At 35.5% G+C, this 130,467-nt stretch overlaps 7 protein-coding genes across 11 annotated transcripts in view; 3 read left to right on the forward strand and 4 right to left on the reverse strand.

The window, feature by feature from the left end:
- Positions 1-6,811: 6,811 nt before the first annotated feature.
- Positions 6,812-17,594, reverse strand: LOC129273482 (protein phosphatase 1 regulatory subunit 3B-B-like). The gene is made up of 2 exons (XM_054910523.2): positions 17,146-17,594; positions 6,812-13,663 (listed from the first exon to the last, which is right to left on the reverse strand). The coding sequence occupies exon 2, from the start codon at positions 13,569-13,571 to the stop codon at positions 12,486-12,488; it is 1,086 nt and encodes a 361-aa protein (XP_054766498.2). The 5' UTR covers positions 13,572-13,663; positions 17,146-17,594; the 3' UTR covers positions 6,812-12,485.
- A 4,653-nt stretch (positions 17,595-22,247) lies between these two features.
- LOC129273476 (DNA replication complex GINS protein SLD5-like) lies at positions 22,248-43,494 on the reverse strand. Its single transcript, XM_054910514.2, has 7 exons — positions 43,396-43,494; positions 29,889-30,035; positions 28,433-28,486; positions 27,930-28,027; positions 27,448-27,536; positions 25,861-25,954; positions 22,248-25,503 (listed from the first exon to the last, which is right to left on the reverse strand). The coding sequence occupies exons 1-7, from the start codon at positions 43,492-43,494 to the stop codon at positions 25,407-25,409; spliced, it is 678 nt and encodes a 225-aa protein (XP_054766489.1). The 3' UTR covers positions 22,248-25,406.
- On the forward strand, positions 43,310-50,842 carry LOC129273485 (large ribosomal subunit protein bL35m-like). Of its 4 annotated transcripts, none has more exons than XR_010295380.1 (6): positions 43,310-43,663; positions 46,454-46,799; positions 47,760-47,891; positions 48,640-48,705; positions 49,382-50,641; positions 50,735-50,842. XR_010295380.1 is itself a non-coding variant. In XM_054910525.2 (5 exons), exons 1-5 carry the CDS (start codon positions 43,624-43,626, stop codon positions 49,551-49,553), a joined length of 756 nt encoding a protein of 251 aa, XP_054766500.2. In that variant the 5' UTR covers positions 43,313-43,623; the 3' UTR covers positions 49,554-50,842. The 4 variants fall into 4 exon arrangements, 2 of the variants coding, with proteins under 2 accessions (XP_054766500.2, XP_063964117.1); XR_010295381.1 differs by having other exon boundaries at positions 43,562-43,651; XM_054910525.2 differs by having other exon boundaries at positions 43,313-43,663; positions 49,382-50,842.
- A 1,569-nt stretch (positions 50,843-52,411) lies between these two features.
- On the reverse strand, positions 52,412-72,816 carry LOC129273486 (protein TEX261-like). The gene is made up of 6 exons (XM_054910527.2): positions 72,634-72,816; positions 69,046-69,125; positions 66,461-66,614; positions 62,104-62,171; positions 61,267-61,372; positions 52,412-55,734 (listed from the first exon to the last, which is right to left on the reverse strand). The coding sequence occupies exons 1-6, from the start codon at positions 72,701-72,703 to the stop codon at positions 55,616-55,618; spliced, it is 597 nt and encodes a 198-aa protein (XP_054766502.2). The 5' UTR covers positions 72,704-72,816; the 3' UTR covers positions 52,412-55,615.
- A 16,864-nt stretch (positions 72,817-89,680) lies between these two features.
- Positions 89,681-98,454, forward strand: LOC129273488 (uncharacterized protein C2orf42-like). Of its 2 annotated transcripts, none has more exons than XM_064107340.1 (6): positions 89,681-90,526; positions 92,456-92,605; positions 93,227-93,454; positions 94,594-94,802; positions 95,864-96,023; positions 96,488-98,454. In XM_064107340.1, exons 1-6 carry the CDS (start codon positions 89,686-89,688, stop codon positions 96,664-96,666), a joined length of 1,767 nt encoding a protein of 588 aa, XP_063963410.1. In that variant the 5' UTR covers positions 89,681-89,685; the 3' UTR covers positions 96,667-98,454. The 2 variants fall into 2 exon arrangements, with proteins under 2 accessions (XP_063963410.1, XP_063963411.1); XM_064107341.1 differs by having other exon boundaries at positions 92,459-92,605.
- Positions 98,455-100,492: 2,038 nt separating this feature from the next.
- LOC129273489 (extracellular serine/threonine protein kinase FAM20C-like) lies at positions 100,493-121,519 on the reverse strand. Its single transcript, XM_054910530.2, has 9 exons — positions 120,988-121,519; positions 116,667-116,870; positions 115,806-115,904; positions 113,720-113,832; positions 111,117-111,300; positions 108,590-108,626; positions 106,725-106,794; positions 105,682-105,823; positions 100,493-104,342 (listed from the first exon to the last, which is right to left on the reverse strand). The coding sequence occupies exons 1-9, from the start codon at positions 121,296-121,298 to the stop codon at positions 104,081-104,083; spliced, it is 1,422 nt and encodes a 473-aa protein (XP_054766505.2). The 5' UTR covers positions 121,299-121,519; the 3' UTR covers positions 100,493-104,080.
- A 6,509-nt stretch (positions 121,520-128,028) lies between these two features.
- Positions 128,029-130,467, forward strand: part of LOC135156173 (alpha-protein kinase 1-like) — a 9,627-nt gene continuing 7,188 nt past the window's right edge. Inside the window, exon 1 of the mRNA XM_064107789.1 lies at positions 128,029-129,652. Within this exon, the coding sequence (XP_063963859.1) occupies positions 128,363-129,652 (1,290 nt within the window). The 5' untranslated portion in view covers positions 128,029-128,362. The remainder of the gene's footprint in view (positions 129,653-130,467) is intronic.

Genomic DNA, 130,467 nt, shown 5'->3' on the forward strand with positions numbered 1-130,467 from the left:
ATGATAACCATTTCATTTGTTCTCGTCATCAGGCTGTGTTTTCAATTAAACCATTCCTTTCAGAAACTGCTAGAAACACATGGGAGAAAGGACAATTAAAGGCCTATAAATGTTAGTGTTTTAGCGAGACAGTTTTTTTCAAAAATGTACCCACACGCGACCCTGGGATGAGCCCCTATTATTTTACCACCCTTTTGAAATTGCTTCGTTCTCTGCTTAAATTTGAATATGATATGGTATTAATTGATGTAAATTAAGTGAAGATGTATAGGTGTTTAAAAAAAGAAAAACTACATGTATTTGAAGAGGCTGGTATTTAAAGGGAAATTCTATGCGGGAACAATCAAGGCCTATTGTAGGCCCACATAAAAATATAAAGCCTGCGGGCTTCGCGCTAGCGTGATCAGATTTCAGTAACTACCGGTATTTGAATTCATGTATGACCTTTTGGGAGATAACATTACGTACGTACGTAATAAATACTGCGTACGTACGTGATAATACTGCGTACGTACGTAATAATTATCACGTACGTACGTAATAATTATCACGTACGTACGTAATAATACTGCGTACGTACGTGATAATACTGCGTACGTACGTAATAATTATCACGTACGTACGTAATAATACTGCGTACGTACGTAATAATACTGCGTACGTACGTAATAATTATCACGTACGTACGTAATAATTATCACGTACGTACGTAATAATACTGCGTACGTACGTAATAATATTACGTACGTACGTAATAATACTACGTACGTACGTGATAATTTTTTTTTTTTTTGGTTATCAAAAATGTCCGGTTTGGGGCTTCGTACAAATGCAACCACCCCTCCCCCAAGAAAACTTACATTCTGCTTCAAGAATTAGATCAGTTGGCACTTTAGACCCCATTAGGGCGTGGACCGCTTTGAGGTCCATTTTTCATGGGGAAAATTAAACAAGTATACGATGTTTTTCAGGGGGTGGGGTGGGTGTTGCTGTTCCCTAATTTTTGGTCTATAAAAACACTTATATATATTGTTTAAATCACTTAGTTGTTTCCAACTTCATGAATTAAGTTGAATTTCCTTCGAGTCAACATGACCTATAACTCGCGAAAGAAGATCATTTTGCTACAATCTATATAAAATCACGTTAGAAAAGGAAGGTAATTTCCACCATGATTTTAGGTAACCGTTGTTATGCAACATTTCAATCGGGGCAATATCTTTCCGTGAAAAGCAGCAACAGCAGACACTGCGGAATGTCTGAATGAACTCATGGTATGCACAGCTGATTCGGAAAATCGATCCGACGGACACATCAGCCTACAGGCTTTATACAGTTGATTTTTCCAGTGATAAAAAGCCTAATAGCATACACACTGGGATACAGAGGGGGGCTTTTTCTTGACCAATGAAAAAAAGAGAAAAGGACAGAAAAAGAAAGTGAAAAGGGTAAAATATGATATCATTTATGAATTTTATGTCAAGATTTATCACAAAATTTGATTTTTGAAATAAAAATGTCAAAAATTTTGCTCGCTCGCAATTTTTTTAAATCAATTTTACGTGATACGCCATATCTAGCCCCCCCCCCTCAATTTTTTTTTTGGCTCATTTACGCCTCTGAGCATATCTGTACATATAGCGGAATCAGCCCCCCTAAAAAATTAGGGGTCAGATATGGCAGATAGAGCGAAAATTCTATCAAGTAGCGAGCAAGCAATTTTTCTTACCTCTTTTATCGACAAAAGCATTTTTTTTTATAAATTGACATAATACTCGGAAAAAAAGTTGATATGTCACTCTCCCCTTCCCTTTTGTTTCATTGTCTTTTTTTTTTCTTCTTGGACTTGGAACTTTTTCTAAAGAGGGGGCTATGACCCTCAAGCCCCTCCCATCTCTATGACAGTACCTAAGCCCAATTTCTCCCTCAAAATATAGTTTTCCATTAATATTTTCCATTGGCTATAATTTCAACGTACCCAGACTAAAACAGAATCGATTACTGATAGATGACAATTTATTTCGCTCGCTTCGCTAGCCTGCACATCATTGGAAACAGTGAAACCCTTTCAAAACTCAGCACCTTTTACACAGTTTCCTCATTACATCACCGTCTATCACTTATAAAAATGTAACATCCAGGGTAGTACTTTTATGGTCTGCCGCCGAAGGTTAAGCTCATATACAGGCTAATGTATTGATTTTATGGCGTACGTGAGGAAATACAGTTTTGCGAGCTAGGCTCCGACTCCCTGGAAGCATGCAAACAAGCAAGCAATGTTTGCTCATTTTCACGAGAAAACGTGGTTAAATTTCTTTTACAAGTCATGCAGCTGACAGTCCATTCTCCTTGTCCATCGTTAACTTCAATTGTCACTCCTGTATATTAATTTAATCGCATCCCATGTACTTTATGTATATTACTAGGCCAATAAATAATTGATATGTATTCGCGCTTGACTGACAATTTTATTTATCTATATATATTTATTTCATTTATTTATTTATTCTATTTATCTATTGTTTTTTTTAAATTTATTTACTTATTGTTTATCTACTGATTTCTTCTTATCTATCAATTCGTTTATTTATCAATCAATTTATTATTTGTTATTTATGAATATTCCTTTTATCCACATTGTGGTGGATGTATTCCTGCCCCCTGAGTCCGTGCATCTTGCTTACTTTTGGAAAATGAGTCCACTTTTCATGTTTTCGACACCCTATTATTTTAAATAGGGGAGTGTCGTCAAAAATAAATATCTCCTAACTATATACTCATCTCCCTTAGTCGAAGAAAATAATGGGAAATGTGGGATTCCGTACCGAGAAACGGGTGGGGGTGGGTGGGTGTAAGCACTCACTCCTCGATTCATGGCCTCTACATTGCCCTTCAAAATATATTCGAAATTTCTTTGGTTCTCCATGAAAGATTGATGCTGGTATTTTCATCTTTAGAACAGTCGTCCCAATCACAATTAAAAGCCTCACGACACCAACGCCATCGATTTTGTACCATCTTCAGCGTATTACGTGTATTTTTTATCAGTCTGTAGTCATTAGCATTGTGTGGCTGAACCTTATCTAAGTTTGATATATAACATGCATTGGTTGAAAATAAAAACTGAAAAAAAAAAACCGGCATGGAATGGTTGAACGCGCGCAGTGAAAGCATCTAAATCAGAACCTTGCATAATCCGATCCCCTATAGCTCATCAAACGAAAGGGATTAAACTCTGGCTTAATGCATTAAATAATCTCTGGTACAGAGAATGCAAATGTACCCACACCACCTCACCCCGGCCTAGATTTTTTTTTTAAATAGAACCCGAGTATCACAGACCCGAAGTGTTTGGATAACATACATGCAGTTGACTGGTATCAGAATATCCCTTCTCGCTCATATATTTTCTTGCATAAAGTGATAGAACTATGTATATACCTTGTGTTCAACATTACTTTATTTAAGAGTTTATTTTTTATCATATTTAATGATGACTTATTATGCTATATTCATTTTTTTTAATTCAAATACTGTCTACCCAAACAACCTTTTTGTCTTCTGTTTTTTTTGTAGTTATCATGGTCCCTTACTATTCGAGATCTCAATGCAACTTTATATTTCAGATATAAACCAAATAGATTGAAATGCTCATTTCAAATCTCCATTATTAAATGTGCATGTATCATTTCACTACCTTGTCTATCAATTAACTTATTTATTGACTTACTCCGTGAATCAATTGTAACGGGTGAATATTATTGCCTAATCAGCAATATTGCCTGCAATATGGGTCCCATTCCCGGCTTTTGTCGCAAAGAAAGTATTTAAATATTAAATCATTTTGAAATGAAAGAATAGCTCAATCATTGGTTCATCCCTTCGTTGCATGATTAGAGTCCGTGATCCTGACTTTGAAAATCATGCTCAGGTCTTCTCTTTTAAAGTTCCAACAAAGTTAAGTTTAAAAAAAAGGAAAAGAAAAAAAATCACTTAAGAACCTCTAAGAGTTTTGATGCCACCAGTCAGATAAATATCATGTGCCGAAGCGATGAGATAAAAATATTTCCCGTCAAAACATGGACAAAGCGTAATAAAGGTTTAAGGTTGACTTTATTCTCTCTCAGTTTATTGTTTGGGTATAATAAATGATGTTTACTGTCTATTCTGCCTTTCAGAAAGCATGTTTTCCCCGTGTGTCTCAAGTACTGCTGCAGTGCAGACGAAGAGAATTAGGTATTAGGAGCACGTTTTGCATGCAGGGTTTTCATTCTTTTCCATCTATGTTGTATTTTTTTATTTTGATTACCTTGCAAAAAAGCAAAGTTAATGAAAAATATTGATAAAAAATGGAATGGACAGTTCCTAACAATCGATCACAATGTGTATGTGCTTGGAGAACAAAATTGCCGCCGCTGCCACCAAAAGGCAGCAGCCCCCCCCCCCTCGAAAAGAAAAATATTAACAGTCAATCAATACATAATTTTTAAAAGGATTGGATTTTATAACAACCGTCCTATGCAAAGACATGGGAATTAATGTGCCCTTCCATCTAATATACATTGACATTGGCGTGCAGATGGGGGAGGGGGGGGGATTTGGGGCCATGGCCCCAAAAATTCACGACCAAGAAAAGAAAGGAGAAAAAGAAAGGAAAGAAAAGGAAAAGGGTGAACTATTATTATGATATAATTTCCTGATTATGCCTAAATGTATGACATAATATAAAAATGTCATTTTGACACGCTCGCAGCTTTTTATAAATTTTGCCCAAAGTAAGTCATGTCAGGCCCCCTCAATTTTTTTTATTTTGCTCATTACGTCATCATTCACGGAGGTATACTTTTTTACCTACATGATTATATTCAACCAGTGTTCTTGGTTATACATGTATATGCTCGTAAGTCCATAGAGCTATTAATAGCTCCATGGTAAGACAATGGACAGACAAACTGGCAATGACTGGATTGATATAATTATTTCATGCCAGACCGATGGCCCCCTGCTGCTGTCGCGTTTAGTTTCTGCGTTGTACGAATTCCATCTACGTCACGTAACAGAGGCTTATTCTGGGTTAACCTGCTCGTCACAGCACAGTATGATTTGAAAACTAGATCCGAATGAAGGCGGGGGTGTCACCTTTAAGCTTGTTTAGTAAAAATAAATGGTATTGCGAGTCCCTTTGATGAAGTGGTCTTTTGTATTAAAGCGGTCAAAAGTTTTGCTCGCTTTTTACATTTTTACAACTTTTTACAAATTTAGCTTTTTGCGTCATTTCTGCCCCCTCAGTTTTTAAAATCAATACTCCACTGCTTCAACCAATCTATCTTTATTGTCATAACACTAAACATTATCATTATGAGCTTCAACCGGGTTTATAAGACACAGTCCTGCATGTAACAAAGGTTGATTTTCACTTCAGAGAAATGAGTAATCCCTGAAAATGATTTTTATTTCGTATATTGAAATACACAAATACTATCCCGGGGATATTCCATAGATCCTGTATTTTTTTGTTGGGTGTTTCCGTATAAGCTTCCATGTCTACTTTTAGATCAAGTTGTATCCGTTCTTTCGTTGCTGTTTTTAATAGTTAATGGAATGACTTTGGAATCACACAGAACTTAATAAAACACACAATTATTGCATTTTAACCCATTATACGCCGGAATATATTGAACAAAATTAGGGGGGGGGGTAAACATGGCGCTGGGAAGCGGAGGTGCTGGATGTATTATTATTCTCCACCCCAAGGTATTCTGGAAGATGTGTAAAACTTGAAAAAATGTAATCAAAATGACCTTCATTTTGCTCCGAACCCCCCCTTTTTTTTGCTTTTTCAAATTTACATCGGCACCACCAGTAAAAAAAAAAAAATTGTTCCCATGCAGAGCCCTGGGGCAAACCTTACTGGCTGGATGAGAGAGCCCCCGTAAAGCTATACCCGCCCCCCCCCCCGGTCTCTGGAAAACTGAATATATATGAGTGCTTAGTCATAGATTTCCCGTTCATGTGCATGCACTTTAAAAATCTCCTTTGAAGAACACTATTGGAGCGTGTATGAGAATAATAACTGTCCTCCTGTTGAAGAATACATGACAACGTTGTTACAATTCAATGCAGAAAAGAGACAAAAATGTCAAATTCATAATGCAGCTTACTCATCACTTTGGGATACAATCCGCGCTTGTAACAAACAGCTGTAAGTTGAATACAATCGTTATTTACGTCAGCAATGGACTGTATTGTGGATACAGGATTTTAAAAGAAATTTTACATATTTCTATAAGGGCAAATCTCATTCTGCTTATAATATAAATGTTGGGATGTTGAAGTTCGCTGACGTTTGAGTTTCATTGTTCCAACACATCGAGAAACACCTTACAACCCAAAATATATCATACCGGTACCCATCTTGTGCCTTTATTAGATACAGAAAACGTAGAACCATTTGAAGTAATGCAAGTCATTACCGGTACCACCATGCCCGTAACTAGCATGGCAGATGATTATTCTCACCACGTCACAAACCGATTACTATATCATCATCACCATCATCATCATCTTCCTCGCTACCATTACCATGATCATCATCACCATCATAATTATCGTCACCATCATCATCATCACCATAACCAATGAGGTCCCACCCATGCCCTAACCACCAGGGGCCCCTTTTCACGACTATCATTGCCCAAATGATCACAAGCACACTACTAAAAGTACAAATGCACGACTGACATGACTGAAGCTTTGTATTATAAATTAACAATATAATAAAATCAATACATGGATCGTGAAACAACATAAGTTTAAATGCTCCCCATTTGAGGGCTTTCCTTGTTTTATTCAGTACATCATGTTCCATAGTAAAACAATCCTTACATTTTTCTATCATGTATATTTTTCATAATTTTTAATCAGAATCCATTTGCTCAACCTATGATTTGATTATATCACAAAAGTGTTCTGTGTAGAGTATGACAAAATATGAATTATTCAAACCTCTTCTTCCAATACTGATATAGGCATAAAACAACTCTAACATTTTCACCTTTTAACTATCATATCCAAAAAAATAAACACCTTCATTTCATATTTGCAGGTCTTCGTTTGTACTTTTCCTGATTTCCTTGTTTCTAAAAAATAACTTTTCATATTGTGTTTTTGGTCTAATCCATGCAAATACCACACAATGTCGACTTCAAGGCTAAAAATGTACAAAACTAATTGAATTAAAATTTTGTGCAGAAAAAACAAATGAGTTGCATTTCTTCAATTCAGATAAATAGAAGAGACCGTTTAAGTACCTACCAGTTAAAGGTCAAGTCCACCCCAGAAAAATGTTGATTTGAATAAATAGAGAAAAATCAAACACGCACAACACTGAAAATTTCATCAAAGTCTGATGTAAAATATGAAAGTTATGACATTTTTAAAGTTTCGCTTATTATTCAAAAAATAGTTATATGCACATCTCAGTGATATGCAAATGAGAGAGTTGATGATGTTCCTCACTCACTTTTTCTTTTGTTTTTTGTTTGGATTATACAATATTTCATTTTTTAACAGGTTTGACAATAACTTGACAACCACAAAATGTTAAAAATATTAATTCCACATGTTCAGGGAGCAATAAAACTTTATTTCACATGACAATGAATGAGGAATAAATTAAAATATTTCATATTTCGAACAATGATATACATTTAAAAAAGAAATAGTGAGTGATGTCATCAGTCCCCTCATCTGCATAAAGACCAGGATGTGCATACGACTGTTTTGTGAAATTAAGCGAAACTTTGAAATGTCATAACTTTCTTATTTTACATCAGAATGATTTTGATGAAATTTTCAGTGTTATTCTTATTGAATTTTTTTAAAAATGCAAATAAACTTTTTGTTGAGGTGGACTTGTCCTTTAATCATCATGAAGGATACATGTTTAATACAAGTCGAGGTACATGTACATGTTCAAACTATACAATTTTTGAAGTCAATCAGTAGGCTTATAAATTGGGAATGCCTTCAACTTTGTCATCTCTATGATTAAGCCTGTGATGTATACCAGTCATTCAGAATACATGCAGTGATGGACCTGTTGTGTTGTATAAAGGGTCCGAGTATACCTACTTACACTGAGGCCTTCAATGGGGAGAAACAGGACTTTGATTATTTGCATTTAAATTGATTAAATAACAGTCATTTGAGTTTGGGCAATAGACTGTGCAAAGGTTCTGCAGTTGATGCAGTCTACAGAATGAGTGTTGCAGACAAGATGAATTCAAATTTGGAGAGTATCGACAGTGAACTCTGATATGCCTGAACGATGTTTGCTTTTTACATTTGGTGGTGAAAACAACGTAAAATGCATTAATAGGAATCTCTATACATACATGTAGCACTTAACAGTACAAAATGGGGTGGTGGATAACCACCTATTCATGTATGAAATGAGGAAGTGGTTTGCCCAAAAGAGATGTACATGTAAAATGCATTTGTATTAATAGGGAATCTAAAATATAGGTCTACCTGTTTGCAAGGACAATGGCATGTACAATTGTACATGTTCACAGAGTTCACTTTACATGTAATTGTAATTTACCAGTACATGCAAATGGCAGTCAGTATTCTGGGAAGTTCAAACAAAACGTATTGAACTCAAATCATATTCACATTTACCATGATCAACATTGAACAAAAAAAATTGAAAGTTGTACAAACTTTTGACAAGTCTGCTGAATATTCAATGATAACAGTGATATCCTCAATTTTTATTGGATGTAAATTGTAACTCGCAATTTTAATGAAATGGGCTGTCCCCACTCCCCAGGTCTTTGCAGTGAACAAGCTAAACGCTTAGTATTCAAATTAATTTTATAAAAAATATTGAAATTTAAATGAAATATTGCTTGGATGTGAAAAACAAAACATACAATACATGTTAATGGATTAAGCAATGATAGCTCTCATGGACACCACACCAACCAAATGCTACCTTTAAAGTATAATATAAATGAACAGGATAAACAATGGCATACAAAAATGGTATTCAGCGTTTCCTTCTGCTCTCTCACATTTTTTTTAATTAACGTTTGTAAACGACAAGCCTAATGATCCATGTATCAAAGCCACCAGGGCTGCTTGTACCTGTCACCCTTCTACTCTGTAACTCAAATTCTGTTATATCGCTCCCTATCTCATCCAATCCAAAATCATTCTGTGTTGTTCTGCATTTTGTTCTTTTTTATCTACATTAGGTTGATGATAAGGGGGCAAGATCAAGACCAATTTTCCAACGCAACACTTCTTGTGGGCAACATCGAATCTCAATGAACATCACATGCCCCAAATGTATGGTACATGTATATCACGAAGTGACGCAACGGGTACAAGGTTACATGAACACAAATGGAAAATGGAAATTATTACAAATACATAATGACTGCACTTCAACTCAAATATAAAGAGTTCAACACATTTCATCTGATAGGTAAAGAAAAAGCTTCCTGAATACACAGATCACAGTGTAATAGTGTATATGTTGACTTCCATAATTGAACAGCTTTCACTTTCTATTCTATCTGCAATATTATGAGAGCAAGAGTCTGTTTACTACCATTATTTGGCAATATTGTGGGTTTTGGTTTCATTAACTGTAGATGCAAATTCAGCTACAATTCATTCAGCGATATCCGCCGCGTGTGTCCACCAACTTGAAAATGACAAAATACAGTGAATACATACATGTACATGCAAACTTGCAGATATGATATAACCAGTCATTAAGACAAATATATGGACAAAGAAATTGAGTAATTACCTCAAACAAATTCAGTCATGAGCATACTGCATTAAGATACACATTTGTAAACATTGCATCACAATATTGCCCAGTAGACGTTTGATTATTTCAGCGAAAAGAGTAATGACAAATTGCTAAATAGATTTTAACAAGATGTATAGGGCAATAAGCTACATGATGTATGGAGATTTTCAGCAATAATTCACAACATTGACTAACCTCTATTATGTCTTTTTTTATAATTCTAACTGGGCAAAGTAACCTAATGAAAATGTTCATTTCAAGATCTAGTGAATATCAATCAGACATGCAATTCCTTTGTTAAAGGTCAAGTCCACCCCAGAAAAATGTTGATTTGAATAAATAGAGAAAAATCAAACAAGCACAACACTGGAAAATTTCATCAAAATCAGATGTAAAATAAGTTATGACATTTTAAAGTTTCGCTTATTTTTCACAAAACTTTTATATATGCACAACTCAGTGATATGCAAATGAGAGAGTCAATGATGTCCCTCACTATTTCTTTTGTTTCTTACTGTTTGAATTATACAATATTTCATTTTTTTGCGATGTGACAATAAGGAACAACTTGTCTGAACCATAAGATGTTAAACAACTGTAATTCTTCATGTTCAGGGAGGAACAAAACATTGTTTCCCAGGACAATGAGAAAATTAGAATATAACATATTTCATATAATAAAATACAAAAGAAATAGTGAGTGGGTGACGTCATCAGTAACCTCATTTGCATACCAACCAGGATGGGCATATAACTGATTTGCGTGAAATAAAGCAAAAATTCAAAATATCATAACTTTCTTATTTTACATCCGATTGTGATGAAATTTTTGGTGTTCTGCTTGTTGGATTTTTTTCATTTTATTGGAATCAATGTTTTATTGGGGTGGACTTGTCCTTAAGTGTGACAATACCTCTGTATTTTTAATTGACATGTCATAATTAAAAAAGAGAGAGAAAAAAGGACAATGACCTGAATGATAGCCAAAATACAAAGCGAGGATACTAGTATTATTAATTGCTGTCCTTAACCTTGGGGCCACCAAATTTGTCTGAAGTAGGGGGAGGCAAAATATGTATTCATTGCAAGAAATCACAATGACTTTTCTTTTCGGGGGGGGGGGGGGGTGGGGTTCACACGTCAGAACTTTACCATTATCATGGTAACCACAGTAACAAGGGACTAGGCAGCCAATTACAATCAAGATTTCAATGATACTTTCAATAATCATTGTAAAGTAACCATAGTTGTAACTCTTAAATTTACTGGGTTAATAAAGCTGACACTTTCACAGTTCATATACATGCAGGAACCTCTCACACAGCAGAGCAAGGGGACTGATACATGTAGATGAGGGGATTCAACTTCATTGAAATATGTCAGGTCTAGACTACAGCTTAACCCTTGATATAGGCCTAATTGTTTAACTGATAATGAAAAGGGGCAATGTTTAAAAAGCAGATAGAGGAACTTAGGCCTACCACGTTTGGCATGACTGCTATGATATGGTCCAGGAAAGCCCTGTCAACTTTGCTTTGAATATCTATTCATATTCATGAGCTGTGTGAATATCATTATGGCACACAGGACACTCACACACAATGTACATGTACATGTGACACACATGGGGGTATAGTGGGTCTGACCTTGTGGTGACACAGCACTCACTATACACATGCACCATAGATCAATGGATTCTATAAATAGAAGCGCACAGCACATTACCATGCCCAGCACTCATGGGCATGCATTATTCATTAATATAAAACATAAGATTGAACATTATCAGCTGTTCTACATGTACATTATGTAATGTTGAACAAGTACAGTTCATTGTAGATGTGCTGATACCAGAGAAAATACCTGCTGAATTTACACATTTCTGGTAGGACTTCAATGCTAGATTAAGAAAGCAACCTCAGATAATCAATTAAAAGCTCAATAGAAGAATCTCCTCAATGACACACACAGCTTTTTAAATTCTAATATCACACTGCTGTTGCACAAACAATCACTGCTTAAAAGCAATTAGTACATTGAATGTATAGCATTAAGTAGTAGACAAACTTTTTTTCTGACTAAATATTGTGGAGATATTTCAGTAAACTAGAAATGTAGGCCCTACATGTACATATGTTGGACTTTAATTTGAGTTGTCAACTTAAAGCTTACAAGAGTAAATGCCATTTCAAATTTGTGAATTGTTGTAATGATAAACAAAATTTGGAAAAGTATCTTAACCCTCTTGCCCTATACAGTGTATGCTTGTAAACCTAAAAATTTTAATTTGATTTTAATTTCTACGTTAGTATTCCCTCTTTGAAAAAAAGGCATAACAAAATGTTACATAACTTGTAACAAGTTATTGTGACTGGGTGATAATGGCCTCCTTGCACCCCAATCTTTAAAAGATTGATTTATTTCCAAATTGAGTTTAGGATATATTCTAACCTGTATAAAAACCACATCATGACATACATCATTATCATCATCAAACACCATAATAAATATTCCATATTTCATTTCAGTGCTACCCACTAGTAGAAATTACAACAAGCATCAAAACATAAAAATATATACTCTATTTCCAAAGATAAACACTTCGGACTATTCTGCTATTCATTATTATATATCTCCAAAAATTATCAGCCGTGTGTCACCAGTATGGTCGTTCTTCATGACTTGTAACTTGCCAGTAAGAAAACTGTCCATATGATCGGTCCCCACTTAAGTTTTGTAACGAAGCTTGTTCTTGATTTTTTACAAAATCCTTCTCCTTATCTGTCACAATCTTGTAGTTATTGCCATGGTTGCTATCCCAGAAATTCAGATTGTTTGTAGTGTAACAGACACAGAACTCGACACTCTTTCCTCCATGATTAGGTGGCATATCAAGACTGAAAGAGAAAGTATCAAATTTGTCATACGAGTTTGATGCTTGAGATGGGTAGACATATGAACCCGGTATGTCTATGTGGGTCTTCCATTCGTCAAATGTAGCCCTTACAAAGACAGACTTCTCAAAAGCAATGTTCTTTACTTTGATGGTCCCCACTACTGTGATGTTATCTTTGATCATCACATTCTCTAGACAGACGGTCTCGCTCTCTAACCTCTTGCGAAACTCCAAATAGTTGGATGCGGGCTGTTCAAAGTCAGGCACGTATGTGTACGGGTGAGTAGGATTTGCTTCCACATTCTGGATGACATCGTCGAGTAATTGAATGCAAAACTTTGGAGGCATATTGCTTGGCCCATCCATGTACTTCACAGTCTGGAGGGAAAGTCCCTGAGCATCTGCAAAAGATACCTTCTTTTTCTCTTTCCCATGACAGAAATTTTCAGCTTTCGAAATCAGCTCATTCATCCGCCGCAAGTCAGGACTTGAGACCGCCTTACCGTTCGTCAAGCCAAGAAAATTTCTGGTCACATTATCCAGAGTCTCTAGACTATTCTTGTGATTTTCAGCGGCATCTGATGGGGTTTTTGTTACGGTTTTACTCTTGATGCACGAGCGAAGTGGTAGCCTCCTTCTATCTCGCTGCATTTGCATCAGAAGATCTCCTCTCATTCCAATACCCATCCTAATCCCGCCAGTTGGAGGAACTCTCTGATGGTAATATCCCAAAGAATTTGCTGTAGGGAAGCAGCCAAGCCCTGGTGGACTGGAACTTAAAAGTATTGTGTCTACAGGCATGTCACAAACATGTATCGCTCCAAGCACCGGGACTCTGGCAGGCATGTCCAACAGTTTTCAGAAATTATGTTCCAGGAAATGTGGATGCTGTCAGCATAATGGCAGACCAGTTCTGAAGCTCACAATCAGAGTCATTTCTGGAAAGAGAATGAAGACAGATAAAATTTAATGATTTTGAATTTTACAATTTGATTGAATGAGACCCACTTTCTTTTAAATGAAGCCATATCATAAAAAAGAAAAAAGAAAGAGAAAACAGTCAAAATGGGGGAGGAGACACCAATCTACACATAGATACAAAGAAAAGGAGTAGTCAATAATATGAATTAGACTAGAGTATCATTGAAGATTTCAATATTACAAAGAGTAGCAGTCATTGGATTTGTTTTCAGTCCCTAGAATATGAATTTTGCCTTTTTTACAACAGTTAGAATTTGAATTTTGCATCTAGCAGTAGCATCCTCTCTTGGCAATCAAAGAGCCCTTTCTTCAAGTTCACAGATTTAGCAGTAGAAAGATACTGACAGAGATATATTTCCAGACGTAAATAATCATATCTGATCGATACACGTCTGACAAAATTCAAATACACACACACACACACACACACGCCCCTGTTTAATCATCGAATTGGCACCCCAAAGGTCTAAAATCAATATGGCACCAATCCCCCCCCCCCCGATTTTAAGGTCAATTACATGACCCCTCATTTCAGGTCAATTTTGCGCCCTCAGTCGAATCTCAATTTGGCGCCCCCGGTCGAGTATTATTTTGTGTGCGAGAGGAAGACAGACCGATATGTATTGAGAATGGCGAGGGGGTACAACGTGATATCCTAAAATTCCATGACAAACATGACAAAAGCACGCTGCCACATTTTTTTTTCATTTCCTCTTTTATACACCACGATGTACTTCCCGATTTCAAAGTCATGTACTGTTTTATCCCTACTGTTGACGAATCCTTCTATGTCCTTTACAGCCAAAATATAGCCTGCGGCAGAAAATCCTCGAAGGCGATTGAATTTCACACTCTCTTTTCAATTTTTTTCATCTTGAATTGATTGCCGTGGAATTCAGTGCGACTAGTATTCTTCTCAGGTTATTTCTCGTTTATGATATTAAGTGAATGCTCATTCGAAGAATGGAAAAGGGGGGAAATCTGAGGAACAAGCGAATGGCGCAGAGATTGGTACCGGAAGGGGGTGAAAAAGAAAGAAAAGGAAACATGGTAATATATATATATATATATATATATATATATATATATATATATTACCATGTTTCCTTTTTTCTTATGTATATATATATATATATACATAAATTGATTTTTTGATAGAAATATAAATGTACCTTAGACGTGGGAATCAATTGCAACATATCGCGTTTGAAACAAAAATGGGAAAGGTTGGTAAAACTTGATTGCAAATTCGAGTAGCTAAAGTAGCTAAATCCAAAACAGTTTTGTTCCAAAAGGAGCTTAATCCACTATACGGTTATTTTAAATGGGTTATCTTTCCTATTTGCATTAAGTTATGCATTCAATTTTTTAGGTATTCTGTACTTGAGAAGGCCAGGGATACATTTTATTTAAAGGTCAAGTCCACCCCAGAAAAATGTTGATTTGAATAAACAGAAAAAAATCAAACTAGCATAACGCTGAAAATGTCATCGAAATTGAATGTAAAATAACAATAGTTATGACAATTTAAAGTTTCGCTATATTTTTCACAAAACAGTGATATGCACAACTCAGTGACATGCAAATGAGACAGTCAATGATGTCCCTGAGCACTCACTATTTCTTTAGTTTTTTGTCTGAATTGTATATTTCATTTTTTTAAATACAAATTTGACAATAGGGACCAACTTGACTGCACCATAGACTATTAAACAATGCCAAGTCCACATGTTCAGGGAGTAATTGATCGTTTCACTTGACAATGAGGAGAAAATTAGAATATTTCATATTTCATATAATAAAATACAAAAGAAATAGTGAGTGGATGACGTCATCAGTCTCCTCATTTGCATACCGACCAGAATGTGCATATAACTGTTTTGTGAATTTAATTTAAAATGTCATAAATTTCCTATTTTACATCCGATTTTGATGAAATTTTCAGTGTTATGGTTGTTGGATTTTTCTCTTTATTCAAATAAACGTTTTGCTGGGGTGGACTTGTACTTTAAGATAGGGCACATGATTGAATTAGTCTGATGTAAAATACTAAATCTGTCCAATAAAACACATTTTTAGTTTGTATCTTTCGCAGTCACCATTTTAATCTGTTTTGTGGAACATGCATTGATAATCTAGCACTGAATTGGAATATTGACTGGCACTTTATGGGTGGAGTAACCAAAACTAAAGATACGCTTCAAGAAGGTTGCATGTATGTTAACAGGGTTGCAATCAGGTGATATTATAACCCTAGATGACAGATCTTGGTAAAATTTTTCTTAATTTTCATTTTCTATCTGCATATTGTGGAAGTCTGGTCAATTTTAATAAGAAAACTGTGGGACACTGAAATGTTCATTTGTATGAATAGGGATACAAGTTATGGAGTTCAGGTTCACATTCAAACTATTTTGTGGTCAACAGAGCAATTTTCTCAAAGAACTCCACATGAACTGTCTCAGCTGACAACACTAAATTATCGAATAACACAATCTGCATTTTGATAATAAAAAATCAAAGCATTTTTTCCCCTGTAGATGTTAAACATTTTGACGTAATTGTTTTCACAATCTGTATAGGTGATTGTGACTACCGTACTAAATCTGCTCAGGCAATCACTATTCAAGGATAGTGATGAGAGAGGCTGCATTTTGAGACTGAGACATGAACTGCCTGTATTCAAAATTTCTCACCATTTTGAGTCAGATTTTTCAATGAAGATGAATAGCAGGTGTAGATCTAACGTTATAAATGTTGTGGTCTCTGCAAGTCTTCATTCTTTTAGTTGTATAGATACACATAATAGTTCAACCGGGTTAACCCTAACCTAGACAACATTTTCTTTCACTTTGTCTTGGTGGCTTCGCAAAAACTCCAAATGGCAAAAGGAACTCCAAGTCCCGGGACACCTTACCAATACTGGCAATAGGCCTGGCTATATGCCCATACACCTCTAAAGTAAAAAATGGATTAATAAAAAAAAAATCGGCATTAATTATCCTGGTTTAATTAAGTCACCACTCCAATTCACTGCCGTTTATTTCGTCAGCGGCGGTGACTTCTTTCCTCTCCCATTGACTTTGTACACAACGAGCGCACACACACACACACCGTCCGACAAACACGAGAAGAGAGGTGACTTAATTCAGGATAAGGCAAAATAATCGCAGTAAAAAGCTAAAAAATAAGTTTAGGTCTACTTTGCTTTGGTGAAAAAAATCAATGTGTGTACAGTGTAGTATAATACTAGGAACAGTCACGTCTCGATTGCACAGCTGATGGGCCCTTTAAATCCGATCCGGAGTTGAGGCAAAGGCAGAACAGCTGGGCGCCGGGGATTTCGGCATCGGAAGGCTCCTGCGAAGTGAACTAAGTAAAAATTGAAATAAGATGTTGGCACATAATTTAAACCAAATCAATAATAAAAAAGACTTACTGGAAAGCAATAATGAGTCGAATCAGTATGGATGTATATCTTCCATGAAGAAGTCTTCAAATTCACCAAAATATCTCTTTTGTCGAGAGTTTCTTCCAACAGTCTCGGCTATTTCTTTCGTGCGGCGAAATATATGATCGAGAAATGTATGTTGCAAGTGCTATGCGTGTACCCGTACGCATGATCCGTACCGGTACGCTGTGGGAACTAATCAATTCGTAACATGAAAAATACTATATTGTAAAGTCATGAAGGAAATCTAACAAAATAAGCCTCAATATAACCAAACTTCTCTGAAAATAAGAATCCTTCAAACACGATAGCTGAGAAAAGAAATAAATTCATAATTCACCCGAAAAGGATAACCACCCCTATTTTACAATGAAACAGCCTTGACGAGGAGATACAACTTACACGTGAATACCACTGGTTGTCCAATCACGGAGCTCACTTTGATTAACTAGGTCCCTGACGGAAGACGGGCGACCAATCAGCTTTGAGAAACCTGTATAGCATCAAGCATGCTCTTCTCGGTCGGGTCGACATCAAAAAGTCACGCCCACTGTCCTATATATTTCGACCCCTTTTCGACCTATCTAGATGCAACTTTTATAGTTCCGACACCTCCATTCATATTTGGTCAATTTTCTCCATTCTGTATTATCGACGGTTTACGATTATGTATGGTACGTTTTTCTTCCAACGAGCTCTTATCGAGTCGATCCTACCAGAGGAATACCAGTCCCTTGACCCTATCCGTAGTAGCTCCATGCCCTATCCAATCCAGATTTAAAGGTGAACGAAAAGAAACAACGAAAAGCAAGAGAAGAGTGAGAAATTAGAAAAACTCGAGGAATGTCCCTGCTGATATATAGCGCCCCAATTGTGGCCAGGTTTACTTTTACATAATTATGTGAGAAATGAAACATTTGAAATTTGTTATTGAAAAAGTATATAAGATGAGATTATTAGAATGTGATTCTGCTTTCGCTTTGTACCGCAAATCACTGTTTTGTTTAAAAAAAACAAAAAAAAACTGAAAATAGGTCTGCAGACTGAGCGACCGATCATAATTCACCATAAAGTGAAGAAGGGGAAGAAGAAAAAGAAGGAGAAGGAAAAGAAGAAGAATGAGAAGAAGAAGAGGTAGAAGGAGGAGGAGAAGAAGAAACAGAAGAAGAGAAGAAGAAGAAGGAGGAGGAAAAGGAGAGGACTACTTATTATGACGTCACATTCGTTAGAGTACGACGAAGCTACGCACCATGCGTCGTACGCGTGGTCTAAATTTATCGCACGAGGGAATACCCCCTGGATGTCTAGCGTTTGTCTGGTGAGGCTTTTTTTATGAATCATGCACGGGTGCAAGAAGCGCGTGACTGACGCAATTAAAAAAAAAAAAAAGGGGGGGGGGGGGTGAGAGGGTGTTGGATTTTCGAGATTAATGATATCATTCATCAGTTGTGAAAAAGAAGATACAGACAACTACTAACTACATGTACTTCATGTTCGTGAGAACTTTAGATTTTACCGTTGTCATTGGCCAGTAAAGGAAAATAATGTTTAAATAGGAAAAAACTTTGTACACCTGCATTATATGATATAGACCTTAAAATGACATTTTGAAAGTTCTTTTTAACCACTCTATATTGAAAAAAATTGTACTGCTATACGCTTACAATATTCTGATGCAAGATCTAATGAAATGTTTTTTTTTCTGAGACAACGTTATTTCTTATAATCGGTCAAGCTATAGATGTAAGCTTGAAATTCTACCGGGCCTGCACATAATTCGTTGTTTCTGACCCCCAGTGGCGTAGCTACGGGGGGTGCCCCCCCCCCCTGAGATTTGGTGTGCCCCCCAGAAAAAATTGGCAGAGCAAAAAAAAAGGAAAGAAAAAAGGGAGAAGAAAAGAAAAAAAAGAAAAAGGAAAAGAAGAAGAAAGACAGAAGAAAAAAAAAGAAGAAGAAAATAAGAGGAGGAAGACGAGTGAATGAAATAATGTAATTAAAAAAACAAATCTTTTTATGTTACTATATAAAATTTTTGCTGGCGCTTCGCGCCAGAATTGCGTGTTCGATGAGATTCATATCTTGCTCAATAGGCTGATATGGAGCAAGTTTTGAAGTCAATATGCAAAACATATATTAGCTCGACATCGAGCTTTCATTATTTTTTTTCATTTACAAATGTAAGTGCTCTGTAAAATGTCCGTTTTATGGTCTACATATATTCAGCATTTTAAGCTCACGCTGCGTGGTCACATTGTTTGATTTGCGAAGTTCATATTGTCTACGTGTATTCCATAATGTTCCATTAAACAAATGTATTCAGAATGCCCAGATTCTAGGTCTACATCTACAACACGCGCGATAGCCTGCATGTTCTTTATTTAAAATGTACATGTACTTGAATTATCCAGTATCACATCAGAATATCAATAATTGTCTGCTCACGCTTCACGATCGCATTATTAATGATACCCAATTGACTATATCCTATTTATGATTTACAAAATATGAATAGAATGTCCCGCTTTTAGGTCTAAAATCTAAATTTTCTTCCTCTCGCGCTTCGCGCTCGCATCAATTGTTTAGTTACATACCTATCCCATTTATTTATACAAAAAGTGCTTAGAATGACCATTTTTTAGGTCGGAATGTAAAAAAAAATGTGCTCGCGCTTCGCACTCGCATTATCGAAATATATACCGTCTTCGTGGGTAACTGTAAGCAGTCCTTAACAGGTCCCTTTTCGATAATGCTAGAACAGTTGATAACAATTTCTGTTCGCGCTTGGCGTTCGCAGTAGCCACCTAGTTACATACGAATCTTGTTCAGGATCACACATAACATTGCCCAGAAAATTAAATTAAAAATACATGAAAGTAAAAAGAAAATCGCTCGCGCTTCGCGCTCGCACTTTTTATCAGGCTTATGAGATTATTTCATGTTTATGTTGTTTTATAAGAATAAAACTAAGAAGTGACTGATATAGGTGAAGATAATTTCGGGCCCCGTCCCCTATTGGCGAAAGTCGGATCCGCCCTTGTGACACATACACACACACACCGGAAAAATGGTCGGTGCCCCCCCAGAAAAAGCAAGGACCCCCAAGTGCCCCCCCGGGAAAAAAATCCTAGCTACGCCACTGCTAACCCCCCCCCCTCCCCCAGGAAACCCCGAATGATATCGAACGAAAAAGGGTAACAATTACTATTAAAGATAATGATAAAAAACGTGTCGTTTTTCTTATAAATTTGTCTTTGAAATGAACAATGAAAAAGCTCCTTTTGCTACTTTTCGTCAAATATTAATTCTTTGGTTATATTACTAAAATAAGGTGATAGTAACTCTAAATCAGCTTGATTTCCTTTGTGGTTCAATCCATGGACCCAAGTCCATGGTCGATCTGACCATTTCGATCAAGGTGTCTTTGGGTCCGGTCTTTCAGTCATTCATGCGACCTACTTTTAAAGGAAGTTCAGACATGACTTGACCTCGTGAACATAGCGTTTACCGAGAAGCTAATACTGGACAGATCCTTGGTTTAACAATAGAGCTTGTTGGCTGGCTAGGTACTGGTCAGATCATGATGGTACCGCTATTATCACTCAATGGATGGCTCTTAAAAACGCGTGGAAAACGATCAATGACGACAAACACAGATTATGCCACGTCTTAACCTCGTCTCGGCTCCGCGGCTGTACATAATAGCAAATCCCAGGAAACAGAATAAAGAGGGTCTTTTAAGGCCCCAAATCTAACGCCTCAAAAGAAAATTATCAAGCATAAATACAATTGGAAGTGGAACAAATTGCATATATTCGGCATATAGCATTCGTATCTCTAGTAAAAAGTGGATATATTTTGTTTTCGATTTTTCTTATGACATTTTTTTGAGAAAATCGTCAGGTCTATAGACTATATTGTGGTTTAACAACTTGAAGTATTTTGAGAGACGTTAAGGGCAAAGTTATAAATGAATAACATGTAGGTTATCCATATGAAAATAACAGGGTTTCAAGTTTGGTCAGGCAAATATACCGGTAGATATATTCATAAGGTAAATGTGCATGGACCTATATCCACGGAGGATTATCTATTGTCACTGGGAGTGCTGTGACAATGCTCAGCACCCCCAGTAACAATAAAATAATCCTCCGTGGATAGGTCCATGTAAATGTGGATACATCTCGGGATGTATTTCAGATCAACATGCCACACATGCTCATAAACTTTAGACCGAAATGTGAATTTTATCTCAATTCAAAGCATTTCTTATTTTGAAGCAAATGTGTGTCGGCGAATTTTAAGCACTCTTCAACTAGAGATTCAGAAATGAATCTCGAAGTGATAAAATAAAACTCGGGATCCCTCCTAATTCCCCGAATCCATGCATTCTCGCATTGCTGCAACAATCAGCCGTTAGATGGCGCTACTTCACAACGGGCAAAAGTAGTCTATAAAACAACAGACCAAAGGGAGCAGTAAAAGAGAGGAGTTCCGCCAACCTAGCCCGGTTTGAATGGGTTACCAAATGTATGGCAGTTTCTTTTGAATAGACCAGTTCGTCGTTACTTCTGGGACAATTTTGGTCAAATGAACTTTCATTTCTTTCATTAAGATAGGTAGATTTCAAAGCAAGATATTACGTAGGCATGCCTTACATAGCGGGATGAAGAAATTGAATAGACCAGGTGACTAGAATAGCACATCAATGAACACTCTATGAAGTTATTTGTTGCATTTCTACTTTGAATGCATACTAGAGGATGTTGTACAATGTACTTGGCAAACTGTGAAATATACCAGTCATTCGTGGACGCATTTTTTTGTGGATGTGAATGAAAAACACCATTCAAAAGAATATATGAATAATCAAGACATCGAATTTGGTGCTTATCTCATTAAATTTTAAACCACCATGTCACTTTAGTACAAATGACCTTCCTCTGATCATGCGCAGAATCTTCTGATCATGCGCAGAGTGGAACTACGAACTGGCTTCTTGGGCTTGCCTAACAAAGCATTATGCGCCACGTTGGTAACCCATTGAAACCAGGTTGGTCGAACTCTCTATTAATGGCTCTGGCTCGGAAGTGAACAATCAAAGTTGTTTTTAATAAATAGAGAAAAATCAAACAAGCATCACATTGGAAATTAGAGGGAAAAATAATATATTTCAAATTTTCATATAATAAAACACAAAAGAATTAGTAAGAGGATGACATCCTTGGTTCCCTAAGTCACATTCTGACCCAGATGTGCATATAATTGTTTTATGATATTAAGTCAAAGTTTTAATATCTCAAAGCTTTCATCTGATTTTGATAACATTTTCAGTGCCGTTTGATTTTTCTCTATTCATATGAATTAACTTTTCGATGGGGTGGACTTGGCCTTGAAATGAAAGCAGTGTCATATTTGGAAAACAAAATACCCTCATCAGTTTTCAGGGAAAATGGGGAAAACAAATTACAAAATGTATTTTGACATTTACTGTGCACGATAACAATCAGTACCAACCTGGGAAATAGTGGATAGGCTCAGAAAACCATCATTATTGTGAATACAAACATGATTACATGTACACATTCACCACACAATGGGTTTCACTTAGTTCAGGCAATTATTGAAATATGCACCAGTGCCGGCCAGCAGTTTGAAAGTAACATGGGTCCCAGATAAAAAAAAAGAATCCCGGCATATTCACATTTTAGATAGGGGTTCCCCCTGGTCAAATCATTTCATAATAATAACCTCATATTCATATAGTGAAAAATCAATAAAAACTGCTCTATACACTTTACATACATCTGTCAAAAGTTACCAAATGGCAAATTCAGCAGTTGTATCTTTATATCCCCTTGCAGATAAGGCAATTTAACTATATTCTTTTGACCCCTTTCTGCAACTATATTAGCCAGACTTTCCACATTTACAGCACCGAGTGAGTGTAGCATCACTTGATACCTTTTGTGCATTACCTTCTGAAAAATGCTACAATATTTTCTACACACTTTTGTATTTGAAGATGATGTACATATCTAAATGACCAACCCCCCCAAAAAAAAATAATAACAAAAAATTGAATTGGTATAAATCATCTACACTGATAACAAGGACTATACAAACACATATTGTACAAAAAGTAAACAATTTTATTGTTACTTTTCACATGAAGTCAATATATACACATGTATATAGAATAAACTGTACAGTGTACACACACCATTTCATTTAAAGAGGGATAGTTACAATTAGACCTGAACCAATAATATACTTCTGCAGAGTCAAATCTGACCTGGAAATGATGTTGGGAGTCAACTTCGTTGGAGTCAGAGTTTCTATCTTACCAGATAATTTTGACTTGTATTGATTTGACTCTCAGTTGGTGCAACATCATTCTGAGTCAATTTAATCCAGAAATCAGAGTCACAGCAACCTGGAATAGAGTTGACTAACTTGACTCCGAGCTGAAAAAGGACTTTAATGGAACCTTTGATTTTGACTGGCTTCTGAACCCTGCTACAATGATAGTTAACTCTTGTCCGCCGTGCACGAAATCCCCTATTGCCGGATTAATTCTGTGGACACCAGAAATGGGTGCTCTGGATTTGCATGCGTAGTTTACATGGCTGTAACTTTTTTATGCTTTTTCCTACAGAAAAATGTTCTGCAGTAAAGTTGTAGAGTATGAAATTAGCTTTCTATTGATGTATATTTCATAAATATTTACTCATGTTTAGAAGATAAATCTCTGATCAATGGAAACCTTCAAGTTTCAATTGGCAAACTATAAGTGTACAGGCTGTTCATTCCCAGATTAAAAAAAAAAGAACTTTGGTGAACATCATGTAAGATGATGCAAAAGTTCAGATTATAAGCTTTCTATACATACCAAATAAATGGGTGAAAATAAACAAGCTACTTATAACCCCTTTGTCAAAGAATAATAGTACAGGCCCAATACTATAAGCCTAGGCTATTTTTTTTTCAATGGCAAGGCAGGAAGTGCAACTTAGGGAGCTTAGCTTTTGTGATATGGTAATGATAATGTATTGCAATGCTATAGGTGAATAGACTGTTTTACACCTCTCCCCTGTGACTCTGACATGTATTTGCAAAGTAGTTTGTAGACTCAATAAAACTAATTTGGATTGAATAAACTGTAAGTTCTTCAAACTTTTTTTTTTTCACTGCCCTCGGAATCCGAGTCAGCCGCTGGAAGTGAAGCCATAATCAAATCTCAAACTTCATTGGGAGAGAAAAGTCGCTGTCTCCTTCGACCAGAGGCCATCTCAAAACTTGTGGAAACATTCCAAAAAATGTCACTTTTCTCAAAAAAGTCGAATGGGAACGATTTGTAATCAACTAATGTCAGGGAGCGTGCATGCGAGTGTTTAGAACGCGACACGAATAACACAATGGCGTGTGTGTACACACAATACAATATAAATCAATGTAACGGATTGTCGTGAGATTTGTGCCGATCGGTGTACTTGGCGAAGCAGCAAGTGTGCCAATCGGCGAACTTGGCGGACAAAGAGTTAATAGCAGCAAAGTTAGTGGTCCGTTTAATATTGTGAGTTTACTCCGATGAGTACATGTCGAAAAGCGTACTTGTCTGTTTTTAAGGCCATTTTACGATTTTGTGGTACCAAATTCTTATCTAGAGTTGACATAATCAGAAATCCTACCAAATATCGGTACATGTTCTTAAAGGTATTGAAAGCAAAGCAATATTGTGGGGCAGATGAATACTTAGAAAATCAAGTTTCCACTCTGCACTGCCCCATATTTTTCTAACTAGGGCTGAGTTTGCTTTTGATTTTGTCATCATTATTGTTAGGTCAATGGTCACTACTGAAGGAGGCACTAAAGAAATTCTGTGACTCCACAATGACAGCCTTTTCTATCACGGCCACCTTCCTTATAGATCTCCATTTCACAGGCAGCATCAGAGTAAGAAGTGCGATGGCACATTTTCTTCATAGTTCCCATGGCAACTGATTCTAATCAGCACCAAAGTCTCTCAGATTTCAATGGTCGCCTTTTGTCCCAGATGAAAGGATTTCTTTTCATTTTCAGTAATACTTTGCAATTACAACCAAATCCATGATGATGTTGATTCCACCTATGTGCTACAAAAGTACTGAAAACATACCAGCACTGTGGCAACTGCTCTCTCATATAAGAGAAAAATTCTCAGTCTGCTTTTAAAATGTTTTGGAAAAATAATTGCCATGGCAACAGCTCCCTCATATAAGTGAAACAGCTCCGCTGGCTACAAGAGATCCTATTGGTCGATATCTCATGATGTACTGTGAACCGGCGTCAAGGTCAACAACTTCAGCACTGGTATATAGAGAAAATAAGAATAAAATGAATTAAAGATATATTGTTTACGAGTAGTATGGATATCGTATGACAATAGCAAGATCTCTTATCTCAAAATTTAGGGAAATACCTCTTTCTTTTCTTTGGCTGCTGTCATCTTCAAGGGCTCTGCAGCCTCTTTCGGAAATGAACATATGAAATGTTAATGCAGTGTGAAGATTGAGGGATATTGTTAACAGATGTTTCCTTTGAAGATTCTGAATTTTGTTTGAATCACAAGATATCTATCAAGTAAATTCCTGAATACCCTTCAATATGTCATCCGAAGTCTGATTAATGCTATGGACCCATTCCCCCTTTTCAATATTGACTTACTTCTGTTCATCCTCTAGCTCTGGTTCTATGAGTATCTGCTCTTGATTCTCATTAGCTCTCAGGAACACATAGCTGTCAAGGTTTGGCTTAGGAACTAGACAAATAATAAAGAGTATACTATTAATGACAAAGACTAGCTTGTGAATTCCTGATGGTACTTAACATGTAGTTTAAGGAATTCATTATAGAGAGGCAATTCTGCCTCAGATGATTTTTTTTCAGAATTTCATTTCATAATCATACTTTATATCTTCATAAAATTAAGTGGAAATGTGTCTTCTTATTTGAATACCAAACAGGATAATAAAATTTCATACATGGATTAGCATGTAGAGTTTGAAATTTCAATGTCAAAATCAAATTGCACCAAAAAACTTGGTCAGGATTCTTTAAAAGGATACAACAACAACAAATGAATCCATTAGCATTTCTTTTGTGATCTATGATTCTTTCACTAAATCTCAAAATAAGAGTAGAGACAGAATTACCCATGAATTCCTATTTCTAAAAGATCTCAGATTTTACTGTCTGTAATCTGCAATACATGAATAGTCACTGAGAATTTGGTTTTAAATCAAAGAAGAAATTATACCCCTATCATTACTGACAAATGTGTAACTTATTTGATCATTATGATCTAAAGAGGTTTCTTTTTTTATTCTGGGACGTACTGTATTTAACAACACACTGTAGGGGAAGGCGGGGTAAGTTGAGCATAGGGACAAGTTGAGCCACCACCCCCAGGCCAATAATGAATGAGTCAGACATTGTGGTGGTGTCATGCATGGATGACCCAATACATAACCCTTAATCCCACCACATTGTTTTCAACTTTGAAACAAAAAGTACTTTTTTAGAGGGAAAAATCTAAATTTCAGCCAAAAAAGTAAAAAAGGGTGTGAAATAGATCAGTGCTTTTTACCCACACACTTCTTTATATATAATAAAGCATAAGAACAACATTGTCAGTCCAGGTATGGATCTTCATTCTTGTCACAGTCTTTTACATGATGGATACATAAGAAATGCGGTGTGGATGTGAAATTATCGCATTAAGTTCGGACTGGGGTAAGTTGAGCCAGCAAACATGGGGCAAGTTGAGCCATGGTAATTCTTATGGTAATGTAAATAAAAACACAATCAAACCTTAAAAAGCCATTGATATGCAGGCAGAAAAGAGCAAATTCACATGACAGTTCTTTTACTTTTAGAGAATGTTAGTATTTTTAGAGAATTAGCAAGTGAAAAGACTTTAAATAAAAAATTGACATGCTGGTTCTTCCCGCATACATTTTGTACATAGTTTTTGTGGCTCAACTTACCTAGTACCTCAAAGGTGGCACAACTTACCCCACAGATGGGGCAAGTTGTGCCACTTGACCTTGGTTTTTTCAAAGGTCACAACGACTTTCAGTTTGGGGGTAGAAAGATGTATATAGGTGAAAAAGATTTCCCAAGAATCATATTTAAAGGCAAGGTACTTATTTCTACAATATTATTAGTCATATCAATTCTATCCTGCAAAATGCAAAAAGTGTCACAACTTACCCCGCCTTCCCCTACTCTGTTCATGCTTTGTGTACTCACCTAACTTTTGCTTATCAAGGTTTTGTAGATTTGGAGGCATATGTCGCAGAACAACGGTGTTCGAATGGGTTTCTAAACTCTCTGCAAATCTGGGGGAAAAAAAGAAGATAAGGACAATTAATGAAGGCATCCTACTCCAAATATAATTCTCTTTAATGAAATCAGTATGCTTCTGACTGATACACTAAATATATTTTCATAATCACAAACCAATAAAAGTGAAGGGGAAAAAACTCACTATAAAATGGATGACAACTCTTCAGAACAAAAAAGTTGATTCTCATAATTTTTTCTTACTGTGGGTAAACAATATTGATTTTCCTCACATTACAGGAAAAGATGACTGTAATAACATTTTTTTTGCTGCACCATTTCTCTTTTAGTAATAATTAGTCATAGGGATCTCTACCCCCTCTTGGTCAAGGGTTTAAAAGAAAAATGTATTTCAATATAAAAAGAATATATTTGAGCAAATGACTTACTCTTTAGCAAAAGTGAATTCTTCTGGTGACAGCATGTTTGGTTCATCTGGACTTCGGATGGATTCCTTGTGAAGTATATGATGAACAAACTTCTCTATCTATCAACAAAGGTAGAGAGAGGGAATTCTACAATTAAATGATACCAGAATAATAAAATTACATAATAATCCAATAGTAAATCATGCATCACAAATAGATGTATATGTGCAAAAAAAATCTTCCAGGTGTGTATAAGCCGGATAGAATGATTTATGTCTGATGCTGACCTTTGATATTACCATCCAAAATACTTAGGTCACGTCACTATTAAACATGAAACACAGACATTTGACATGGTATCTTATTCCAATTTGTAGCAAAAGTAATAATGGTAGTGCATCCCTCAAAAAGAAAAGCAACTTAAAGTTAAACCAAGATGAAAAAAAACCCCTAAAACTTACTCTGGTTTAAATTGAATTACAATGACTAAGTCAATAATTTGTATCTGCAAGCGGCTCATTTACCTTTGCCAAACGTATCCTTAGGTAACTGCTCAGGATGAATCGTATTCTATCAATCTGTAAAGGAGAAAAATAAAAGAGAATTTAAATAAAAAAGGAAAAAAAGTCAGGATATTCCAAATTCTTTCCATAATCTGCAGCAAGAATATTAAAGAAATATGTAAAATGATTGCTCTTCAAATAACCTTATAGTTAAAATCTGACATGTTACATCATGGACCCTTCTGTAGGGTCCATGTGTACATGTAGAAACAGTGTTGAGGCAATTGGGCCAATCATCTGTGTGCATTGTGTAGTCACATGTATACAATTCTGTGTGCAGTGCACATATCATAATTAATGAATTCTGTGATGTACAAACACCTTCCACCAATTAATTTGAAACATTTTCTTCTAAAATTCAAACAAAAACAAGAACAAAATCTCACTGACAAGGGCCCCAATGGCCATTGCATAAAGGTTACTATTATTATAACTTTGCCATCCAATTGTAACTGGTCTGGAATCCTTGATTTTGAATGGTTGGTGATCAGCGTTACCATGGCAGTTACCATTGGATGGCAAAGTTACCATAAAATAGTAACTTTTATGCAACGGGGTCTAGGTTTCATATGTACATCTCTTCTCTGTGAAGATTGGTTTTTGCCAAATTCTTGAGTGTATTATAATACTTTCATTTATTCACACACTGCTGCTGGATTGACATAAGTTTGAATGTCTTGGCCAAAAAATGACGGCTGTCATGAATTCCATAGAACACTTTAAGTTACAGTGTCATATGATGCTTCATTATTTGAATCTGTAAAGCACTTCCATGTTTATTTGAAATGTCTTCGAAAATAATTACTTCGAAAGATGCTATATTTATCATCATCATTATAATTAAACCCTCTTATAGAATGTAAAGTATTGTCTTATCAAATAATAAAAAAAAAAATCAAATTTGTAGCATTTACTTGTAGAAGAAAAATATTCTGCCGTAAATTGATTTTATCAATTCTATTTGCATGAATTTACATCATTTATTTTTGACAAGCTTTCTCATTAATGTTGTTTTGAAAAATTTCAATATATTATGTGATACTCTCCAATCTATAATTTACCTAGTAAGTAAAAAAAAAGAAAAAAAGATGATTTGTTTAAGGAAAAAAGGGATTTCACCAGAAGTTGATATACAAGGAATTGTCACCACATTGACAATACTGCTTTCCCATAACAAAAAAAAGCAACTCTGTGGAATAAGTTTCTAAGTCAATAAAGATAGTTTACTGCTTTATGTTTAAACATTTTAAGCAGAGTTACATGTACTAGCTTTTGAAACGTCTATATTTCAGAAATTAGGGGCTATAGGGCTATGTGACTCCAATTCCTTTAGCATCATGTAGGGCATACAGAAATTATCCCAACAAAAAGAGTTGCATCCTTTTGTCATTGGACGGCAGAATACTGCAGTGCTTACCTCCATCCTGTGGACGATAATCCTAAAATCTCCTTTCTTGCATCGTTTGACGTTCTCCTCCATCTGTTGAAGCTGCTCAAGCATGCACTCCACAATCTCAACCTTACTCTCAAGCAAGTCGGGAGAGAACTTCTCATTTAGCCATGCCTGAATAGAGAGTGGCCGAGAGAGATGAGCAAGTGGGAGAGAGAGAGGAAGAGATTATTATCAAACTGTGTGGACTGTGGAGGCAACTTTATTTTAATGTAGAAATAAACTTATTAAAAATTAATTCCAGAGTGATAACAATCACAAAAAGATTTAGACCAGAATACAAACAGGCCTAGCTACATGTATGTGTAGTTCAGCTACCCTCGGGCACAGATTCATTTTTTCCCCATGCATTCAAACTTTTGGGCAGCCATTTTTTACAGGCCTGTAATGATATTTTTCTGCTTACAGGTGGGGTATATGTCTTATTCTGTTTCTGCTTTTTTTTTTTTTTTTTTTTTTTTTTTGGGGGGGGGGGGGGGCAGTTCACTGAGCTAAGTCTAATTCAACAGTACGTGTACACTCCTGAACAATTGATATTGATATTTTGAATAGATTGTTTATTTACATACTTGGGGTGTGGTCAAATTTGCAACTAATATTGTCGACATAATGGGCATTGACCCATATGTTATGGATAGGGGGGTAAAGATTTTTTTTTAATGGCGCAAGCACAAACTTTTCAGGCTAAGCACGCCAAGAAAAAGACAATCAATTTTGAATCCTTATAGTATACTTTTTTTTCTCCAAACATAATTTGCATAGCATTTTGGTCTATCATGAATAATTTTGAAAATGTAAAAATCAATCATGACTATATATCAGGACACTGGGAACGATTTTAGGAGTGCTGAAGTGCACTTGACAAGCAAAAAAAAAATCACTACATAATGAAGGTGATTTCGGTCCCAAAAAATTTGACAAGCAAAACAAAAATAAATAAATAAATCATGCCGGGTAATTTTGCTTTCTCCATTTTTCAACATTTATCGGAATACCTGAGGGTGCTGCCTATACACGCAGCACCCCCAGGAAAATCTGAGGGGTGCTGATATATGGGGTTAAAACGTCTGACAAGTATAATATATCAGATAATTATATCAGATAAAACGTCTGACAAGTGCTTTTATGACTTAGTAGTATTATACTAATTATTTATAATCACGTATTAAATTTTAGTGTTTGTGAAATAATAAGTTTTATCTATAAATTTTTCTTCAAAACGGCATCGCTAATCGGATGTATGTCATAACGAAGCGGTTCAAGGGTCAGGCTGTATTGTATTTGCTTTGTTGACAAACGGATCGAGGGATCTACAGGAGATCGGTCTGGTAAGAAATGTCTCATTTTTATGATTTATAGTGAAATAATTGTTATCCCTTTATATGCATTAGGCGCATCAAGGTTCATAGATAAATAAAATTTGACCCTACAAACCGATTTCACCCTCTAACTATGGAATCCATCTTTGTTTACATGTGTCTCTTATACATATATGGCCGGCGGTTTAAGACTCCATGATGAAGAAGTATATGTCCAAAAAAAAAAAAAAACATCATCATGGAGTCCTCAAGACTACGGTCACCTAGTACAATGAAATGTCAATAGCTGTTTCGTCCGGGGTTTGGAATACTAGTACTAGTAGTCCACTATTGATTCTCAGGGACTATTCTGCAGGGGATTCATTTAATTGCGGGACACTAAAGGGGATATAACCAGCAAAATGCTACAAGTAGTACTACTACTAGCCGTAACAGACCCATCACCGCCCCGAAACTTCCCGGGAGATCGGCCTGGTCAGACTCGAGTCAAGGGGAAGCACTAACTGAACAACTCGACTCCAGCATTCCACGCGGAGATCGATAAATCGACGCATAGACTAGTGGAATCGCATGAAAGATTACATTTTTCTATATCCTGTGGGTAGATCTACAAAAACATCTCGTCCTTTCTGTGCAGATTTAATTTCATCGACTTGCAAATCCTTTGATCGATGAACAGGCTTAGTACTACAACATCGTTGGAGTAAACTAAACTTAAATCGGTCGATATTCAGCATTTTAGACACTCACACATATTGCGAGGTTAGTATTAGTAATAGTATACTAACCTCGCACCAAGAACCGCGTTTGGCAGTGGATTTCTATTAAATTTTAAACCGGGAGCGTTTCATGAAAGGACTTGTCAGACGTTTTATCCAACAAGTACTGTTTTATCCGACAGCTACTGTGGTAACAGTGACTCTCAGCCAATCATTATCAAGGAAAGTTGTCAGTGTCAGATCTGACAACTTGTCAGACGAAAATGTTGATGAAACGCCCCCCTGGTGTCCACAAGTAACACACGACTTCTATGACTATGGCTTGATTTTTCTCTGTGCGGCGGCATGTACTGAACCCTTGGGTGAATTTTAGAAATTAGAGGCATATTCAATGCTCTTTGATATTTCGTCATCACTCTTCCCCAAGAATCCACGGGTCGCCATTCAAGATGAGCTCATAAATATTCAACATGACGTCATATAGCAGCCCGCTCTCTCATTGGATGATTTCGATTTTCACCGACCAGTTTTTGGTCGGAATATTGGTAAAACCCTAAAAACAATAAAAAACAAAGAAAAGAAATTCGGCTCAGATGTCAAGAGGCCCTCTCAGCTCTCGCTGCGCTCTGCTTCTAGTTCTATACCTCTCGCTTCGGCCTTCGCTCGGAAAGCAGCCGACAGGGCATCGACAAGAGGCTAGGAGGATCAACACAGCGCAAGCGGTGCACAAGTCACGGGGTGACTTTCCGGTATCGTTTAGGGCCTTGGCAGACGCCTATGTCAAGTGAGCCAACAATAAGCTAGCCAACAGCAAGCCAGCCAACAGTTCCAGCCAACAATATCGCGATATAAGATAGATCAGATACAGGAATTTGCGCACGAAGAGAAGCGTGCATTCTTGTACAAATCAAACAAACGCGTCAGGGCTACACGGGCCTAATCACTAGTGGCAGGCCATAGATATTCATTCGAGCCAACCCATTGCTATTTTTTTTTATTTTGATATGGCTGATTGACAAAGTGAATGCATATGATTTTCCATCTAACACTGATTCTATTTTTGGTAATTACTGAACTTCCTTTTCCCAAATTGGGAAGAAATATCACCAATTTTGGAGTATATTTTGACTGGTGGAAGGATTAGGGCTATTTTGCTGTTTGAAGTGATTAATCTGCTCCCCCCGACGATGTCTACAAACACGCCAATTTATTTTTAAAATGAGCCGGTCGAGGGACCCTTTTCTGGTCAAATATGGATTGCCAGATATATATCCTATCCACTGGTAGTAAACATTCGACCACCGAATTTCATCCTTATTTTTTATGAATTTTTTAAAGTGCAAATTTAACACACGAGTCTATGGGGAATGAATTAGGCATGTGAGACCTCAGGTGGGGTTTCCCTTATTTCAATTTGTAAAGAAAAACAACGGGCTAGTGCTTTAGTTTTAGTAGCCCACACCCCTATATACTCTATGTTTTTCGTATATTGAGGAGTACATTTCAACTAAAAGTCCTCTTTATAAAATACAATTGGAAGATTGCTCCTGAAACATATTTTGGGTGTGTGTAGGGGGGTTTCCCTTCTTTCAATTTGTAAAGAAAAACAACGGGCTAGTGCTTTAGTTTTAGTAGCCCACACCCCTATATACTCTATGTTTTTCGTATATTGAGGAGTACATTTCAACTAAAAGTCCTCTTTATAAAATACAATTGGAAGATTGCTCCTGAAACATATTTTGGGTGTGTGTAGGGGGGTTTCCCTTCTTTCAATTTGTAAAGAAAAACAACGGGCTAGTGCTTTAGTTTTAGTAGCCCACACCCCTATATACTCTATGTTTTTCGTATATTGAGGAGTACATTTCAACTAAAAGTCCTCTTTATAAAATACAATTGGAAGATTGCTCCTGATATATATTTTGGGTGTGTGTAGGGGGGTTTCCCTTCTTTCAATTTGTAAAGAAAAACAACGGGCTAGTGCTTTAGTTTTAGTAGCCCACACCCCTATATACTCTATGTTTTTTCGTATATTGAGGAGTAAATTTCAACTAAAAGTCCTCTTTATAAAATACAATTGGAAGATTGCTCCTGAAACATATTTTGGGTGTGTGTAGGGGGGTTTCCCTTCTTTCAATTTGTAAAGAAAAATAACGGGCTAGTGCTTCAGTTTTAGTAGCCCACACCCCTATATACTCTATGTTTTTTCGTATATTGAGGAGTTCATTTCAACTAAAAGTCCTCTTTATAAAATACAATTGGAAGATTGCTCCTGAAACATATTTTGGGTGTGTGTAGGGGGGTTTCCCTTCTTTCAATGTGTAAAGAAAAACAACGGGCTAGTGCTTTAGTTTTAGTAGCCCACACCCCTATATACTCTATGTTTTTTCGTATATTGAGGAGTTCATTTCAACTAAAAGTCCTCTTTATAAAATACAATTGGAAGATTGCTCCTGAAACATATTTTGGGTGTGTGTAGGGGGGTTTCCCTTCTTTCAATTTGTAAAGAAAAACAACGGGCTAGTGCTTTAGTTTTAGTAGCCCACACCCCTATATACTCTATGTTTTTCGTATATTGAGGAGTACATTTCAACTAAAAGTCCTCTTTATAAAATACAATTGGAAGATTGCTCCTGAAACATATTTTGGGTGTGTGTAGGGGGGTTTCCCTTCTTTCAATTTGTAAAGAAAAACAACGGGCTAGTGCTTTAGTTTTAGTAGCCCACACCCCTATATACTCTATGTTTTTCGTATATTGAGGAGTAAATTTCAACTAAAAGTCCTCTTTATAAAATACAATTGGAAGATTGCTCCTGAAACATATTTTGGGTGTGTGTAGGGGGGTTTCCCTTCTTTCAATTTGTAAAGAAAAACAACGGGCTAGTGCTTTAGTTTTAGTAGCCCACACCCCTATATACTCTATGTTTTTTCGTATATTGAGGAGTTCATTTCAACTAAAAGTCCTCTTTATAAAATACAATTGGAAGATTGCTCCTGAAACATATTTTGGGTGTGTGTAGGGGGGTTTCCCTTCTTTCAATGTGTAAAGAAAAACAACGGGCTAGTGCTTTAGTTTTAGTAGCCCACACCCCTATATACTCTATGTTTTTTCGTATATTGAGGAGTTCATTTCAACTAAAAGTCCTCTTTATAAAATACAATTGGAAGATTGCTCCTGAAACATATTTTGGGTGTGTGTAGGGGGGTTTCCCTTCTTTCAATTTGTAAAGAAAAATAACGGGCTAGTGCTTTAGTTTTAGTAGCCCACACCCCTATATACTCTATGTTTTTCGTATATTGAGGAGTACATTTCAACTAAAAGTCCTCTTTATAAAATACAATTGGAAGATTGCTCCTGAAACATATTTTGGGTGTGTGTAGGGGGGTTTCCCTTCTTTCAATGTGTAAAGAAAAACAACGGGCTAGTGCTTTAGTTTTAGTAGCCCACACCCCTATATACTCTATGTTTTTCGTATATTGAGGAGTACATTTCAACTAAAAGTCCTCTTTATAAAATACAATTGGAAGATTGCTCCTGAAACATATTTTGGGTGTGTGTAGGGGGGTTTCCCTTCTTTCAATTTGTAAAGAAAAACAACGGGCTAGTGCTTTAGTTTTAGTAGCCCACACCCCTATATACTCTATGTTTTTCGTATATTGAGGAGTAAATTTCAACTAAAAGTCCTCTTTATAAAATACAATTGGAAGATTGCTCCTGAAACATATTTTGGGTGTGTGTAGGGGGGTTTCCCTTCTTTCAATTTGTAAAGAAAAACAACGGGCTAGTGCTTTAGTTTTAGTAGCCCACACCCCTATATACTCTATGTTTTTTCGTATATTGAGGAGTTCATTTCAACTAAAAGTCCTCTTTATAAAATACAATTGGAAGATTGCTCCTGAAACATATTTTGGGTGTGTGTAGGGGGGTTTCCCTTCTTTCAATGTGTAAAGAAAAACAACGGGCTAGTGCTTTAGTTTTAGTAGCCCACACCCCTATATACTCTATGTTTTTTCGTATATTGAGGAGTTCATTTCAACTAAAAGTCCTCTTTATAAAATACAATTGGAAGATTGCTCCTGAAATATATTTTGGGTGTGTGTAGGGAGGTTTTCCTTCTTTCAATTTGTAAAGAAAAACAACGGGCTAGTGCTTTAGTTTTAGTAGCCCACACCCCTATATACTCCATGTTTTTCGTATATTGAGGAGTAAATTTCAACTAAAAGTCCTCTATATAAAATACAATTGGAAGATTTCTCCTGAAATATATTTCGGGTGTGTGGAGGGGGGTTTCCCTTCTTTCAATTTGTAAAGAAAAACAACGGGCTGGTGCTTTAGTTTTAGTACCCCGCACCCCTATATACTCTATGTTTCTTTCGTATATTGAAGAGTAATCTAGAATGAATTTTTTTTCTGATAAAGATTGATTGGAAGATTGCTCCTAAATCAAATTTCGGGTGTGTGAAGGGGAGTTTCCCTTCTTTCAATTTGTAAACAAAAACAAATGGTTAGTGCTTTACTTTTATTAGCCCATTACAGACGTTTAGCGAAAAATGTCCTCCTTGGGCTAGATAGGGTTAAGGAGGCTACAGCCTTCTCCCTCATTAACCCTTATTTGTTTTGTTTTGAAGCAAGATAATACGCGAAAAAGAGCATTGTGAAACAGAAATACAATTCGCACTGTATAGGCTTTTTAAGTGGTGTATAATGGAAATTAACTTTCAATACCCAAGAAATTTTCTCGCTTGGTCACTTGTTTCTATAGCTGTTATTCTGACTCTCTTTTGTTATCAACACTGGAGTACAGATGGAGAGGGGGAGGGCTTTTGTGGGCTGGACCCCTCATAAATTCCAACCATTTTTTTTTTCAATTCCCTCGAAGTTATATATAAAAAAAAAAATGAATATATATATATATGTGTATATATGTCCGTGTGAGGGTGTGTCAGTGTGATGGTGTGTGTTTGTGTGTGTGTGTGTACGCGCACTTGCCACTTGTTAATATAAACGTATTGAAGGAATTAGGGAACTCGCTCCACATACCCGAAATTTCTTTATGGATCAATCTTCCCAGGAGGGTGGGATCACTTTTTTTTTTTTTTACTTTAGGACTAGCCCCTTGTTTGTAACCCTAGATTGCAAATATGTGAAACCCCCTACAAACAACTGAAAGCTCTACCAGGAGCAATCTTTCTATTTGCTTTAAACAGGCAATCTTTTTCCATTTTATCATTCTCAATATTTTTAAAACATCGAGTATATTATAGGAGTGCGGGCAACTAAGAAAATCCGCCCTAGCCCTTCTTAGTATCCAAAATTTGAAATGAGGTTTAATAAACTTCCTACAAACAACCGAATGGTATTCTAGGAGCTATATTTCCGTTTGCTATCAGGTTTTTTAATTTTATTTAATCCCCAATTACTGTCAACACTAAAATAAGGACAAAAAAAGGATATAAATAATATATAGGAGTGTGGGCTACTGAAATGTAGGCACTAACCCCCCCCCTTTATAAACGAATTGACAGAAGGGAAACTCCCCTCCACAAACACCCGAAATTTCTTTCAGGGGCAATCTTCACTTTTGCTTTTCAGTCAAGAATACTTTCATTTTTATTCACCCCTCAATAGTAAAAAAGAAATACTTTTTAAAAGGGCGCAAATAATAAGAGAGGGCCAGTGAACCTTATCAAAGGACAAGCCCCTTCATTCCATCAATACAGTGCGTATCAATAAAAACTGGACAGTCTTGAAAAGTCTATCAAAAATTCTTTTCAAATTATGATGTCTATATTTTGATGTTTATAGATGCTCTGAAACCTTATATTTTAAATGCAATTTTAAGAAATGAATTTTGTTCATGCTTGAACAAACACGAGATTTGTCAAGGGTTCAAAAATAGGTTTGTGCAGAAATGAGAGGAAACAAAATATATGGTCATTAGACTTCCTGCTAAACAGTAAACTTCCTCTTAACATTTTCATTATCTTTGCCATTGTTTTTAAAATTATGTTTCAAAATTCACTCACAAACTTATTTAGTTACTTTAAAAAAAAGTTATTTTTTAGGATTGCATATTTAATAATTAATTAAAGTCAACCCAAGAAATGCCTAATTGCATTTTTTTTTGGCCTCAATTAGAGGATTTTATTTACAACAAAACAACATAACACATTATGAAAATGAGCATACATGACATTACAGGAAATTTCAGAAATTAAAACAAAAATTTACATAATAATGTAATTGTGCAATAATCTTACGTAATCTTTAACATAAATTTAAAAAAACATTAAATGGAAACATGAAATTCACAGTGTTTCAAATATATTCCATAATTTCTTTGGGTAGATGAACATATCTTTTCCTGTACCGAGGTTTCATTTCTATTCTTCTTTCTATTTCTCTTAAAAATACGAATTTCAGATCCAGTTTAATTTGACCAGTAAAATTATAACTGGTCCAGCAAAAATTGTACTGGCCCAGTTTAATTTGACCAGTAAAATTATTACTGGTCCAGCAAAAATTGTACTGGTCCAGTTTAATTTGACCAGTAAAATTATTACTGGTCCAGCAAAAAATGTACTGGTCCAGTATAATTTGACCAGTAAAATTACTGGTCCACCACAATTTGTACTGGTCCAGTTCAATTGGACCAGTAAAATTATTACTGGTCCAGTTAGTTTTACCAGTATATTTGTTACTGGTCCAGTTAAAATTATACTGGTCCAGTTAAATTTGACCATCAAAAAATTACTGGTCCAGCTTATAGCAGACCAGTATATTTTGTTCCAATTTCCAGAGTTACCAATTAAATTTTACTGGTGTAACTGGTCCAGCCGTACTGGTTTTTCCTTCTGGGATTGCCTCTCTTTTCGTTTCCACTCATGTTTCTTAAAACGATGACTTTGTGAATGCACCAAAGTGCAATAGTCAGAAGTAAAACTAATTTTTCGTCTACTTCATGTTTAAACAAAATTTTAATGATTGATTTCTAAATCTTTATGAAATATTTGCTGGATTATTTTTTTCGAAAATTCAAAGAATGGTTTGTTCAAATCACAAGAAATGAAAGTGTGATTAATATCTTCCTCTACTTCACAACGAGAACAGATGTTATCATTCACCAAACCCCTAATTGTTAATTGTTAGTTGTTAAATAGGGTGAATTTGCTGTACTTTATTCAAATCATTATAATTGTGTGTTAGATAGGATATTAAATCATCAATTCTAACAGAAAAGGATTTATCTGCTTGTTGCATAAAATAAAATGGTTTGAATTGATTACAAGCTCTCAAATTCCTAATTACAAATTGGGTCATTCTTGGTTGACAAAAAATTTTAGTATGAAAGAATATTCATTGCTAAAAAAATAATTTATTGAAATGAAAAAGTAAAGTAAATATACAGCTTTGTACGTGACATTTGCGACCAAAATCTGAAAACTATGGCAAAAATAATCTGCTGATTGGCAAGAAGTCTTATAACCATACACTTCATTTCCTACCACTTAGCGCAATCCTATATTTGAACCCCCGACAAAACCATCTCGTGTGCACTCAAGCATGAACAAATTAAAAAAAAAAACATTTTGATTTTGATCGATAAGATTTCAGAGCATCTATGAACATCAAAATATAGACATCATAATTCAAAAGGGTATTTTGATAGACGTTTCATAACTGTCCCGTTTTTATTGATACGCACTGTAAAATTGAATAAAAAGGGTCACCCCCTTCAAAAATACGATAGCTCTCTTCATTTATCAGGAACTTTTTTTTTACATACTCCTCAATATTCTTAAAACTGGAGTATATAGGAGTGTGGGCTACTAAAACTTAAGTACTAGCCCTTTCTTTTTGTTTACAAATTGAGATATATTAACCCCCCCCCCTCCACAAACCCAAAATATATTTCAGGAGCAATCTTCCAATTGTATTTTATAAAGAGGACTTTTAGTTCAAATTTACTCCTCAATATATATAAAAACGTGGAATATATAGGAATGTATATGAGTGTGGGCTACAAAAACTAAGGCACTAGCCCGTTGTTTTTCTTTACAAATTGAAAGAAGGGAAACCCCCCTACACACACCCAAAATATATTTCAGGAGCAATCTTCCAATTGTATTTTATAAAGAGGACTTTTAGTTGAAATTTACTCCTCAATATACGAAAAAACATAGAGTATATAGGGGTGTGGGCTACTAAAACTAAAGCACTAGCCCGTTGTTTTTCTTTACAAATTGAAAAAGAGGAAAACCCCCCAGCACACACCCAAAATATATATCAGGAGCAATCTTCCAATTGTATTTTATAAAGAGGACTTTTAGTTGAAATTTACTCCTCAATATACGAAAAAACAGAGTATATAGGGGTGTGGGCTACTAAAACTAAAGCACTAGCCCGTTGTTTTTCTTTAAAAATTGAAAGAAGGGAAACCCCCCTCCACACACCCAAAATATATTTCAGGAGCAATCTTCCAATTGTATTTTATAAAGAGGACTTTTAGTTGAAATTTACTCCTCAATATACGAAAAAACATAGAGTATATAGGGGTGTGGGCTACTAAAACTAAAGCACTAGCCATTTGTTTTTCTTTACAAATTGAAAGAAGGGAAACCCCCCTACACACACCCAAAATATATTTCAGGAGCAATCTTCCAATTGTATTTTATAAAGAGGACTTTTAGTTGAAATGTACTCCTCAATATAAGAAAAAACATAGAGTATATAGGGGTGTGGGCTACTAAAACTAAAGCACTAGCCATTTGTTTTTCTTTACAAATTGAAAGAAGGGAAACCCCCCTACACACACCCAAAATATATTTCAGGAGCAATCTTCCAATTGTATTTTATAAAGAGGACTTTTTGTTGAAATTTACTCCTCAATATACGAAAAAACATAGAGTATATAGGGGTGTGGGCTACTAAAACTAAAGCACTAGCCCGTTGTTTTTCTTTACAAATTGAAAAAGAGGAAAACCCCCCAGCACACACCCAAAATATATTTCAGGAGCAATCTTCCAATTGTATTTTATAAAGAGGACTTTTAGTTGAAATTTACTCCTCAATATACGAAAAAACATAGAGTATATAGGGGTGTGGGCTACTAAAACTAAAGCACTAGCCCGTTGTTTTTCTTTACAAATTGAAAAAGAGGAAAACCCCCCAGCACACACCCAAAATATATATCAGGAGCAATCTTCCAATTGTATTTTATAAAGAGGACTTTTAGTTGAAATTTACTCCTCAATATACGAAAAAACATAGAGTATATAGGGGTGTGGGCTACTAAAACTAAAGCACTAGCCCGTTGTTTTTCTTTAAAAATTGAAAGAAGGGAAACCCCCCTCCACACACCCAAAATATATTTCAGGAGCAATCTTCCAATTGTATTTTATAAAGAGGACTTTTAGTTGAAATTTACTCCTCAATATACGAAAAAACATAGAGTATATAGGGGTGTGGGCTACTAAAACTAAAGCACTAGCCATTTGTTTTTCTTTACAAATTGAAAGAAGGGAAACCCCCCTACACACACCCAAAATATATTTCAGGAGCAATCTTCCAATTGTATTTTATAAAGAGGACTTTTTGTTGAAATTTACTCCTCAATATACGAAAAAACATAGAGTATATAGGGGTGTGGGCTACTAAAACTAAAGCACTAGCCCGTTGTTTTTCTTTACAAATTGAAAAAGAGGAAAACCCCCCAGCACACACCCAAAATATATTTCAGGAGCAATCTTCCAATTGTATTTTATAAAGAGGACTTTTAGTTGAAATTTACTCCTCAATATACGAAAAAACATAGAGTATATAGGGGTGTGGGCTACTAAAACTAAAGCACTAGCCCGTTGTTTTTCTTTACAAACTGAAAGAAAGGAAACCCCCCAGCACACACCCAAAATATATTTCAGGAGCAATCTTCCAATTGTATTTTATAAAGAGGACTTTTAGTTGAAATGTACTCCTCAATATACGAAAAAACATAGAGTATATAGGGGTGTGGGCTACTAAAACTAAAGCACTAGTCCGTTGTTTTTCTTTACAAATTGAAAGAAGGGAAACCCCCCTCCACACACCCAAAATATATTTCAGGAGCAATCTTCCAATTGTATTTTATAAAGAGGACTTTTAGTTGAAATTTACTCCTCAATATACGAAAAAAACATAAAGTATATAGGGGTGTGGGCTACTAAAACTAAAGCACTAGCCATTTGTTTTTCTTTACAAATTGAAAGAAGGGAAACCCCCCTACACACACCCAAAATATATTTCAGGAGCAATCTTCCAATTGTATTTTATAAAGAGGACTTTTAGTTGAAATGTACTCCTCAATATACGAAAAAACATAGAGTATATAGGGGTGTGGGGTTCTAAAACTAAAGCACTAGCCCGTTGTTTTTCTTTACAAATTGAAAAAGAGGAAAACCCCCCTACACACACCCAAAATATATTTTAGGAGCAATCTTCCAATTGTATTTTATAAAGAGGACTTTTAGTTGAAATTTACTCCTCAATATACGAAAAACATAGAGTATATAGGGGTGTGGGCTACTAAAACTAAAGCACTAGCCCGTTGTTTTTCTTTACAAATTGAAAGAAGGGAAACCCCCCTACACACACCCAAAATATATTTCAGGAGCAATCTTCCAATTGTATTTTATAAAGAGGACTTTTAGTTGAAATTTACTCCTCAATATACGAAAAAACATAGAGTATATAGGGGTGTGGGCTACTAAAACTAAAGCACTAGCCCGTTGTTTTTCTTTACAAATTGAAAGAAGGGAAACCCCCCTCCACACACCCAAAATATATTTCAGGAGCAATCTTCCAATTGGCCCTTATCAGGAAGACATTCATTCTAATTTACTCTTCAATATACAAAGAAACATCCTATATTATATAGGGGTGCGGGCTACCTAATAACCAGAAAATCGTGGTTTTTTTCTTCTTTTTTTTCTTCTTCTTTTCATTATTATTTTTTATTTTTTTTTTTTGGGGGGGGCTTTTGTTTGGCTTTTTCCGGCTCGCTCGCTTCGTTTCTTGCATTAAACAATGCCATTTTCAAGGTAGGAAATGTCCCTTTTCTTCTGTGCCCCCCACTTCCAACTTCGCTCCGCCGCCCCTGAACAGGAGTGCTACTAAGACATGGGAACTAGCCCCTTGTTTGTTTAAACAAATTGAAAGAAGGGTAACCCCACCGTTTGTTTGATTTGTCCTAGAATGCGTGCTATTCTGCGCACGCAAAATCCTGTATCTGATTTATCTTAGATAGCTAATATTGTTGGCTGGAACTGTTGGCTGGCTTGCTGTTGGCTAGCTTATTGTTGGCTGACTCTACTCCAGCTTGGCAGACAGACAGACCAGACCGCGGCCGCCACACAATTCACAACTTGAAAAAAACAAAAAACAATTAGTTAAATGTACGGTACCTCCTCCAACTTTTGAAGAACATCTGCAGCAGTCATCTCTACCTCCTCTTCATCACTAGAGAATTCATTTTCTAAGCTTTCGTCAATTTCTTCAGACATTTTGGTAGTTTTATTTGACTTCTTGGTCTTGGTTTCGTTTGTGTTGCGTTGTCTCAACTTTCGCGCGAATCTTTGCCCAAAGTGCAAGTGACCGTCAGAGGGCGCCTAGGCAGCTCGCAGTCTAAAAAGATGGCAGCTTCCATGAGAAGAATTTTTGGTAAAAGTTTAGGTAAAATGAAATTAAATCTTCACATTTTGCTAATATTTTATTTTTGACAGCGTTTTTCGATTTGATCTATAGTTGAGTTGATATTTTTTAACTTGTTGAATATGGTGGAAGTTTGAATATATTGGTTGATTAAGGGTCTGTGACTGTGTTGTACTGTTCAGCGCACAGCGACTGTTTTCGGCATTTTAATTCTTGTGCTATTTAAATTATTGCAACACGGAATTGTGATTTTTGTACTTGACTTGTGTGTGTAAGAATCGCACGTGCCCATGATAGTAATGTCTGAATGCACATTAGAGGCGCACGGCCAATGTGTGACTTTGCCTTTGGCCTTTGGGAGACTGTCTCCCATGAGTCTGAGAGAGATTATCTCCTATACTCTATATCAGTTCAGAGACTTTAGTTTTGTAAAGAATGGGTATCCTATTTCAGAGACAGTCTCCAATTTGAGAGACCAATTAATTTACATTTATTTTGGCTTGGCCTTTGCCAAAGGCAAAGCCCAAACTGAAACTTTGCTGCAAAAGGATTACATTGTCCTTGACCTTGGCGGCAAATAAAAATGTGATAAGCAGATTCCTCATGAAAAATTAACCCCTTTTTCACTGCTTACTTAAAGAATTCACACTCACAGTCTACTTTGTTTTGAGAAGGATTTTTGTTGTCATCCACACACAAAATTTCAAAACAAATGGGCTTCTGGCCTCAGACTCAGTGAGACAAAATTTTGGGTGGAAAAAATTATGCTTTTGTTGGCGTTGTTTCTTTGGCAAGACTTCCATATGTCCCCTCCACTAAAATTGAAAAAAAAAAAGAAATATGGAGAAGGTTTATCAAGAATTATCTAACATATATCTAAGAGATTTAAGAAGGAAAAGTTGGATACATACCAAAGTATGGCTTTATTCCGTCAGAATTTTGAGTGTGTAATTCCCAATGGCATTGGTTTATTTAGTCAGAAAAATAAATACCCAATACTCTTGGAGAGTAGACTAGTCGTAATATCGGTTGATAACCACTATGAAACCCATGGCTTTCAACAATTCCTGCTAGCTCAGTGAGTAAGGCGATAGACTGGAGATGCTCGTTCTGCAGCGAGAGGTTCGAATCCAAGTTCCAACCGGAAGTAAGAAGAAAAAAAAAAAGAAGAAAAAGAGAACGAAAGAAGGGGGTTTTGGAGAAGTATTTTTTTTAATTAGTGGAGGGGACATAAGGAAGTCTTTCCGTTTCTTTTGTTCTTTTGCAAAGCAAGTCTCCAATATGGGAGACAATCTTCCATATTGGAGACTTGCTTTGCAAAAGAAAGAAAAGTCTCCCATATTGGCCGTGCGCCTCTACTGATGCATGTACCATTTCCAGCGTGTGCATTTTCTTATTACAGCGGGTGTCGTGGTGATCATGCTAAGTCCTTATTCTTGCCTGTTCTGGCTTATACAGCTGCAGCCATCTATTTCGAGGAGTTTTTAAACATTTTAAAAATGTTCTTATTTCTCCTCGTACACAGACAGCACTAGAGGCGCCGCTGGTCCAAAAATTGGGATTGTCCCAGTCCCAGAAAACAAGGATATCCTCATAAACCAAGACAAATCATGTCTTGATAAATTGAGATTGTCCTTGTTTATGGGGACAGTTTTTTATTTTCACTTAACCCTTCAGGACATAGACGGCAATTACGGAGATTAAGAGTGCTAAAAATAGATTCAGTGACCTCAATTCCCCCCAGTTTACCATCTATTTTTCACGACTTGTTGTCTTCCAATAATCTTGTTATGAAACCTGATATGTTTACATTGACTAGCGCACTTGATTGATTTTGGCACTTGACAGGTGAATGAACTTTCCTAGATTTCTTGTGTGGAGAAATCTTTGAAAACTGAGACAGTTCCTGTAAACTGGGACGATCCCAGCACCCCTACTGTAAATCTGAGCAGAAATTGGAAAATAATTATTTTATAATTTTGTTCAATATCTGCCCAGATTTACTTTCCAATATCTAATTATTAAATCAATTGATCCAATTCCCTTAATTTCAGCTGGAACTTGCATCAAGAACATAATTGATCTCTACATTTATCCTAGTCTCAGAAGGTCCATGGTCAGATCTGGCCTGGTCAGACTTGTCTCATGTGACGCATGTGACATTACAAAATCTTATTTTTTAAAATATCATAATCAGTATCACATTTTTTATTTGTTTTCTACATTTATTATAAATAAACAGCCAAAATCAACCCAAGTTAGATAAAGCAAACCAATAAAAATGAATTTTTTGAAAAGAAAAAGAAAATTAGTAATTATTGCATAATGTTGCCTCATGAAATCATGTTTCATTATGATGCTAGCATATATTTTACAAATTAGACAGTCTAATTTGTGATATTATATATATTTATACATGTACATTTTGAGGTCAAATTTAGACCTCAAATAAAGAATGATAAGAAAAATGTCATAAAACTCATGCCACCAACTAGGGTCTTGATTTGGCTGCAAGTTTTCAACATACTTGAAAGCATTTTCTACATAAATATGACAGGAGTAGGCCTACTTTTCTGGCAGTCATTCAAGCAGTAAGCAGAAAAAAATGAGACCTCCATTTGAATTATATTTTTTTGTTTTGTGGGTTTTGAAAAGTATGTCATTGCAATTGATTTTATAAAACATTGTTGATAGTAATTAATTACTTTTGCCATTGACTCAATCCAGGTTAAAGAATTAGAATCATGTGATTCTTTTCAAACATATGTTTTTTGTGTGTACACACACTTATATTTTTATTTTATCCTACAGTTCCACAAATTCAGCAGAAACTGTTGTCACCAGCTTCTACTCCATGGCGTACTGGATGTATCAATCAGAAGAGCATTCAACATGGAGTGGTATCACCACTGACCACTCCCATTAGGGGTGTAACCCTTGCATCCCTGAGGGGTATTGCTTCTGCACCCCTCCACCAGTCCACTGCTATTCAGGAGGATCACTGGAGGAGCTCTGAACTCTCTCAAGTTTGCTCCAGGCTGACTGGGCTAAATCTCCAGGCTCCAGCTCCTAATGTTGCTAGAGGTCAGATCCAGGGAAGGTCCTTCTCAAGCTTGATATGTAGCAGGTACACCGGGGGATTTAGCTACAACGAAATGTAAGTTTTTATCAAATTTTGTGAATACTTTAAGCGTACTTCCAAGTGGGATATGAAGCTACAATATTATAATGAGGCATGAATTATTGGGAACTATTATTGATATGGCATGCACCTGTAAGCCAAGCTACATGGTGAAGTTAAAATTGATGCAGAGGTTCGAGGCTTGAGCCCTAATCACGTCTTTCAGATGGTGATGTTAAAGGTTGGTTCCATACGTAATTAATTATATCTAATTGATACAGGTCTGTAAAAACTCAAACGTATACACACACATACATGTAGTCAAAGAAGTTAGATTTTACTGTTTATAATCCTTTCCTTGGATGCTGAAGTTATGATAACCATTTCTCCCTGTCTGAAACTCTAAAATACTAGCTTTTGCACCTTTACAATATGAGGTATGATTCATTGAAATTTTTATGCCACAATATTTCAATAATGTCATTTCATGTAACTGTAGCTACAGCAAAAATAGATTTTATTGAGAGGGAAATTATGTCCATTAGGTTGATTGGAATAAAGAAGTAAAATAAAACAACATAATTGTTACTATGATTGAAATCAGATAAATTATCTTTATCAGATAAAGATTCATAAATTTGGAGTTATACATGTAAAGATTGTTCTATAAAGCAGTGATATTTATTCATATTCACAGGCTACAATACATGTATGTATTGGAGATTTTATCAACATAAAAATATTGCTTGACTCCTCATGCAATATTCAAGAATTAGTGTAATTTGCTTTGTTGTAAAGGAGAGCAATACAATATTGCTTATCCATATCTCAGAAAAAAAGGGAGAAGCTTGTGTTTTATGTTTGGCAATAATATTCTTTTAGGGATATCTGTGTTGATGAAACATCATTGATGCTTTGGTCCTTTAAATCAGATTAGCTATGAAGGGTTTTGCCTTACTTTGTTTTTTCTTTACTTTCTTTCTTTCTTTCCGGCAGTATAAACCAGAAATTTGTGAAACCTCAAGTATTTAACCATCAACCCAATAGGACAGTGATACGATTCAGTAAAAACAAAGGCAAGAAGAAGACAGTTCATGCAGTGATTGATAGATTCTATAGACTTGACAAGTAGGTCAATTTTCTTTAATATTGTCCATAGCTTGACAAGTTACCATCTGCTATTAAAAGCTTCTATAACACTGTAAAAGATGACAAATTAAAGGGGGGGGGGGGAGTGGCTGTAAAATCTCGGCTGTTGACTGCATGATTTCAATGGAAATTGGCATGCATGTTGCTTGTGACATAATTGCCGAGATTGAATTTTGATTTTTACCCTATTTATACGTATAATAATTTTTCATGAATGCAAAAAAGATTAGTGGTCAGATTAGATCAATATTAAAAAAATTCTTATCTAGTTGCGTTAAAAGATTTGGTTATTGGCAGAGGCATACGTTTCAACTACACATCGTTGAGAATCCATCTTGTTTGAAAAAGGTCAGTTAGAGAGCTGGAAGAGGGGATTTATATTGTTGCTTTACCGATGTTTATAAGGTTATTGTTAGAAATATTTATCATTTTGGGTTGAAGAAAAGAGAAAAATCTGTTATTATTTCAGTGGCCCGACCATGGAGTAGCGTGTATGCAATGCTTTGCTACCGAAGGGAAAAGGCACTGTATCATTATCAAATGACTATTGGACTGGATTAGATTATTAAAACATTGGAGGAGTGTACGTTTCTATGTCGAGATCTACAAGAAAACGGGGGAAAATTGAATTAAAGATGAAATGTTGGAGTCACGGGAAGAGAACACAGGGTTGGAATTATGGAAAGTTACCTCTGAATTTGATTATTTGCAAAATTTTATTTTTCAGTGGTTTGTGGGTGAGGACGCAAGCAGGCAGGGCTAAGAAGCTTTGGAAGAAATCACCTCGACGCAGGTAAGTTATCTCAAAGTTTTTTGTTGTTTGCAGGATATTATCAAAGCCTTTCATTCTCTTGGCAACCAGTTCCTAACAATGTCAAGTCGCCCTTATATCTGTGATTGCAGTGGTTGCCAACGATATAAGTCCCCAGCTCTAACACAATGATATGGCTTGCGCAAGGATTTCTTGTTTAGAAACCATCTCTATAATTCAACAATAGACTGCAATAACCTCACTTTGGTACTCCTTTATACTCCCTGAAAAAATTGCATTAAATCAGGATGAAGGAGAATGAAAAGGAAACTTGTATGCCCCTAAGCAATAGCAGAGTAATGGAATTTTCTTGGTATAATAGAGTAATAAAATTTGAATGTAAATCCTTAAAAAAAAGCTTTAAAAATGCTAAATTGCGGTCTCAACACTCATTTTATCAAAGAACATTAAAAAATGTAGTATAAAAAATATGCAATTTATATATTATCTATTTATTTGTATTTTCATGTACATAAGATATTTGTTATTCATATTTCTTTGTTTATCGACTTATTCATTCATTTATTTCTTGATGGAAATATTTGGCGACACTATTCTGATTATAAAGAGCTATTTTTGTTGGTTTCACCCATTAAATTTACCCCCAAGCTTATTAATTTTTTTTTTTTTTACTGTTCTTGTGTTTTGTATTCTCCAGGCATCGACTGAAGCAACACATCTTCTGCAACAAGACTCAGTCCAAGATGCTCGACAGGATGGTGTCTGGTTATTGGAAAAAGAGGCGCCATTATCTTGATGACCCCTTTGAACAGTATCATGATCGGCACTTTGATGTTATCCCTCCGGGCAGTAACGTCAAAGAACAATAGAGACTTGTCGAGACTTGAGAGAGATTGTTTATCAGGGTGTAGGAAGTGGATTGGAAATCTTGTATCATCACTTCAAGAAGCCTTTGAACAGTATCACCCAGAGGCAATTCAGTGACTTGCTGCATAACTAGTGTAAGCCTCAAAGTTAAAGAGGTTAATTATACCAATAGAATGGATGGAGGATGATAATCTGATGTGATCTCCTATTTGACCTCAGGGCTTTGAGGACTTAGGAGCAGTATCATGAGCGGCACTTTAGCGTTGACCTCCTTGCAAATGAGCCTTGAGGGACACCAAGTCAGAAGATATGCAAAGTGATTGTTTAGAAATAGGGACTGGTATGAATGTGATTCAATAGGAAGGTCTTCACACATGTACTTGTTGTATGTAATTATGAGGAATAACCACAGTTGTTGCATGTCATAACACATGCACGCCACTTAACTTGAAAATGGTCTAAACTCGTAGGGTGGTGTTCTGATAACTATGGTTTAGTTAAACCTTGGTAAACTAGGATCAGTTGCCAGTTGTCAACTTATTCATCAATTAATATTATTGTCCTGCTGCAAAAAGTTGTCAAAAATTGAGTCGTGAAATGGAAAGGATATAAAAATATCAAAATATAATGAATTTTACGGTACATCGTAATTTCTGTGAATATGGAAAAATTGTTATGAAGCTAGCATTCCATAGAGGTATGGTTTAAAATTCTAGTTTCGACTAGGGTTAAACCAAGGTTTTATTAGAATACCACCCATATTAATTACATGTAAAGACCAGTTTGAAATTTCACCTTAGATGGGTCCTACATTTCTTATATTTGGGCAATGCAACACAAATGCATACAATCAATTAAAAAAAAACATTAACGTTTAATCAAGACCATTGTAGCATTCATATTTTGTTGATTAAGATCACTTAATTTTTTGTGATGGGCGCTAGTATGGCAGTTTCCTATAATTAATAATCAATATCAAAGAAGATTAACACAGAATCCAAGTATTACGAAGATAAAAATATGTTTTTGTGACATAAGTCAGCTATGATGGCTATCAATAAGGTTTTTCTTTTTTTACTCCCCCAAACAAGTATTAATAAGCAAGTGATATATGATTAAACAAGATGATTTTCATGGTGAAAAGATGGCACTTGGTGATATGTCCACAGTATCCTTGTATCAGGAATAGCCATCCTGAGTTGCAAAACAACCTCTGTAAGGATAACAAATTCATATTTTGTTCAAAGTATAATGTAATTTAGAAATTTACAATACAAAAATGAAAGTGGAAGTCTGCTTGTTTTTGTTATCATTTGACAGAGCCATGGAATATCATGATAGAGTTGAAGAGTAGAAAAACAACATTGTAGACAGAGAATGGAAATGTGATGAGAGAGGGAGTGAAGGGGGCAGGAGGGGGAAAGGGAGAGAAGGGAGAAAAGAGAGAGCGAGAAGAGAGAGATTAGCAGACAAATTTAGAAATAATAATACTAATATGTCCATTTATATAGTGCAGTTACTATGTGCATATCCTGATCTGCGCTTTGATACTTGGTATCATATTATGGTACCCCGGCTGTAGCTGATCCTACTGGGTTTACCATTCACCTCACCTGGGTCGAGTGCAACACAATGTCGATTAATTTCTTGCCGAAGGGGAAAAAAAAACGTCATGGCTGGGATCATGAGAAGCACTTGATGTTATGAAAGTTTAGAATAATGTTAATACCTCATACTAACCTCATTCTATCATCCCTTAGAGGGGTTAATTTCCAATTCGTCCAATTGCCAACTCGTCTACTACCATTTGGTCTACCATCAGTTCGTCCACTATCCACATGGTCTAATTGCCAATTCGTCCACTCACGATTTCGTCTAATAAGCAGTTGTCCCAATAACCATTTAGCCCATATAATATTAGGTCAATTTGGACTAAGTGTTAATTGTGTAAAATTAATGAAAATGAATTGGATATTAGACCAACTGGTTATGAGACGAAATGGTCATAGTGATGATTGGTCCAAATGGTTACTGGACTAAATGGTTTTAAGACAAAATGTTGGACGGAATGGCATTGTACATGAAAGTAGACCATGTGGTGAGTGGACGAGTTGGCAGTAGACGAACTGGCAATTTACCCTTTGAGGGAGGGGCCACATCAAGTTGCTGTTACTATGCACAACTTGCTGTTGCTATGTATGTGCATGTCGAGCAGGTCACTGTTTCAACTGGCTATGCCCGACATGCCGGTTGACAAGCAGCAGCGCAACATGAATTACATATTACAAAGTTTTCTGACAGTATTAGTTATTGGCACTTTGACACTCATCCAAACTTTCTTTCTTTTCTTGTGCGCCTCGGAATAGAATATTTCTAGATAGATGGCGCTATATAAATGCCTATTATTATTATCATTATCAATCAAATCAACTTAAAAAAGAGTTACACTAGTGGTCCTACAATAGAAACCAGTAGCCCTTGAGTCTAGGCTGAGTAGAGACAGATCTTTGTATTGACGAGACAGATAGAGCAAATATAGACTGCTCTGTATTTGGATGGTGGAAATCATCACCTCTGTGCTTTTCATACGAGCACTGCTATCAACCGAGGCTTCTATTGGCCTTCGATTCATTGGCTAGTATAAAAAGCAACTAGAGAATGATAATTTCCACACTTATCCTCATGGGCAGTAAATACTTGTAATTTTGTATACTGCCAAACCAAATAACAAGTTTCCACAGTTTTTTTTAGAAGGGATTTTTTTGTTTTTGTTTTGAAGAGCTCCCATAGCCCGGTACTATCAAAAAGACATGATTCTTTTTACTCTTCCACATGTATAAGTCATAGATTTCAGATGAAATACTTTTTTTTAATCAACTTTATTAAATTGCATATCTATCACAATGAATCCAGCATTTTTACATCAATATTTCTTCAAATCATACAGTTTAAAAGTGAGAAAAAGCACAGGAGATGTCTACTGTATTTTGTTTAACAAGATGTAGCATATTTATTGCCAAATAATTTAGGGGGCTTCGCGTAAATTTGCACTAAAATATGAAAACAATAACAGTAAGTGAAAACTATAGGCCCATATTCTCAATTCAGGTTTCATTTAAAATCTGGCCTAAAGTTGTGGTTTAGACGATAGCAAATTGACAATCAGACCAGAGAAATTTGCATTTGTGTAACTATGGATAGCCAACTGTGTTACAAATCTTTAAAAATACATGTTCAATTTATAAGCTCATTTCACACTCAAACCATATAACTGCCTGTCAAGAATAACTACTTAGTTTCTTCACAATAACAAAATGGGAAAGAAGACAGTAAACATAAGAAATGTAAAATATTTAGCAAGACATTTTTCGCTTTCCATAATGTTAGCATTTAGACTATGGCCTGAATTAAAATGAACTTGAGAATATGGGACATAGAACATGGAGTACACACAATGTCAAATAACATCCATATTACTATTACTAGTCTGTAAATAGTTGTGAGAGATTTATATGAAAATAAAATGAAAACTTAAAATTTGTACAAACAAAAAAGGTTGTTTTTTTTTATAGTAAAAAACCATTGTATCATAACATATTAAAATTGGGATTATTCACTAAGTTAGTAAGATATGGGTTATATATTATTTGTTAATGACTTGCACAAAGTTGAATGCATTTGCATAAATTGAAAGCATGCATCAATGGCATTCCTAACACCTCTGATTTAACAAATTGATGGACAAGTGTGCAATCATTAAATTTTTTTTTAGTCAATCGCTTCCAGAGATCAAGGGCTCAATATACACCTATTTAATCCTTAAAGTTTGAATGAGATTTATATCATGAGATTTTTCACTTATTATTTCTATGTGTGTTTACATGCATAATATTCAATATTGGAAATAATGAGCTTAAACACAACAGTCAATTTGTGAAAATACCTCGCACTGCAACCTTTTTTTCACATAGTGATGGAAATCAGCCACTTTTCAATCAAAAGGCATGGGACTTACCTGTAATTACCGTAGCTGTGTTTAGTATCCATCATTGCGCATATACAACGCCAAATGGCTAAAGTTAGGGGATTTCATATGATATAATAGTTCTTAGTAGTGCATGTAAAATGTATGCAAAAACTTTTTTTTTACAAAATCTCTTTGCAAATGAATTTTCTTTACAATTCATAAACAGATGTTATTCTACACATGAGTTGAAAAAAAAAACATACTGAGACAGAATAATTTGGGGTATTTGAGCGAATTTATAATGCATAATTCTCGACAGGTATAATTATGATTTTAAATTCTTATTTTCAATACAAGACAAGGAACTTGCAAGCTAATCTGAGATTAGCTTGATTAGCTTAATCTGAGTAGAAAATTTTGTGGTGTAGTTGTGTTCATACATTTTGTATGGCAAGATACTTGTGCAAAATGAAACCGCATATTATATTATTTTTCATGAGAGTGTGCAGTTATTATCCCTGTCCATCAAATTTAAATACATGTGTTTGACTAGGTGCAAAGCAAGAATAGCAAGAAAATCTATATTTTTAGTGTTTGGAACTGCCAATGTTTTTGTTCAGTTGACAGCATTTTTAAAGTGCCTGGCTACAGCTTTGCTACAAGTTCAATAATGTGAATTATATTGGAATTGGAGTATCATCTAACATTCAAATTTTGAAAGTATTAAATCTCTCCCCCCATTAGTTATTTTTGGGGTGAAACTTTTTACATACGAGCTCTCTCAGTAATGTTTTAATTTGTATTTTCGAAAGGCTTTTTGAACACTTTTCTTATAAATTTAGTGATTGCATAAATAAAACAAAAAGATTGTATCCTAAAATTTTCAGCCAGTTTAATAATGGACAAAGGGTTTTATACCAAAAAGGAACAAGGATTCTCGTCTGCACGCAGCACACAAGACCAGATTTCTACACTTTCAAATAATGACCTCTTTGACCTGTCGCCAAATCTAACCAGACACTCCTCATTCATATGCATACATTTTCATAAACCTTTTGTGATTTTGGCTTCTCTCGTTTTTCCATTTTTCACTATTTCATGACATTTACCTTGCTTATTGTCAGAACTTGCCATAAAAATAAAAAAAATCACTTTAATTATAAAGACTTTCTCTTGAAATTCTTATTCTTAAAATACTCTTCAGTAAAGAGTTGATAATGTGAAACATACTCAAGTATTTGTAGTGGCTGTTGAGTCTTTTTTTTCTTCATGTATTGGGGCTTGGTGAAAATTGTTAAATTTTTGGATCTCTTGTGCCCTCTGTGTCCCCCCCCCCCTTTAAAAAAGAACCACTTGGACACTCATCTTACAAATTTAGTAATAGGTTTTCAGAAAGCTACATACAAGGATAATTTCCTGAAAAAAATTTCAGCCCATTTCATAATTGAGAAGTGTTTTTTTACCTAAAAACAGGAAAAAATGTTTTTTTTTTTCAAATTTTGATCGGGCACCCTAAAATTATTCTTTTCATATCTGTCAAATACATCCAATAAAACACATTTTTAAAACTTCATATCATGCACACCATACAGATGCAGGACAAACACATTCATACATTGTAGTAATGAAGTGGAACAGTACATGTTTGGGGAATCAAAACTTAAAGCGAGGGCAGGCGTTAATGAAATAGCTCTAAAACATAAAAACGTCAGATTAAATCTGAAAAAAAATCTATCTAAAGCACATTCATCTCTTGATGTACGTAAGATGGCTCCATGGTTGTATAATATCCGACGTAAGGCTCGAGTCAACACACATACTTCTTACTGTACATACTTCTTATCCGATGTATCTCATATACATGTGAAAATGGATGTTCAGTACGGTCCATTCCAGCATTCACACAGCTGCCTGCAAATAGTCAATGGTTCAAACACATCAACAAGCTGTTAGAAAAAGAAACACACCTCAGAGGCATATGCAGTCATGTTATCACAAAGTAGTAGTAGTACCATGATGATGTCATAATGCTAATAGTAGAATAATTCTGTCCAATGTCACACCCTGTGTGTGTCTGAGCAGTACAAATTTACTTTTTCAGAAAGCTTTGCTTCGCTGAGGCAGGACCGATTCCTTGACAAAGTTGAAGCCGGCTAGCAGACCATTCCTCTTTGACTTTCTGTTGAAGTAGCTTGAAACGACATCATCCTTTTTCTCTGAAAGAAGATGAAGATGAAAATAATAACGTTATACCAACGGATCCGCACAGACAGGAAGGAGCGTTGAGAAAGGGTTCAAGGGGAAATATCCATTTCAATATATACATACACTAAGTCTATAACCAAATTTAATTACGCTAGATCTACCATTCTTAAAGGTCAAGTCCAACCCAGAAAAATGTCGATTTGAACAAATAGAGAAAAATCAAACTAGCATAACGCTGAAAATTTCATCAAAATGGACGTACAATAAGAAAGTTATGACATTTTAACGTTTCGCTTATTTTTTCACAAAACAGTTATATGCACAACTAAGTGACATTCAAATGAGACAATTGATGATGTCTCTCACTCACTATTTCTTTTGTTTTTTATTGTTTGAATGGCTTATTATATTCACTCGCGTTCGTAATCACTCGCGTCGGGTTGGTAATCACACGCGTTTTTTATTTTTGGCGATTTTTTTTTTTTCGGTGCGATTTTTTTTCTAACGGTGTCTTCAATGGGACAAACGTACTGGAAAAATAAAATAATATTGAAATTCGAGTTTCGTTTTATTTTAAGCTGGTAAGTGCCTTAAATAAAACGTTCTCGACCACTGTTTTAAGATAACAAGCAAATTTTGACTACTGTTTTAAAATAATCACATTCCACATCTTAAATCTTAGAGCCATAGGCGGCGGAAGCGGGGGGGGGGGCTCCCCCTAAAAAAAGAGAGAGAGGGGGGGGGGAGAGAAAGGAAGGGAAAGAGGGAGAAAAGATAAAGAAAAAAAAAGACAGACAGAACGAAAGAAGCAAGGAAAAAAGGAGAAAGAAAGGAGAAAAGGAATAAAGAAGAAAAAGGATGAAAGGCTACTCTCGATTTAGCTTTGCCTTTGGAGGATTTTCCTGAAGTCTGTGGTATTCTTTATAAAGCATAGTGAGGTGCTACAATTTCATAATATCACTATTTATTTCCTTCTCCCTTTCTTTGTGAATTATTCTACACTAACGTAAAAATCAGGGAGGAAAAAAGTGCTGAAGAAGAAAAGCAAGAAGGAAGGAGGAGGAGAAGTAGAAGAAGAAAAAAGAAGATGGAGGACATAAGGGGGTAAAAATGAAACTAAAAAGAGAAAATCGAGGGGAGGATGTAGAAGAAGAGAAAGAGAAGATAAAATAAGGGGAAGACTGAGAAGAGAAAAGGAAGAAGTGAGAAGGGAGATGAACAATAAGGAGAAAGGGAAGAAATTGAGAAGTAGAAGAACAGGGAGAAGAATAAGATGACATAATAATGGGAATAAAAATAAGACTGAGAAGAAAGAGAAGTAGGAGGGAGAGTAAAGTGCACTCTGGTTATAAAGAAGTCCGAGGGACCAACAAAATTGTTCCTTTATACAAATAATTGTGTGTGTGTGCCATGGGCGGAAATCTGTCCTGAAAGGTAGGGGGGACAACAGCCTTCGCCAATTGGGGGGTGGGGGCGAAAAATGTTTTCAGCCAAATGTTAATCCCCGATCGGCCGCTTGAAGGTAATTTTGTCTGTTTCATTGAAGGAGTAGTCCTCAGGGTAACTTTTTAACTTTATTCTTATAAATCAACATAAATGTATAATATCATTGTCCTTATTTATATAATGCGAGCGCGAAGCGCGAGCATAATTTTTTGGGCAAATTTGTGTATTTTTTCCTAAAATTTGAACATTCTGGGCATTGTTTGTTATCCTGAAAAAGATGTATATACAACTATAAATATTTACTACGAACGCGAAGTGCGAGCAGAGGTTAACTGATGGAAATGGTACCTGTTAAAGACTGCTTGCAGTTAGCCATGAAGACGTTACATATTTCAACAATCAAAATAATGTGAGCGCGAAGCGCGAGCTGAATTTTTTGAAATTTTTACCCAAAGACTGGAAATTCTAAGCACTTTTTGCAAAACTTAAACATATAATAGGTATAATACTAAACAATTGATGCGAACGCGAAGCGCGAGCGAAAAATTTTGAGATTTAGACCTAAGAACGAGAAACTCTATTCATGTTTTTTTAATCATGAAAAGGTTGAGTAATTGGGGGTCTTCCTTACACCCGGTCCTTACATTAATAATGCGAGTGCAAAATGCAGCCAGAAAACGTTCATATACCATTTATACGTTTAATTTGAATCGATCGAAAAGGTACTTGTTAAGGACTGCTTGCACTTAGTCATGAAGACGTTACATATTTCAACAATCAAATAATGCTAGCACGAATCGCGAGCTGAAAATTTTTGACATTTCTTCAAAAAGAATCGTAAATTTTAATCAATTTTTGTAATCGTGAACAGGGTAGCTATATAACTAAACAATTGATGCATGAGCAGAAGAATTCGAGATTTAGACCTAAAAACGTGACACTCCACTCATGTTTTGTAAATCATGAAAAGTGTGAGTAATATGGGATCTTTCTACATTAATAATGGATAAAAACTGGATAATGATTGAAATAGAGAACAAGTTGAATATCTGAATAAACATGCGCGTGTTTCAGATTTAGACTTAGAATCTCGGCATTCTACACATCTATCAGCGAGCGCGGAGCGAGCTTAAACTATTTGATATTCCGATCTGAAAAAAAGAGTCAATTTTAGCTGTATATTTCAAGCACTTTGTAGGAAAATTGTGAGGTGGATATGGATCATTAAATTAATATCTTATTTATTAATGCCTAATTAAGGCGAGAAATCTGATGATATTATGGCCTGAAAACTGGAAATTTCAAGCACTTTAGTAATTATGAACAGAATGCATCAGTTAAAATATTTTTAACCATTAATGCGAGCGCAAATCGCGAGCCAAAATCTTTGATAAGCTCTCATGAAAATCAATATTGAGACATACATAAATCGCCAATCAAAATGCGAGTAGCGCTATCTGCTACGTTTTGACAATCAGACTTGAAAAGGGATATTTTTCAATACTAAATGGAATACACAAAAATAATAGGTTCTGAATAAATCGAATTTTGCAAGCGCTCAGTGCAAGTAGAAAATGTCAATATACAGACCATAAAGCTGTCTCTTTTACAGAGCACTTTAAAAAAAATCAGTTTGTAAATCACACAAAATAATGAAAGTTCGATTTCCGAGGTGAAATGTATAATGTATATTGACTTCCAAACTTGATCTACAGTGCGTATAAAAAAAATTACACTTTGAAAAAGCCCTGGGAATTAAAAAATATACAACATGTGGGTAATTTTTTCACATATAATCTTGGGTTTGGGTCTCATCTATCCAATGAAAGTAAAAGTTTTGACGGAATGTTACACTTGAGTGAGCACTGTCCATTTTTGTAAAGCTCGCATAAATCTGTTTGCGCAGAAATGCTTGTTTTCACCGCTGTGTCAAGGGGAAAGGGCAAAATCAAACTTACCCTGCTGAACATTTCTCATACATTTCCCTTGCACTTTGAGTCAATTGAAATAAAACGGATACATTCAAGCATTTTGTAACAATTTTGCCACCCAAATTGAAATTTCAACACTTAGTAAGCACAACCTTTACCCTTTTTGTGCCAGCTGGATCTGAGGACATAACTGAATCTGAACAAAAGTTTATATCAGACATCTCCAGCATTTTTTCACTAAGTTTTTATCATTTAAAGTGGGTTTACATTTCATTTTTCATTTAATACTTGTTTCTCCACACTTTTCCCAAGCTTGACAATGATTAACAAAATGAAAATCAAGCCTAAGCCATTTCATGTAAATCACAGCTCAGTGTAAAGCAAATATCGTCACGATGGCCTCGATGTGTGGGGGAGTTGGGTGGGATGAAATGCACTTTTTGAAGTGTTTTGGGCAAAGAAACAAGTCAAGAAAGGTAAAAGATATCTTCAAATCAATTTTATTAGCTAAATTCCACTTGTTCTTCATGATTAAGGTCTTCTTTTATTCGCATAACTATTTCAAAGTTCTGCGCAAATCATTTTTCACTAACTTTTCAAAAGTAAGTGGTGCTCACTCAAGCAGAAATATTTTTCGACAGTTATATTGTCATTTGCTTAAATGGATCTGTACCAATGTTCAAATGTGGAAAAATCTTCAGGATATTACAAGTGTATAATTTTACAGGATTTTTTCAAAGTGTAAACTTTTTTTTGATACGCACTGTATAAGCTCCATATTGAAAAATCATCTAACAGGCAACGCGAGCGCGAAGTGTGAGCGAAAATTTTATATAGTGACATGAAATATTCTTTTTATTTTCCAAGTCTTCCCCTCATCTTATTTTATTCACTCTGGAAAACTTGACAAGCAAAAAAAAAACAAAGGTTTTCACTCAAAATGTAAGGTCATTTAGTCCCAAATACATGTATTATTTCGAATGTGAATGATGCATTTTTCTCCATCATAAAAGACCAAAAATAGTAGGGGGGACATTTGATATTGTGTCCCCCCTACTATTTTTGGTAGGGGGGACACGTCCCCCCTGTCCCCCCTGGGATTTCCGCCCATGGTGTGTGTGATATAAGTTTTTTTTAATTTTTAGAGTGGTCACAAAATTCGAGCGGAGTTGACCTTCCTTAGAGCAACACGCTTGTGTGTTGCTGCCCTCTACGTTCGTTGATATTGACCAAAAGCTTCGGTCTTTGTGTCTATTAATTATTATGTTGGTTGTTCCGCTGAACTCCGTTGGCTCCACTCACCAAATACAGAGAAATTTTAAAAAAATTAAAAATGTTTGAAAAAAACTCCTCGAAACAGACTGCTGCCAGCTGTCTGGGGCGGATCAAGCTTGTTATATATTATTGGTACTTAGAACAGTAGTCGAGTACATTTTATTTAAGGCACTTAATTGCCGGCTTAAAACGAAACTCAAATTTCCCTGTATGTCTGTCCCATTGAAGACACCGTTAAAAAAAAATCGCACCGAAATAAAAAAAATCGCCAAAAATTCAAAACGCGAGTGATTACGAACCAGAACGCGACGCGAGTGATTATAAACTGCCGTTTGAATTATACAATATTTCACCTTTTACAGATTTGACAATAAGGACCAACTTGACTGAACCATATATAGTATTAAACAAACCTAGTTCTACAAGTTCAGGGAGGAATTAATCGCTGTTTCACTTGACAATAAGGAGAAAATTAGAATATTTCATATTTCATGTAATAAAATACAAAAGACATAGTGAGTGGATGACATCATCAGTCTCCTCAGTTGCATACCGACCAGGATGTGCATATAACTGTTTTGTGAATCAAGCGAAACTTTAAAATGTCATAACTTTCTTATTTCACATCCGATTTTGATGAAATTTTCAGTGTTATGCTTGGATTTTTCTCTTTTTATTCAAATCAACTTTTTGTTCGGGTGAACTCGTCCTTTAAAGAGATGCAACACAATTTTGTAATATGGGTCCATAATAAAAAACCCAAGCAATTGATTGTAAAGTTGATAAATACACTTGATAGTTAAAGGTACATAATGATCAATGTAATCAAGTTTAAAATCAGTTGTAGGATCAAGTGATAAGCTTTGTGTTACAGGGCTCTGGTTCTATTACCTAATTCTGGTCTTTGCATTGTAGGTAGTACATTGTCTCCTGCTGACAGCGATACAAAGAATGCAAAGGGAACCAACCACAGACACAGTGTAAAATAAGCCAAGACCTGAATGAGAGAGAGAGAGAGAAAAAAAAAGAATCAGCGAATCAAAATAACACTATCGATTAAATTAAACTGCTTGGATCAGGTCACACCTGCAAATGACCTTGTTTCAGCTGCAAATTTGTCAGGAATTTCTGAAAATAAACAAGTGGGACACCTCTGGCAGTATTGCCTGCATCACAAGATTTAATATAGCAGCAGTGCTGACTTTGAAGACAACTTAAAAGATAAATAATTATTCACAAAAAACTCATTCATATGATAATCAAATACTAAGATCATTGACCCTAATGCTGCAGTCACATTTCCCCTACATTGGCCGTACGGTGAGTCGAAAACAGCAATTTTATTCATTTTTATTCAAACCACCTATTTGTAGCTGGTACAAAAAATATTAAAATCGGCTGTTTTCGACTCGCCATACGGGGGCTGTAAAGGAAATGTGATCTAATGACCTTAGATCTTGATTACATGACCTGAAACTCATGCAAAATGATCAGTGATACTTCATTACCCTTGTGTCCAGTTTCATGCAATAGATCCATTTACTTTCAAAGTTCTGATAACATCTAGAAAAGTTTAACCTTGGTTAAGATTTGAATGTTAACAACACTGCCATTGCCGCAGACTTAGGTACCTATATTCTTGCTCTGCTATGCAGGTGAGATAAAATGACTTCAATAACACAAAGCAATAAACTGTAACAAGATAACCATTATTCTGGGCATACTTACCTCGGAAAAGGGGTGCCATACATCTGAAAAATAGCTGAATGCAAAGTAATGGTTCACAATTACCAGAACTGAAAAGAGAGAAGAGAAAAAATAGAGAATGTGATAAGTGCTATGTACAAGTGATACTTTTGGGACCACGGAAGTCTGTTTGACTTACACAATATTCGACTTGGAAATGTAAATAACATGTGTTTGCATTTCAGGTCTCAAAACAGGCCTTGACTAAAGAGATTATTCAACTTAAGAAAGGCCAACTTAAGCAGAGTTCATCGTACAAGCAGAATAATTATTACCAGTACTATTTGCATTTTTTGCTACCCATAGTTATGTCCCAGATTTGAAGACCATGGAACTTAAACCAGGTTTTAGAGTACAGGCCTATGACATTACATTTCAACTGCTCCTAACTTGAGCTGACATATCTTCAATTTCCTGGCTTAAAGTATACATCCAAAGAATCAAAAGTATTTTATAATGACTTTATGTGGTCATCATTGTAAAGGGGAAGTATTACTAATCAGATATATAACTTCACTTTTCAAAATAGTGATCAGAGATTGCAGAAATCAGCTCTCAAAAATGATTTATTTTCATGCCATATTTCTGCCTTCCACCGGTCCTCTTGCGAGCTCCAGCTGAGTGACGTCACACAATGAGCAGTGAGCAGCTGAGCTGACAGCAGCCCATTGGAGACGATCTTTCCAATCAGCGTTTTTTGCTCTTAGAATTGTTTATTCCTCTTAAGATTGGTCTTGTTATATAGATAAAAGTTTGAATTTACTGAACAGTGAAAAAAAGTGCACATTTAAGGTATTTTGGTGACCGATATTTAGCTTAGAATTTTTTTTTTTTTTCAAGAAATATAGGTGAATAAACAAAGCATATTTTCACGTAGAAATCACACTTGCGTCACATTAATGTTATAGTCAATATAAAGCATAGACATTCTTCTTTATGACTGAACAAAAATTATGAAATTTCATTAAGTAGCAAAGTCAGGAATCACAAAAAAAACACGGCAATATCCATCGCGAAATGACTGAAATTGCAGTTGAATTGCCGAAGCATTATTAGGAAACAGCGGCGAGCGGACTTTCTTTCATATATCTTAAAAATGCCTTCCTGTTAGGGCGATGGTCTGTGGCCAAATGCGTTGGCCATTGTTTTGTCATGTGCGAGGACCCTGGTTCGAAACTCGGATTTTTTTTTTCTGGGTATTTTTTTTTTATTCCTTCCCCGTCCCTACCCATCTTTTTTTTCTCTTTTTATTTTCTTGTGAAATTCTATTCAGACCTGTATTTATCAAATCTTGCTTCTTAATTGCTGCTTTTGATTTTCAAGTTCTTGATTAGATTATTTCTACTCTTATTTGGGATGGGAGGGGTAGAGTTAAAAGTCAAGTCCACATCAACTAAAAATTATTTGAATAGAGTGATTTCCCTTGTTGTTTTTACTCAAAACAGTCATATACACAAAACAATGATATGCAAATTAGAGTTGTCACTCACATCACATTCGTTTCTATTTTTTGTGGCATTTTGTTTTTTATTCTTTGCAGATTTGACGATAGGAAACTCTTCATCTGATCACAATAGGTTATATTTACGGAACTGTTAAAATAGTAATTATATAAATTTGAATCAAAGTTTTTATGAAATTTCCTGCAATATCTTGTTATTTTTCTTTAAATTCAAATGAATTTTTGGTTGCGTGGACTTCTCCTTTACTCTTAATGTAGGGAATGCATAGCAAAATTTATCCAGAAACAAAATTGTCTTAGAATATGCAAATCAGTAATTGGACACATGTTCACTTTTCTTTCATCCAGGCCACTTCCTCACATCCACCAGGCTTTCAGTCTGATGATGAACCATCACACAACATTCACAGTGCTTCACAATAAATATTTCACTTCTGTTCATACATGCAATAAATATTGTGGAAAACAAATAAAAGGCGTACCCATATTCAAATACCGTTTAAAAGGACAAATATATTATACCTTTCGAGAAAAATCAGCACGTTAAATATCTGATAACAAAATATAATTATGGGGCACTGCAAGAAACTTATGTTCAATTGCAAATCAAGCGTAAGTCTTAAATTCAAATTCAAGCGTAATAAGGTCGAGTTGCAATCGCAATTCAACTACATGTTTAATCAAAGGACTTTCCCTTGATTTGGGACGTGTGATTGAGTATAACATTTCTCGCAAAATGCCCTAGTAACATTAAAATTGTTCTTTCGTTTTAAATTGTGTGTTATTATTTTTGACAAGCTGTATTCCTGTCCGAGTAAAATTTCTTAGTTCTCTCCAAAACTGTGCTCAAAATTGTTTCCAAGATTGATAAAGAAATTTTTTCTTTTGTATCATTATCATTCCACAACTTGCAAACCGTAGGTCCTGGAAAGAGTGAAGAAAAAAATGGCTATATCCAAATCATAGTAAAAGGACATGATGGAATCTCCCAGATTGAGGTAGCAAGCAGAGACCAGAAGTCACCAGAGTTAGCAATTGTGCAGATCTGTGTGTAGAAGAGAGAAAAAAAGAAATAGTTTAAATAATCAAATCAAAGTATGAATTTAATTATCGTGATGATTGATGACGTGCGGTGGCATGTAATTCCCGGTCAACAACAAATGATAGTAGGTTTAGACACCTGAAAAGTTCCACTCAGAACACTGGTGCTCTACCTCAAGTGATGTTTGTGTAGGCCCCACTCCACTTCACTACCGCTACACTACCGTACATGTACGCCACACCTACCCGGGTAAGTGTGTAGCGTAGTGTAGGCTGTAGCAGTACTCCAGTAGTGAAGTGGAGACTACACGAACATCACTTGAGGTACGGTGCTCTCTGAGTCTCTGTGTCATTACAAAGATTGCATTTATCTTCATTGTTGAAGGCATTACGCATACATATATGCAGCAACACTCTAATCAGAAAGAAACACCAGACTCTAATTTTGGCCCACCCAAGGGTTCATTACATGCCGCCGCGCACAGAAAATTCAAGCAATAGAAGTCGTGGACCCAAGAAGTGAGATCCCAGCACGCGCGACCCACTAGTTAGAAATCCACTGCCAAACGCGGTTCGTGGTTAGTATACTAATACTAACCTCGCAATACGTACTAGTAGTATACTAATACTAACCTCGCAATACGTGTGAGTGATTTTGGCCAGGAATCAGGGTAATCACTGCTGAAAATTTGTCTGGCTTCATGACATCGGCATCATGGTGATATAATTCTGTGTATAATAAAAACTTAAACATTCCTCTGAAACAGCAGATTTTCAGCCATGGTCCATACCACTCAGTGCTCCTAAATAATTTAATTGCCTGCCTGAGTCCTGACCAGTTTTAGAAATCTGAAGAAAAAATCTGCTGGAATTGTGCCACTCACACGTATTAAGTATACTAACCCCGCACCACGAACCGCGTTTGGCAGTGGATTTCTAACTAGTGGGTCGCGCGTGCTTAGCCTGGAGGCGTCTGGGATCTCACTTCTTGGGTCCACAACACACGACTTCTATGGCTTGATTTTTCTGTGCGTGGCGGCATGTAATGAACCCTTGCCTTGGGTGGAATTGTACAAAAACATTATTTCTAAAATAAAAACTTTTTAATTTTAATAGTAGTTATGCCAAAATGCATGATTCTAAACTTATATCAGATCTGTATCTGTCATCTGACCTGAATGCATCGTCAGAACAAGTACAGTTTCCAAACATGCTTACCTAATTGACTTTTGACTGGATCAAACAGCGTAGCCTGCAACATGCATCGGGAGCAAGTGAATGGGACCGTGCAGCTTGGAGTTTTTCAATAGTTAGTAGAGCAACACAACGAAGACTGTCGAGTGGACAAAATCGATCTTTCCAGTTCACAATTCAATAAAAAACGGGCAAAATAACACAGTTCTGGTTCCCTTATAGTCTGAAGTTGTCGAAAACAGAATTCGGATGTCACATTACATGAAGAAAACGGTAAATTCGGAAGATATTGAAGACGTCAGTAAGGTGATTCAGTGCATTATGCACAGAGGGATGATGAGCTCGATTATTGTGTGACGTCATTATTCTCGACTGTTTTCACTGCGTGAACTGTCGGTCTGGGGGGCGGCTGGGGGGCTTAGAATGGTCTCTAATAATTTCATTTCTTGCATTTCCACGACATCGATAAGACTTTTTAGTGACATATTTGTGTATAAAAAGACAAGACCTTTCCATTCATATATAATTTGTCTATAATCATCACTTTCGTGAATTTTCTTTGTGTGTATACTTTAAACCTACAAACTGCTACTAACCTTGGGCACTTTTTTCCAGAAATGAATGATACAATTTTACACTTACCACAGCTAATGATAAATGTGGGTGATGTAAGCTCGATGAAAGGAAAATTCTTCAGCATAAGAGAGTACATGAAGACTGAGAAAAGTCCAACAAACGTGAGCGAGTATGGTAGATCTTCAAACAAAATCAAACCAATATATATTGCTGCTGTACCCTGTTGCCAAAGATCAAATGAGAAAAGAAGATGGGGTTATTACAGGGAATAATTTTACTTCTAAAATTCGAATAGCATTTTTGCAGTAGAAGGAAAGCTTTTAATTATGTTTTGTACAGTCCTATGATAACATTATGCTACATCCTTATTCTACCATTTATTATGGAATAATTGCCTGGGGATGTGTAATACAAACACAACTAAATAGAATATTACTTCTCCAGAAAAAAAGCTCTAAGAATAATTTTTCAAACACACTTTAGATCACATACTGATATCTCATTTTTTGAAAATAACATTCTCAAAGTGACATACATCTTTTCGAACTTAGTCAATTAATGTTCAAATTAAGCAAGGGTGATCTCCCTGCTATTTTCTCTAATATGTTCAGTAAAAATGCATCCATACACTGCTACCCAACAAGGCAACAACAATATTATCACCTTCCTTTAACAAGAACTTTATTTGCAAAGAATTCATTTGTCTTCTCTGGGCCTGCCTACTGGAACTCTCTGCCTCAAGATTTTAAAGAATCCCCTAATGTAAATATTTTTAAACGCAAACTAAATAAAATGTTAAATTTTGAAATACTCGTTGCAAACAGGTCGTGCTGAATAACTAATTTAATTATACTCGGCTTTTGTGTATATGTGTATTATATGCGCTCATATTATATACCTATACATGTATATGTGGAGCGTTGTGGCCCAGTGGATTAGTCTTCGGACTTTGAAACAGAGGGTCGTGGGTTCAAATCCCAGCCATGGCGTAATTTCCTTCAGCAAGAAACTGGTCCACAGTGTGCTGCACTCAACCCAGGTGAGGTAAATGGGTACCGGTAGGAAGTAATTCCTTAAAAAGCTGTGTGCGCTATGAACGCCTAGCTTAGCCGGGTAATATAGGAGCGCCTTGAGCACCTAACAAGGTGGATATGTGCGCAATATAAATACCCTATATTATTATTATTATTATATTATTTGTTTTAATTTTTTTTTTCTTCTTAAAATTGCAATTAGCCAAAGTACCTGCTCCTGCTGCCCGCCTTCTTTCTACTTTGTGTACACTGCACTCCTCCGTCCCTCCTCTCCTCTCCTCTCCCCTCCCCTCCCCCTCACCCCTCTCTCTCTCTCTCTCTCTAATATTGTAAAACAAAATATTTTCTAACACGATCCTTCAGTTACGTTTTTGTAAATTGTACAAAACTTGTTTGTATTCATTTCTTAAACAAACATTCTATATATTATTACGACCCAATATTTCTTTGTTGTAATTTTTTTAATGAAACTAAGTTAGGGGCTTGCCTTTTATACAAGCTTTGCTTTTTTCAGCAAGACCCTCCGTTTACTTTTAAATACAAATGTCATCTGAGGTAACTTTATATATTGAATTGTGTTCCTTAAATCTATGATTATGTTATATTATGTCTTGTAGTATTTTTGACCTTGTTATGTTATGTTTATCATATTATGTACAATTGTGAAACGGAAATCAATAAATCAAATCAATAATTACTACGCAAAAGGAATTTTGTGTAGCAGTCATGAAACAAAAAAGCTTGGAGCAATTGTGATGTGATAAAAGGAATATTCCCTGGGTCCTGTAACACAAAGGTTAGCGATTAATTGTACGCTTGATTTTCACCATTAATTGTACATTGTAGTCAATGCAATCAATTCTACGATCATTACTAAGCTTTGTCATACAGGCCCCTGGTTATAATGATATTAAATGGACAAAAACTTTTTTTTAAAGCAATTATCATTATTATGATTATTGAATGTATCTCAAATAACATAGCTCCCCCCCCCCCTTGCCAGCCAATCAAGGGGGGGGGGGACATGAAACCCATGAATACAGAAAAATCTAACTCAAATGGAAACTTATAGAAAACAAAGGTAAATCTGAAAAGCAGTTAGGTTAACAAAATTGGACGATAATAAGTTTATGAATTTTTAAAAGTTGTTTAAGGATTTCATTTTCATGAGATGTTATGTTTATTATGATGTAAATATTCCTCTATTTACTCTGATAAAACAACAAACTGATTAAAAACTCCTTTTTTCTTCAAAATGATTTACTAAAAATTATTTGCTTTTATAATTGATTATTGACCAAGGACGAAGGGTACTTACAGGAGAAAATTACAAATTCCTGATAATTACACAATCAATTCACCACGTTGCCAATTAAACAAAATACATCATCTTTGTTAATTTAAGTTTTCAAACAGCCATAATTTTATTTTCTTCCTTTGTCTGATTTGTTTCAAATTTTCTCATTTTATAAATGAATTTAATCCCCCAAACTCTAGTACCAGTGAGTGAAAGAGTGAGCCGGAGGGGGGGGGGGGGGGGGGGGGGGGGCTCACTTCCACCCCTCCCACATACACATACATTTAACTAGAATCAAAAGCAGGGGGACATGTACTCACTATGTGAAGCCACTTGATGCACTTTGCAGCCATGACTGTATATTCTTCAACTAGTTCTGCCATGTAATATAGCCCAGCAGCTAAGGAAAAATTTAAAGATACAGATATTGTGAATTCTATTGAACAAAAAAAAAAAACAACTTCAAGGGCTTGATTTTCACTGATATGTTTTAAGTTCTATGTACATGGAAAAAATTATAATTCATTTAAATTTCTGTTTATTACCTTGGATAAAGTAATTTCATTTCTCAATTTGTTTTGGAAATCACTAAATAATGATATAACCTTGTTCTGTGTTACTACTCCCTGTGTGGGGAAATAAGGTTAACTTAGTGCTTTAATTTGTTTGGCTTATTTTCACTTGTTCTTGGGGACAAATGCTTGATTTCTGACAGTGTCAATTTTATAACAACTATTAATCATGTAACTTGGCTCTTAAGTAAACTGATTTTTTTTTTTCTAAATTAAAAATATAGATGAAAAATTACAATTGTCTTGAAATTTCACTTTTCACCAATAGAGGGCCGACACAAAAATATGCCAAAAATTCAAGTTTTTGAGCATTCTGGTGAATACAAAAATGATCCCTAAGTTACTAATGAAAAATAAACTGCAACTGTATGGAAATGAGTATTTTGGGTTACAAAAGTGACATTTCAATAAACTTTTAAAATGTGTATATATACTGCACAGATCTACATCATAGATTCCCCACAAGCAGGGTGGTCGCAGTGAACAAGTGATGAAAATAAACATCTTAAGAATATAATCAGCTTTACCAGTTTCTTGAAATAATAAGTGATGTAAAATGTAAAATTTTTAGGAAAGAGTTCCATATGCATCCCCCGCCAAAAATAACCAAAAATTGTTGAGACTTCTAGTTTGTTCACTTCAGATTTTCTTTTTATTTTTTTACTGTTGCTCACCTTATAGTTGGGACTCAACCCACCTCGTTTTATCTGCAGTCAAGACCTCTTCCCGCTATGCTAGCGAGAAGCGCCGATACCGGAAAGGGTATTTTAACGACTAATAATAATAATAGGCATTTATATAGCGCCATCTATCTAGAAATATTCTTTTCCGAGGCGCGTTGTTATTATCATTATTACCCCGGCTTTAGCTCGAGCTGCCTTTCAGCGCTCATGCATTTAAGGAATTAATCCTGCCGGGTACCCATTCATCTCACCTGGGTTGAGTGCAGCACAATGTGGATGAATTTCTTGCTGAAGGAAATTACACCATGGCTGGGATTCGAACCCACGACCCTCTGTTTCAAAGTCAGAAGACTAATCCACTGGGCCACAACGCTCCAGTCGATAATTCGACTAGTCTAGATTCACAGACCCTATACTGACTAAATAAACCGATATCTATGGACAATTACACGCACTAGATCCTGCTCGAAATTTGATGGAATAAAACCAAATTTTGGTAAGTATTTCCACTATCCCATCATATATTTTCTATATTAGGGCTAGATATATTATTCTGAACCTTCTTCATGTTGTTATTTTCAATTTTAGTGGGGGGGGGGGTGCATATGGAGTTCTTGCCAATTTGGATTCCAAAATGCTGGTCTCAGGTTGCATCGATCATTCATCGATCTATTGCAGCTTGAGCATTAGACAGGAATAACCGTTGTTTCTGGGGATTTATTTAACAATTTCTGACATTTTACTATCATCCCCATTCACCGACGGTAGTGTGTTAGTGCAAGCCTGCATGTGTAATCAGGTCCACCAATTCAGGCGACCAGGATTTTACTAGATTTTTTTTTAAAATAATTATAAATGACATATTATCTTGAACGAAGGCCCACTATTTTCGTTAGGTCACTCTAATCTTTCTTTGATACTTTACATATTCCATTCACATATACATTCTGGTACAGATCCATTTAAGCACATGACGATATAACTGTTGAAAAATATTTCCGCTTAAATGAGCACCACTTACTTTTGAAAAGTTAATGAAAAATGATTTGCGCAGAACGTTGAAATAGTTATGCGAATAAAAGTAGACCTTAATCATGAAGAACACGTGGGATTTAGCTAGTAAAATTGATTTGCAGATATCTTACATTTTTTAACTTGTCTCCTTGCCTAAAACACTTCAAAGAGTGCATTGCGCCCCACCCCACTCCCCCAGACACCGAGGCCATCATGACGATATTTGCTTTACATTGAGTTGTGATTTACATGAAATGGCTTAGGCTTGATTTTCATTATGTTAATCATTGTCAAGCTTGGGAAAAGTGTGGAAAACAAATTAATAATGAAATGTAAACCCACTTTAAATGATAAAAACTTAGTGAGAAAATGCTGGAGACGTTTGATATAAACTTTTGTTCAGATTTAGTTATGTCCTCAGATCCAGCTGCCACAAAAAGGGTAAAGACTAAAGGTTGTGCTTACTAAGTGTTGAAATTTCATATTGGGTGGCAAAATTGTTACACAATGCTTGAATGTATCCGTTTTATTTCAATTGACTAAAAGTGCAAGGGAAATCATCCAAAATGTATGAGAAATGTTTCGCAGGGTAAGTTTGATTTCGCCCTTTCCCCTTGACACAGTGTGAAAACAAACATTTCTGCGCAAACAGATTTCTGCGAGCTTTACAAAAATGGACAGTGCTCACTCAAGTGTAACAATCTGTCAAAACTTTTGCTTTCATTGGATAGATGAGACCCAAACCCAAGATTATATGTGAAAAAATTACTCACATGTATATTTTTTAATTCCCAGGGCTTTTTCAAAGTGTAAACTTTTTATTGATACGCACTGTATAGCGACTGGTAAATACGACCAAGATGGCAACTTACGTTGACCAACGAAAGGAACGAAGATGACTATGTTTTGATCATAATTTGAAAGGAATTAGTGGTAACTCAACTGCGGTCTAGACTAAACTACAATACAATATTTCTGAATTTTATTTATTTTTCGTAAAGTTTGATGTAGGCCTAGGCCTAATTTCTTTTTTATAATCATAATGTGACATTTTATGTACAGAAAACGATCCGAAAATCGGGTTTCTGCCAAATGTATCTAACGTTATTGCTTATACTTATAGTTTGTCTGTACGTACGGGCCAACAACTCTTCAGCCTATGTATTGGTGAGTGGAGCCATCGCAGTTCAGCGGAACAACCAAAATACATAATTACAGTCTTACAGAGACTGAAGCTTTTGCCATTTTTGGTCTTTTTTATTTTTGCCTTGGATATATTTTTTATTACAATTAGCCTACCGTACCGGTAGTGAATTTGCTTATTATCAGATTATAAAATTGCACAACTGCACTAGCGTCTAAAGATTAGTTTAAAGCCCTGGCCTTGGCCTCATGTTTTGATTTAATTCGAAATATACCGGTTGCCAACGCGAGTCATTGACTGACGGTACCTTGATTTGAGTACTGACCGGGCCGGTCCCGCTTTGACGTCCCGAACTCCCCCGCCGAAACGGCGGAGCTCTCTTATTCGGTGCCGTTGAATGATTGTGAGATGACAATTCAATCACTTCACAGAGTCTACTGAGCAAGTTCGGACTTTGAGTCTTTGACGAAATCAAATAACGAAGCAAAACTTTACCTAATGCAAGTGTAGCGAGGCATACTTGAATTGCAGTTGCTAGCCACGAAAGTAGAAAGAAGAACCACATTTTTAATTCGTTAGTAGTTCGTTAAAATGATTTTTTTCTCAGTGAAATTGAAAAAGGACAAAGCCAATTTCGTCTACGTCGTCGTCGCTGACAAACTGTGGTGTCTTCAATTCGAAGATTAAAAAAAAAAGCCATGAAAGGATAGGGTGATATAAAACGCTGATCATCGAATATCAAGAACAACTTGAGATTAGATGATAGAGACCAACGGAGAAACAATAGACATGCAATTAGAGATATAAATTTATGTTATAATCTCCGAAATCAAACACTGCTTTATGCGCTATGCAAATAACACTTATATTAAAGGATAAGTCCGCCCCACAAAAAACTTGATTTTAATACATAGTGGGCTGAGGAACCGAAGTGGGGGAGGGGCTTCAGCCCCCACTCTTTTACAAAATTAACCCCAACGTTAAAATGACCATCTGATTGTGGTTGTTTGCATGGTACATGTACTTTAGCCCCCCCCCCTTTTCGAAACCGTTCCGCGGCCCTTGGAATAAAGCGAGAAAAATCGAACAATTAAGCACGGCATCAGAAAATTTTATCAAAATTGGTAGTATAAGAATTATAATATATTCTAAGGTTTCGCTGAATTACATAAAGCAGTTATATGTACATCCTGGACAATATGCAAATGAGGGGAACAATTATGACATCATCCACCGCTCACTAGTTCTTTTATAGTTTTACATATGAAAAATGAAATATTTTAATTTTCTCCTTATGTGAAAAAAGTGTTTAAATTATTTATTTATTTATCCTTGAATTTGGAGAATTAAACAAGATCGAGGGTCCTTATCGAATCTGTAAATATTGAAACTCAAATAATGAAAATCACTGAGTGCTTAAAATGTCTTGTGATGGAATATAAAAAAAAATCAACTCGCTTTTCGCACTAGCATTTTTAAATTGGTTAGATATCATCTTCATGAGTCTCTGCAATTAGTTTTATGGCTATGGTTCCTTTTTGGGTATGTACAAATTTTAGCTTGAGCTTCGCGTTCGATTTGGTGAAACATGCCAAAATGTGTCCGCCTTCGCTCCAACCTTGCCCCCCCCCCTAGTTTAAAAACCTGGTGCCGCCACTGACCCTTCGATGTTGGAATATAAAATTAAAATATCAGAGATAATGTAGGCCTATATCTATTGCCATGACCTAATAATTCTTCATAAATCTATTTCTCGCCATATCAAATAGAAATGACCATCTGATTGTGGTTGTTTGCATGGTACATGTACTTTAGCCCCCCCCCCCCTTTTCGAAACCGTTCCGCGGCCCTTGGAATAAAGCGAGAAAAATCGAACAATTAAGCACGGCATCAGAAAATTTTATCAAAATTGGTAGTATAAGAATTATAATATATTCTAAGGTTTCGCTGAATTACATAAAGCAGTTATATGTACATCCTGGACAATATGCAAATGAGGGGAACAATTATGACATCACCCACCGCTCACTAGTTCTTTTATAGTTTTACATATGAAAAATGAAATATTTTAATTTTCTCCTTATGTGAAAAAGTGTTTAAATTATTTATTTATTTATCCTTGAATTTGGAGAATTAAACAAGATCGAGGGTCCTTATCGAATCTGTAAATATTGAAACTCAAATAATGAAAATCACTGAGTGCTTAAAATGTCTTGGGATGGAATATAAAAAAAAAATCAACTCGCTCTTCGCACTAGCATTTTTAAATTGGTTAGATATCATCTTCATGAGTCTCTGCAATTAGTTTTATGGCTATGGTCCCTTTTTAGGTATGTACAAATTTTAGCTTGAGCTTCGCGTTCGATTTGGTGAAACATGCCAAAATGTGTCCGCCTTCGCTCCAACTTTGCCCCCCCCCCTAGTTTAAAAACCTGGTGCCGCCACTGACCCTTCGAGGTTGGAATATAAAATTAAAATATCAGAGATAATGTAGGCCTATATCTATTGCCATGACCTAATAATTCTTCATAAATCTATTTCTCGCCATATCAAATAGAAATGGTTTATCACACAAAAATTATTTGCGGCCAATTAAAAGGCTGAATTGCAGATTTTCATATAGTAAACATTAATAAACATCGAAATTACATGCATGATAACACAATTGTCTGCAATGAATAGCATCATAAGGTAACATCATCATCATTCAAAAATTGACGTAAGTATTGGAAATAATTATATCAACATCATAGAAGTCGACTTGACAAGAAAAAAAATTCTTGCCATCTCGGCAAGCTTCCGTAAATACCTAAGCCAAAGGCGAACTATAGGTAGGCCTATTAACAATACTCTATGGAGTAACACTGTAAATACGGACCTCACATAATCGCATTTGTGTGTAAATATTGCTATTATAGCATGATAAACATACGGAAATCACACCATTATAATAATTCCTCCGTGATACCCTGCTCAATTTTTTTTCTTCGCCTTTCTCTATCTTTGTTGGGCACATCACTCATGTTTCTTCATCTTTCCCTATAATAGCATTTCATGTTTGCTCTATCAGTTCTCTTCATCTTTTTATATGTATTTGTATTTTGTTTTATTGTAGTAGTCTTTATTGTTCATTCAATTCAAATACATATGTGTACGCACATAATCTGGAATAAAAAAAAGACATTAGAGCTAGTAATTATATTGATGATAACAGTACGCAGTACGTAACCTTTGCTTACGAGGGTCTTACGGCTCTGTAACGTTAGCCTCTAATTTATCTTATATCCTTTCTGAATAATCAAAACAAAACTAGTTACTCAAAGAATAATAATTAACCCGTCGACTGTTCTTCAAATAGTTTTTTTTTTCTTTCGGTGAAGGAGCCATATTTCATTATCTATCTATCTATCTTTCTTTCTATCTATCTATCTAGTCTATCTATCTATCTATCTGTTTATATATCTATCTACACTGTTGGTCATAAAGGTGGAATAAAATACAAATCGACAGTTTTGTTGGTATTTGAAAGGCTACGCGTAGACAAAATGGTAATTGAGTGATTACATAATGTTTCCCCATTACACAGGTGACATTATAACATGAGAAATTTGGATTACGTAATAAATTATTTTGTTGTAGACTATAAAAGCCTATGCATATGATATTCTGTCCCTTTCCCTGATTTAGCACTGTGTATAAGAAGGTTGCATTTTTTCGAGTTCCCTGTACCGTTTGAAATAAAAATCGGTAGAGACGTTCCCTGGACTATGCCTGGTCCAACGGCAACAGCAACACGCGAGAGAGTGGTAGCACTGCGACAGGAGGGCTACAAGCAGACTGATACCGCAGAAGTCCTAGGGATATCACAGAGTGCAGTCTCTAAGATCCTGAAACGTCAACGTGAGGCGGGGAATGTGTGGCCACGGAAATCTCCAGGACGTCCCAGATTGACCACAAGAAGAGATGATCTCCAACTGTTGAATTTCAGCCGCAGAAACCGGAAATTGCCCACGAGCCGTCACCGTCGCTTGTGGAGGAGATATCATGGGATCAACTTTTCCCGGTCAACCGTTAATCGCAGATTGCTCCAACATGGTTACCGAGCACGACGGTTGACCAAATGTCCACGCCTGTCTGTTCACCTCAGAGTAGCTCGTCTTCTTTGGGCTAGGAAGAACAGAAGGCTTCATCCAGGACACTGACAACATGTGGTCTTCACGGACGAGAGCCGGTTCATCCTTGACCGAAAGGATGGGAGACAACGAGTTCGTCGATTAGCCGGGGAAAACCTTTGTGATGAATGTATCCACGAGACGACTTAGGTCGGAGGCGGCTCAGTGATGATATGGGCCGGCATCCATTATGGAGGGAAAACGCCAATGGTGGTTCCGGACGGAAACGTCAACGCCGCCGCCTACAGGGATATCTTGGAGCTCCACTGTCTTCCATATGCAAGACGAGTGTATGGGCACAATTTCCGACTGCAGGATGACAACGCTAGACCGCAAAGGGCCGCTGCAGTAAAGGGATTCCTGGAGGCAGAGGGCGTCGTACAGTTGCCATGGCCAGCTTGTTCGCCGGATATGAACCCCATAGAGCATGCATGGGATGCCCTAGGCCGAGCCATCAACGACAGAGAGGTCATTCCTCAAAATCTGCAGGAGTTGGCAGATGCTCTGAGGGAAGAATTAAAAATGGGACGCTATGCCTGTTGACGTCATCAACAAGCTAGTGGACAGCATGTAACGACGTCTGCATGCGCTGGTTCGTGCCAGGGGTGGACATACCCGATACTAGTGACTGAGTAAGAACAATGACTCAAGTTTGATGCAAATTTGTCCACTCTGGAAAACTGAGAGAGATTGAAAATAAATATCTCATAATCCTTTAATTTACTGTATATTGTCGTCAGTGTTGTTCTATGCTCATGACATCCATCGCTTAGGACATAAACTTGTAAAATATCACTGTCAAACGTGTGTAAAAGGCAGAATTATAAAGTAAAGTGGTTATCATGCACCATAAATGCCATATTCAAATCATGTAATAATTACGCTGAGAAAATTGGGTGAAAAAAAAAATTCCACCTTTATGACCAAGAGTGTATCAATCGGGCTATCTATCTCTCGGGCTATCTATCTATCTATCTATCTATCTATCTATCTATCTATCTATCTATCTATCTATCTTTCTTTTTATCTATCTATCTATCTAATCTATCTATCTATCTATCTCTCGGGCTATCTATCTCTCGGGCTATCTGTCTCTCGGGCTATCTATCTATTCCGATCTACATTTGTATACATTGATTAACCTTTATGTTGGGCATATCCTGAAAGTAATACTTAATATTTGCCAGTTTGCTTTATATCTTTGAACTTGTTATCAGCAAATAGTTTGGCAAAGTATGTACTGGTTTTATGAATTGAAAGGTACATGGAGATGATACTGGCGTCGGGAAGCCTAAGATTATTGACCCATATCCAACTTTTTATTTTTTTGCATCATCAACCCGCCGCCCCCTCAAAAAAATTTGCCAAAATATTACGTAATGACCTTTCGCACGTGTAATTTCTTGTTTATGTTTCAAGCGCCCTCCCCGTTGACGGAATTATATGTCCAATAGAATTTGACGTCAGAAATGCGATTTGGCCACATGACAGAAAACTGACCAATCGCAAAAAGTGTCTTTTATTAGCAGCGGTAGCAGACTGACGACAGAAGCTTCGCCAGAAATCTGCATACTTCTTACTTACTAATTAGAGGCTTTTGACTGATTTTCTTCCTATGTTAACTACATTATAGGTATGTATACAGCTCATGGTTATTTTGATGTAATATTTTAATCAAAATTCTGGAGTGCATCAAGGTAGATATTCAATCCAAAATTTGCGTTTCACAAGACAAGCGAACGATCGCGAGCTACTGCATGCACGCTCCGGTGCCTGCACAGCCTCACAGTGCAGTGTATGTGTAGCGACTCGCGGGATCCCGGGGCCCGTTGCATGAAACTGAAAGTGTCTTTCGTGGAACCATTCTACGTAAGAACGAGAATTCGAGATATCGCTCAACTGTTTCACAGTTAGAGCCGATATGGGGCCTGTTGCATGACGAGATGAGCGATACGTAGGAACGTCCTAGGACCATTCTTCCGAGATAGGAAGATTGGCGACAAATCAGCGCTTTCCGTTTCACGAAGGCAACTTTGTCTTTCAAGTCCGCGACATCGTTTGATATCGATAGTATCGGAAAAATATTTAGTCTTCATCGTCACCTGAACCTTTTATTTCGGAATGACGACTTTTCATAAAATCATATATTTCAATAAAAGGGGATCAAATAATGTTTTATTTATTACTGATTGTAGAATTGATGTATGGAGCGTACTTTATGAGGTAAAAAGAGAAAAAAACTTTCAAGATTCACAAACATAACTGGATAAAATCGAAATTTTCATTATTTCACTTATTTAGAACACGGTGTCCTTTTAGAGACACCTTTCATTGATATTTCAACGAAAGAGACCCTTGTCCGACATAAAAATTGATTTAACTAAGTAATTTCGACATTTTATTAGTTCAATATACTGATTTTTTTATAGAAAACATATATATAATGATGATTTTGCAAATTATGCGTTAATATGTTATCTGTTGAGGTAAAAATAGGGTTTGAATGGAGTAAACAAAATCAACAGTGTCTGATTGTATGAGACTAAAAAGGAAAATATGAGAGGCTGCGTGTGAAAAATCTAATTTATTTATTTTATTTGTCAGATATAACGCAAGAAATACAAATGTGAGTGTTTAGAGTATAAACATATCTCAGTTGCATGATGAGTAACCGAAGACAAGGAAAATATGAAAATTGCTGCAAACATGTCCAAGTGGATATTAAAGTAGTGCTTTGCAATAACAATTAAAACATAGGAAAAGGTGTGCAATCCGCAATGGAAAAAATACTATTTACAGAAATAATGCTAATATTACAATGATCATAAACGTTGGCAATCTTTAAAGTTGATCACTTAATTTATGGAAGCTTATATAAGAATAAGGTTTAAGAATATAAAAAATATATATGTTCAACATTTCAAAGTTGAGGAGTATATAGAGAATACATTATTGCTTTAACATTTTAGTAGGGGCCTACCCTAAAGTGAAAATGCGCCTCTTTGTATGGACTTATTTCCATAATCTTTTCTTTAATGAACTAGCTTATCTTCATTTGTAATGATTGTGATGGATTCGTAAGCTATAGGCCTAATCTGTATCTTAAATTCAATTAGGTATTTTGTTACTGCAGATTTTTTGTTTTGTTTCACTGTTTCAGTACATCTCAAGTTAAGCCCAAATCCGACAATTAATTTTCATTGATTAAAATTAATCTCAGCAAAAAAAAATAATCATAATGAAAATGAAATAAAAATAAATGAATGATTTACCATGTTTAACATTTTAGTTTTGTATCGTTTTTTTTTTTGCCGAACGTTATAAACACGTTTTTTACCTTACATAATTTCTTTTAAAGAAATTTGTTTTCATGTTGTTTAATTATCTGTAATGAGAAAGCATGAGGGGTCAGAGAGATAGTGCCGCCCATTTCGATATTTCAAAAAAAAAATAATGGAAATGGTGTGGGGATAGGACGGACCATAAAAGAAAACATATTAATTAAAAAAAAATATTGGGGCCTTCATTACCCCCGGACATATAAAGCCCGGAGAAGTAAAAATGACATCTGTTTTTGGTCGTCTTGCCGTGCAAAAAGACGACCTGCAATTGATGACAACTAGCCCCCATATAAAAAATAACTTGGCGCCATCCCAGATAAAATGCATCAGTGTGCAACCCAAAAAAATGTTTAAAGGTGATATGTCAGTGTGGCTTGCCGTAAACGCATTTTCTCTCAATGCCGACGGTGGCGGGCGGTGTGCAAAGAAGATCATGCCTACGTAGGACATGTCTGGAGGTGTCTTTCCAAGGACCATTCTTCGTATCGCCCAAATCGGCTTTGTGAAACAGTTGAGCGATATCTCGTTCTTACGTAGAATGGTTCTACGAAAGACCATTTCATGCAACAGGCCCTTGGGCGATACGAAGAATGGTCCTTGGAAAGACACCTCCAGACACTAGACATGTCGTACGTAGGCATGATCTTCTTTGGACACCGCCCGCCACCGTCGGCATTGAGAGAAAATGCGTTTACGGCAAGCCACACTGACATATCAGTTATCACCTTTATTGCTTTAACATTTTTGGGGGTCCTTCGCTTGCACTCAGATGCATTTTATCTTGGATGGGGCATGGATGGCGCCAAGTCACGTGGCTGCATGGCATCAATTTCAAAACAGAGGTCATTTTTCTCCGGGGTAATCTGTAGGCCCGAATATTTTTTTTTTAAATATGCTTTCTTTTATTTCCTCACATCATTTTCTCCCTCTTTCCCCACCCCTTTTCCACTCACAATATTGCGAGGTTAGTATATGCTATACGAACCTCCCACAACCAACGTGTTTTTGTAGTGGATTTGAGAGTTGTCGTTAACATCGCTTCATAACGTGAATGATGTTAGCCGAAACCCATTCCGCTACTCACCAGGGGCGGTAGTCTGAAAACGTTCTTATCTTAATTTTGTTCTTATCTACGTCACGATCTCAAATTGGTATTCTGAAAACGTTCTTATCTTTTTCTTATCTTTTGTTCTTATCTTGCTAAACATCCTATGCTGAGCGCGTAAATGTATTACTCGCGCATATAATACAAAAGCGCGCTAAAAAGATAAGAACAAAATGAAGATAAGTCGTATTCTGAAAACGTTCTTATCTTTCACGATATTTATGATAATATTTAAGATAGCTAGAGGGTTATCACATCTCACGATGTCCGTGTTCTTTCTTGCTTAAAATCGATGGCCACTATTAGTAACAAGTACCCACAAGTATTCCTCCCACCATTTCTTTCATTCACCTTTTATTTTCCCGTCTCTTTTTTCTATCCCTTTTTTCTTTCTTTCTTTCTTTATTTATTTTCTCTTTTTCTTCCTTTCTATCTGTCTGTCTTTCTTCCTTTCTATGTGTTTGTCTTTCTTGCTTTCTTTAAGTTTATTCTCCATTTATATCTTTTGTTTTATTCTTTTGAATCTTTTAATTTCTTTACTTTTCTTTTGCTTTGTTTCATTTATTCTTCATCTTTCTTCCTTTTTTATTTTCCCTTTTCATTTTATCCCTTTCTTTCTTTTCTTGAATAAGTCTTTATTTCTGCTTTTATTCTTTCCCCTTTCTCTCTTCCTTTCCTTTTCTTTTCTTTTCATGTTTCTTTCTTCCGTCACATTTTTGTAATCTTTTTATTTCTTCCTTATTTGTTCTTTCATTCTTTCGTCTTTGTATGTGCTTTTCCTTTTTTCCCCTTTTTCTTTCTTTCTTCCTTCCCTTAATATTAATTTTTTCCCCTTATTTTTTTTTCTTTTCTTTTTTTATTTTTGGGTTCTTTTTTTTTTTCTTTTTTCGTTCATTCGTTTGTTCTTTCTTTCATTTTTGTCTCACCTGCATAGCAGAGTGAGACTATAGGCGCCGCTTTTCCGACGGCGACGGCGGCGGCGGCGGCGGCGGCGTCAACACCAAATCTTAACCTGAGGTTAAGTTTTTGAAATGACAGCATAACTTAGAAAGTATATGGACCTAGTTCATGAAACTTGGCCATAAGGTTAATCAAGTATTACTGAACATCCTGCCTGAGTTTCATGTCACATGACCAAGATCAAAGGTCATTTAGGGTCAATGAACTTAGACCATGTTGGGGGAATCAACATCAAAATCTTAACCTAAGGTTAAGTTTTTGAAATGTCATCATAACTTAGAAAATATATGGACCTAGTTCATGAAACTTATACATAAGGTTAATCAAGTATCACTGAACATCCTGCATGAGTTTCACATCACATGACCAAGGTCAAAGGTCATTTAGGGTCAATGAACTTTGGCCGAATTGGGGGTATCTGTTGAATTACCATCATAACTTTGAAAGTTTATGGATCTGATTCATGAAACTTGGACATAATAGTAATCAAGTATTACTGAACATCCTGTGCAAGTTTCAGGTCACATGATCAAGGTCAAAGGTCATTTAGGGTCAATGAACTTTGGCCAAATTGGGGTATTTGTTGAATTACAGCCATAAATTTGAAAGTGTGTTGGTCTAGTTCATAAAACTTGGACATAATAGTAATCAAGTATCACTGAACATCCTGTGCGAGTTTCAGGTCACATGATCAAGGTCAAAGGTCATTTAGGGTCAATGAACTTTGGCCACGTTGGGGGTATTTGTTGAATTGCCATCATATCTCTATAAGTGTATTGGTCTAGTTCATAAAACGTGGAAATAAGAGTAACCAAGTATCACTGAACATCTTGTGCGAGTTATAGTAGTTTTCAAAATCAGCACTGCTGCTATATTGAATCGCGTGATGCAGGTGAGACGGCCAGAGGCATTCCACTTGTTTATATTTCTGCTTCCTGACACTCTTGTGTCTTATTTACTTTCTTTCTTGTGTTTTATTCTTTATTTCGCTCATTCTTTTTTCGTTCATTCTTTTTTTACTCTCTTTCTTTACTTTCCTCTCTGTGTCTTTCTTCTATCAATTAAAAAAAATCTTTTTCTTTATTCTTTCCATTAATGTCTTTCCGTTTTCTTTTTTTTATTCATTCTTCACTTTTCCTGACTTTTGATTTTCCCTTTTCGTTCCTTTTCTTTCTTTGAATTTTCCTTTCTTTCTTTTTATCTTTCTGTAATCTTTATTTTTGCTTTAATTTTCCTTTCATTTTTTCTCTCTCATCTTTATTTCTTTGTTTCATTTTCCTTTTCCTCTCTTTTTATTCTTTTTTATTTTGTCCTTTTACTTTTTTCCTTTAAGTTTCTTTCTTTTCTTTCTTCATTTTTTCTTCCTCACTGTATCATTGATAATTGTTCTATTTTTTTTCCTTATTTTATTATTTTTTATTTTTAAGTTCTTTTTGCTTGCTTACTTTCGTTATACTCTATATTTCTTTCATTATTTTTTGCTTTGTTCCTTTCATCTTTTTTTTTATTCCTGCTTCATTCTGACAACTTTCTGTCTACTTACTTCTTTCTTCATATTTTATTCTTTATTCGTACCTGCTTTATTTACTTTTTATCTTTACTTTCTTTCTTTCTTTATTTTGTGCACGTGTCTCGAAATAATAATCAGTCATTGCGTATAAAATTCCTATTTCGCGCAATGCGCCAGAAACAGTGTACGCACAGCGCCCATGATATTCTCTTGACATAAGGAACGCTTCTATTGGTTAAACTGCCAATATAAAGCGCATTTTGATTGGTAATATCCTAAAAATGGGCGTGTTGAAGATAAGAAGGAGGCAGTCCTTACAAAGATAAGAACGCGTTAAGAAGATTTTCAGAATACCGATTTGCAATGATTTTAGCGTCTTCTTATCTCAATGAGATAAGATAAAAGATAAGAACAAAGATAAGAACGTTTTCAGAATACCACCCCAGGGCTTTTTCTGGTATAAAGCTTTCCATTTTCAATTTTTAACATATTTTTTTTATTTAAAACTTTAAAAGGACACAAAAAAGAGCAAAATCGCTTACCTCCGCCTGGAAAGTGGCTTCGCACGTCTCTTCCACGGAAATAAAACGAAGGTCGTTGGTGGCGCTAATACAGTTCACAACCTTAATTCAGCTTGGTGGTTTTTGTCTCGCCTGCATAGTAGAGCGAGACTATAGTATAGGCGCCGCTTTTCCGACAGCGACGGCGGCGTCAACATCAAATCTTAACCTAAGGTTAAGTTTTTGAAATGACATCATAACTTAGAAAGTATATAAACCTAGTTCATAAAACTTAGACATAAGGTTAATCAAGTATTAGTGAACATCCTGCTCGAGTTTCAGGTCACATGACCAAGGTCAAAGGTCATTTAGGGTCAATGAACTTTGGTCAAGTTGGGGGTATTTGTTGAATTACCTTCATAACTTTGAAAATTTATGGATCTAGTTCATGAAACTTAGACATTAGGTTAATCAAGTACCACTGAATATCCTGTGCGAGTTTCAGGTCACATGACCATGGTCAATGGTCATTTAAGGTCAATGAACTTTGGCCGTGTTGGTGGTCTTTGTTAAATTACCATCCTAACTCTGAAGGTTTATGGATCTAGTTCATAAAACTTGGACATAAGAGTAATCGAGTATCACTAAACATCCTGTGCGAGTTTCAGGTCACATGACCATGGTCAATGGTCATTTAAGGTCAATGAACTTTGGCTGTGTTGGGGGTCTTTGTTAAATTACCATCCTAACTCTGAAGGTTTATGGATCTAGTTCATAAAACTTGGACATAAGAGTAATCAAGTATCACTGAACATCCTCTACGAGTTCCAGGTCACATGACCATGGTCAAAGGTCATTTAAGGTCAATGAACTTTGGCCGTGTTTGGGAATTTTGATGAATTACCATCCTAACTCTGAAGTTTATTGATCTATTTCATAAAACTTGGGATATAAGAGTAATCAAGTATCACTGAACATCCCCTGTGAGTTTCAGGTCACAAAAGCAAGGTCAAAGGTCAGTTAAGTTCAATAAACTTAGGCCATGTTGGGGTAATTGTTGAATTGCCATCATATGGATAGAGTGAATGAAATGTGGACATGGGTGTAGTTGACAAGTCTTAAGTCACCGTTCAAATGTCATCTATGGTCAATGAACGTGGTATTATGTCATTATATGAATGGTGTTTTTGTGAATGATTATTTTATAGTAGTTTTCAAAGTTAGCACTGCTGCTATATTAAATCTCGTAATGCAGGCGAGACTGCCAGAGGCGTTCCACTTGTTTTTAAACTAGATTCATGATTCATTGTATGTGCAATTCCAATAATTGTTTGATAAAATAGAGACCCCAATAAATGCAATATTATATAACTTAAAAAACATACTTTTTTATTATTTTTGCTGACGATAATACTTTTTGGAAAATATTCAAAGCGATGACAAATTAAACAAAAAATATAGAATTTTCTATGTACCTTGAACAAAGCCCCGCAAGTGCTACCGTTCGTTTGTCAATCCATGTTCCACCAAAGTCTTCACAGTAAAACGATTGAACACTTTGCCGACTTTGCGTAACACTTTGCATCGATTTACGTGTTAGATAATTTTTGTGTCTAGTCTTTCCCTTGTAGTGTCTTTGATATGAAGATAAATCGCGCGCCCTCTTTCGCTCATTAGATGAAAAATTTGAGAGCTAGAAAGGTGGCTTTCGTATTTTGTCAACGAGAAGAAAATTCAACGCTTAAATTACGCATTTTGAGGGATATTCATCAAATTATGAGGAATTGACTTCACATCGTTTGGTAAGTTTCGTAGGAGGACTTCATTCTGTAAGTCCTCGTATTCATTTTTCAGAAATAAACGTTATTTGTTGAATGCGGCGTGCCTTCAATTATTCTGTAGTCGGTGGCTGAGATGTAGCCATGGGTGCCCCTTTTCCATTTTTTAAAAACCAAACTTGAAATATCGAAATGGGCGGCAACCTCTCTGACCCCCATGCTTTATCATTAGATAAATATTATGAAAAAATATGTATGGTAAAGTAAACATGTGTTTATAACGTTCAGCAAAAAATTAAAAAAATGAAATAAAATAAAACACGATACAAAACTTAGATGTTACTAATCATGCTAAATTATTTCTTTATCTGTTTATATATTTATTTTCTTTATCATGATTATTTTTTGCTGAGATTGATTTCAATCAATGAGAATTGTTGAATTATTGGTGTTAAGGTGATGAATGAAAAAGGTCACCGTGTTCTAGATAGAGGAAATAATGAAAATTTCAATTTTATCCAGGTATGTTTGTGAATCTTCAATTTTATCCAGGTATGTTTGTGAATCTTCAATTTTTGTTCTCTTTTTACCTCATAAAGTAAGCTCCATACACAAGGCTCCACATTAACTTTTTTTGGTGGTGGCCCGTTCGGGCCACCAAAACCATCAAATAATTTTTTTTGGTGGCCCGATATTAAAGTTTGGTGGCCCGAAAAATATAAAGAAACACATTAAAAATAAATAAAACAAACTTCTGAAATATTAATTTTGCAGCCACTAAGTTACTTTCACTTTATCATCTTGTATGTAAACCTTGTTTGCTGTTATTTTACTTTGCTAATTGGCTTGTGGTAAAATATAAATTGTTTCTATCGTAAAAATGAAATGATTGAAAGAGAATAAATGAATTGTACTGTTCGCAGGTTGTGTGGACTTTTTTTTTTAACTCCGTATAGACACACACTCATATTGGTAAAGTAAATAAATAGTGCATAGCAAACTCAGATAGATGTACAAAACAATGGTTTTTCATTTCTTCCTCTTTGAATCCTAAAACCTAGATTATGCAGGCCCCAAATTCAGTTTATTTCTGTTTTCTCTTTTGCAGCATATTATAGCAGGAGAAAATCACAGAAAAATATGCTGCAAAATTAGAACAAATTAAAATAATTTTCAAAAAGTATATTACAAAAAGAAAACAAAAATAATAAAAGAAATAAGTGAAATAAAACAAAAGAAAATGAAGAAAGAAAAAACAAAGAACAGGGGAAAAAAAAGAAAAGAAAAAATTTAGAGAGAAAAAAAAGAAAAGAAAGTGAAAGAAAAATGAATAAAACAAAATTAATATAAACATGGGGAAAAGGGGAAAATTAAAAAGCCATAACGAATATTTTTTTAACAGCTGTGGCAACAATCTATTCTGACTGGAATATAAGTAAAAGCCAAGCAAATAATTTTCACTTACCTTCTGGGAATGGCACATTTCTATTTTTATATCCTTTAGTTTATTAATTTTTTTTCAGTAGAAACATATTTTTTAATCAGGCATATTCAATGGGAAGGGGTATGAATGGTTTAACCACTGTAAAAAAATGAAAGAAAAAAAAATAAGAAAACGGCAAAAGTTATATCTGGAAAAAAAGTGTGAGAAAAGTCCTTCCCTATATTTGCCAAAATGTTGGAAAAATTCACATTTCATATCAATGAAATGCCTTCCCAAAGTATTTACTTCCTCAAGAGTGGTTTAAGAAGTCATTTATAAACAAGAAAGAAAGAAACTGTCTGTTTATTTTTGGCTAGAAAAGACACAGCTTCGAAAGAAACCAAGTATCAACATACATACAAATGCACACGTGGGACTGTGATGTACTTGCCTATGTGTTTTTATGTGTATTAATTCATTTGGAAATCGGTCTTTTGTAGTCAAAAGAGAGGTCATAATTCCTCTTCTTAATGCTTGCAAATAATCAGGGTACACCAAATTTTCTTAATATAGACTGTAGAATGTCATTTCATTGGTGTAAAATGTGACTTTGACTCAGATTTTCAAAGCTCTGTGGAAGATTTCTTAGCAGCAACATATTTATCGCAGCTCCATCTAGAGCACAGCTGTATGCAGTGGCTTCATATATCATGCAAAGCTCACGCCAGCCGGCCGGCGCGGCTGGCTGGATAATAGCTACTGTATGCTATAGCTGTAGGCCTAATATGCAAAATGTGTGTGTGTGTATTTGTGTGTAGATCAACAAAAAGGGCGCATGACGAACTGGGTTGCAATTTGAACTGTAGAAAGTTGATAAATGCGTGCAAAATCGGGAGAAAAATTGCGCTACTTTGAAAATTATTGGTTGCCCGATTCGGGCCACCAAAACTTAACAATTTATCAATAATGGTTGCCCGAGGTGAATTTCTGGTGGCCCTGGGCCACCGGGCCACCGCTAATGTCGAGCCTTGCCATACATAATTTCTACTATCGGTAATAAACAACAAATTATTTGACCTCCATTAATTGAAATTATTTTATGAAAAGTCGTCATTTCGAAATAAAAGGTTCAGGTGACGCTGAAGACTAAATATTTTTCCGATAATATCGATATCAAACGATGTCGCTGACTTGGAAGACAAGATTGCCTTCCTGAAACGGAAAGCGCTGATTTGTCGCCAATCTTCCTATCTCGGAATTAAGAATGGTCCTAGGAGGACGTTCCTACGTATCGCTCATCTCGTCGTGCAACAAGCCCCAGGGGCCGATTGCACGAAAGGGTCTAGACAGCTGGCGCTGGCAGCCGTCTGTTTCGAGGAGTTTTTTAACATTTTAAATTTTTTTTATTTCTCCTCGTAAACAGACGGCTCGCTATCGTGCAGCCACCATTAGGGGGTTAACAATGCAAAATCCCCCGACGGGGCTCATCGATTTTTGTCGTTATTTCATAAAAAAGTATATAAAAAAGAACTGTACCAAAATAAAGTTTATTATTCCGTTTTGGCCTGAAATGCACCAAAACGGGGAAAAATGAAATAAAAAAGGGGAAAAAACAGTGACTTACTTCGGCTGTCGCGCAACTTCACTTCCCTGTTTTATCCGAACTAAATAGTAATACATAAACATATGGCCATTGACTGAGTCCCTGTACAGATCGAGCCAGTACTTCGGTCTCTGTATTTGGTGAGTGGAGCCAACGGAGTTCAGCGGAACAACCAACATAACAGAGACCAAAGCTTTTGGTCTACTTTTGCGGCAGCCACCCAAAATTGAAAATAAAAATATGGAGAAGTCGAGAAGGTTCAACAAATAATAACATCAAAACTCACACTAAGTAGACCTTGCCAAAGTAGATATTCTAGGTAGGATCACGATCAGGACTAGCCAGGGCAGGAGGCTCCTTCTGTAAAATCATTTACTAACGTATGCTTACTCTCCACGGAGCCAGGGATTGCGTCCCATTCATGTGCGTGAACCGCGAAAAGAACTGAAACTTTCGCCCCCAAGATTTCTACTTCTAAAAGATCTAGCTCTAAATCATGTTTGGGATACAACTTCATTTCTGACATTTCTACGATATTGATTTCATTTTAAACAAGAATTCATTAAAAAAAGCGAAAAATATTACGTCGCCATCTTGTTTCCTTTTGTTCTTCGCCAACTTTATAAGACGCATATCGAGTTCAGGTCGCATGACCAAGGTCAAATGTCATTTAAGGTCAATGAACTTTGGCTATGTTGGGGGTATTTTTTGAATTGCCATCACAACTTTGAAAGTTTATGGATCTAGTTCATTTATGTGGACATGAGGGTAATCAAGTATCACTGATCGTCTTGTCTAAGTCTTAGGTCTCCTGATCAAGGTCAAATGTTATTTAGGGTCAATGAACATAGTATTTTATTATCATATGAATAATATTTTTTGTGAATGATTATTCTATATTCATTTTCAAAGTCAGCACTGCTGCAATATTGAATTGTGTAATGCAGGCGAGACTGCCAGAGGTGTTCCACTTGTTTCAATATCCTAGCCATTTTTAGGTAGGTTTCTTTGAGGGTTACTTAGTTTGTTAATATATAAATGAAGTTGTGAAATTAACATTATTTGATAACATTTTTCAAATTTTAGTGTTCAATCTGATTTTGTGATAATATATTTGACCTTGTTTAACAATTTTTTTTTTCATGTAGGCATGTCATGATGAATACTGTACCAAAGTTACCAACCACTCCCGATCCCAAGGCTCTATTCAAGGACCTTGGAAGGCCCACGCTCCGGGGTGTCAGGAAGTGCCCCAACTGTGGAATCTACAATGGCATACGTGGCCTCAGCTGCAAGAATAAAGATTGTAACATTGTCCTTAGGGGTAAGGGAAGAAAGGGGAACCAAAGTGCTGATGCAATCAGAATCATCACAGGATCGTCTGCTATGGTTTATTCTGTTCGATTGCGTGATAGGGGGCCTGATTATAGAGGGTTTGTGGAGCTGCCGATTAGCGGAGAGATTGTCCTTCAGGGGCCTGATTCTGAGACTATGACCCTTGTGGATGTACCCCATTGCTATATTGGATCTTGTCAAAAGTTAACTGCACAAGAAAGTAACCAGGTGTTATGCCAGCATGTTGAGCTTGCCCAAAAGTGCACGACAGAGGCGCAACCGCTAACTCTGAAGAATTCGATACTCAATAGTTTGCCGGTGTCAAACGAAATGAAGCAAGCGATCTGGCTTCTTGCCACCGAGACCACTGGTCCTCTTGTGCAGCGTGTGTCTAAGAATATCATGGTTGTCAAGTGCAAGCCCCAGCAGACAAATCACCTAGGTTTCCTGCATTTTTCCTTCTCGGAGTCTCCAAAGAGGAAGGGCTGTGTGGAACATAGGTTTCATTGCTCATGCAGACAGTTCAAGAATTTCAAGCATGCACATGAAGAAAGCAAGAAGAAGTGTGTCCACTTTTATGCTTGTATCTGTGCATTTGCAAGTGATGATGTACTAGCCAAGGAATTTGAATATTTCATTAATATGGATGAGGAGAAAAAGGGTAAGTATAAATTAGTTCTAGCATTCATTGGCTCCCCAATGAATAATGAATTCTTAAAGGAGAATGAAACTCTTGGAGCAAGTTAGCTCTTGTGAAAGCAGAAAAATCAAAGAATATGATCAACAAAAGTTTGAGTAAAATAGGACTAGCAATAGAAGAGTTATGAGCATTTGAATGTCGAGATCATTAATGCTATGGAGATCCTCCCATTGGCAACGCGACCAAGATCTATGATGTCACAGATGAACAACTCTCCCCTTTTGGACACTGAAAATATACCCCAACACATCTCTTTTTGCTGATTCTAATCATATGACAAACGATTCATCAATGATATAATGTTGTGAAACCTCTGTACTTGTCCTCTCATAAAGAGAACACCTCACCTTGTGATAGACTCTATAAAAGTGAGAATATAAGTGAAATAAGTACTAAAGTAATGAGGGAGTTGTACGTGTGTGACATCACAGATCTTGGTCGCATTGCCAATGGGAGGATCTACATGGCATTAGTGATCTCGACATTCAAATGCTCATAACTGTCTTATTATTCATTCAATCTTTCTCAAACTTTCAACAATATGTTTCTTTGATTTTTCTCTTTGATATGGATTCAGCTAGTTTCAAGGGTTTCATTCTCCTTTAATTCATTGAGAATTATAAGTGAGATGCAAGTTCAGGTTATCACATGAATGAAATAGTCGTTAGCTGAGGACCCCTTTGTTTTTTTGAATCCATTATGGGTCATTGTAAATCATTTCATTTGGCATAATCAGCAAAGATATGAAGTTCAAGTAATATAGGATCTTGTCAAAAGTTAACAGCACAAGAAAGTACATGTAACCAAGTATTAATAATGATAACCAGGTGCAATGGCTAACACTGAAGAACTCGGTACTCAATAATATCGAGGTGCAACGGCTAACACTGAAGAATTCGGTACTCAATTACATGCTATTTACTTGTTTTTAATTGATGTGACTTTAATACATAAACAGCATAATAATAGTGAATAATAGTTCATGATCACATATGAATGGAATCAAACACAGTTGTACATTAACAAAAGGGGAAAAAGATAAAGTATCACCCTGGTTACAAGTAAAGCATGTACTGTAGCAACAGAGGTGTTCTAGATCTGAATTATGTAATACACATGAACCCAGACTGCGCAACAAACTGATTGGCAGGTACATAACATATATTGGCTAGGTAGCCAACAATGTGGAGTGCATTACATGCATGATTGAAACATAATGAAATAAAGTTTGTGTCTTATCCTGTGGTCATTAAAAACATGAGAGAAAAAGGAAATATCTAAGCATTATGAACATAAATGTGAACAACTTCATACATTTGAATTTTAACAGTGGTAAGCCTACAGTTAATTCGGGTTGCCAGTCAATTATAATCACTGCACTTGAAAAAAGAGAAGCCAAACATGTGTGCTGTACAATAAACCTAAGAAAGCCTGAAATGGGAAGCTGTCCTCTGAAATCCAAGTGAAGACTGGTAACCCCATGGGAATAGGGGGGGGGGAGTGGAGAATTTTCCTTAGAGCACTTGTTACTTTGCTTTTTTTTCCAGTTTTGTTTACTGTATTCTTGTCTTATATATGCTCAAATAGACAGTTTGAAACTTTTTGAGAGCTATTTTGGTAGCATCTGATCTCATGTTGCATTCTTCAAGTGTAATCCACTCTGCACCTCATTAGCCCTACATGTACATGTATTTACCCAGAGCTATTTTGAAATTGCATAGCCCGGCAGTAGAGGCACAATATTTTTGCATTACAGATTTATCTCAAAAAATTTTGAGCCCCCCCCTGGCAAGATAGGGTTAAACCACATTAAGATCACAGCTTCAACTAAATCCTCTGTTCAGAATCCAGGCAAATGAGATTTGATATTGTTTGCATTTTTTTTTTCAGTAGCAGCAGGCGTTCCTGTATCACCTCTGGGCTCTGTTCAAATAACCATTATTGATGGTCAAGTGACTGATACATCATCAGAGGCGGTTTCCATGGCAATCGCAGTGCCTGGTGCGCAGGGAAAGAAGAGGAGGAAAGATGACACACTTGGTAAAGATGAGGCACCATTTGATTTTTGTTTTGTTAACTCGTGATGGAATCAGATGTATACTATATCTTTTTTACAGTGTATAATCAATATAGTCCTTGTCATTGACTATATCTAAAAAGTTACAAATACTGAAAATTTAAGATGCCTCAGAACACACAGCTGACAGACCAGTCAGTCTGCAACACATGGAGACAATTTTTTTTATGCCTGAAGAATCGGGTATACAGTTGCAACATGATTTTTTCTCTTGTGTGTATCTTAATATATGAATGGACTTTGGGCTGTAAGGCTCTGGGGATTCTTTTCTAATTGAAAGGAGCTGGAACCATACATGTAGTTTTGAATCAGAGTCCTAGACAGGTTACTTTTAAATTGCCTAGAATCTTTATAGTTTATTGAACTTTTATGTGATGATAATTCATCCCCATCCAATCCCTGCCTAGGCCAGCAGTGATTTGATCCTCTCATGAGGGGGCCAAATCCCCTATCAAGGAGACACCATCATCTATTACTTGATTTTGAATCCTGGTCGAAGTTACTGCCTGGAAGCATTTGCAGTGTATTAAAGATTAAACCTTACTTGATGATGATTATTCTTCCCCACCCCTCCCCCCCACCAGCCCAGGCCAGCAGTGCTCTGTTGACGCTCCAAGAGGGAGCGACATCCCCTGTCAAGAAGACACCACCTAGGAGAAACACCGGTCCTACACTCGACCCTGAACTGTCCTTCAACAAGGGGATACCCCAGCCCACAACAGAGGCACTGGAAGGACCCACTGTCTCTTTCAATCACTGGTTGGGGAGCGTGACGGAGAGGATCAACCAAACCATGCATTATCAGTTTGAAGGTAGGAAGTAGAACTAATTATAAAATATTGACTGTCCTTGAGGGGAACACCAAATATTTTTTTACTTTGCAAGCAAAGTCAGTATGCACAGGAAGAAAGAGGAAAATACTATACCTTTTCCTTACCAATATTTATGAAATCTTTAGGGGGTTTAAAATAATGACCTAAATTTTGAAGCCAACCCCAAATTAACTTTACCTTCATTTTATAGTGAACTTTTTTTTTGAGCACTTGTAAAAAAAAATTTTGGTACCAAAATTACTTGCATTTGGTTCATTTGGAGTAAAACCCTTTTTTTTTGCTTGTCTAATTTCTCAGTACCAAAATGACCTTTATCTTGTATTGAAGTCCCCCCTTTTTTTTTGCTTGTCAAATTTCTTGGTCAAACCCCCTCCTTTGAAAAAGCTAGATCCGTACTCTCCCACTATTAAAAGCTCCCATATGGTGTGATCCAGTAATTATTTCCCAAGCTGAATATCTAAGCCCATTAATCTAACATTTGGAATTTACCAATGTTTGGGAGTGTTTATTTTTAAAGCTATTCCAAATTCTAATTAATTTCTTAAAAAGCAAACAAACCACCCTTGCAGTCTGGTAAATGTATGTGGTAATAAATATTGAAATCACTCATGCATGCAATTCAATCACCAAAATACAATAGTTATCACAATGATTGCAAGGTTAATGATTTTGGCACTCCACGGTGGATACTAAAACATTAATTTTCATAATGAAACCTATGGAGTTGAATACACTATGGTGCTGTGGGGCATTGACATTATTTTGATGGAAAATTGTACTTTATTTGATGGGCATTTTAATTAATGAAGGCAGGGACTGGAAGTAGCAGTGTATTCTGCTGTATGATTGCCATTAAAAATAATGAATTCCAATAGTTAGTTATGCATCTCATGGCAGCTCTATATGATAAACTTCAATGCAAAATGAAAGAACAGACAATATACTAAATTTGATTCATTGATGTTGTCATATATGACATGGGGTACTCTTCTTTAGGCCCAACTTATATATTCATCTTGCTTGGAGATACATGTATGTCAGGCAAGACATCATGGTATTGCATTGAATTCCTCCACTTAAGTCATGCATATGACATTGTAAAATTTCTTTTCTTGCAGGTACTCCTGAGCCTCTGGTGTTTCACATACCCCAGGTTTTCTTTGATATACTCCAACAGCGGATATCATCAGGATCTCGCAAGAAGAGACTCCCTAACTCTACAGTGGCATTCATCCGTAAAGATGCCCTTCCTCTAGGGACGTTTACCAAGTACACCTGGCAGCTGACCAGCATCATCCAAGTCAAGCAGATCTTTGATACAATGGAGGTACATGTTTTGGCTGTTTGCATTCCAATATAATACAAATAATGCACAGGTGTGAAGGTGTTAATGGCAATGCATTGTACTGGAGGGTATTTACAATGTGTGACAATTTGCATTACATTGTTAATACCCATGATTTCTGCAGTGCCGCCAACATGAATTTGACCTGTGCATTATGTGTTTTATAAAACGGGTTGGAAGTATGAAGTTTTAGAGGAAAGTTCATTCAAGTCCCTTCAAATTTTGAAGAGGCCACGTCTGCCTTCTATGCCCGGAGGGGCCACTTCCATTGACGAGTGGATACCATGCGTGAACATGGGGTTTCTAAAAGCACCCTAAACACGTATTTTCCTTGTTCTGAAAATGCACCCCTTAATAAGTATTGGCGTGTGAAACCCTACCCTTAACAAGTATTGGCGTGTGAAACCCTACCCTTAACAAGTATTGGAAACAAAACGATACTCTTGGCAAGAATTGAGTTGAACCCCTAAACAAGTATAGAGCGATATTTTAATTGTTATGTCATCGGTCGTTGGTTTTACCTTTACCTACATCATTGGGTTTAGTACGGCCACACCTCGCGCAAATATAGCTCTAAACTTGTAGTGTTGACTGTTGGAACGAAAAGTACATCTTTCATAAAACATTTTAGTTTTGTTATACCCTCGCAAATTTGACCCTAAACACGTAGCTTTCCTAGCGAAATAGATACCCTTTTTTCATTATTTTAGTGTTTTTGACACCCTTATTACGTTATGTACGTAACGTGCCCTATCTTGAAAAGGACATCCTTTTTGCGTATTTTTTTTGGTCGCGCATGGTATCCACTCGCCAATGTAAGTGGCCCCCCTGGGCTTCTATGACATCACAGGCGTATCCAGTTAAGTTTTGTATGTGTTGTTCCTGTCTTGGTTAAAAATTGTTTATTCCAATTAGGATATAAGAAAATTCAGGTCATTGTAATACAGAATAATCAGACGCAGGGACTTGCATGTAAGTAGTTAATACAGTATTTCAGTGAACTCCCTTCCAAGATACTCCATGAATTCCCTATCATCCTACAGATGCCTCTTGAGGTGACAAGAAGCTTTGTAGAGAACAAAGATGGGACGTTCTCACGCTATTCACCCAAGGTAGATGTACAGCATGTAGGAGAGGCTTACGGGAGAGCAGCAGGACAGATTCCAATCAAACCATTTGAGCTTAAAACTTTCCTCAAAGTTGGTGAGTACCCCCCCTTTCACCTCTAGCGCACACTACGTACATGTATGATTTTCGGAATCAGACTTGCACCTCCACGATCGCAAGCATGAGGGCATACTTGCGACAATCATGCTTCAGTTGGTGCCCTTTTCTGGAAGACAATGACTTGGACAATAAAATTAAGAAATATGATATGCTTACTGTACATATTCTACTTCCATTGTCTTCTTTCACTGATCAGAGGGTTCAGAACTCAGTGTTCAATATTTATGATATAGATGAAGAATTTTACATGAAACATGAAAGTTTAGTATTTCAGAATTTTGAAATGTTTTCCAGTTCTTGAAACGCATTTATCGAAATACTGGTTTTCTGACTGGCAAGACTTCATTGAAGACCATAAAGATATGTTTCTGACTTGACTCGGCCTGAATTTTCATATGGATTCCCTGTTTCATGTTTCTCAAATTGTCTCATTCTCACAGGAAACACTGCAGCGGATCAGAAAGAGCCGACGCCTTTCATTATCGAGTGGATCCCTGATATCTTGCCCAAGTCTCGCATCGGTGAGCTGCGCATTAAGTTTGAGTATGGTCACCAGCGAAATGGACATGTTGAGAAAAGAATGGATGAGTTACATGCAGCAATAGAACATGTGGTATAAAAATAGAGTTGGAGAACCACTGAGGAGAACCCTGTGGATTGTAGTCAAGTTGCACATCGGAATGTGTTCATTGGATCAAGGACATTTGAAAAGGCTGAAAATGTTACATACAGCGGTAAAGTATGTTGAATGAAATGTCAGTGACACTGAATCATGTGCGGACCCAGGATTTTACTGAAGATGAGAGGCAGAAATCTCTGACAATTTTCTAACACAAGAATAGAGTCCTCACAAGGAATACAATGAAGTTGCCCTTCCCCTATATCAAAGTTATTGCTTCAAATGAGGGGGAGAGAGCACTTCTAATGCAAGTTGTATTCTATATTTTCCCATTGAGTGTAGACCGTGATTGTTGTGCTCTCATACTAGTTTGTTCTTGTTAAGTAGCCAGATGAACAATGCTAGTAAAAGTTCCTCTGCAAAAAATATGTGTGGCTAAAAACGGATGAGACTTTAAATACCGCAGCCTCCTTTGCTGCGCCTCCTCTTGAAAGACTCAAGGGAGGTGCTGGGAGTGAGTTCCATATTCTGATTGCATCGGGATAAAATGTCCCCTGATATGCTTGGGTTCTGGCACAGTGTTCAGTGTATAGGATAGAATCTACAAAGCTGCATGTATGTTGGAGTGCTTACAAGTTTGCATTTGACCATGTGTAAATGCAGAGCTCTACAGAGTAGGGGTTACAAAATTCAATTCAATTTCATTTTATTGTCCACTTTGAAATTTGTTTTGCTCACATTATAAACATTTGTGATAAAATGTTACATATTACATACATCACTTGCATAAATACAATTATACAGAATGACAGAAAGTGACAAATACAAGAGAAATTCTCCAGGATAATGTTTTTCCAATAAAGATGTTAAAGACTACAGAAGATTGCCCAGTAGAAAAGAACAGAAAAGAAAATTCAGGTGGTGAGATTATTGTATGTGTGGATGGAGAGAGGAACAAAGGAATGTAGGAAACATTGAATGCGATTGTTTAGTGACTGAAGTCATTAATTGGAGAATAGTGGGTGATATTTATTTTCAATATTTGTTGTATTTCTAGAAGAATTATTGTTTTGCAGGCATCATTAAATGTTGCCTGGTTTGACTGGTGATCTGTTCATCTTGTTTGGTGATTCTCTTGATTTTTCTACAATCAATTATGTCAACAGTTTTAAAAGTTGATTTAATTTTTGTTTTGCTTGTTGAGGCGGAAGTTTGGAGAAGTTACCCTCCATGTATTGCCTGTGCTGCAATTTTTTTTCCTTTTTTAGTTATTAATCTTAGATTACAATTTTTAAATGAATTTTTATGTTTCCACGTGCCATAGGCGATTGTTGAAGCTTTTTATTTTTTTTAATGTTCGGAGGATGGGGGATGTCTGACCATCATGTTTTCATTTATGGTGGATCAACATCAAACTTGTTCCAAGTATTCATATGTGAGTGACAATGATTTGATTAGACTTTGGGATCACAAAGACACCAAAGTCCCTATGTCAGGTAAATAGTCTTATAGGTCATTATATATTGTATTCCTGAAAAATACCTTTCTCACCATAACTAGACTGTTCAACTTCAAAGACTAGCACATAAAGAGAGCCTTCAGTACACTAGTCATTGTAGGCTTTGCATTCAGACCCCATAATTCGAGTGAAGGGTTTGCACAGTAGACTAGGTGATCCTTTTGTGCTCTATCAGATTCTCAATAATTTGTATGTTCATTAAAAATGGAATGTTACCAAGTATTCTGACACAAAATTTAGAATATTGGAAAGTTTATTCCAATTGTGTATTTGTGGTAACTTAATTAAGCACAAGAAAGGGTCAGCAGTCAGATGTTACAAGTCGGATGTAACTTATGGACAGCTTTATGAAATGGTTCCCTGATAGCATAGGAATCTTGACTTTTACATTGCCTTTTTCTGGTTTCCATTTTCAAGAAAAAAATTGGTTTATTGGAGGAGAAATAAGCGTGAGGTAAATGTATCCTGTATTATACATATTAGCAACGCAACTACATGTACCGTAGTGCTTTTGGAGTTCTCGTCTTATCCGCACTGATGCGAAATACATGTACTACTGTAAAAGTAGTTCTCATTAAATGAGGAAAGGAAGTGAATCTTTTGATGCTTAATATTACTATAAAATCATCATTACTAGAAGATTGTTGATAACTTATTTTAAGATATTAAACAATTCGTTCATTATTTTGTACAAGTATCGACTTATCTATGACTTGTATGAGCAGCTTTGTTTTGGATTTATTTTCCTCTGAAATATACTGTGACAGTGTTACTCATTTACTACATGTACATGTACCGTATGTCTGTCAACATATTTCTACTAGGCTGCTCAAAAGAAATCTTTTCCTGTTAAGCAATATATTTTTCAGGAGTTGTATGTACAGATAATAGATATTTCAAATACATTGTTTAAAGATTCACAAAAGTGCTGTACAGAACATTAATATTTGTGCTGGCTATATCTACACGTTTGTACAATTCATAGATGTGTTACTTTTTATTTTTATTTATATATTGGTAGCATGAAGTGCTGTGAATAGAGAAATATTTATTGCTGCATTCAAATGAATTCAAGTTGTTCATTTACCGACAGTATTACTTGAATTTAGTTTTTTCATGAAAATTTTCCCAAAATATCAAAATAAAGTGGGCAAGAAAGTATATGTTTCTAGAGATTTGTTTGTTTTTTTTGTGTTTTTTTTTAAAGAGAATAGAACCAACAATATGAAGAGAGTACCAACATGTGACAACATCAATCCATCTTTTTATGCATTTCAGAATTTTCATGGACCAAATTTGGGATTTGGGTGTTTTTCATCATGCTCCACTGAGATATGGTATCAAACATGCTGAAATGCAAAATAAAGTTCCTGTGATGATTTCACTTAACCTTTATCAGAAATAGAAATACCAGTAGTTGAAAAGTACTGTAATCAAAGATTGCAATAAAAGTTTAATGAAAGAATCAGTCACTCTTGGTGTGATACCAGGGGGCAGTTCATAAAACAAATGATTGTTACAAGCTACTGCAAATCCTTGCATCTGATTGGTTGTGAACACATTAGTCACATTTCATGAAACACTCCTCAGATCAGGATGTTGGCAACAATGATCTCTATCTCTCTATGTACTTGATTAGCCACAGAGGGGCAATAACATTGGTTCTTTGCTGCATATCTGAAGTCTTAATGGAGTTCTATTTGAAACCTTAAATCTATTCCGGTACGTGTTTGATTACAAAAGCAAAGAAAAAAGATCACATTATAATATCTGGCCCAGGCAGGTTTCAAAAGCCTATGGTCATTTCTCTCAGCCAATCAAATTGCTTGATTTGAGCTCGCAACTTTTTTTAGCTCCAAGAAACTTTTGAAACAGGACCCTCCATTGTGGGTAACGATATGAAAGAAAACTTTTTTGAAATTTTAGTCTTGGCAGATCCTTTAATTGAACCCTGGGTGGTTTATACAGTGGTTTGTAAAGTTTGGTTTGACTTGATGGTGGAGTACCAAATGTGATGCAAAGAAAATGGTCATGTTAGTAAGTTGTGACTACACAATGCATTTCTCATACTCAGTAACTTTTGACAAAAATGTACCAGTTGGCATATCAAGTTTTGGCAATATTAAGTTTTGAATGAGAATGTCATCACCTGCAAATAATCTTTTTAATTGATGTGATTGAAATTACTTGACAGGCCCATGGCTTGCCATATTTCAGTCTTGTTAACTTCAGACACAGTTTTGTGAAACACTGCAGTTATCTGTAGGTGGACATTCAATCACAACATACAGCAAACACAAGGGAACATTGGATATATTTCAAATTTTAATCAAAGCAGACTTCAGCCATATTGAAATAGGCAAAATCATACATGTAGCAAGCATTTTATTGCACATTATTCTCAATAATAACTTTACAAACCATTTTATACAACACTGCAATAATTTGTAAGTGAACATTGAATCACAATGTTCAGCAAACACAAGGGGAACATTTGATATATTTCAAGTGCTAATCAAAGCAGGCTTCAGACATACTGGATAAAGGCACTAGTATAGGAAGCAATTTAAGTGTACAGTTCTCAATAGAAAAGTGAATACATATTGCATGATAGACCAATGCTTTTCACGAGGCAAGAAAACGAGTGATTGCAAAAAGTAAAATAATGATAAATAATATTGCACTACTTTAAACATACATGTAGCAAGTAATACATTTCATTAAACCTCTCGTATAAAACTTTACATGTTGATGTGTAACATTGATAACTATTATTAGTTACTATTGGACAAAACTAGTAATTTACTCTGCTTAATTTTTCAAGAATTCCTTTAGAGATATTTTAATACCCAAAGATGTATAAACCATAAAATTGGTTATTTTGTTCCATGATTTATCACGATTTATACATAAGTTGCTGCAAAATATATTAATTCTTTAATTGAGAGGAAAAAAATCAAGTAGTACTAATGCAACAACAATTGGTCTGATATATTAATCTTTAGTGAGACGATTACCAGCAACTCATTAAGCACCTAACTAGAATGATAAAGGACTTGTCATATTCAACAAATACAAATAAAAATTATACATAAAATCACTGCAAGCACATAGGGTACAGTAATATACAAATCAAAATAAACAACTTAAAAGGCAATACAGAACATAGAAAACATAACTCAGAATCACATAATGAAAGGACGTCGGTTATTACTTACTGTAGTAGACAGAAGACATAATTTTGTGCACTTACAGACAATGACACTTAAATACATTATAAATGTTAGAATTATTATTATTAAAACTTTGAAAAAAGGTATATAAAACACCATCAAACAAATATACAAATATTTTGGAATAACAAATTTGACAAAATTGAAAATGAAAATCGACAGGTAATTTGTTGTCATAGGTCAAGCAATTTATTCACAGGAAGAGTTCTATTTTATTTTTACTATCTCAATAATGTTTAGTTCACAATAATGAAACAAGACACTTGGATTTAGTATAATCTTGGACCTACAAAGAGATGGACACTCATTAGTTACTAAGACACTAACATGTGAAAGTCATCTGGATAATATAAAGATGTTCAGTAAAACCTACTCAGGGCTCCGTAACACAAACGTTTGCGATGGATTGCAAATATGAAAGAACCACACTGATTAGTCACTGGTCAGTATTTTAAACCAAATGCGCCTGTAACATTGATCTTGATTGGTCAGTTCATTTAGCGATTGATCGCTAATCTTTGTGTTACGGAGCCCTGGTGTTCTGACTCAAGCCATATGATGTCCTAATGATGTCATCATTATATCATTGATCATAGTGAATGATGTCAGCAGTTTGTGCAATTCTGGACAGATTACTTCATGCATACAAATTTCATTTTCATTACACTTTTTAGATTGTTCCAGTTTGTTGTCTCCTTGCAAAAGATATACTGTATCTATACTGCATCTTATACATTTTTTTGTTAAAAAAAAACTGGGATCCATTTTTAACAATCATGTGTGACATAAATGTCAAGAAGGAAAAGCTTATGCAAGGCATGATTGGCATTTATGAATAAAGCATATCATTTTGTCAATACAAAGATACACATATGCACCAAACAATGGCAAAATCAATATTAACATTGTTGGCATATCAAAAAATAAAACGATACCATTTGAATTGCAATTGTAAATACAAATCAAATTACAGTATCGTTCAAATAACTTAGGCCTACCTTATTGGATATTGCACAATACTAATAGTTTCAATTTTAATGTTCATAATGAATACAATTTGTGAAACACACCATCATTGCACATAATAAGATTGAATAAGAATTTACAGTAAAATTATTTCATCATTGACACTACAGAATTAATAATGACATTATGAAGTAGTGAATTTTCAAAAGTTCTGCCTTAAAGTTTACTTTTCATACATGTGACATCTAGCTTTTAGTATAATCATAAAAACATGATTAGTGCATTGTTGAAATTAAACCTTCTTTTTTCTATTAAATAAAATCTTCTTTTAACAAAAGTGCATAGTTGCATTTAAACTTTGTTATTTTTTCTATTAAATAGAATCTTCTTTTAACAAAGGGTGGACTTGAACTTCTAAAGCAGTATGCATCATTTAGTGTCATTGCATTTCTGAAAAACGTTTCAATAGGAACTATTGAATACATGTATGTCCCGATAAACAAATAGTTGCAGTGTATCAGACCTGCCAACCAGTACGTTTTAGCCGTATTTAGTACGTTTTTGCAACCAAAATACGGCAGTACGTTTTTTCTTTGAAAAATACGTTTTTTGTAAAAATCGTAATTTATTGAGAAAAATAATCTCTATATGTCTCTATTTCATAAAACGTGAACAAATATGGTTATACGATCAATGTAATTTCAGGTAACTTGTTTTTTTTTTTCAATCATTTTGTTCAAACCAGGGTGAAGATATACACATGTTTTAATGTTTTTTTTTTAATCTGCAAGAGCAGTGCGCATTTTAGCTTACATGCAGCTTGAGCACCGCGATGAGCGAGTGCGCCAAGCATTTTATTATGAAATAAACTTTTTTGGGGGAAAATACAGTTTTTTTATCACAGAATACAGTTTTTCATTCCCAGAGGTTGGCAGGTCTGGTGTATTGGCAACATGGCATTCATCAACACATAGAACTGATTACTTGGCATATACAGAGTAAACCACAAATGATGTAATGCCTTATCTTTTGAAAGTAGCTGTTAACATTTTACATGTCACAATCTTACTGATCTACATTGAATACATATTGATCTTACAAAATCAATGAAAAAAATATCAGCGCAACATAAAGTTCATTGCTAAGTAACATACACATACACACTATATCAATCAATTTAAACTGGATACGGAAAAAAAAGGGCAAGTTCTTTTAAAGGAACATATTATTATTAATCAAATTATTTTCATTCAAGCTTTGGCAATCAAACATATAAATTCTTGCTTTCCTCCACACCTTCACTTTACAAATGAGAATAGAGAATATAAAAATATTACATTCCCTTTTTTTTTAATACAAAAAATGAGGAAAATTTATTTGTTCAACTTGATACATATAAACATGTACATTTTTGTCCATCTATCTTCTTATTATTTGGTACAAATCTACAATACACAATTGTTCAGGTCACTTATGATATTTGGCCGGAAAAATGGAGTTCATAACATAAAGCATAGTGCCTAATCATAGGGCTGATATTATGCTTGATTAAATTGATTATTATATACAATCAGTCGCACAAATCAACAGTATGATCAGTCGCTAACCTTTTTTGTTACAGGGCACAGAGTGTTGCTTATAGTCACTGATCTCTTACAGTCTGAAAAACAAACAAGGGTCAACCAGCGACCCTCCATCACATGTCCATCTTGACCTCTACCTCCGGGAATGGAAGGTCAAGCTTCCCTTTGACCATGACCCTCTTCTCACCGTACAAATTGATGCAATCACCGATCAAATCCAGAAGCTTCATCAGCCGACGGTCAATGGCTTCCAAGTGAGTTTCGTGGATGACCGGATCAATCAGATCCTTGACCAGCGTGTGCTTCATGTGGTCACTCAACTTCTCTCGACTTCCGTTGACTTTTAAGAGATATTTGAAAGTGGAATCACGAATTCTAGAAAAAAGATGGATAGGTTGAAAAGTGATGTTGAAGTATATTCAAACTAGTCCGTCTTTATTGGTGAGGGATATGTATCAGAATGTATTTTCTTTATATATTTGACTTGGTTTATTGATCATGTCAGAGATCACGGGTCAGGTGGAGATGAAAACAGTTTCAGTAGCTGAAATGTGGAAAAATTGAGGTAATTCTATTCATTTTGAATCATTCCATTTTTTTGCTTTTTTTATTCTCACCTACTAGGTCAGAAGTATTTAAAAAAAACAAGAAAAAAACCCAGTATTTCCAAATAGGTTTCCTCCAAGTATACCATGTACACAGTAGTAATTTTTTTTTTGGGGGGGGGTGCATCATGGTGGTTTCTTTTATATGATCACTAAAGAAATCATGAATGCTTGTAAATAAGAACCCAGGGAACTGACAGCATAAGTTACTCTCCAAGGGAGGTACATGAGACTATCTCATCTTTCTCCTCATCAATATTATCATCAAGTTGAGACAGAATTGAAAATACGTTTCAAAGCAGACTAACAACTTCTCTTTATCTTAATTATTTACATCCTGAAAAGGGAGACTGGCCATTTTGCAAGACTTGTATTAATTAGGTATGTTTGGTGTGAGGCTGTAAGCAGTACCATTTCAATTTGTCTACATTCATGATGAGATCTTAACTCATAGCTTCCTGGAATTAAAATGGTCCCTGTACAAAGCCTATTGGAATTCAGGAATTCAGTAGTGAACGGGTTAATATGGCAGTGCATGACAATATTATAAACGTATAAGACTAGGAAAGAAGGGGGTGTAGTACTCCTACACAACAAAATATTGATGGGTGGAAAATTGGAAATGTTGTATAAATGTTTTATAATAAATGTTATGTTTATTCATGGATGGATTTGATTTGTTATGGCTGTCTATTTGTGCGCATATACAATCTCTTGGCATTATATGAAAATTTTAATGTAAACTGTCACTGTTTTGAATTAGAATCTAAACATGCTTCAAATCATCTATATAGCCTCAAAATACGAGTTGTATGTGAAAACATTCTGCTTGGTCTGCTTTTTCTCCTAAAAATTGACAATTGTTATTTTTTAATTGCTTGTCATACTTCAAAAAAAAATCAAATATGGGTATATTATGAGCAAAAACTAGTACTAATCTAAAAAAATTACTGAAAAGTCTCCAATTTGCATTTTCAAAGTGATCTCTATTAAAATCATATTGCATGTGTGATTGCTAGCATTTAAGAAAAGAGAAACAGCAAAAGTGTCTCTGAAAGGTCACTGTTAGTGAAGGTACTGAAGGAAACTTAGACATCATTGATACTTACATACAGCACTGGGCTAAAGGCCCGAGAAGATTGAGGTCATCCAAATAAGGGTTTCCGAAACCCTTCCCGTTATCAAGAGCAACTACAAAGCCTTTCGAACCATACTTATAGAGCATGTGAAAATGGTGCCTATCGTAATTCACTGAAAAATATAAGAAAAGGAAAATCAAGAAATGCTTAAATCAAATAAATTCATGAATATTAATTTTAACATAAAGGCACAAGTATTAAGTGGCGATTGAAATGCTCATTGAAATATACCATCCAGTTTATATACATGTATAGTGGTGCTCAAAAGTTAGTCAACCCACCAGAAAATGAATGTATTTAAAGCGTTCAAGTTCTGCCATGTTTTATTGTGAACTCAGGCGATAAAATATTAAATTCAATAAAGTTTGTTTCTCTGGGCGCGCCGAACATTGTAGTGTTGTTGTCTACATGGAGCTACCTGATTCAACACTCAGCATGAAGGAGTGCATTTTGTGATGGGGTCTAACTTTTGAGCACAACAGTATCTGAATATATCCCATTTCCCCAGGTGAAAAAAATGCAGTTGTTATTCCAAAAAGGATTAAATTTGAATGGTCATTTGCAAATACAAGTTTAATTTTTTTGGGGAGTCAAATCCAAATTATATAAATCATAAATTCACAAAACTGTTCATGATTTTTGATGAAATGGGATACAGTAACATGAAAGACAAATCTTATTTACTCCATAGTTTACTATGACCAAACGATTCGACCATACATTCTTAAAACTCATGTATTTTTGTTTGATTCACTTCCACAGTTATAATTACGCCAACAGTTGTCATGATAGCTAGCTACTCTACAAAGTGGATTTGACTAATATAAGTGACCTTTATGTCACTTTGTATATATCTGCATGTAAGTGTTCTTTCCCCACATATAGAATTATTACAAGCAGATACGAAAATAGATTGAAACACATTTCCATTAGTGGAAGTATATTTCCAAAAAGGAATGTAAAGATTAACCTGAATAACAAGGTAGAGATGGAAGTTAGCTGAAGATACTCACACATAAGAAAGTCAAAAATAGATTGCTCCACGAGATCCAACAGGAACCGGCCCTCGGCATTGGCTGAATTCTATAAATAAACATTTAAAGGGGATAGTCAAACCTTGAAAATTGATGATCAATTCTCTTCAATTTACCCACAAATTGCAAAAATCCTTCAAAGAGGGCAGGGGTTCAAGTATCATACAAATTTATCTTTGAATGCAAAATCTTTTTGAATAGGAAATTGAATTTGATCAATATCATTATGAAGAGATGAATGACCTTTCAATAAAAGTCAAACCTGATTGGTTTATAATCAATAATGTACCTGGCAGAATAGTCATCGTTTAAAACTGAAAAGTTCACAATAGAGTTTGTATCTAAAGAGGGCCACAATTCCAAAATCAAGATCTAGTTGCAGCATAGTGTTCTTTTTTTAAATTTAATTAAGAAAATCCTGTCACTACATGGGCTACGAGGTCTGTTGATGCTGTACTTTGTCTAAATGAACAGAAAATATCAATAATGTATATTAATCTGGTAATTAGTAGTAACATTGATAAGACAGCTTATAGTGGGTTGTTACTAGACGAGGCTTGAGTGTATATCATCAAAATTACATAAAAATATGTTGAGTGTTAAGTGAGAATATTAGTCTCAAATAGAGAACTTTTTCAGAAAATATGTACAATGTTTCATTGTTCTAAATATCTTTCAACGACTATCAACCCACAACATCAATGACTTGAACACATTGAAAAGTTGCAAAACTTAAACATGTTTTAAAGTTTACAAATCTAATCCTAACAAACACAATTCTCAAGCTGCACACAAAATCTAAGTTTGAATATATGATATCATCAAAGAACTACAAATATCAACTATAATATAATAGTTTTGAAATTATTTGTCATGCAAAAAAAATATTCTAACATCCACAATATGTTGCCACAATTCCCCTATACCTAATCACAAACATATGGTCCTGATTAGAACAATATAAAACATTGAACAGAATTTAAATTGGATTATTGGATAGGGCCTGCAAAATGGGGCATTCTATTTCAGTCTACGTCAACAGTACAGAGTATATTCATTGGAGGAATTCTGGTAATTTTTCCTCCCAGAAATTACAAATTGTCATGCTTTGTTTGTCAAAACGAATTGACGAAAGAACTGACAATGGAACTGGAGAATGATAAAAACAGGAAACGGTAATAATCAGAGGGAAGTTCAAATAGAAAAGAATATTCTTGAATGATATGTAACTGAGCACATAACCCCCCTCCAAGGCATTCAACAATATGACATAAAATAACTAAGAACAACTCCCCCCCCCCCCAAAAAAAAAAAAAAAAAATAAATAAATAAAAATAAAATTTGAAATGAAATAAAATAAAGTGTAATAGTTAAAAACAATTCTAACAAAAATAACTATCAATAATAATGAAATTTGATTATAAAATATAACAGTCCCCATCCCTTTAAAATGGAAATTGAGTTTGTGCAAAGGTAAAGAAGTCATGATTCTACATCAGAGGAAGAAAGTTAATGAAATAAGATGAAATGATAATGATGCACTGAAAATCTTTCTTCCTGTCCTTCACCACACACTAAATACAGAAGGAAGTCAGTGGTAAGAACCATATAAGTCGTATTGACCTTTTTCGTTTGGGTTTCTTGTAGTTCTGATTCATGGATGTACCTATGATTCAATTGAGTTGTCTTCTCAAAAGGAAAATACACTGACACTTGCTTTGAACTTATATGAAGGTACATATTTATACAATTTCTTGCCCATTGCCCAATTAGTAGTTTTTTTTTATATAAATCTATCTTTGACAGGGAAGAAAGAATATTTTGGGAAAGGATTATTTACTCACTTTTAAGATTTCTTCACAAATATTTTGTTCTTGCCATCTGTTGTACAATGAAACACATATTAAGTATAATATTAGTTTATACTCTTGAAATAATAAAGCTTTGCACATCGTGCTGTGAAAATCAAATGAAAATAAGTAATGATTTTTACAGTATTTCACAGATCTGTATTAAAGCAAAAATTACATACAAACCATTAACTTGTGTGAAAAAATAAGATAGCCTCCTTAATATAAAAACATACTGATTGATGAGAGAGGCTAATGTATTTTATTCAAAAGTTATTGGTGCAAAATGGAAAAATCTAGCAAAGGGAAGTAGACATGTACAGTATCTTAGAAAGTCCTGTTCAGTTGATCAAGTTGTGAGTTTTGGCAAGAAACCACACCTTTTCCTTATAACTTGAAAATTATATTTCACTTGGAAAAAAAGAAATCTTTAAGAGGGACTTAATCACCTGCCACATTCACCTTATCTTTTCAACAGTCTGCCAAATACCTTGCTGCTGTCGTGATTCATATGCCTACGCAGGCTGGGAAACACTGAGGTGCCAAGGTTACTGTATATTAATTAAGCCCAGTGCACACTTTTGAACAAATGAAATTGTACAAAAATCCCTTGAAGTACGGTATATTATTTGTTCATATATAAGACAGCAAATGAATATAATAATTTCCTTTTAACAGATGTTTAAAGATAAATTCCAGTTTTGGTAACGATCTAAAAATGACTTTTTACAGAATCTAATATAATGACCACCTAAGTGTCTGTTTGTATGAATAAAAAATATGTGCCAAAGGATTCTGGAAGAAATTGTGTGATTGCTGAGAAATAAGCGAAATAAGCGCGGATTCGGTCACTTCCGTCGGGTCTTTATTTTAGCAATAATAATACACTGTCCCACGTGTGCCTATCTGTGTTGGTGATCTTCAGTGTGAACATTTTTCAGCGTAGATTTCAAGATTTCACAAAGTTCAGTTTATGTAACTGTACCAGATCTAGATCCTCGATGATATACTGACAATTAAGCCTTGTTTTACAGACTTTCTCATGAAATCAGTGTTTACTGCAAATACTGGAATTTCTCTTTAAACAGATATTAGTTAGAACTTCAATTAATAAAATTAGTTGTACAAGACCCATATTGCCCTGATTTTTTTTTTTTTTTTTTTTGGGGGGAGGGGTTAGGGGTTCCAATCTCATTTTTTATCAATTGGAACAATATGATCTTATTGGCAATATCATGGGGATTGAATGCAGAAGACCATCAAAATCAAGAACAAAATAAACTGACATGAGTCAAGTGTTACTCTGATTCTGAATATATTGTATTATGTACTCTATGTGACTATACTGTATGCGAGACAGATTTACACCTGTTTAAAATATCAACCTGAATTTCCATAGACCAGCCTCAGTCAGCACTGGCCAAATGTTGTTATTGTAATTAATAGCATTACTAACCACTTGTTAGGAAACTTTACAGTAAATTACAGGGATTCAAAATAAATCCCGATAGGCTGTGTATAGTCACCACTGGAATTCCAGATTTAGATTTAAATCCTATAATAAGTTACTTTTTTAATCTGAATATCAGGTACACACTAACATAATCTGCTCAAATTATTCAGATGGATATGTGTGGCCTTATCGGGGGGGGGGGGGGGACTTATAAGGCAATTCTATTCAAGAAATGAAAAGTTCCTCATCTAGTAGACAAGTATCCCGTCATTAAATCAAATAAAATCTATTCATTTTGTCAAGAATTTTCTATCTTTAAAAAAAATTAATGCCCCTCTGGTAAGCAACTTGTTTGGCAACTTTTATTGAATTTGAATAAATTATTTTAATGGATTTTATGGAGAATTAAATTCACTTTAAAGGGATGGTCCAGGCTAGAGAATTTATATCTCAATTTATAGAGTAAAATTCACAAAGCAAAATGCTGAAAATTTGATCAAAATCGGATAACAAATAACAAATTTAATGAATTTTAAAGATTTGCATTATTCCGGTGAAACAGTTCTAGGCATGTCTTTATGAATAATCATTAGGTGGGCTGATGATGTCATATCCCCACTTGTTCTTTTGTATTTTATTATATGAAATTAGGTTTATTCAAAATTTTTCTACCAAGAACTAAAACAATTGGATTGACAACTGATTAAGTGCATTAGTTATTTATTGCCGAAACTTGTTTTATCATAATGGAGACACATCATTAACACATGTATGAAAAAATGAAACATTTATGATTTCATGTAATAACGTAACAAAAAGGAAAGTGGGGATGTGACATCATCAGCCCACCTAATGAATATTCATGACAATGTGCATAACTGTTTTCACAAAATATTGATAAACTTTAAAATTCAATAACTTTGTTATTTGTTATCCAATTTTGATGAAATTTTAGCATTTTGCTCTGTGAATTTTACTCTATTAATTTAGATTTAAATAATTTCTGCCCGGACCATCCCTTTAAATGCAAAAAAAAAGAAAACAAAATAGTTACATGTATAAACTTACATTTGAGCCTCCCGGATTCCATGACTCCATGGGTTGGGTCTATCGAAAATGGGATCCTCGTTGCCATGGTAAAATGGTATCATGACACAAAGGGAGACCTCCAGCATCTCGCCCCGCCCACAAACAGGATGATCCTTATTGCAAAACCATGGAGCACACTTCCCTTCAAAGCACGTGTTTCCCCCTGCAATACATAACAAAATCTTTTTGTTCTGATATCATATATTGTACCCCACAAAAGAAGCCAATGAATGAGTGATGATAGAGGCAAATGTTTACATTCATTCATAAGTTATATATTTAAATAATGAGGAGAGAAAAATCGACAATACAACTACGCATAATTCCTTTAACTATCGAGTTGATTTGCTTTTGGCTAAATATTGTGATATGGTATCATGAACGACCACCACTCCCCCCCTGGAATATTGAAATTCTATCATTTATATGATACCGACTTGTATATTTATCAAACATACATGACGCGCGCATCAATAGAGACATTGTTTCGCTCTTAATTTTAAAGGAGGACATGGCTATTAATTTATCTTATTCAAATACTATTAATAATTACTATTGTCAATTGTTTACTATCATCATTGTCATCATCATCATCATCATCACCATCATGATCATGATCATCACCCTCACCATCATCACCCTCATCATCATCCTCCTCCTTCTCACCATCATGTAATGCATCGTGAAACATCTTTGTTGCATTAATTTTTGTAAGGAAAAAAAGGTCTGTACAATGCATACGGTATTTCAAATATTCATGATTTCCACCCAAAGCTATCACTAAATTGCTACAATAGAATGTGTTTCAATGTAGGAAAAAGGGTAATCCATGAGTCATGTTTTCTATGTTTTCAGAAAGGAAACGTGGCAATATCAGCTCTTTAAAGGTATAATACTCTGATTAATAAGCCAGAGACAATTATAACAAGGAAAAAGGAACAACTAAAGTACCAAAAGCCACTTGAGGACAATAGTGGTAATTACTTAGTGGAAGCAGGGTTGATTGTCCCCTTTAACAATGGGTTTATGACTATTGGTGGGGGTAATAAGAGGACTTCCTCCATCGATCTGATCCTTACAAAGAACTTTACAGACACCTACACTCTACCACAACCTAAACCCCCTATTTTCACAGGGCATCTCTTAAAATATACAATGAATTGAAGAACATTATGAAGATTAATTTTTGACAATATTTGCTGAAATATCTCAGAAAATTAACATTAAAACACGTGTCGATAATAGGCAAACTAAATATACTATATCCTCACACGGTTAGTAAGTTATGAAATATTGATGGTAAGGTTTGAAGAAAACAAACACTTGTCCTTACTTACTGTCCTACATGTACGAGATATATATGATCAAATTACAACTCCAATACAACTCCAGCCCTTCAAAAAAAAAAAACAAGTGGAACGCCTCTGGCAACAGCTAATTAATAATTATTCACAGAAGAAAACACTATATTATTTCCAAAATGACATTTGACCATGATCATGTGACATATGACATGTGCAAAGTAATCATTCCTACTTGATTACCCTTCAAGGATACTTGATTGCTCTTATGTCTACGTTTCATGAACTAGATCCATAAAATTTCCAAGTTATGATGACAATTCCTCAAATACCCACAACATGGCCAAAGTTCATTGACCCTATTATGACCTTTGACCATGGTCATGTGACCTGAAACTTGCACATAATATTCAAGGATACATGGTTGCTCTGTCCAGGTTTCATGAACTAGATATATAAACTTTTAAAGTTATGATGACAAATCCTCAAATAACCCCAACATATAGCCAAAGTTCGTTGACCATAAGTGACCTTTGACCTTAATATGACCTGAAACTTAGGCAGGATCTTTAGTGATACACTATTACCCTTATGTCTAAGTTTTATGAACTAGGTCCATATACTTTCTAAGTTATGATGACATTTTAAAAATTTAACCTCGGTTAAGATTTCGATATTGAGTCCCCCAACATGGTCTAAGTTCATTGACCCTAAATGACCTTTGACCTTGATCATGTGACCTGAAACTCAGGCAGGATGTTCAGTAATACTTGATTACCGTTATGTACAAGTTTTATGAACTAGGTCCACATACTTTCTAGTTTCTAAGTTATGATGACATTTCAAAAACTTAACCTTGGTTAAGATTTCAATGTTGACGATGACGCCACCGTCGGAAAAGAGGCGCCTATAGTCTTGCTCTGCTATGCAGGCGAGACAAAAACTATCCAAGATATGATTATTGAGCCTATATGAACCAATCTGTGTTATCCAAACTCTCATTGAGGTATCAATATGAAATTTAGGCCTACTGATATGCATAATTCAACTAGCCAAAATCTAATATGAAGAAATTGTAAGAACAGATAATAGTATTACAATATCTTTGTCATTTTCATAATTCTGCATGTTTACCATTCGGGTATTAAATATACATGGTATAATTTATTTCTAACTTGCAGCATATGATTCCAAACATATAGGCCTATCACAAAATATAGAAAATAGACACATACACGTATGCATGATGTAACAGTTTCCTAGAATGCAGTATAAACTCACCATCACGAAAGAAGGAATTTAACAAATCTTTGTCTTTAGTTTTCATCTTTATATCAGCAGTGATATTGAGAACACGCCCAGCACATGGAGGAGATCTGCGGAAATTTAGTATTCTGGGGTAGAAAAAAAAGTTTTTGAAAGATTTTTTTCAGTTCTAACAAAGAGAACAGGCCATGAAGAAACTGTAAGATAGGATGCAAGAAATAATAGAAAAACCAGAGCATAAAATGATCTTCGGAGACTATCTTATACAAGCAAATTAAATCAAAAAATACTTTCAAACAAAATTATAACTAAACTAAAGAAGAATACACAATAAAATATGAACAGTCAGATTTCATTGTGAGGGAGCCAAAATGAAAAAAAATAAATGGTCAAAATCTGGCACCCAACATAATTAAATGTTTCTGAACATATCCACTGCCAAATAACATGAAGTATGATCAAATTAAAGTCTTTGCAACTAAAGAGAGAAATATGAAAAAGAAACAAAATCAACACAAAAAATGTATAAGTGCTCAATCTATTTGATTTCTTTTTGGGGGGGTGTGTGAAATTTGTCAATGGAGGAAAGAGTTTTTTCTGCTGCATACTGGACAATAGAGTCCTAAATAAAAGGCCAAATCAATTTAACATTTGGCATTCAATCTACCAAACTTTAATAATTTGCAACATGTATGACCAGTACATGAACTTTTCCGTATCAAGCACTATCCATTGGTAGCACACATCAGAGGCCCCTTGCTTACTGCCTTGATGAATATACACTCTACTTTACAGTGCACACATGCTTGAGTCATACATCCCCCATACTACAAGCTTTAAATTGTTTTTATTATTTATGTCCTTGAATATATCCCCCTAAGGTATGCAGTAGACTCAGATAACTTACAACTTGCATAAACAACAAGCAGATAGTTATTACAAGTACATATTTACTGAGTGAATATTGTTTATACTTTTGAAGATATAGTGAGAAGTTTTTAGGAAAGTAGACTGATATGAAATACTGTAGTGGAATGTCAAATATAAGAAATATATCACTATTTAACAAATTGTCATCAACTATATTTGATACTATAGAGCGTACGTCTCTGATTGAATTTTACTTTTAATCAAATCAATATAAATCACAAAATTAATTTGAACTTTTTATAGGGCAACCATAAAGCCAGAATGCAAATTTCTAAAAGTAATGATGACAGTTATTACAGTATGTAGGCCTACATGTATTGAGAAATTATGAGTTTATGTATGGCCAACCATAATGCATAATTTTATACAGATTGTCTTTAAAACTTTTTATTTTACTTAGGCCTATGTAACGAGTAACAAAAAACATCAATCTACTTGATTTGAGTGACTGTTATGAAGTTTAATATTGACATGTATACACAGGTATATGTAGGGCTATTAGTATTACTCTTGTCCTTATTTGACTCTGATTACCATAATACCATAATATTTTGAATTTATAATATTGCAATTTCTGTAAATGTCTTGCACTAAATCTTTCAGACTAACACACACCCCGTACATATCTAGCTTGGGGAGAATTGATTTTAATGCCAAAAATGGATCAATTAGTGTAATGCATAGCATTGGAATGAAGATATTGGTACCATATCTGTGAATGGAAATGAACAATCTATGTATTTAAGGGATTACTAGCACTAAGAGAAGCTTTTATTCATTTGTATGGACATTGGATATACAAAAATATTTACAGAACAGAATGATTAGAATGAACTATGAGTAACCTATTTGAAATGAAATGATAATTAAAGTTCACAATATTACTTACATGTAAGCTGTTAAAATGAAAGGCAGAATTTATACCAGCAATTACTTTAGTTATTTTAGTACATTTCCAAAGAAAAAACCAACTAATGAACCATCTGTTGATAAAAGCTTCATTAGGAAATTACATGCAGTTTAACAAGCAGTTTGTAGATATGAATATTTTGAACTAAATTAATAGGTGGGCTAATGTATGATTTTATGAGAGTGTAGGCCTACATGTACATACTGTACCTCATAAATGTACTCTAAAAGAAGCTTACTGCCAGAAAATTGTAAAGCTTACCTGTCCAGATGAAATGCAGCTATTTCTGCGTTATGTCTCTCAATATCTAACCAAAATGGCTGTTCTTCATCATAGTTATATACTAGACTCCTTGGAGTTCTGAGGAAATAAGTGAGACGTTTACATAACATTAAATATCACAATGCTGAAAATCACAAAGACTCACATTCTCAAAGTCTTCTTGATGTTAAGATGTGGCTTGAAGTCTCACCTTACATCCAAAATTGACTGCTACCTTCAGACTCAGCCAAATGCCATTAAAGAGAGAATTTCAGGAGGATAGCCTGGTCTTGCTAGCAAATTGACTTAAGGCAAGTGACCAAAAGTTCAGTCAGGTCTAGTGAGACCATATGGCTACTAATATCGCACCTTAACCCAGGGGGGGGGGCAAGAAAAAAAAAGGAAATTATTAAAATGATCCGACCAGGGATAATATAATGTGTTACTACAAACTTTAAATGATAATGTCTGCATTCCTCCTTGTAACACTGACAAGCAATATCCAGCTTTGGGAATAGCACTTCAAAATATAGGACACTGGATACGGTGGTGGCTCAGTTGTGGAGTGCCCACCTCATAACTAATAGGTTCAATAACTTCAGTCCAATTAATAACAAATCATTTTAATAAACTTCAGAATGCAAAGGAAGACCAGATAATAAAGCTGGAATTGCAAATGAGAGTCATACCACTATTATTCATGATTCAAGTAAATTATCAAAATCTACAGCATTCTTTAATTAAAAGTTTTTTTTACAGAATACATTTTAAAAATTTTATGAAACAGTTTTGAAAAAAAAAGACAAATAAGAAAACTTCCAACTGGAGGGTTAAAATAAAGAATCAACTACCAACTTTTACCTCATTGGTTTTAGCATTGCATAATTCCCATCAGCCAATTTAACATGAAGCTTAAGTTGACTCCCACCGTGGAACAAACCCACATCTACAATCTCTGTAGTGGCCAGGCTCTCGAGTAGATCTTTCATGTACGGAGCGTTGCGGCTATACATCTGATTCTCGTTGATATCTGCATGAAATTGTTGCCATGGTAACAGTTGTGTTCTAAAGGTTGAGATTTAAATACATAAGAGAGAAGGTTTTAGGATTGCACATTGACTTCAATGCAAAATGTAGATGAAATCACACTCTGTGATACTCTATGACTTTATTTATCACTGGTTGTTGGTAAGAATTTCAATATTTTCTTGAGCACACAAGATTCATTTAGGGACTTATGGCAGCTCACAAAATCAAAAGAAGAAACACGAAGAGAAATGTAATTCTACATCAATTTAAGACAAATCTGAAATCACTGATTGGGTTATAGCTTCCTATTTGTTAATATCATTTAACAAGTGGAACGCCTCTGGCAGTCTCGCCTGCATTACGCGATTTAATATAGCAGCAGTGCTAACTTTGAAAACTACTATTAAATAATCATTCACAAAAACACCATTCATATAATGACATAATACCATGTTCATTGACCATAAATGACATTTGAACGGTGACTTAAGACTTGTCAACTACACCCATGTCCACATTTCATTCACTCTATCCATAAACTTTCAAAGTTATGATGGCAATTCAACAATTACCCCAACATGGCCTAAGTTTATTGACCTTAACTGACCTTGGTTTTGTGACCTAATACCCCTTTCATAAACCCAATAAAACCTATCCTCCAATTAGCCGCCTAAGAGTAATGTGGATAATTCAATAAAAATTGCGTTCACAATCTCCGAAAATTATCCGCATTATTTTTACGAGCGCCCGTCCTGAAAAAGGCGGATAATCGTCATGACAACTGGACACGCCCCCTCCGATGCAGTTGTGTTGGAAAAGGGTGACCTTGTGACCGCACCATGGCAATTATCCGCATTATTTGGAAATACGTTCATAAACTCAAAATCTTGTCCTGATGCCGCTATTATGCGGATAATAGCAGCATCAGAATAATGCGGATAACTCTTGTCCTCCTCTGATTTTACGACCAAATTATGCTGCTATTAGCCGCATAATTGGGTTTTATTGGGTTTATGAAAGGGGTATAAAACTCACAGGGGATGTTCAGTAGGTGGTTTCAGACCGCCTCGAAGTTCGCCAGTTCCAGGTATTCTCTGATCGGGAAATTTACCCCGATCAGAAAATACCAGGTATTTTGGCGGTCTGAAAGCAAATTACGCGTAATATCCCCGAAAGAAAATACCCGATAAATAGTAGGTACTTGGCGAAATTACGAGAACTTTCGCGGGGATTTTTCCAAGGTCGTGGGTATTTTGGCGGTCTGAAAGCAAATTACGGGAACTTTTAGCCCAGCGTGTCGTTGGGTGCGGCGCCGTGCATGGGTTGCTGCTGGGCTAGTGATTTTGAATTTCGCGCCTTGCTGCTTATCAGACCATACTGCGCATGCTCGTAACTTCAGGAACTTATCCCGAAGGGTATGTTTCAGGGCGGTGTGAATGCAGGAATAATTAATGGGTATTTTTCAGCCTAAAAAAGTTCTCGTAATTTAACGGGGATTCTTGTGATCGAGGCGGTTTGAAACCACCTAATGATACTTGATTACTCTTATATCCCAAATTGTATGAACTAGATCCATAAACTTTCAGAGTTAGGATGGTAATTCAACAAATACCCCTAACACGGCCAAAGTTCATTGACCTTTAATGACCTTTGACCATGATCATGTGACCTGAAACTCGTACAGGATGCTCAGTGATACTTGATTACTCTTATGTCCAAGTTTTATGAACTAGATCCATAAACTTTCAGAGTTAGGATGGTAATTTAACAAATATCCCCAAAACGACCAAAGTTCAATTGACCTTAAATGACCATTGAACATGGTCATGTGACCTGAAACTCGTACAGGATATTCAGTGGTACTTGATTAACCTAATGTCCAAGTTTCATGAACTAGATCCATAAATTTTCAAAGTTATGTTGGTAATTCAACAAATACCCCCAACTTGGCCAAAGTTCATTGACCCTAAATGACCTTTGACCTTGGTCACGTGACCTGAAACTCAAGCAGGATGTTCACTAATACTTGATTAACCTTATGCCCAAGTTTCATGAACTAGGTCTATATACTTTCTAAGTTATGATGTCATTTCAAAAACTTAACCTTCGGTTAAGATTTTGAAAATAATTCTCCCAACATGGTCTAAGTTTATTGACCCTAAATGACCTTTGACCTTGGTCATGTGACCTGAAACTCAGGCAGGATATTCAGTAGTACTTGATTAAGCTTATGTCCAAGTTTCATGAACTAGGTTTATATACTTTATAAGTTATGATGTAATTTCAAAAACTTAACCTTAGGTTAAGATTTGATATTGACGCCGCCGCCGTCGGAAAAGCGGCGCCTATAATGTTGAATGTACAACAAAATTCTTACATAAAAAGTGACAAAATCGTGATGTAAAATTCACCTGCCACTTCATCAGATTATTTTGAAAGCTAATCACATAGACTATTATTATTATAATAATTGTATTATATACATGTATATTTTTTTTCTGCTATTTTTTTGAACAATAAAAAAAATAAGAAATTTATCAGGTATAAGTATATTTCAATTATATTGTATTATTATGCATATGTTATTAATTACAATGTATATCATTTGCTTATTATCTTATGCTAAGAAAAAAAAATGATTACACTTGTATATGCTTTTTTTGGAATGTGGAAATAAATATATCAAATTAATCAAACAGGATTCCTGACGTTTAATGAATATCATTAGAGACAATTCTAGATTTGATCAGTTTGAACATTTGCTCTTATTTTAGAGGGGAACTGTGGAATAAAAACAAATGAATAAAAGATGAATTTAGTCCTGAAAATTGTATAAAAAATTAGACATAAAAGTAAAAGTTATGCCTAATATTCTCATATTTATTAAAATAGCTATATATATATTGTGATGAGGCCAACTCAAAAGATGACGCAGGACACCATTTTAGCTTTAGCTTTCGTCTTTAATAAGACTTTGTCAGAAGCGTCTGTAATTACAGACTATTATGGTCAGGATGCCTACTGTATTCTATCTTGTTCTGACTATTATGGTCAGGATGCCTACCGTATTCTATCTTGAACAAGATAGAACACGGTAGGCATCCTGACCATAATAGTCTGTAATTACAGACGCTTCTGACGAAGTCTTATTAAAGACAAAAGCTAAAGCTAAAATGGTGTCCTGCGTCATCTTTTGAGTTGGCCTCATCACAATATGTTTCATACTCACACCTCAAGAGCGTTTGGTACAAGTAAACTTGTCATCACATTATATATATAAATATATATATGCACATCCTGTAGTGAAATTATATTACAGCCACGTCAACCAATCAATTTTTATTTAGTATTTCATTATATATATGTATATATATATTCGGTAGATATTCCACGTGTTGGAGTAATATTAAGAGAAACAAGGTTGAAACTATCATGCTTTAATCCAACAAAAACATACATATATATATAATAATCCAACAACATATATATATATATATATACAGCTATTTTATTGTGGACTTCAATCAATTTTGTTGGATTAAAGCATGAAAGTTTCAACCTTGTTTCTCTTAGACTTACATGTATGTATATATATGATATTGATCTTATACTACAAATAATCAAACTAAATTCATATAACTGAGGAAAGAACAGAAGTATTTCATATATCATAAAAAAATACAAAAGAAATGTGTGATGTCATAAAGACATTATGTTGTGCAACACTGAAGTAAATATACAGACCTACAGATGCTGATACAATTATGATACATGGATTTGATTGATGATTATGATGATGATAATATAATAATAATAATAAAAATGATAACAATAATAATAATAATTATTATAAAAAAATAATAGTAATAATAATTAATAATAAAAATACTAATAATAAATATAGTAACAATACTACTTCTCCTTAATACTTCCACTAGGTTTTTTTCAGTCATAATAATAACAATATAATAACAATAATATACAGACTCTAATAATGACAATAACAATAATGATAACATTTGTAATAAAGAGCTGGCTAACATTTCTAGATACTGCATTGTTTGACGTTGATGGCTTTGAATGTAACATTCAGAACATTAATTTTTAAAGGATCGGGAGCAAGGGTGTGGCTCTAAGGGGTTCGTGCACTCACCCATTTTTCTTATCTTTGGATCCACTGGACACCCAATTTGGCCTTTCTCTCCTTTTTCCTGCAACCCACGCATCGTAGGTACTAGCATTCTGGTGGTCTGGAACTGCTCTTTCTTTGCTGGTTAGCAGATTTATTCCGTCCATAATACTGGTATTTTCTAAGGTCTTCTTGAAATTCCGATGGATACTTTCCACTCTTGCGGCAACAGGGGCTCCAAGTCCAACCTCTCGGAGCACTGCGAATATTGTCATCAAAGTCGTGCAACACACGAAAATTGTTCCCCAAAACATAAACCGCCATCGTAATTTCATTTTGATTATTGTAGAGTCTTCATCCACTACTCAGAAGCCTGCTAAGAAAGCAACGAAGGTTTACACTTTATTCCATCTCTTGGTAATTCAAAGGAAGACTTACAAACTTTTTTCAACAAAGTAACTGTCCCTTTTCTTCACTGTATCGTTCTTTATTATCCATTGCGGGCAAAGTTGGTAAATTCCTCTGAATGGGTTTAGCTCCGCTCGCGATCGATCGAGAGCGAGCGCGAGCTGTACTGTTGAAGTCGCGTGGTTCGAGATTTCGTTTTGTACCCTACCATGTGAATTATTTAACGTTCCTTCATTTTCTGCGCCTAAAAAGAGACTAGGGCCCAAAGATCATAAACACTTTCAGGGGTGGTATTCTGAAAACGTTCTTATCTTTGTTCTTATCTTTTATCTTATCTCATTGAGATAAGAAGACGCTAAAATCATTGCAAATCGGTATTCTGAAAATCTTCTTAACGCGTTCTTATCTCTGTAAGGACTGCCTCCTTCTTATCTTCAACACGCCCATTTTTAGGATATTACCAATCAAAATGCGCTTTATATTGTCAGTTTAACCAATAGAAGCGTTCCTTATGTCAAGATAATATCATGGGCGCTGTGCGTACACTGTTTCTGGCGCTATGCGCGAAATAGGGATTTTATACGCAATGACTGATTATTATTTCGAGACACGTGCACAATAAGGAAAGAAAGAAAGAAAGGAGAGGGAGGAAGGAAGGAAGGAATGAAGGAAGAAAGAAAGTAAGTAAAGAAAAAAAGTAAATAAAGCAGGTACGAATAAAGAATAAAACAGGAAGAAAGAAAGTAAGTAGGTAAGAAAGGAGACAGAAAAGGGTCAGAATAAAGCAGGAAAAAAATGACAGGAACAAAGCAGAAAGTAATGAAAGAGTAAACGAAAGAAAGCAAGCAAAAGATCTTAAATGAAGAAAAGGAAAGAAAGAAACTTAAAGGAAAAAAACGAAAAAGGACAAAAAAAAGATTAAAAGGATAAAATGAAGGAATAAAGAACTGAACAAAAAAAAAAACGAGTGGAAGAAAAAAAAAAGAAAGAGAAAAAGAAGTAATAAAAAAATGTGAAAGGTGAATGAAGAGAAAAAAGGAAAATGAAACAATGAAACAATGAAAGAGAAATTAAAGCAAAAATAAAGACTAAAGAAAGAAATCGAAAGAAAGGTTAATTCAAAGAAAGAAAGAAAAAGAACGAAAAGGGAATATAAAAAAGGAAGAAAGATGAAGAATAAATGAAACAAAGTAAAATAAGAATAAGGAAGAGATTAAAAAATTCAAAAGAATAAAGCAAAAGATATAAATGAAGAATGAAAGAAAGGAAGATAGACAGATAGAAAGGAAGAAAAAGTGAAAATAGATAAAGAAAGACAAAAGGATAGAAAAAAAAGGTGAAAAACAAAATAAAGGGTGGATGAAAGAAAGGATGGAAAGAATACATGTTATTACCAATGGCCATCTTTTTTGAGCAAGAAAGAACGCGAACATCGTGAGATGTGATAACCCTCTAGCTATCTTAAATATTATCATAAATATCGTAAAAGATAAGAAAGATAAAAGATAAGAACGTTTTCAGAATACCACTTATCTTTATTTTGTTCTTATCTTTTTAGCGCGCTTTTGTATTATGCGCGTGTAATAAATTTACGCGCTCAGCATAGGATGGAAAGCAAGATAAGAAAAAGATAAGAACCAACGAACGTAGAGGGCAGCAACACACAAGCGTGTTGCTCTAAGGAAGGTCAACTCCGCTCGAATTTTGTGACCACTTTAAAAAATAAGGTGGGGTTTTGGGAAATTTGTCGAGTTGATTTTTTTTCATTTGTTAATTTTAAATATTTTTTAATGAACAATTATTAGATCGGTTATTCTGGGTATAAATATTAAAAATATTACTTTTATTTTTAAAGAAAATATCTAGCTTAAATAATCATGATTTTGACATTTTTCCTCATTTTGGAATATTAAGCTTGTGACGAGGATACCTCATATCTCTTATTTTCTTCTGCTGAATTTCGCTGCACCACTAATAAATGCATAGACAACCACCGTAATAATCGAGGTCATTTTTCTGGCCTGGGTGCGCCGAGTCTGGGCCGGTCGCGCAGCTAGCTAGTGACGTTGATGATGCGCTGGGGCTTCAGGCGACTCGTCATAGATCTAGCAACTTAGACAATGACGTCTAATTTGCCTGGCCTGATTTGAAGTGTAATGGCTTCAGGGCTGATGTTTATCAACGACGATTGTTCAAGGTTAGATTTCAAATTTTAAATGTCATTTGACTTTTAAGTCTATAAATCTGAAATAAAGGCGCTGTATCCCCGAAATCCGGGTCTAAATTTCAACTCTGAGTCCGAGACCATGGCATGGACGGCGAAAAACAACCCATGCATCGGATGCATTGCATTGGCTGCGCGCTGCGCTGCAGCTGCACTGTGATGATGGGTTCAGCGAAGAGCTCAGAGAAAATAGGGTGGTTATATTCAATCCCGAAATGCTTTGCGAGTGGTCACAAAATCGTCTCGACGCAAATCACCTAATACAGCCGTCTGGTGAAATCGCTGATAACAACAATCACCGATTTGGTAATGATTTTAGTTTCCTGAAACTTATATTTGTAAAGTTTTAAATATCAAAGTATGTTTTTATATGAATGTATATTCCTCAACATATTTTTTAAGTTATCTTTGATATTGTTGTAGTCATATTCTTTCATATTCGTGTTTTGATCGCTACTAATTTGTTGTTGTATTGGATCGGCATTTGATTTCGTTGGCATGAACAATAAAATACGCGCGCAGCTCAGCTGCATGCGCGTATCGAGTTGACCTTCCTTATAGCAACACGCTTGTGTGTTGCTGCCCTCTACGTTCGTTGATAAGAACAAAAGATAAGAACGTTTTCAGAATACCAATTTGAGAACGTGACGTAGATAAGAACAAAATTAAGATAAGAACGTTTTCAGAATACCGCCCCAGAAGTTTATTATAAATTGCTGTTATACTAAGAGTGTTCTTTATATGATTAAATAGGCTCTAATGTATAAATCAACTCCATTATAAATTTAGAAAACCATACTATTTTATGGATAGAAATTACACAAAATGTGTTGATTTTGTTTCACAAAAATGTCGGTCAGCATCTTTCGGACTGCATAAATAATATTTGCACTTTTTTTTATAAGGCATCTACTGAGCGCTTTAATTCATGCTTTCGTTATGTGCCATTTTGACTTTTGTAATAGTTTGATTTTTACGGTCTTCCGTCTCGTCTAATTCAAAGATTACAGTTAGTTCAAAATTCAGCAGCACGACTTGTAACAAGAAAAAAAGAAACATGAACCGAATTTTGAATCTCACCATCATGCAGTCTTTAATAAACTTACATTGGCTACCTATCCAATCCTGCATACATAAAGTACTTTTATAAGCATACCAATGTTATCATCAATTTGCTCCATTGTATATCTCACTGAATTGTTTAATACCATGTTTGTAACCAGAAAGAATACTTCGTTCAAGTAAAAGGTCACTAGTACAATCCCCACTCATACTGACAAAGTCATATGGGTAAAGATCATTTTCGTCTGTTCGTATGCAGCCGCTGTTTCATGGAATAATCTGCCGGAATATCTTAGGAATATAAAAACATATGAAAAGTTTAGAAAGAGTTTGAAAACACGTTTATTTGGCATTTTGTAGAAAAATTAGGAACTCAGTGCTCCCATCTCCATCTCCACTTGTTGAAAAAGCGCTATAGAGACATGCAGTTTTGCCTATATGTATTTTGCGCTATACAAAAACGTTTCATCATTATTATTATTATTATTGTTGTTGTTGTTGTTGTTGTTATTATTATTATTATTATTATCATTTTTATTATTATTATCATTATTTATCAGCGAAGCCTGCAGCCTGTTGGGAGGGACAAGAGGTGGCATTCAGGTGTTTTTTATTCACTGAAAAAAAAGAACAAAATTTTTTAACTGTAAACAAAAACCACCAACGTTTTTGAATGTTTGAACGTTTCAGACCCTATTTCCACTGGCGTATAGATGGGGAGGGGCTGGGGGCCTTAGACCCCCAAATTTAACGTGAAAAAAGGAGAAAATAAACGAAAGGGAAAAGGGTAAATATGACATCATTTTCTTAACATTGTGCCAAAATCTATTACAAAATTAGATTTCCGTATTAAAAAAATGTCATAAATTTTGCTCGTTTGCTTCATTTTCGCATTTTTCTTAGAAATTTGCCTAAAATGCCGTGCCTTGTCTCCTAAATTTTTTTGGCTCACTAAGCCGCTGCCTATTTCAACGAATAGTAAGTTTCTTTAAATTAATCTAGGCTTAAATGCCACTCAGTAATATCTATAAACAATAGTCAGTGTATTGAATTTCCAACAGAAAAAAATGTTTCCCCAAAATATACTTAGGACTATACTACATTATATACACATTTTATACTTTTATTCAACCTCACAAAGCGCAAATTGCCAACTATGCGTCAAAAGTTCACTGGTATATGTTGCTTGTGAAACACTTCCATTCAGCCCCCCCCCCCCTGCACCTTTTTCAAAAACCGTGTAGAAAAACGTAAAAATGACCATTAAAAATATGATTGTGATTTTTTGCATGGTCAGCCCCCACTTTTGGCTCAGCCCCCATTTGAAAACCGTTTTTCCGCGGCCCCCCCGGGGGGGGGGGGGTAGTCTAAAAGATTTAAGGTTAAGTATATTTTAGCTCTATTTTTGAAAACCTGAGATATCTCATAGGGTCTAACTATGCGAGCACCAAGCGCAAGCTGAATTATTTTAGAAGATCTTGAAAAGAGTCTGATTTATGAAGAAGAATACGATCGCGAAGCGCGAGCTTATATTTTTTGAGGGCCTAAATACTGATAAGAAGGGAGGGGGTATTTTAAGCACTGTTTTACCAGATAAATTGGATATTTCATATTTTATGTATAAGTCCCGAGAATGGAATCGCCTTTTTTCATAATAATGTACAGACGCTCAGTGGGCCTTATCATCCGAGCGCAAAGATAATGCAAACTCGACAACAATTATGATTGTCCAATATTGAGCCCTTTGTGGCATTTAAAAAACGAACTCTTCTTTGTCCAATCTTAAAACACTTTGTCACATTTATTGAGAGGAAGAGGAGATTAACCAAAGCCTTGATCTTGGTTCCCTCAATTCCATCTCTTTGTTCAAAACATTGACCACTGTACCTCGAGCCAGCTGACGGCCCGTTCTTATTTACTAATCCTCCAATAACAGGAATAAAGGAGTGAAAGGGAGGTTTATGGCGAGGTAATTGATCGAGCTAGTGCTACTAGCGTACCTACGGGGGGCAGAGGGGGCAGACTGTCCCCCTGACGAGTCACAACCACTGATCAGTGGTCACAACCCATGCAAGGGACATATCCCTGCCCCCCCCCCCCCTGACGAGTCCTGAAGACCTTTTTTTTTTTTTTTTTGGTTGTCAAATTTTTTTCTGGTACGAAATCCTTTATTTGTGGTTGAAAACCTTTTTTTTTTTTTTTTTCCATTTTTTTTGCTGACGAATTTGCCCCCCCCCCCTGTGGAAAATCCTAGGTACGCCACTGGCTATAGTGCTTAAACATAATTACTTGCAATATACAAGTTCATCCCTCCCGTATGGTCCCTTTGTTTCGAGGACAAGCGGCACGCGACCATTGTAGCCAATATTCTTTTGATCGGGAGGCATATAATTCTGATTACGTAACTATCTGTGGTAATGGAACATGCTGTGTCTAGCCGTTGGCCTACCATCTCTGTCCATGGTCAAACAAAGACCTGAAAACAACGAGTTTAGTTGAGTTTAAACACAAATCAAATGAAAATTAATTTAATAGGAAGAGCATAATATAACCACATTTTACTTTTTGAGAGAGAAAGAGAAAAGGGAGTATCACTTAATATATATATATATATATATATATATATAATTATTACGGGGTATGATGCAATGGGGTAATACATGCGTGTTATACCTTATTCATCTAAGCTTTATACCCTTTCATTTTATGGTGACTGAAAGAAATGCCGCCGGATATTTTTTTATGAATTCCTATTGGAGGAGTAATAAGTGGACCACCATGAACTTGGGGGGGGGGGGGGGGGCAGGTGGGATTAATGGGTACGTGATCAGGACAAAACAATGAAAAATGTCAGAATCGCAAAAAAAATTTGGATAGTCGTCTGAAAATAAAAAATTCAGTGCATGGGTGAATGCGATTTTGTCCTTTTTTTTTTATTTCAGGTGTTTTTTTTACTAAACATTTTTCATTCTTCCTAATTCAATCTGTTTATTTCTTCGAACTAAAATATTCTGGTGTAGCATGAACGATCTGTAAAGGGAATAAGGCGATGTAGAAAAAATATTTTGAATAAAATCATCTTATGGCGGGGAAATTTACTGCTGTTTTTTTGGGGGGGCGTCTCCGGGGTCGTCTACATTCAGATATGGTTATCAATATTCCTTGACTTGGAATTCTGTATTTATAACTTTACGATCTTCACCTGAAATTGGGGAACAAGTAAACAAAAAAAAACGCGAACCAAATAGCAACAAAATTTGATCATTCTCTCTCTGTCAAGTCGCTTTCTTTTAGAAAAGATATCATGTATTGTGTGGAAAATAATTGCGTTACCGGCATTTCGTGTGTGTGTGTCTTGTGTGTGCGCCATTTACGCTGTAGTGCCGTACGTGAATGAATGCGGTTTGCCTGGACCTCCTGCCTGCCTGTCCGCGAAATCCTGATGCCGGGTGCTGGCGAACAACTTCACCTAGATCGAGCTCGTCATATTACAGCGAACATTAGGGTAAGGTAGACGCTGGATCTCCCCCGAGCGCGTTCGGCATATATGTGCTGGATTCCCGTATTGCCTTTGGAATTTGGGTTTAACGGCGGAGGATTGAACCAGAAAGACGACATTAATGCGACATCTATAAAGATCTCAGTCGGTAGGAGACCAAAAGGCACAAGGGTGAGACTATCCTGCTGTCTTTTTTTCTGCATTAGATGGGGGATATAGGCAGATACGACATTGAAATTCCGTATTCGAGAACTTTATCACCACCGGAATTGTATTCGAATCTGGACAAGCTGTCTTTGTATTCTCCAGGCTCTCCTACGATGCAAGATGACATGTTGCTTGACAAGAGTGCAGGAAAACTGCCTATGCAGCAGCTATCTCCCAACCCTGACCAAAGTTCAGATAACTCAGAAGATTATTCACAAAGTTCCAAGACAAAGTCCGGAGACTCGAGTCCTCTAACTGTACCAGATAAGAGTCGAGCACACCCGCAAATTGATCACACATCAATAACATCTGCTTTGTTACAGCAGCAGCATCACCATCAACTTCAGCAGCAGCAACAGCGGCAACATCATCAACAGCAGCAACAACAACAGCAACAACAACAGCAACAACAGCAGCAGCAACAACAACAACAGCATCTTGGTCTTCATCCTCACCAACCTGTCAGTTTGAGCCAGTTGCACCAACAAGAATCAGCCAACAGTGTTATCAGCAGTAACACAGCTGCAGTTTCCAGTGTATTCAATACCCCTAGTTTTTGGTCAACTGCAAATAATTCAGATGAAACTTTCTTTCAGAACATCCCTGCAATGAATGGGGCAATGCACCAGTTTCAGAATTTCCCTCTAAATTCTTCTCCCTTATTCAGTCCGACACTTTCTCCTCAAGCCCAGCTCAACATGCAGCAGGCGGCTCATAGACGCAGTCTACCGCCTCAGCCTAGCACTCCCCAGCAGAACCTGTTCCCCACATCAAGCCAGCTTCAGCAGGCACAGCTACAAGCTGGAAACCTCCTCCTGGCAAACAAGCATTTGAGTTGGAATGCTGGTCAACCAACATCTTGGAACACTGCTGCACAACAGAGCTTGCAGCAGCAACAGTCTAACCCATGGGGCACGGTCGGATCACCTTCGTCAGCTGCCCAGAACCATCATCGTCGATCGATGCCACCACTTTCAACCCCAACTGTTAGCCAGTCAACACCAAGCCCTAACTCTCTTGGGTTATCACCTAACAAGATAAAGGCCACCAGCAACCCCATCATCTCTCCTCCCAAGTTCCATCGCAGTACTTCTCTCCCTGGAAAGAGCTTCTCACAGCCTCATCTGCCTTCAACTGCAGGATCTCACCCCACCCATCAGGGACAGCAGCAGCAGAGGCAGAGCTATGACTTTGGTAGAGATGTTGGAGGAGATGCTACTCAGGCAACCCAGAATGGCACTCAGAATGGAACTCACCATCTCTCGAATAGCACACTGTTTCCATTCCAGGTGAGGTTTTGTTTTTGTTGCTTCCAGTTTTCTCATTCTTGTTTTATGTTTGTTTTTCATTTTGATTTCTTTTTTCTTTTGTTCTAATTGATGGATTGACAATGATAATTTCCTTCTTGATAGCTCCATTGTGATTGCTAATGTTAATGTTATTTATTTCGATAATTGATTTGTTTCTGATGATTGGGCACTTTATTTGCATTTATATTCCAGTATTACAAACAAAGGGAGTACCTTTAGAATCCAATGTCATAATCAATTATGAGAACATGGATACCATCTGTAGTATTACTATTAGAATGAGGCATCACACAACGAGAGTACGAGACATTATCATATCTATAATCAATGAATGACATGTCACATTGGATTCTAAAGGTAAGCCCCCCAAAAGGCACCACTTTTCCTTAAAAAATAAATTTCAAATAACATGGGGATATCATCTGGCACTATGTTGATTTCAGAAATGGAGTAGAAATTTTAAGAAAAGCAATATTTCATTTTATTCATTTCATTTATTTCCATATTCAATTAAAAACAAACATAATCATCAAATCACAAACAAGAATATATACATATATATTACATATATATCACATACAGAAAAAAAAAACATGTAAAGTGAGAGAAGGCTATATTTTTTTGCATACATATAAAAAACTGCATAACAAATTGAAATATGGTGGAAACACCAAAAGCCTCTTTAGAGACATGGAAAAAATACAGTGTACAATTCATTGAGAGTTTAATATGCATCTAAAACTGCCATTTTGAAGCAACATTGCCAATTTGAGGAGTGCCATGGAAACTAAAAT

The sequence above is a fragment of the Lytechinus pictus genome, chromosome 12, assembly GCF_037042905.1.
Source record: "Lytechinus pictus isolate F3 Inbred chromosome 12, Lp3.0, whole genome shotgun sequence".
Taxonomy (NCBI): Eukaryota; Metazoa; Echinodermata; class Echinoidea; order Temnopleuroida; family Toxopneustidae; genus Lytechinus; species Lytechinus pictus.

Coding starts and splice junctions, on each gene's coding strand:
- LOC129273482 (XM_054910523.2), bottom strand. CDS start 13,571: ATGCCTGCCAGAGTCCCGGTGCTTGGAGCGATACATGTTTGTGACATG.
- LOC129273476 (XM_054910514.2), bottom strand. CDS start 43,494: ATGTCTGAAGAAATTGACGAAAGCTTAGAAAATGAATTCTCTAGTGAT. Junction 28,487..29,888: donor TTATCGTCCACAGGATGGAG/GTAAGCACTGCA, acceptor TCTCCTTTACAG/ATTGATAGAATACGATTCAT. Junction 27,537..27,929: donor GAATTCACTTTTGCTAAAGA/GTAAGTCATTTG, acceptor TTTTTCCCCCAG/ATTTGCAGAGAGTTTAGAAA.
- LOC129273485 (XM_054910525.2), top strand. CDS start 43,624: ATGGCAGCTTCCATGAGAAGAATTTTTGGTAAAAGTTTAG. Junction 47,892..48,639: donor AGATTCTATAGACTTGACAA/GTAGGTCAATTT, acceptor TTTATTTTTCAG/TGGTTTGTGGGTGAGGACGC. Junction 48,706..49,381: donor AAGAAATCACCTCGACGCAG/GTAAGTTATCTC, acceptor TGTATTCTCCAG/GCATCGACTGAAGCAACACA.
- LOC129273486 (XM_054910527.2), bottom strand. CDS start 72,703: ATGTGGTTCTTCTTTCTACTTTCGTGGCTAGCAACTGCAATTCAAGTA. Junction 66,615..69,045: donor GCATCAAGTGGCTTCACATA/GTGAGTACATGT, acceptor CTTTGGCAACAG/GGTACAGCAGCAATATATAT. Junction 55,735..61,266: donor AATGCAAAGACCAGAATTAG/GTAATAGAACCA, acceptor ATCTTCTTTCAG/AGAAAAAGGATGATGTCGTT.
- LOC129273488 (XM_064107340.1), top strand. CDS start 89,686: ATGATGAATACTGTACCAAAGTTACCAACCACTCCCGATCCCAAGGCT. Junction 90,527..92,455: donor TATGGATGAGGAGAAAAAGG/GTAAGTATAAAT, acceptor TTTTTTTTTCAG/TAGCAGCAGGCGTTCCTGTA. Junction 94,803..95,863: donor AGATCTTTGATACAATGGAG/GTACATGTTTTG, acceptor ATCATCCTACAG/ATGCCTCTTGAGGTGACAAG.
- LOC129273489 (XM_054910530.2), bottom strand. CDS start 121,298: ATGAAATTACGATGGCGGTTTATGTTTTGGGGAACAATTTTCGTGTGT. Junction 106,795..108,589: donor TTTGTGAAGAAATCTTAAAA/GTGAGTAAATAA, acceptor GTTTATTTATAG/AATTCAGCCAATGCCGAGGG. Junction 105,824..106,724: donor TATTTTTGACTTTCTTATGT/GTGAGTATCTTC, acceptor TATATTTTTCAG/TGAATTACGATAGGCACCAT.